Source organism: Zootermopsis nevadensis, unplaced genomic scaffold (genome assembly GCF_977971745.1).
Source record: "Zootermopsis nevadensis isolate Lab colony 2312 unplaced genomic scaffold, Znev_1.0 Znev_ptg000028l, whole genome shotgun sequence".
NCBI classification, from domain to species: Eukaryota; Metazoa; Arthropoda; class Insecta; order Blattodea; family Termopsidae; genus Zootermopsis; species Zootermopsis nevadensis.
In genome coordinates, this window is record NW_028259160.1 from 798,413 (window position 1) to 942,591 (window position 144,179).

Consider the following 144,179-nt stretch of genomic DNA (forward strand, 5'->3'; position numbering starts at 1 on the left):
CGAAACGTGTATGACAATAGTGTCTTTTTATATTGTTAATAGTTGTTGGTTTGCTTACTCTATAGTTCAATGAAAGTTTTCCGAAGTTTCAGAGGTCCATGCTGCCTCTATCATCAGGGTGATGAGAAGACTGCCATCTTCGGTATAAGAGACAGTCTGAAAATTAACAATGTAAAACCGCGATATAATTTAAGTGGGAAATGAGTTAAGTCATATCCTATTAAGAACCACTCTAGGAACTCGAGTCGCATTTGGATACTGACTTGTGGGTGGTGGAGTCAGAATTTCGAAACTCCTGTGATAAACCGTCGGTTTATTCTGAACTTTGCATTTATGGCAGCAATCTTGTCATATTTCTTATCTGATTTTATTATTTATTTTACAGACGAAATATAGTGAAGGAATGTAAGGATATTCCGAGCGGAGGAACTGTGTATCAGATCACTTGAAAATGTTTCAAAATTTAAGTATCTTTCAGCAACAGTGCAATCACAATTAGATTCTGGAAAGGATTAATATTTGTTGGGTTGACAGTACGTCTACACAATAATTTTTTATTTTAGTCTCAATGTTTATTAAATAATCCACTACATGTTTCGACCTTAATTGGCCATCTTCGGGTGGTTATCTTTAAGTGCTGGAAACTATAAGACGTGGCTTCTAATTTGTGTACATAATTTCTGTTGGTGACTTCAGCACGTAATGGACTGTGTCTTGAGCAGTTTATCTTTTTTAGTCCAGTGGACTACGTAGTTGTAGTTAACGGTGGTGAAATTTCTACCAGCCTCCCTCCCAATGTTAATATTAAAATTAAAAATGTGTGAGTGCGATAAGACCCTGCTCAACGTATCTTTTCTCCATTTTTCATCCATCAACCTATTCCAATTTCGAAAATCTTACCGTTTCTTTAACCCCCTTTTACCACAAGGACAAGCGGGTATTGCATGGGAAACTTCATAACCGTTATCCCCGTTAAATGTTGTGCCTTTCGCTACACTCACTTTATTCTTTTTCTCATTCTTTTCATTCAACCTTCAACGGGTTAAAACAGTATTGTCATGGCGGCTTAATCACGTGGCAATCTATCCGCTACGTGTTTGTTCTGTAATGGCGTTTCCGGAACTTGGATCCGGTATTCAAAGCAGGTCACATTATGAGTCACCGTCTTCTTATCCAGGCGGGTCAATACAGAGCAGAAGTCCGGACGTAAAAACGTAGCAGTCAGGTGTATTTCCAGTCCAAAAAAAAGGTAACAAGATAATATTAAAATGGTTGTTGAAGTTTAAGTAGTGATGGAGTTAATTGGTGATGTAATAAAATGTGTTATTACACCTTTGAATTTCGGGTTTCGACTCATTTTGGTTCAGTCCCTGACATTATATGTGAGTGGAGAGCTTTCCGTTCCGGCCGCTTTACCGCGGGAAAATATACCAATAATAAACTGGGGGATTCTGGGAACGACCCGTTCTTCAAGCGCCTGAGCACTGCGGGTCCCAACTTTTCGTTGGCTTTGATCTATAGACATTCGGTAGGACTCCTTGGACGAGGGATCGGCCCGTCGCAAGGCCTCTACCTGTACACAGGACAAACATCCATGGCTTGAGTGGGATTCGAACCCACGGTCCCAGCGACCAAGCGGCACACGGCCCACGCCTCAGACCGCGCAACAATTTTAGCCCTTTCACTCCGTTAAGTTTACATTTTCAATTCGTGAAAGTAAAATATTAAGTAGCTTAGTAGGTATGGTATTCAATTAATTCCGTCATGACATTTGACCTTTTCAAATGGCGCCCGGTTGATGTCAGAGCGGGGTATTCTTCGCATGGCTACGTGGGCAGGAATATTTCTGAGGATTTAAGCACGGATTCCCCAGAATCACTTCCGCGAACAGAAACGCTCATAGGTCTTTGTTTAAAGTACCTGTTAATTTTATCTTATTTAACCAAAATTTTAATTACCCGAATTCTCCAATGCCAAATTTAATGGAAATCCTTTCAGTGGTTCTCGAGTTACTACATTCCACAGGAAACAGTAAAATTAACCGCGCGGATTTTTGCATCTTCATTTGGGAAGACGCCAAATAACTCGAAAATGGAACTACGGTGCAGTCTCCATTTACCAAATTTTAACCACACATAAATGTCAGTTTTACCTTTGCTGCGATACTGGAGCCTTTATTGTAGGATGCCACATATCCTCAGCGTTTGTATTCTACATGAATTTGATTTTCAATATCTCTCTGAATGGAACGCAATAATATCTGTCGACGGACGTCCCCGAGTCGCCTTCTACCTGCCCCGTACTCTGGAGGCACAGGGTCGGATCCCATAGTCAGTAATCCACCACCAACATTACTCGCCCGTATATCAGGTAGTGGATGAACCTTCAAGTTATTCATTCTTTAACAGGGTCCTCCTCCGTATTAATTATGCGTTCATGACGACCAACGTAGTAATTAGCAGGGGTCTGTTAATAAAATCCAGACAATAATTAACACAAATTTGGTGAATGTCGTATGCGAAATAATCATATATTTAATAGAAGTCTTCAATTTGTTTTGCCTGGTTTTGATGGTGACAAAACGTTTCATTGTGGATTACTGACGTTCAATCGAGTGTTAGAAAAATCGATCAATATCGATATCTGTAGCTGAATCAGGAAACACACACAGCAGGTCGACAGTATACACGCGTGCCTTCCAACTTATTCTCCTTGATTTATCCTTGTTAATAAAATTTTCTAATAACTTTGCTTTAAGTAGTTTTATCCAGACTTGTTACATTCTCTCTCTCTTAGGTACAAATATTCATCTAAGATCATTGTTCTCAAACATTCTCGGTCTGCGTGTGTAATATAATTTTAAACTTGATTTTGAAGGAACAGAGTTTTAATGTGTAAATCGGTCAGGTTAGGGGATCTGTGGCGGTCTCTTGTGACATTAGAGATAAACTTTATGTTCTTACAAGACGGGGAACTTCTTCACGAGCTGATCCATCGCCAACTTCTCAAGGATTTTGCTGAGTAGAATTAGTTTGTTAATAGTAAATCGATTATTTTTGTGCGTTGTCTTTTATAAACGTGAGTCATGCTGTACTGCTTGCGAGCAAAGCAGTGTGGAAATTAGAAGGAACACGGGAGTGGTTTTGTTTCTTAATAAACGAAATGAATGTATTAACGTTTCAAGTTGCTATTTTGAAACTACTTAAAAATTTATTTCTTTGAGGTAGTTAGTAATCTGAAAGACTTCATATTCTTCTTTTCGTGAATGCAGTGAAGTGAGAAATATAAAGTTAAAGCGGTAAGTTCCTGCAGTAAATGTTGGCAGTCATGGTAGCGAGCTGGCTGTTCTAATTAAAATGACGCCCGAGGCTAAGTAACGATTCCCGCTCTTCAGATGTTTGTTTGCTTAACAAATAAAAACCAACAACATGAAAACCAATACAGAAGCAGCAGCAGCGCCCTCTGACGGAACTAACCGCCAGGAAAGCTACAGAAATGCCAGGAATGTCGATAATTACATAACAAGGAGCGTCCTGTCTTTTGATGTTCCGGAGAATATGCTGCTTAAATATTGATATTGAACCCTTTTTCTCGTTTTAAGTAAATGTGAATTAATTATTCAGAGTCCAGAGAATGTTTAATTACAATGAACTTCCTAGTGGATATTTTGTAGGAATGCTAGCTAGTTCACACGACGATCACGAAGAAAGATGACGGCGCTAGACAGCATACACGAGGCATTTAACATCGGCCAGGCTCAATACTCCGTTTTACATCACGATAATAATTACTAGCCTGACTTCTGACATTATTTACAACTTCAAAATGACATAATTTAATTTTTGTATTTGTAACGTGGAATGATATTAATTAAAATCTATCTGCGAATATAAATATAGCGAAAAAACAGTTTCCATAATCATAAAATTCATATTTCATAAACAAAACTACGTTATGCTTATAAAGACAAGCTTTCATTTCGAGATAGATTGAACGACATTCCATTCCATGAGACAGGAAATTGTGAATGTACGGATTGTTCAAAGCTGTGGACATTTCCAGCGCTTAATACAATGGTGTTTATTTGTGGTTTGAATGTAATTTTTTCTGGACTAACAGAAACTGAGTACAACTGACATTATTATTTGAAGCTTCCATATTTCAGAGGTATTTGCTGCCCCCCGCCCCCCCCCCCCAATCAACAAGGCGACTCGTTGTCCTGATGACGGAGGGAACAAAGACCTCTGAACCTTTGGTAAACTTTTACGAGACTACACGGTGGTACAACTCAGAAGACAGAGAGTTACGCGTCACTGTGTTATGTCCAACCTACTATACTGAGGAAGGCAGGAACACGTGACCCCTAATTAACGGTAAAGTCAAGATCCTTATGGAAAATGTTATCGATTAGCAGTATCTCTGAATCCTAAATTAATTTATTTTGTATTTATTTATTCGGTTTTCTGTTAAAATTGTTTTATTAAAAGTCGTCATTTTTTTCCCCAGTCGTTAATGCAGAATTTTAATGTTATAAAATGTTTGTTAAGAACGTTATATGTCATCTCAGACTTCATATTCAAACAGAACGCTATGAATGCCTCAGATATATTCTAAAGTTAGTTTTGCAATAAATCTCTAAGTCATTCGAATATGCAAGATCCGTTGAATTATTATTATTTTTTTTTTGCAAAAAAAAAATGTGCGAAGTGTCTGGGAAAAGCCACCTGCTATTATTCGTCCGCGTTCTTATCGCGCGTCTTATTATTCTCTCCAGCGTGAGGTCTTCATTGCCAGCAAGTTGTTAAAGATTTGTTGGCTAATTAGCTGCCAACACCCAAGAGGGAGACACTGTCGCTGCAAAATCGACACAAGACGCGTCGCCCTGAAACAACCGATTAGGAAAATATCAGGCTGCATTAATGAACAAGACACACAGTCAATAAATCTAGATTCCTGTTTAAAAATTCGTTTCTTTTGCCGTGTTGCTACGCACACCGAGTAAAATATCTCTCGCTTTTCAAAATAAATATGTTTAAAAATGACTACGTTCCATGCGCGTTTGCTTACAACAGCAAAAATCGTAATAAATCAGATATTCCCGTGTTCCTTTTCACAGCTCCAACTGTTACGTAGGTGCGTTTCTTCATATTACTGTAGATTAATCGTTTACTTGTTCCAATACCAGATGTTAAGTTGTCTTCAGTTAATTTAATAATAATATGACGTATTAATTTCCGGTACGTTCCCAACAAGAAGTTCCAAAAAAAACGTGCCTGTCTCTCCATAAGCAACAAGTCGAGGACCACTGGATTTCCAATAAAATTCTATATTTAGGAGTTTTTAAAAGAATTTTGGACACAGTCGTACTAGCTAAAAATAATCAATAATAATGCACACTTTTACATAAGACCTACGTACGGTTATCTATGAATCTTAAACATATCTCGTTAATACTGAAAGCAACGAAAAATATTGCGGATGAAAGGTAGGTACAGAGGGTGGTTTTTTTTTTTTTGGGGGGGGGGGTTAGAGAGAGAGAGAGAGAGAAAACTCCAATTGAGTTTATGTGGGTAACAAGAAAAAACTCTCAGATTGAAGACGTTGGCTATGAAGGATTGTTGTGCCAATTGATACCTGATATTTTTCCCCGAGTGTAAAGTCGACGGAAGCGTGAGGTGTTAACTACGCACCTCCATTTAATTCCAAAATGCCTGGGTGTAAAATACGTGGAGTTTTAACATCCATGGTTCCATGAAGATGGTGCTTAAACCCTGAGACAACTTTCCGTTTTGTCTAATACGAAATCAATGTACAAATTAATGCATTATCGACGTATGTTTGTGAACCTGCAAATGAGATTTCTTTGTCAACTCATCAGTTACACTGGAGCACAGTTTTGTGTTTTGCGTGTAACTAATTTATCCTCCCACCATCTTATAATTCAAGATTCATATTTGTGGGAATTATAAACTACTATGGAAAAGAGTCAATGTTGTGAATACGAAACACTGGCGAAATAGAACTTTCTGTGATTCAGCCAGTCACCGTCAGGTGGTAGCACGTGCTTGATGGTTATGTAGCTGCGACATAGTGCACTCTTGCGGCGTGAGACGGAACAATATACGGGCTGTAGCGAGCTCCTGTTGAGCCCCTTACTAAAGCAATTAAAGGAAATGTTTAATTTATGCAAATGAGTTTAGAATCACGAGACTTTGTTAACTGGGTTGAAAGGGTTTTCTAGGAGGGTATTAGAAGTATTCCCCAAGTTCCACTCCTGCTGGTACAGTCGCTGCGAGAGAAAGTGCCACCTGCGCTTCCAGGGGTGGCCAAAGTAGTTGTGGTTTTTTTGAAACCTCCAATTTAATTTTTTGTAAACTTCTCACGCTAGTTTTTATTTAAAGAAACATTTTTATGCTCGCATATTACCACTTTAAAGTAGACAATCATTTCTATATTAAAAACCACGAATATGAACTGTTGACAAATAGCAGGATAATTTTCGGTCTCCTCGAATAGAAAATTAATTCAGAGCACTAAATGAGATATCTCGTGTGTAATGTGTACATCGTTTAACTAGAATACATTTGAATTGACATGCGTTCATGTGTCTTTCTCCAGACAAAAATTAAATATCTTTTCCATCTAGGCAATTGTACACGTATTCGGGACTTACCTGGCTCGAACACAGGCCTACATATTCACTATTTTCAGTGATAATTTTCATCAAGGTAATAAATTTTAATAAGCCACGACCTCTTCGTCATAAATCGTCACATTATAATCACCTTCTTACGTAGGCTATAATTTAAAAAGCGTCCTTAAATAACACGAAAATATTAATATTCCTTTCGCTTCATAATACAATAATTTACAGATGTGGCTGGCGTCAAGGATTCGTAAACATTATCGCATGATTTTCTCTTTATGTAATTAAAACGTTTCTCACAGACAAATGAGGAATCTTTTAACTGAAGCGTAGATAATATAGAATTGAAATCACACCCTGTGTTGCATAGCAACTGCACGATTCATCAGGGCCTACTACAAAACAATGCATTTATTTTTCATGATGCTGAAATAGCTGAAATGATCGTGAAATTTATTATGTTGCTACGTATTCAAGAATTTGCGTGAAGGAACTATGAAAATTACAAATAATCCTACTCAGGCGGATTTCAAATCTAGCACCTCAGTATGGTAGCTGATACTAACACTGGGACACTGATAAAGCCACAGTTGGGAGGGCTGCAGGCAGAGGGCAGATGTGCATTAAAACAATTGAAGATATACTAGCACACAGAAACAGTTGAACCGTGAGAACATTGAAAATGATACTAGAGGGCAAATTTTTCTTAATGTTTTAAATGTTCTGTAAAACTAAGGTTTAACAGCTTATATACAAAGTGAACATCCACGAGAGGATGAAATATATTCCAAACTTGCATTACCTAATTCCACGAAGTTGATTCCAACTTTCGGAATTAGTAGTCACTCATCCGGTCAAGAAACTGCTCGCCTTTCATGAAATAGGAAAGTTCATTGCACTAGAGTCCGCCAGAGGCAGACGAATCAAATCAACTGATTCATATACCATTTCTTTCACATACAAATTAACAACAATATCCCATCTGTATATTTTTCCTCCAAACCGGTCTCTTTCCGAATAAAACTGCGCACCGAAGACTCGCCGCCACGAGAACTTCATATCCTACTTAAAACTGTACACATTTCTCATCACTAACATGCTACATGCTTTACCCATCTCATCCTCCTTAATTTGGCTACCGGAATAATATTTGGTAAAAAGAAACATTTTAAAGCAAAACCCTCAGGCAGACCACCACGAAACCAATTATCGTTTCTCTTCAACAACAGACAGAGCGTCAGAACTCTGGCAGCAATTCTTGTTTTTGTTCATTTGTTTGATAAGTCTTCTGCAGAAAACATTAATAAAAACTTAACCTAACGTAACCTAAAGAAACATGCACCGATATTGCAAGAGATTATTACTAAAATGTGACACTGGCCATTTGCATGCCTCAGAAGATTTCGTAATTCGTCAGGCAAGCCAACTGCCACGGTTTGTCTCGCAAAAGCATCACGCTAATAAAAGAAGATTAGTGGCGTAACCTTTAACATCACATTTCAAGCGTCCCTAGAGGCCATTACAGCTGATTACTCACTGACATTTCGTTGATTCCAGCCACGCTAGAGTGCACTAGACGCAAGGAAGCAGTATGACTACAGAGTCAGTCTCCATTATTTTCGTGGCGAGCCACGTGGATCCGCGGATCTAAACTCTTCAGTGCAAATGTACTCAGATATCTTCTGTATTTGTGATGGATGATAAATGCTGACGTCTCTGTTTTCCTCTCTGTCTGTCCTCTTGTTTCATCTCCGAAACTATTCATCGGATATCGATCATCTTGCCGGGAGAATTTTTCGTAACATAATCAGAACATTACATGAAAGGCAAATCGAGGGTTTATTAATTTATAACATATGGCGCAACGTGCAAAAGATACGAACATTGCATAACGAATACACAAAATGAAAAACTTCCATTTCAAACATGTTTCGACTAGGTACGTATATGTAATGAAATACAGGTAAAAATAATTCTTATTTCAACGTAGTATCAAAAGCTTGTTTATCAAAGGTTTGAGTAAAATGTGCCGGTGGAAGGGCGAAGGTCTTAAAAGTTCAGGAAACGAAAAATAATTTTCGCAACATTTCCACAAAAATAGCTTCACTGATTAATAAATCATACAAATATGATCATACAATTCAGGCATGAATTTAAGTCTAAAGTGCCAGTATTTACAGTTCATATCTGACATGCTTTGTCCTCTATAGACAATCACCTAACCGGAGCCTTTGCATCACGCTCCAAAAGCCATTACCCATAAGGAAGGCAAGGAAGTGAGCGCTCTTACCTACAGCAAAGAAGTATACAGCTGAAACATACTATAGAGAACATTTGTCTGAAACAAATACTTTGTAAACTCCAATTTCTCCGAGCACCGACATTTTTCCCAATTAGCAGTCCAGTGTTTCTTGGTCTCTCTAGATTTCCTATTTTATGCTGATATTCCAGCGACATAGACTTTAAAAGATGGCTAAAATTTTAAAAATTTCATTTAACGCAGAAAAGTAAATTTCGCTCTACGATGTGATATTTCAGGTTCTCGTTGCAGCTAGTATGAAGATGGCTGTCTTCTGGCATGCTGTGCCCTGTAGTCTGGTGGAAGTTTACCACCGTTTCGCAGGTGGTTGATGCTTCCATCATGAGGGCGATTAGTAAACTGAGCGCGAGGAATTTGGACACTGAAACCGGTAAGTCTGACGGATCACTTCCAGTAATATAAATATTACCATATATGGTATTTTACCCCTTCGTTTTGCTAAACTATCGCCCATTATACTATGCACACATATACCAATGCTGGAGCAAGAACTGATACCAGAAATACATGTAAGCTAAATAAGTCACAACATAGGAAGGGTCCAAAAATATAAAGTACACTTAATATTTTAGTTGCATTATATAAAACCCATTATTCTTCGCGCGATTATGAATAAGCAACATACCGATATTTACTGCTAGTTGAGTCACCATTTTTTTATTGTATCCTCTTCACTTTCAAATATTAGTGCTGTATTTGTATACTGACCATATTTTAAATTCTTACGGGATCACGTGCGTTACGGGTACGTCTACAGAGCCCCTAAAGGCTCATCTTTTATGTGTCTCATTAAGATGTATGATCCTACATAACTTTAAAAAGTTTCAAAATAATGTAAAAGAAGTATTAGTGGTTGCTTCGCGTCGTCACTTACCTAAGACGATAGTCACAAAATATATATAAGCTCTGTTGCAAGAATGTGGTGGAATTCTCTCTAGTGACTCAGATTGATGCGTTACAAGTGCCTGAAAACACAGATTCTGTAAAGCATCTGGAACAAAAAGCAATCTCAGAAGCAGCACAAGCCTGCCCTCTGAGATTTCGGCGAGGATTCCCCGCCCGGAATGCGACGATACGACAAAATCCAAAACTTCCGTACATTTAAATGCCAAATTACATCGTTTCAGTTACAAATTTCTTTATACACTTTTCGCTAATGTATTCAGCATAGGTACATTTGGTAACACATTTCGAAAAGTGATCAGCCCATCGCCAGGCCACTCCCTGTTAACAACACACCCAACAAAGGAAAACGCTTAAAATCCTGTATGCCTTGAGTGGGATTTGTACTCAGCGTCACATTATCTAAACTGAAAACTGAAGCCTATAACCGTGCGGCCACAGAGACCGAAAAACATTAGCGCCAATCAAACGTCATGAAAATAATTTCCGCCATCTGTTGGTACGCAGAATAACTACAGTAAGTCTTGAGATTACATGCACCATCTGTCGGAATATAGAGTAACTACAAGTATTGACATAACGTGTGCCATCTAATGGTATGTGGAGAAACTACAATTTTTTATGTCTAACAACAGATTGTGTTACAGTTAACGGCATTTTAAAACAAATTGCACCCATTCACTATAAATGCTCTTCATATATTATTCAAATGTAGAAGAAAAAAATTTCAAATTCTTCGAAAAATCAAAAAACGCTGCAAACCCTCTGTAATGCGCACAAACCCAAATATTTTCGGAAAATTCGAAAGAAAATTAAAAGTTGAAAATTTTCAAAAATTCTCAGTTTAGTGCACTTTTTGGACGATTTAACACGTTTTTCGGTTTTTCGAAAAAATTGAAATTGAGAATTTTCAAAAATTTTCGAAATTTTAAAAAAATTAAAAATGGCTGCAAATGGCGTGAAACGCGAAGAAAACTAAGAATTTTCGAAATTTTCGACAAAAATTTTTAATTCAGCAGAGACGGGTGAGGCACAGCCCTAAACAAGCAGAGAAGTGTGAGACAGAGAGAGTGAGGCGAAGACGTGGTGAGTCACAGAAAATGGGAAGCAGAGATCGGGTGAGGCAGACACCGAGTCAAGCATGTACAGGCTGATGCACACACCGCATCAAGCAGAGACCGGTGAGGCGCATGACGAGTGACGCAGAGACCTTGTTAACCAGAGACGGAGTCAAGCACAGACATGGTGAATCACACACCGTGTACAGCAGATACCGGCTGTCTCACATTCTGAGTACGGCTGAGACTGTGTGAAGTAGACAGTGCGGCGGAGTCTAGCCCTGATAGGGATGGGACAGGTCAAATTTAGAAGAAAAAAATTACAAATTTTTCGAAAAATCAAAAAACGCTGCAAACCTTCTGAAATGCGCACAAAACCAAACATTTTCGGAAAATTCGGAAAAAAATTAAAAGTTGAAAATTTTCAAAAATTCTTAGTTTTGTGCGCTTTTTGGACGATTTCCCACGTTTTTCGGTTTTTCGAAATTTTTCAAAAAATTTCGAAATTTTAAAAAAATTAAAAATGGCTGCAAATGGCGTGAAACGCGAAGAAAACTAAGAATTTTCGAAATTTTCGACAAAAATTTTTAATTCAGCAGAGACGGGTGAGGCACAGCCCTAAACAAGCAGAGAAGTGTGAGACAGAGAGAGTGAGGCGAAGACGTGATGAGTCACAGAAAATGGGAAGCAGAGATCGGGTGAAGCAGACACCGAGTCAAGCATGTACAGGCTGATGCACACACCGCATCAAGCAGAGACCGGTGAGGCGCATGACGAGTGACGCAGAGACCTTGTTAACCAGAGACGGAGTCAAGCACAGACCTGGTGAATCACACACCGTGTACAGCAGATACCGGCTGTCTCACATTCTGAGTACGGCTGAGACTGTGTGAAGTAGACTGTGCGGCGGAGTCTAGCCCTGATAGGGATGGGACAGGTCAAATTTAGAAGAAAAAAATTACAAATTTTTCGAAAAATCAAAAAACGCTGCAAACCTTCTGAAATGCGCACAAAACCAAAAATTTTCGGAAAATTCGGAAAAAAATTAAAAGTTGAAAATTTTCAAAAATTCTTAGTTTTGTGCGCTTTTTGCGCGATTTCCCACGTTTTTCGGTTTTTCGAAATTTTTCGAAAAAATTGAAATTTCTCAAACGGGTACCCCTTTGAGAATTTTCAAAAATTTTCGAAATTTTAAAAAAATTAAAAATGGCTGCAAATGGCGTGAAACGCGAAGAAAACTAAGAATTTTCGAAATTTTCGACAAAAAATGTGATTTCAGCAGAGACGGGTGAGGCACAGCCCTAAACAAGCAGAGAAGTGTGAGACAGAGAGAGTGAGGCGAAGACGTGGTGAGTCACAGAAAATGGGAAGCAGAGATCGGGTGAGGCAGACACCGAGTCAAGCATGTACAGGCTGATGCACACACCGCATCAAGCAGAGACCGGTGAGGCGCATGACGAGTGACGCAGAGACCTTGTTAACCAGAGACGGAGTCAAGCACAGACATGGTGAATCACACACCGTGTACAGCAGATACCGGCTGTCTCACATTCTGAGTACGGCTGAGACTGTGTGAAGTAGACAGTGCGGCGGAGTCTAGCCCTGATAGGGATGGGACAGGTCAAATTTAGAAGAAAAAAATTACAAATTTTTCTAAAAATCAAAAAACGCTCAAACCTTCTGAAATGCGCACAAAACCAAAAATTTTCGGAAAATTCGGAAAAAAATTAAAAGTTGAAAATTTTCAAAAATTCTTAGTTTTGTGCGCTTTTTGGACGATTTCCCACGTTTTTCGGTTCTTCGCAATTTTTCGAAAAAATTGAAATTTCTCAAAGGGGTACCCCTTTGAGAATTTTCAAAAATTTTCGAAATTTTAAAAAAATTAAAAATGGCTGCAAATGGCGTGAAACGCGAAGAAAACTTAGAATTTTCGAAATTTTCGACAAAAATTTTTAATTCAGCAGAGACGGGTGAGGCACAGCCCTAAACAAGCAGAGAAGTGTGAGACAGAGAGAGTGAGGCGAAGACGTGATGAGTCACAGAAAATGGGAAGCAGAGATCGGGTGAAGCAGACACCGAGTCAAGCATGTACAGGCTGATGCACACACCGCATCAAGCAGAGACCGGTGAGGCGCATGACGAGTGACGCAGAGACCTTGTTAACCAGAGACGGAGTCAAGCACAGACCTGGTGAATCACACACCGTGTACAGCAGATACCGGCTGTCTCACATTCTGAGTACGGCTGAGACTGTGTGAAGTAGACTGTGCGGCGGAGTCTAGCCCTGATAGGGATGGGACAGGTCAAATTTAGAAGAAAAAAATTACAAATTTTTCGAAAAATCAAAAAACGCTGCAAACCTTCTGAAATGCGCACAAAACCAAAAATTTTCGGAAAATTCGGAAAAAAATTAAAAGTTGAAAATTTTCAAAAATTCTTAGTTTTGTGCGCTTTTTGCGCGATTTCCCACGTTTTTCGGTTTTTCGAAATTTTTCGAAAAAATTGAAATTTCTCAAAGGGGTACCCCTTTGAGAATTTTCAAAAATTTTCGAAATTTTAAAAAAATTAAAAATGGCTGCAAATGGCGTGAAACGCGAAGAAAACTAAGAATTTTCGAAATTTTCGACAAAAAATGTGATTTCAGCAGAGACGGGTGAGGCACAGCCCTAAACAAGCAGAGAAGTGTGAGACAGAGAGAGTGAGGCGAAGACGTGGTGAGTCACAGAAAATGGGAAGCAGAGATCGGGTGAGGCAGACACCGAGTCAAGCATGTACAGGCTGATGCACACACCGCATCAAGCAGAGACCGGTGAGGCGCATGACGAGTGACGCAGAGACCTTGTTAACCAGAGACGGAGTCAAGCACAGACATGGTGAATCACACACCGTGTACAGCAGATACCGGCTGTCTCACATTCTGAGTACGGCTGAGACTGTGTGAAGTAGACAGTGCGGCGGAGTCTAGCCCTGATAGGGATGGGACAGGTCAAATTTAGAAGAAAAAAATTACAAATTTTTCTAAAAATCAAAAAACGCTCAAACCTTCTGAAATGCGCACAAAACCAAAAATTTTCGGAAAATTCGGAAAAAAATTAAAAGTTGAAAATTTTCAAAAATTCTTAGTTTTGTGCGCTTTTTGCGCGATTTCCCACGTTTTTCGGTTTTTCGAAATTTTTCGAAAAAATTGAAATTTCTCAAAGGGGTACCCCTTTGAGAATTTTCAAAAATTTTCGAAATTTTAAAAAAATTAAAAATGGCTGCAAATGGCGTGAAACGCGAAGAAAACTTAGAATTTTCGAAATTTTCGACAAAAATTTTTAATTCAGCAGAGACGGGTGAGGCACAGCCCTAAACAAGCAGAGAAGTGTGAGACAGAGAGAGTGAGGCGAAGACGTGGTGAGTCACAGAAAATGGGAAGCAGAGATCGGGTGAGGCAGACACCGAGTCAAGCATGTACAGGCTGATGCACACACCGCAACAAGCAGAGACCGGTGAGGCGCATGACGAGTGACGCAGAGACCTTGTTAACCAGAGACGGAGTCAAGCACAGACCTGGTGAATCACACACCGTGTACAGCAGATACCGGCTGTCTCACATTCTGAGTACGGCTGAGACTGTGTGAAGTAGACAGTGCGGCGGAGTCTAGCCCTGATAGGGATGGGACAGGTCAAATTTAGAAGAAAAAAATTACAAATTTTTCGAAAAATCAAAAAACGCTGCAAACCTTCTGAAATGCGCACAAAACCAAAAATTTTCGGAAAATTCGGAAAAAAATTAAAAGTTGAAAATTTTCAAAAATTCTTAGTTTTGTGCGCTTTTTGCGCGATTTCCCACGTGTTTCGGTTTTTCGAAATTTTTCGAAAAAATTGAAATTTCTCAAAGGGGTACCCCTTTGAGAATTTTCAAAAATTTTCGAAATTTTAAAAAAATTAAAAATGGCTGCAAATGGCGTGAAACGCGAAGAAAACTAAGAATTTTCGAAATTTTCGACAAAAATTTTTAATTCAGCAGAGACGGGTGAGGCACAGCCCTAAACAAGCAGAGAAGTGTGAGACAGAGAGTGAGGCGAAGACGTGGTGAGTCACAGAAAATGGGAAGCAGAGATCGGGTGAGGCAGACACCGAGTCAAGCATGTACAGGCTGATGCACACACCGCATCAAGCAGAGACCGGTGAGGCGCATGACGAGTGACGCAGAGACCTTGTTAACCAGAGACGGAGTCAAGCACAGACCTGGTGAATCACACACCGTGTACAGCAGATACCGGCTGTCTCACATTCTGAGTACGGCTGAGACTGTGTGAAGTAGACTGTGCGGCGGAGTCTAGCCCTGATAGGGATGGGACAGGTCAAATTTAGAAGAAAAAAATTACAAATTTTTCTAAAAATCAAAAAACGCTGCAAACCTTCTGAAATGCGCACAAAACCAAAAATTTTCGGAAAATTCGGAAAAAAATTAAAAGTTGAAAATTTTCAAAAATTCTTAGTTTTGTGCGCTTTTTGCGCGATTTCCCACGTTTTTCGGTTTTTCGAAATTTTTCGAAAAAATTAAAATTTCTCAAAGGGGTACCCCTTTGAGAATTTTCAAAAATTTTCGAAATTTTAAAAAAATTAAAAATGGCTGCAAATGGCGTGAAACGCGAAGAAAACTAAGAATTTTCGAAATTTTCGACAAAAAATGTGATTTCAGCAGAGGCGGGTGAGGCACAGCCCTAAACAAGCAGAGAAGTGTGAGACAGAGAGAGTGAGGCGAAGACGTGGTGAGTCACAGAAAATGGGAAGCAGAGATCGGGTGAGGCAGACACCGAGTCAAGCATGTACAGGCTGATGCACACACCGCATCAAGCAGAGACCGGTGAGGCGCATGACGAGTGACGCAGAGACCTTGTTAACCAGAGACGGAGTCAAGCACAGACATGGTGAATCACACACCGTGTACAGCAGATACCGGCTGTCTCACATTCTGAGTACGGCTGAGACTGTGTGAAGTAGACAGTGCGGCGGAGTCTAGCCCTGATAGGGATGGGACAGGTCAAATTTAGAAGAAAAAAATTACAAATTTTTCTAAAAATCAAAAAACGCTCAAACCTTCTGAAATGCGCACAAAACCAAAAATTTTCGGAAAATTCGGAAAAAAATTAAAAGTTGAAAATTTTCAAAAATTCTTAGTTTTGTGCGCTTTTTGGACGATTTCCCACGTTTTTCGGTTCTTCGCAATTGTTCGAAAAAATTGAAATTTCTCAAAGGGGTACCCCTTTGAGAATTTTCAAAAATTTTCGAAATTTTAAAAAAATTAAAAATGGCTGCAAATGGCGTGAAACGCGAAGAAAACTTAGAATTTTCGAAATTTTCGACAAAAATTTTTAATTCAGCAGAGACGGGTGAGGCACAGCCCTAAACAAGCAGAGAAGTGTGAGACAGAGAGAGTGAGGCGAAGACGTGGTGAGTCACAGAAAATGGGAAGCAGAGATCGGGTGAGGCAGACACCGAGTCAAGCATGTACAGGCTGATGCACACACCGCAACAAGCAGAGACCGGTGAGGCGCATGACGAGTGACGCAGAGACCTTGTTAACCAGAGACGGAGTCAAGCACAGACCTGGTGAATCACACACCGTGTACAGCAGATACCGGCTGTCTCACATTCTGAGTACGGCTGAGACTGTGTGAAGTAGACAGTGCGGCGGAGTCTAGCCCTGATAGGGATGGGACAGGTCAAATTTAGAAGAAAAAAATTACAAATTTTTCGAAAAATCAAAAAACGCTGCAAACCTTCTGAAATGCGCACAAAACCAAAAATTTTCGGAAAATTCGGAAAAAAATTAAAAGTTGAAAATTTTCAAAAATTCTTAGTTTTGTGCGCTTTTTGCGCGATTTCCCACGTGTTTCGGTTTTTCGAAATTTTTCGAAAAAATTGAAATTTCTCAAAGGGGTACCCCTTTGAGAATTTTCAAAAATTTTCGAAATTTTAAAAAAATTAAAAATGGCTGCAAATGGCGTGAAACGCGAAGAAAACTAAGAATTTTCGAAATTTTCGACAAAAATTTTTAATTCAGCAGAGACGGGTGAGGCACAGCCCTAAACAAGCAGAGAAGTGTGAGACAGAGAGTGAGGCGAAGACGTGGTGAGTCACAGAAAATGGGAAGCAGAGATCGGGTGAGGCAGACACCGAGTCAAGCATGTACAGGCTGATGCACACACCGCATCAAGCAGAGACCGGTGAGGCGCATGACGAGTGACGCAGAGACCTTGTTAACCAGAGACGGAGTCAAGCACAGACCTGGTGAATCACACACCGTGTACAGCAGATACCGGCTGTCTCACATTCTGAGTACGGCTGAGACTGTGTGAAGTAGACTGTGCGGCGGAGTCTAGCCCTGATAGGGATGGGACAGGTCAAATTTAGAAGAAAAAAATTACAAATTTTTCTAAAAATCAAAAAACGCTGCAAACCTTCTGAAATGCGCACAAAACCAAAAATTTTCGGAAAATTCGGAAAAAAATTAAAAGTTGAAAATTTTCAAAAATTCTTAGTTTTGTGCGCTTTTTGCGCGATTTCCCACGTTTTTCGGTTTTTCGAAATTTTTCGAAAAAATTAAAATTTCTCAAAGGGGTACCCCTTTGAGAATTTTCAAAAATTTTCGAAATTTTAAAAAAATTAAAAATGGCTGCAAATGGCGTGAAACGCGAAGAAAACTAAGAATTTTCGAAATTTTCGACAAAAAATGTGATTTCAGCAGAGGCGGGTGAGGCACAGCCCTAAACAAGCAGAGAAGTGTGAGACAGAGAGAGTGAGGCGAAGACGTGGTGAGTCACAGAAAATGGGAAGCAGAGATCGGGTGAGGCAGACACCGAGTCAAGCATGTACAGGCTGATGCACACACCGCATCAAGCAGAGACCGGTGAGGCGCATGACGAGTGACGCAGAGACCTTGTTAACCAGAGACGGAGTCAAGCACAGACATGGTGAATCACACACCGTGTACAGCAGATACCGGCTGTCTCACATTCTGAGTACGGCTGAGACTGTGTGAAGTAGACAGTGCGGCGGAGTCTAGCCCTGATAGGGATGGGACAGGTCAAATTTAGAAGAAAAAAATTACAAATTTTTCTAAAAATCAAAAAACGCTCAAACCTTCTGAAATGCGCACAAAACCAAAAATTTTCGGAAAATTCGGAAAAAAATTAAAAGTTGAAAATTTTCAAAAATTCTTAGTTTTGTGCGCTTTTTGGACGATTTCCCACGTTTTTCGGTTCTTCGCAATTGTTCGAAAAAATTGAAATTTCTCAAAGGGGTACCCCTTTGAGAATTTTCAAAAATTTTCGAAATTTTAAAAAAATTAAAAATGGCTGCAAATGGCGTGAAACGCGAAGAAAACTTAGAATTTTCGAAATTTTCGACAAAAATTTTTAATTCAGCAGAGACGGGTGAGGCACAGCCCTAAACAAGCAGAGAAGTGTGAGACAGAGAGAGTGAGGCGAAGACGTGGTGAGTCACAGAAAATGGGAAGCAGAGATCGGGTGAGGCAGACACCGAGTCAAGCATGTACAGGCTGATGCACACACCGCAACAAGCAGAGACCGGTGAGGCGCATGACGAGTGACGCAGAGACCTTGTTAACCAGAGACGGAGTCAAGCACAGACCTGGTGAATCACACACCGTGTACAGCAGATACCGGCTGTCTCACATTCTGAGTACGGCTGAGACTGTGTGAAGTAGACAGTGCGGCGGAGTCTAGCCCTGATAGGGATGGGACAGGTCAAATTTAGAAGAAAAAAATTACAAATTTTTCGAAAAATCAAAAAACGCTGCAAACCTTCTGAAATGCGCACAAAACCAAAAATTTTCGGAAAATTCGGAAAAAAATTAAAAGTTGAAAATTTTCAAAAATTCTTAGTTTTGTGCGCTTTTTGCGCGATTTCCCACGTGTTTCGGTTTTTCGAAATTTTTCGAAAAAATTGAAATTTCTCAAAGGGGTACCCCTTTGAGAATTTTCAAAAATTTTCGAAATTTTAAAAAAATTAAAAATGGCTGCAAATGGCGTGAAACGCGAAGAAAACTAAGAATTTTCGAAATTTTCGACAAAAATTTTTAATTCAGCAGAGACGGGTGAGGCACAGCCCTAAACAAGCAGAGAAGTGTGAGACAGAGAGTGAGGCGAAGACGTGGTGAGTCACAGAAAATGGGAAGCAGAGATCGGGTGAGGCAGACACCGAGTCAAGCATGTACAGGCTGATGCACACACCGCATCAAGCAGAGACCGGTGAGGCGCATGACGAGTGACGCAGAGACCTTGTTAACCAGAGACGGAGTCAAGCACAGACCTGGTGAATCACACACCGTGTACAGCAGATACCGGCTGTCTCACATTCTGAGTACGGCTGAGACTGTGTGAAGTAGACTGTGCGGCGGAGTCTAGCCCTGATAGGGATGGGACAGGTCAAATTTAGAAGAAAAAAATTACAAATTTTTCTAAAAATCAAAAAACGCTGCAAACCTTCTGAAATGCGCACAAAACCAAAAATTTTCGGAAAATTCGGAAAAAAATTAAAAGTTGAAAATTTTCAAAAATTCTTAGTTTTGTGCGCTTTTTGCGCGATTTCCCACGTTTTTCGGTTTTTCGAAATTTTTCGAAAAAATTAAAATTTCTCAAAGGGGTACCCCTTTGAGAATTTTCAAAAATTTTCGAAATTTTAAAAAAATTAAAAATGGCTGCAAATGGCGTGAAACGCGAAGAAAACTAAGAATTTTCGAAATTTTCGACAAAAAATGTGATTTCAGCAGAGGCGGGTGAGGCACAGCCCTAAACAAGCAGAGAAGTGTGAGACAGAGAGAGTGAGGCGAAGACGTGGTGAGTCACAGAAAATGGGAAGCAGAGATCGGGTGAGGCAGACACCGAGTCAAGCATGTACAGGCTGATGCACACACCGCATCAAGCAGAGACCGGTGAGGCGCATGACGAGTGACGCAGAGACCTTGTTAACCAGAGACGGAGTCAAGCACAGACATGGTGAATCACACACCGTGTACAGCAGATACCGGCTGTCTCACATTCTGAGTACGGCTGAGACTGTGTGAAGTAGACAGTGCGGCGGAGTCTAGCCCTGATAGGGATGGGACAGGTCAAATTTAGAAGAAAAAAATTACAAATTTTTCTAAAAATCAAAAAACGCTCAAACCTTCTGAAATGCGCACAAAACCAAAAATTTTCGGAAAATTCGGAAAAAAATTAAAAGTTGAAAATTTTCAAAAATTCTTAGTTTTGTGCGCTTTTTGGACGATTTCCCACGTTTTTCGGTTCTTCGCAATTGTTCGAAAAAATTGAAATTTCTCAAAGGGGTACCCCTTTGAGAATTTTCAAAAATTTTCGAAATTTTAAAAAAATTAAAAATGGCTGCAAATGGCGTGAAACGCGAAGAAAACTTAGAATTTTCGAAATTTTCGACAAAAATTTTTAATTCAGCAGAGACGGGTGAGGCACAGCCCTAAACAAGCAGAGAAGTGTGAGACAGAGAGAGTGAGGCGAAGACGTGGTGAGTCACAGAAAATGGGAAGCAGAGATCGGGTGAGGCAGACACCGAGTCAAGCATGTACAGGCTGATGCACACACCGCAACAAGCAGAGACCGGTGAGGCGCATGACGAGTGACGCAGAGACCTTGTTAACCAGAGACGGAGTCAAGCACAGACCTGGTGAATCACACACCGTGTACAGCAGATACCGGCTGTCTCACATTCTGAGTACGGCTGAGACTGTGTGAAGTAGACAGTGCGGCGGAGTCTAGCCCTGATAGGGATGGGACAGGTCAAATTTAGAAGAAAAAAATTACAAATTTTTCGAAAAATCAAAAAACGCTGCAAACCTGAAATGCGCACAAAACCAAAAATTTTCGGAAAATTCGGAAAAAAATTAAAAGTTGAAAATTTTCAAAAATTCTTAGTTTTGTGCGCTTTTTGCGCGATTTCCCACGTGTTTCGGTTTTTCGAAATTTTTCGAAAAAATTGAAATTTCTCAAAGGGGTACCCCTTTGAGAATTTTCAAAAATTTTCGAAATTTTAAAAAAATTAAAAATGGCTGCAAATGGCGTGAAACGCGAAGAAAACTAAGAATTTTCGAAATTTTCGACAAAAATTTTTAATTCAGCAGAGACGGGTGAGGCACAGCCCTAAACAAGCAGAGAAGTGTGAGACAGAGAGTGAGGCGAAGACGTGGTGAGTCACAGAAAATGGGAAGCAGAGATCGGGTGAGGCAGACACCGAGTCAAGCATGTACAGGCTGATGCACACACCGCATCAAGCAGAGACCGGTGAGGCGCATGACGAGTGACGCAGAGACCTTGTTAACCAGAGACGGAATCAAGCACAGACCTGGTGAATCACACACCGTGTACAGCAGATACCGGCTGTCTCACATTCTGAGTACGGCTGAGACTGTGTGAAGTAGACTGTGCGGCGGAGTCTAGCCCTGATAGGGATGGGACAGGTCAAATTTAGAAGAAAAAAATTACAAATTTTTCTAAAAATCAAAAAACGCTGCAAACCTTCTGAAATGCGCACAAAACCAAAAATTTTCGGAAAATTCGGAAAAAAATTAAAAGTTGAAAATTTTCAAAAATTCTTAGTTTTGTGCGCTTTTTGCGCGATTTCCCACGTTTTTCGGTTTTTCGAAATTTTTCGAAAAAATTGAAATTTCTCAAAGGGGTACCCCTTTGAGAATTTTCAAAAATTTTCGAAATTTTAAAAAAATTAAAAATGGCTGCAAATGGCGTGAAACGCGAAGAAAACTAAGAATTTTCGAAATTTTCGACAAAAATTTTTAATTCAGCAGAGACGGGTGAGGCACAGCCCTAAACAAGCAGAGAAGTGTGAGACAGAGAGTGAGGCGAAGACGTGGTGAGTCACAGAAAATGGGAAGCAGAGATTGGGTGAGGCAGACACCGAGTCAAGCATGTACAGGCTGATGCACACACCGCATCAAGCAGAGACCGGTGAGGCGCATGACGAGTGACGCAGAGACCTTGTTAACCAGAGACGGAGTCAAGCACAGACCTGGTGTGTCACACACCGTGTACAGCAGATACCGGCTGTCTCACATTCTGAGTACGGCTGAGACTGTGTGAAGTAGACTGTGCGGCGGAGTCTAGCCCTGATAGGGATGGGACAGGTCAAATTTAGAAGAAAAAATTACAAATTTTTCTAAAAATCAAAAAACGCTGCAAACCTTCTGAAATGCGCACAAAACCAAAAATTTTCGGAAAATTCGGAAAAAAATTAAAAGTTGAAAATTTTCAAAAATTCTTAGTTTTGTGCGCTTTTTGCGCGATTTCCCACGTTTTTCGGTTTTTCGAAATTTTTCGAAAAAATTGAAATTTCTCAAAGGGGTACCCCTTTGAGAATTTTCAAAAATTTTCGAAATTTTAAAAAAATTAAAAATGGCTGCAAATGGCGTGAAACGCGAAGAAAACTAAGAATTTTCGAAATTTTCGACAAAAAATGTGATTTCAGCAGAGACGGGTGAGGCACAGCCCTAAACAAGCAGAGAAGTGTGAGACAGAGAGAGTGAGGCGAAGACGTGGTGAGTCACAGAAAATGGGAAGCAGAGATCGGGTGAGGCAGACACCGAGTCAAGCATGTAGAGGCTGATGCACACACCGCATCAAGCAGAGACCGGTGAGGCGCATGACGAGTGACGCAGAGACCTTGTTAACCAGAGACGGAGTCAAGCACAGACATGGTGAATCACACACCGTGTACAGCAGATACCGGCTGTCTCACATTCTGAGTACGGCTGAGACTGTGTGAAGTAGACAGTGCGGCGGAGTCTAGCCCTGATAGGGATGGGACAGGTCAAATTTAGAAGAAAAAAATTACAAATTTTTCGAAAAATCAAAAAACGCTGCAAACCTTCTGAAATGCGCACAAAACCAAACATTTTCGGAAAAAAATTAAAAGTTGAAAATTTTCAAAAATTCTTAGTTTTGTGCGCTTTTTGCGCGATTTCCCACGTGTTTCGGTTTTTCGAAATTTTTCGAAAAAATTGAAATTTCTCAAAGGGGTACCCCTTTGAGAATTTTCAAAAATTTTCGAAATTTTAAAAAAATTAAAAATGGCTGCAAATGGCGTGAAACGCGAAGAAAACTAAGAATTTTCGAAATTTTCGACAAAAATTTTTAATTCAGCAGAGACGGGTGAGGCACAGCCCTAAACAAGCAGAGAAGTGTGAGACAGAGAGTGAGGCGAAGACGTGGTGAGTCACAGAAAATGGGAAGCAGAGATCGGGTGAGGCAGACACCGAGTCAAGCATGTACAGGCTGATGCACACACCGCATCAAGCAGAGACCGGTGAGGCGCATGACGAGTGACGCAGAGACCTTGTTAACCAGAGACGGAGTCAAGCACAGACCTGGTGTGTCACACACCGTGTACAGCAGATACCGGCTGTCTCACATTCTGAGTACGGCTGAGACTGTGTGAAGTAGACTGTGCGGCGGAGTCTAGCCCTGATAGGGATGGGACAGGTCAAATTTAGAAGAAAAAAATTACAAATTTTTCTAAAAATCAAAAAACGCTGCAAACCTTCTGAAATGCGCACAAAACCAAAAATTTTCGGAAAATTCGGAAAAAAATTAAAAGTTGAAAATTTTCAAAAATTCTTAGTTTTGTGCGCTTTTTGCGCGATTTCCCACGTTTTTCGGTTTTTCGAAATTTTTCGAAAAAATTGAAATTTCTCAAAGGGGTACCCCTTTGAGAATTTTCAAAAATTTTCGAAATTTTAAAAAAATTAAAAATGGCTGCAAATGGCGTGAAACGCGAAGAAAACTAAGAATTTTCGAAATTTTCGACAAAAATTTTTAATTCAGCAGAGACGGGTGAGGCACAGCCCTAAACAAGCAGAGAAGTGTGAGACAGAGAGTGAGGCGAAGACGTGGTGAGTCACAGAAAATGGGAAGCAGAGATTGGGTGAGGCAGACACCGAGTCAAGCATGTACAGGCTGATGCACACACCGCATCAAGCAGAGACCGGTGAGGCGCATGACGAGTGACGCAGAGACCTTGTTAACCAGAGACGGAGTCAAGCACAGACCTGGTGTGTCACACACCGTGTACAGCAGATACCGGCTGTCTCACATTCTGAGTACGGCTGAGACTGTGTGAAGTAGACTGTGCGGCGGAGTCTAGCCCTGATAGGGATGGGACAGGTCAAATTTAGAAGAAAAAAATTACAAATTTTTCTAAAAATCAAAAAACGCTGCAAACCTTCTGAAATGCGCACAAAACCAAAAATTTTCGGAAAATTCGGAAAAAAATTAAAAGTTGAAAATTTTCAAAAATTCTTAGTTTTGTGCGCTTTTTGCGCGATTTCCCACGTTTTTCGGTTTTTCGAAATTTTTCGAAAAAATTGAAATTTCTCAAAGGGGTACCCCTTTGAGAATTTTCAAAAATTTTCGAAATTTTAAAAAAATTAAAAATGGCTGCAAATGGCGTGAAACGCGAAGAAAACTAAGAATTTTCGAAATTTTCGACAAAAAATGTGATTTCAGCAGAGACGGGTGAGGCACAGCCCTAAACAAGCAGAGAAGTGTGAGACAGAGAGAGTGAGGCGAAGACGTGGTGAGTCACAGAAAATGGGAAGCAGAGATCGGGTGAGGCAGACACCGAGTCAAGCATGTAGAGGCTGATGCACACACCGCATCAAGCAGAGACCGGTGAGGCGCATGACGAGTGACGCAGAGACCTTGTTAACCAGAGACGGAGTCAAGCACAGACATGGTGAATCACACACCGTGTACAGCAGATACCGGCTGTCTCACATTCTGAGTACGGCTGAGACTGTGTGAAGTAGACAGTGCGGCGGAGTCTAGCCCTGATAGGGATGGGACAGGTCAAATTTAGAAGAAAAAAATTACAAATTTTTCGAAAAATCAAAAAACGCTGCAAACCTTCTGAAATGCGCACAAAACCAAACATTTTCGGAAAAAAATTAAAAGTTGAAAATTTTCAAAAATTCTTAGTTTTGTGCGCTTTTTGCGCGATTTCCCACGTGTTTCGGTTTTTCGAAATTTTTCGAAAAAATTGAAATTTCTCAAAGGGGTAACCCTTTGAGAATTTTCAAAAATTTTCGAAATTTTAAAAAAATTAAAAATGGCTGCAAATGGCGTGAAACGCGAAGAAAACTAAGAATTTTCGAAATTTTCGACAAAAATTTTTAATTCAGCAGAGACGGGTGAGGCACAGCCCTAAACAAGCAGAGAAGTGTGAGACAGAGAGTGAGGCGAAGACGTGGTGAGTCACAGAAAATGGGAAGCAGAGATCGGGTGAGGCAGACACCGAGTCAAGCATGTACAGGCTGATGCACACACCGCATCAAGCAGAGACCGGTGAGGCGCATGACGAGTGACGCAGAGACCTTGTTAACCAGAGACGGAGTCAAGCACAGACCTGGTGTGTCACACACCGTGTACAGCAGATACCGGCTGTCTCACATTCTGAGTACGGCTGAGACTGTGTGAAGTAGACTGTGCGGCGGAGTCTAGCCCTGATAGGGATGGGACAGGTCAAATTTAGAAGAAAAAAATTACAAATTTTTCTAAAAATCAAAAAACGCTGCAAACCTTCTGAAATGCGCACAAAACCAAAAATTTTCGGAAAATTCGGAAAAAAATTAAAAGTTGAAAATTTTCAAAAATTCTTAGTTTTGTGCGCTTTTTGCGCGATTTCCCACGTTTTTCGGTTTTTCGAAATTTTTCGAAAAAATTGAAATTTCTCAAAGGGGTACCCCTTTGAGAATTTTCAAAAATTTTCGAAATTTTAAAAAAATTAAAAATGGCTGCAAATGGCGTGAAACGCGAAGAAAACTAAGAATTTTCGAAATTTTCGACAAAAAATGTGATTTCAGCAGAGACGGGTGAGGCACAGCCCTAAACAAGCAGAGAAGTGTGAGACAGAGAGAGTGAGGCGAAGACGTGGTGAGTCACAGAAAATGGGAAGCAGAGATCGGGTGAGGCAGACACCGAGTCAAGCATGTAGAGGCTGATGCACACACCGCATCAAGCAGAGACCGGTGAGGCGCATGACGAGTGACGCAGAGACCTTGTTAACCAGAGACGGAGTCAAGCACAGACATGGTGAATCACACACCGTGTACAGCAGATACCGGCTGTCTCACATTCTGAGTACGGCTGAGACTGTGTGAAGTAGACAGTGCGGCGGAGTCTAGCCCTGATAGGGATGGGACAGGTCGAATTTAGAAGAAAAAAATTACAAATTTTTCGAAAAATCAAAAAACGCTGCAAACCTTCTGAAATGCGCACAAAACCAAACATTTTCGGAAAAAAATTAAAAGTTGAAAATTTTCAAAAATTCTTAGTTTTGTGCGCTTTTTGCGCGATTTCCCACGTTTTTCGGTTTTTCGAAATTTTTCGAAAAAATTGAAATTTCTCAAACGGGTACCCCTTTGAGAATTTTCAAAAATTTTCGAAATTTTAAAAAAATTAAAAATGGCTGCAAATGGCGTGAAACGCGAAAACTAAGAATTTTCGAAATTTTCGACAAAAATTTTTAATTCAGCAGAGACGGGTGAGGCACAGCCCTAAACAAGCAGAGAAGTGTGAGACAGAGAGAGTGAGGCGAAGACGTGGTGAGTCACAGAAAATGGGAAGCAGAGATCGGGTGAGGCAGACACCGAGTCAAGCATGTACAGGCTGATGCACACACCGCATCAAGCAGAGACCGGTGAGGCGCATGACGAGTGACGCAGAGACCTTGTTAACCAGAGACGGAGTCAAGCACAGACATGGTGAATCACACACCGTGTACAGCAGATACCGGCTGTCTCACATTCTGAGTACGGCTGAGACTGTGTGAAGTAGACAGTGCGGCGGAGTCTAGCCCTGATAGGGATGGGACAGGTCAAATTTAGAAGAAAAAAATTACAAATTTTTCGAAAAATCAAAAAACGCTGCAAACCTTCTGAAATGCGCACAAAACCAAACATTTTCGGAAAATTCGGAAAAAAATTAAAAGTTGAAAATTTTCAAAAATTCTTAGTTTTGTGCGCTTTTTGGACGATTTCCCACGTTTTTCGGTTTTTCGAAATTTTTCGAAATAATTGAAATTTCTCAAAGGGGTACCCCTTTGAGAATTTTCAAAAATTTTCGAAATTTTAAAAAAATTAAAAATGGCTGCAAATGGCGTGAAACGCGAAGAAAACTAAGAATTTTCGAAATTTTCGACAAAAATTTTTAATTCAGCAGAGACGGGTGAGGCACAGCCCTAAACAAGCAGAGAAGTGTGAGACAGAGAGTGAGGCGAAGACGTGGTGAGTCACAGAAAATGGGAAGCAGAGATCGGGTGAGGCAGACACCGAGTCAAGCATGTACAGGCTGATGCACACACCGCATCAAGCAGAGACCGGTGAGGCGCATGACGAGTGACGCAGAGACCTTGTTAACCAGAGACGGAGTCAAGCACAGACCTGGTGAATCACACACCGTGTACAGCAGATACCGGCTGTCTCACATTCTGAGTACGGCTGAGACTGTGTGAAGTAGACTGAGCGGCGGAGTCTAGCCCTGATAGGGATGGGACAGGTCAAATTTAGAAGAAAAAAATTACAAATTTTTCTAAAAATCAAAAAACGCTGCAAACATTCTGAAATGCGCACAAAACCAAAAATTTTCGGAAAATTCGGAAAAAAATTAAAAGTTGAAAATTTTCAAAAATTCTTAGTTTTGTGCGCTTTTTGCGCGATTTCCCACGTTTTTCGGTTTTTCGAAATTTTTCGAAAAAATTGAAATTTCTCAAACGGGTACCCCTTTGAGAATTTTCAAAAATTTTCGAAATTTTAAAAAAATTAAAAATGGCTGCAAATGGCGTGAAACGCGAAGAAAACTAAGAATTTTCGAAATTTTCGACAAAAATTTTTAATTCAGCAGAGACGGGTGAGGCACAGCCCTAAACAAGCAGAGAAGTGTGAGACAGAGAGTGAGGCGAAGACGTGGTGAGTCACAGAAAATGGGAAGCAGAGATCGGGTGAGGCAGACACCGAGTCAAGCATGTACAGGCTGATGCACACACCGCATCAAGCAGAGACCGGTGAGGCGCATGACGAGTGACGCAGAGACCTTGTTAACCAGAGACGGAGTCAAGCACAGACCTGGTGAATCACACACCGTGTACAGCAGATACCGGCTGTCTCACATTCTGAGTACGGCTGAGACTGTGTGAAGTAGACAGTGCGGCGGAGTCTAGCCCTGATAGGGATGGGACAGGTCAAATTTAGAAGAAAAAAATTACAAATTTTTCGAAAAATCAAAAAACGCTGCAAACCTTCTGAAATGCGCACAAAACCAAAAATTTTCGGAAAATTCGGAAAAAAATTAAAAGTTGAAAATTTTCAAAAATTCTTAGTTTTGTGCGCTTTTTGCGCGATTTCCCACGTTTTTCGGTTTTTCGAAATTTTTCGAAAAAATTGAAATTTCTCAAAGGGGTACCCCTTTGAGAATTTTCAAAAATTTTCGAAATTTTAAAAAAATTAAAAATGGCTGCAAATGGCGTGAAACGCGAAGAAAACTAAGAATTTTCGAAATTTTCGACAAAAATTTTTAATTCAGCAGAGACGGGTGAGGCACAGCCCTAAACAAGCAGAGAAGTGTGAGACAGAGAGTGAGGCGAAGACGTGGTGAGTCACAGAAAATGGGAAGCAGAGATCGGGTGAGGCAGACACCGAGTCAAGCATGTACAGGCTGATGCACACACCGCATCAAGCAGAGACCGGTGAGGCGCATGACGAGTGACGCAGAGACCTTGTTAACCAGAGACGGAGTCAAGCACAGACCTGGTGAATCACACACCGTGTACAGCAGATACCGGCTGTCTCACATTCTGAGTACGGCTGAGACTGTGTGAAGTAGACAGTGCGGCGGAGTCTAGCCCTGATAGGGATGGGACAGGTCAAATTTAGAAGAAAAAAATTACAAATTTTTCGAAAAATCAAAAAACGCTGCAAACCTTCTGAAATGCGCACAAAACCAAACATTTTCGGAAAATTCGGAAAAAAATTAAAAGTTGAAAATTTTCAAAAATTCTTAGTTTTGTGCGCTTTTTGCGCGATTTCCCACGTTTTTCGGTTTTTCGAAATTTTTCGAAAAAATTGAAATTTCTCAAAGGGGTACCCCTTTGAGAATTTTCAAAAATTTTCGAAATTTTAAAAAAATTAAAAATGGCTGCAAATGGCGTGAAACGCGAAGAAAACTAAGAATTTTCGAAATTTTCGACAAAAAATTTTAATTCAGCAGAGACGGGTGAGGCACAGCCCTAAACAAGCAGAGAAGTGTGAGACAGAGAGTGAGGCGAAGACGTGGTGAGTCACAGAAAATGGGAAGCAGAGATCGGGTGAGGCAGACACCGAGTCAAGCATGTACAGGCTGATGCACACACCGCATCAAGCAGAGACCGGTGAGGCGCATGACGAGTGACGCAGAGACCTTGTTAACCAGAGACGGAGTCAAGCACAGACCTGGTGAATCACACACCGTGTACAGCAGATACCGGCTGTCTCACATTCTGAGTACGGCTGAGACTGTGTGAAGTAGACAGTGCGGCGGAGTCTAGCCCTGATAGGGATGGGACAGGTCAAATTTAGAAGAAAAAAATTACAAATTTTTCTAAAAATCAAAAAACGCTGCAAACCTTCTGAAATGCGCACAAAACCAAACATTTTCGGAAAATTCGGAAAAAAATTAAAAGTTGAAAATTTTCAAAAATTCTTAGTTTTGTGCGCTTTTTGGACGATTTCCCACGTTTTTCGGTTTTTCGAAATTTTTCGAAAAAATTGAAATTTCTCAAAGGGGTACCCCTTTGAGAATTTTCAAAAATTTTCGAAATTTTAAAAAAATTAAAAATGGCTGCAAATGGCGTGAAACGCGAAGAAAACTAAGAATTTTCGAAATTTTCGACAAAAATTTTTAATTAGCAGAGACGGGTGAGGCACAGCCCTAAACAAGCAGAGAAGTGTGAGACAGAGAGTGAGGCGAAGACGTGGTGAGTCACAGAAAATGGGAAGCAGAGATCGGGTGATGCAGACACCGAGTCAAGCATGTACAGGCTGATGCACACACCGCATCAAGCAGAGACCGGTGAGGCGCATGACGAGTGACGCAGAGACCTTGTTAACCAGAGACGGAGTCAAGCACAGACCTGGTGAATCACACACCGTGTACAGCAGATACCGGCTGTCTCACATTCTGAGTACGGCTGAGACTGTGTGAAGTAGACATTGCGGCGGAGTCTAGCCCTGATAGGGATGGGACAGGTCAAATTTAGAAGAAAAAAATTACAAATTTTTCGAAAAATCAAAAAACGCTGCAAACCTTCTGAAATGCGCACAAAACCAAAAATTTTCGGAAAATTCGGAAAAAAATTAAAAGTTGAAAATTTTCAAAAATTCTTAGTTTTGTGCGCTTTTTGCGCGATTTCCCACGTTTTTCGGTTTTTCGAAATTTTTCGAAAAAATTGAAATTTCTCAAAGGGGTACCCCTTTGAGAATTTTCAAAAATTTTCGAAATTTTAAAAAAATTAAAAATGGCTGCAAATGGCGTGAAACGCGAAGAAAACTAAGAATTTTCGAAATTTTCGACAAAAATTTTTAATTCAGCAGAGACGGGTGAGGCACAGCCCTAAACAAGCAGAGAAGTGTGAGACAGAGAGTGAGGCGAAGACGTGGTGAGTCACAGAAAATGGGAAGCAGAGATCGGGTGAGGCAGACACCGAGTCAAGCATGTACAGGCTGATGCACACACCGCATCAAGCAGAGACCGGTGAGGCGCATGACGAGTGACGCAGAGACCTTGTTAACCAGAGACGGAGTCAAGCACAGACCTGGTGAATCACACACCGTGTACAGCAGATACCGGCTGTCTCACATTCTGAGTACGGCTGAGACTGTGTGAAGTAGACAGTGCGGCGGAGTCTAGTCCTGATAGGGATGGGACAGGTCAAATTTAGAAGAAAAAAATTACAAATTTTTCGAAAAATCAAAAAACGCTGCAAACCTTCTGAAATGCGCACAAAACCAAAAATTTTCGGAAAATTCGGAAAAAAATTAAAAGTTGAAAATTTTCAAAAATTCTTAGTTTTGTGCGCTTTTTGCGCGATTTCCCACGTGTTTCGGTTTTTCGAAATTTTTCGAAAAAATTGAAATTTCTCAAAGGGGTACCCCTTTGAGAATTTTCAAAAATTTTCGAAATTTTAAAAAAATTAAAAATGGCTGCAAATGGCGTGAAACGCGAAGAAAACTAAGAATTTTCGAAATTTTCGACAAAAATTTTTAATTCAGCAGAGACGGGTGAGGCACAGCCCTAAACAAGCAGAGAAGTGTGAGACAGAGAGTGAGGCGAAGACGTGGTGAGTCACAGAAAATGGGAAGCAGAGATCGGGTGAGGCAGACACCGAGTCAAGCATGTACAGGCTGATGCACACACCGCATCAAGCAGAGACCGGTGAGGCGCATGACGAGTGACGCAGAGACCTTGTTAACCAGAGACGGAGTCAAGCACAGACCTGGTGAATCACACACCGTGTACAGCAGATACCGGCTGTCTCACATTCTGAGTACGGCTGAGACTGTGTGAAGTAGACAGTGCGGCGGAGTCTAGCCCTGATAGGGATGGGACAGGTCAAATTTAGAAGAAAAAAATTACAAATTTTTCTAAAAATCAAAAAACGCTGCAAACCTTCTGAAATGCGCACAAAACCAAACATTTTCGGAAAATTCGGAAAAAAATTAAAAGTTGAAAATTTTCAAAAATTCTTAGTTTTGTGCGCTTTTTGCGCGATTTCCCACGTTTTTCGGTTTTTCGAAATTTTTCGAAAAAATTGAAATTTCTCAAAGGGGTACCCCTTTGAGAATTTTCAAAAATTTTCGAAATTTTAAAAAAATTAAAAATGGCTGCAAATGGCGTGAAACGCGAAGAAAACTAAGAATTTTCGACAAAAAATTTGATTTCAGCAGAGACGGGTGAGGCACAGCCCTAAACAAGCAGAGAAGTGTGAGACAGAGAGAGTGAGGCGAAGACGTGGTGAGTCACAGAAAATGGGAAGCAGAGATCGGGTGAGGCAGACACCGAGTCAAGCATGTATAGGCTGATGCACACACCGCATCAAGCAGAGACCGGTGAGGCGCATGACGAGTGACGCAGAGACCTTGTTAACCAGAGACGGAGTCAAGCACAGACATGGTGAATCACACACCGTGTACAGCAGATACCGGCTGTCTCACATTCTGAGTACGGCTGAGACTGTGTGAAGTAGACAGTGCGGCGGAGTCTAGCCCTGATAGGGATGGGACAGGTCAAATTTAGAAGAAAAAAATTACAAATTTTTCGAAAAATCAAAAAACGCTGCAAACCTTCTGAAATGCGCACAAAACCAAACATTTTCGGAAAATTCGGAAAAAAATTAAAAGTTGAAAATTTTCAAAAATTCTTAGTTTTGTGCGCTTTTTGGACGATTTCCCACGTTTTTCGGTTTTTCGAAATTTTTCGAAAAAATTGAAATTTCTCAAAGGGGTACCCCTTTGAGAATTTTCAAAAATTTTCGAAATTTTAAAAAAATTAAAAATGGCTGCAAATGGCGTGAAACGCGAAGAAAACTAAGAATTTTCGAAATTTTCGACAAAAATTTTTAATTCAGCAGAGACGGGTGAGGCACAGCCCTAAACAAGCAGAGAAGTGTGAGACAGAGAGTGAGGCGAAGACGTGGTGAGTCACAGAAAATGGGAAGCAGAGATCGGGTGAGGCAGACACCGAGTCAAGCATGTACAGGCTGATGCACACACCGCATCAAGCAGAGACCGGTGAGGCGCATGACGAGTGACGCAGAGACCTTGTTAACCAGAGACGGAGTCAAGCACAGACCTGGTGAATCACACACCGTGTACAGCAGATACCGGCTGTCTCACATTCTGAGTACGGCTGAGACTGTGTGAAGTAGACAGTGCGGCGGAGTCTAGCCCTGATAGGGATGGGACAGGTCAAATTTAGAAGAAAAAAATTACAAATTTTTCGAAAAATCAAAAAACGCTGCAAACCTTCTGAAATGCGCACAAAACCAAAAATTTTCGGAAAATTCGGAAAAAAATTAAAAGTTGAAAATTTTCAAAAATTCTTAGTTTTGTGCGCTTTTTGCGCGATTTCCCACGTTTTTCGGTTTTTCGAAATTTTTCGAAAAAATTGAAATTTCTCAAAGGGGTACCCCTTTGAGAATTTTCAAAAATTTTCGAAATTTTAAAAAAATTAAAAATGGCTGCAAATGGCGTGAAACGCGAAGAAAACTAAGAATTTTCGAAATTTTCGACAAAAATTTTTAATTCAGCAGAGACGGGTGAGGCACAGCCCTAAACAAGCAGAGAAGTGTGAGACAGAGAGTGAGGCGAAGACGTGGTGAGTCACAGAAAATGGGAAGCAGAGATCGGGTGAGGCAGACACCGAGTCAAGCATGTACAGGCTGATGCACACACCGCATCAAGCAGAGACCGGTGAGGCGCATGACGAGTGAAGCAGAGACCTTGTTAACCAGAGACGGAGTCAAGCACAGACCTGGTGAATCACACACCGTGTACAGCAGATACCGGCTGTCTCACATTCTGAGTACGGCTGAGACTGTGTGAAGTAGACAGTGCGGCGGAGTCTAGCCCTGATAGGGATGGGACAGGTCAAATTTAGAAGAAAAAAATTACAAATTTTTCTAAAAATCAAAAAACGCTGCAAACCTTCTGAAATGCGCACAAAACCAAACATTTTCGGAAAATTCGGAAAAAAATTAAAAGTTGAAAATTTTCAAAAATTCTTAGTTTTGTGCGCTTTTTGCGCGATTTCCCACGTTTTTCGGTTTTTCGAAATTTTTCGAAAAAATTGAAATTTCTCAAAGGGGTACCCCTTTGAGAATTTTCAAAAATTTTCGAAATTTTAAAAAAATTAAAAATGGCTGCAAATGGCGTGAAACGCGAAGAAAACTAAGAATTTTCGAAATTTTCGACAAAAATTTTTAATTCAGCAGAGACGGGTGAGGCACAGCCCTAAACAAGCAGAGAAGTGTGAGACAGAGAGTGAGGCGAAGACGTGGTGAGTCACAGAAAATGGGAAGCAGAGATCGGGTGAGGCAGACACCGAGTCAAGCATGTACAGGCTGATGCACACACCGCATCAAGCAGAGACCGGTGAGGCGCATGACGAGTGACGCAGAGACCTTGTTAACCAGAGACGGAGTCAAGCACAGACCTGGTGAATCACACACCGTGTACAGCAGATACCGGCTGTCTCACATTCTGAGTACGGCTGAGACTGTGTGAAGTAGACAGTGCGGCGGAGTCTAGTCCTGATAGGGATGGGACAGGTCAAATTTAGAAGAAAAAAATTACAAATTTTTCGAAAAATCAAAAAACGCTGCAAACCTTTTGAAATGCGCACAAAACCAAAAATTTTCGGAAAATTCGGAAAAAAATTAAAAGTTGAAAATTTTCAAAAATTCTTAGTTTTGTGCGCTTTTTGCGCGATTTCCCACGTTTTTCGGTTTTTCGAAATTTTTCGAAAAAATTGAAATTTCTCAAAGGGGTACCCCTTTGAGAATTTTCAAAAATTTTCGAAATTTTAAAAAAATTAAAAATGGCTGCAAATGGCGTGAAACGCGAAGAAAACTAAGAATTTTCGAAATTTTCGACAAAAAATTTGATTTCAGCAGAGACGGGTGAGGCACAGCCCTAAACAAGCAGAGAAGTGTGAGACAGAGAGAGTGAGGCGAAGACGTGGTGAGTCACAGAAAATGGGAAGCAGAGATCGGGTGAGGCAGACACCGAGTCAAGCATGTACAGGCTGATGCACACACCGCATCAAGCAGAGACCGGTGAGGCGCATGACGAGTGACGCAGAGACCTTGTTAACCAGAGACGGAGTCAAGCACAGACATGGTGAATCACACACCGTGTACAGCAGATACCGGCTGTCTCACATTCTGAGTACGGCTGAGACTGTGTGAAGTAGACAGTGCGGCGGAGTCTAGCCCTGATAGGGATGGGACAGGTCAAATTTAGAAGAAAAAAATTACAAATTTTTCTAAAAATCAAAAAACGCTGCAAACCTTCTGAAATGCGCACAAAACCAAACATTTTCGGAAAATTCGGAAAAAAATTAAAAGTTGAAAATTTTCAAAAATTCTTAGTTTTGTGCGCTTTTTGGACGATTTCCCAGGTTTTTCGGTTTTTCGAAATTTTTCGAAAAAATTGAAATTTCTCAAAGGGGTACCCCTTTGAGAATTTTCAAAAATTTTCGAAATTTTAAAAAAATTAAAAATGGCTGCAAATGGCGTGAAACGCGAAGAAAACTAAGAATTTTCGAAATTTTCGACAAAAATTTTTAATTAGCAGAGACGGGTGAGGCACAGCCCTAAACAAGCAGAGAAGTGTGAGACAGAGAGTGAGGCGAAGACGTGGTGAGTCACAGAAAATGGGAAGCAGAGATCGGGTGATGCAGACACCGAGTCAAGCATGTACAGGCTGATGCACACACCGCATCAAGCAGAGACCGGTGAGGCGCATGACGAGTGACGCAGAGACCTTGTTAACCAGAGACGGAGTCAAGCACAGACCTGGTGAATCACACACCGTGTACAGCAGATACCGGCTGTCTCACATTCTGAGTACGGCTGAGACTGTGTGAAGTAGACATTGCGGCGGAGTCTAGCCCTGATAGGGATGGGACAGGTCAAATTTAGAAGAAAAAAATTACAAATTTTTCGAAAAATCAAAAAACGCTGCAAACCTTCTGAAATGCGCACAAAACCAAAAATTTTCGGAAAATTCGGAAAAAAATTAAAAGTTGAAAATTTTCAAAAATTCTTAGTTTTGTGCGCTTTTTGCGCGATTTCCCACGTTTTTCGGTTTTTCGAAATTTTTCGAAAAAATTGAAATTTCTCAAAGGGGTACCCCTTTGAGAATTTTCAAAAATTTTCGAAATTTTAAAAAAATTAAAAATGGCTGCAAATGGCGTGAAACGCGAAGAAAACTAAGAATTTTCGAAATTTTCGACAAAAATTTTTAATTCAGCAGAGACGGGTGAGGCACAGCCCTAAACAAGCAGAGAAGTGTGAGACAGAGAGTGAGGCGAAGACGTGGTGAGTCACAGAAAATGGGAAGCAGAGATCGGGTGAGGCAGACACCGAGTCAAGCATGTACAGGCTGATGCACACACCGCATCAAGCAGAGACCGGTGAGGCGCATGACGAGTGACGCAGAGACCTTGTTAACCAGAGACGGAGTCAAGCACAGACCTGGTGAATCACACACCGTGTACAGCAGATACCGGCTGTCTCACATTCTGAGTACGGCTGAGACTGTGTGAAGTAGACAGTGCGGCGGAGTCTAGTCCTGATAGGGATGGGACAGGTCAAATTTAGAAGAAAAAAATTACAAATTTTTCGAAAAATCAAAAAACGCTGCAAACCTTTTGAAATGCGCACAAAACCAAAAATTTTCGGAAAATTCGGAAAAAAATTAAAAGTTGAAAATTTTCAAAAATTCTTAGTTTTGTGCGCTTTTTGCGCGATTTCCCACGTTTTTCGGTTTTTCGAAATTTTTCGAAAAAATTGAAATTTCTCAAAGGGGTACCCCTTTGAGAATTTTCAAAAATTTTCGAAATTTTAAAAAAATTAAAAATGGCTGCAAATGGCGTGAAACGCGAAGAAAACTAAGAATTTTCGAAATTTTCGACAAAAAATTTGATTTCAGCAGAGACGGGTGAGGCACAGCCCTAAACAAGCAGAGAAGTGTGAGACAGAGAGAGTGAGGCGAAGACGTGGTGAGTCACAGAAAATGGGAAGCAGAGATCGGGTGAGGCAGACACCGAGTCAAGCATGTACAGGCTGATGCACACACCGCATCAAGCAGAGACCGGTGAGGCGCATGACGAGTGACGCAGAGACCTTGTTAACCAGAGACGGAGTCAAGCACAGACATGGTGAATCACACACCGTGTACAGCAGATACCGGCTGTCTCACATTCTGAGTACGGCTGAGACTGTGTGAAGTAGACAGTGCGGCGGAGTCTAGCCCTGATAGGGATGGGACAGGTCAAATTTAGAAGAAAAAAATTACAAATTTTTCTAAAAATCAAAAAACGCTGCAAACCTTCTGAAATGCGCACAAAACCAAACATTTTCGGAAAATTCGGAAAAAAATTAAAAGTTGAAAATTTTCAAAAATTCTTAGTTTTGTGCGCTTTTTGGACGATTTCCCAGGTTTTTCGGTTTTTCGAAATTTTTCGAAAAAATTGAAATTTCTCAAAGGGGTACCCCTTTGAGAATTTTCAAAAATTTTCGAAATTTTAAAAAAATTAAAAATGGCTGCAAATGGCGTGAAACGCGAAGAAAACTAAGAATTTTCGAAATTTTCGACAAAAATTTTTAATTAGCAGAGACGGGTGAGGCACAGCCCTAAACAAGCAGAGAAGTGTGAGACAGAGAGTGAGGCGAAGACGTGGTGAGTCACAGAAAATGGGAAGCAGAGATCGGGTGATGCAGACACCGAGTCAAGCATGTACAGGCTGATGCACACACCGCATCAAGCAGAGACCGGTGAGGCGCATGACGAGTGACGCAGAGACCTTGTTAACCAGAGACGGAGTCAAGCACAGACCTGGTGAATCACACACCGTGTACAGCAGATACCGGCTGTCTCACATTCTGAGTACGGCTGAGACTGTGTGAAGTAGACATTGCGGCGGAGTCTAGCCCTGATAGGGATGGGACAGGTCAAATTTAGAAGAAAAAAATTACAAATTTTTCGAAAAATCAAAAAACGCTGCAAACCTTCTGAAATGCGCACAAAACCAAAAATTTTCGGAAAATTCGGAAAAAAATTAAAAGTTGAAAATTTTCAAAAATTCTTAGTTTTGTGCGCTTTTTGCGCGATTTCCCACGTTTTTCGGTTTTTCGAAATTTTTCGAAAAAATTGAAATTTCTCAAAGGGGTACCCCTTTGAGAATTTTCAAAAATTTTCGAAATTTTAAAAAAATTAAAAATGGCTGCAAATGGCGTGAAACGCGAAGAAAACTAAGAATTTTCGAAATTTTCGACAAAAATTTTTAATTCAGCAGAGACGGGTGAGGCACAGCCCTAAACAAGCAGAGAAGTGTGAGACAGAGAGTGAGGCGAAGACGTGGTGAGTCACAGAAAATGGGAAGCAGAGATCGGGTGAGGCAGACACCGAGTCAAGCATGTACAGGCTGATGCACACACCGCATCAAGCAGAGACCGGTGAGGCGCATGACGAGTGACGCAGAGACCTTGTTAACCAGAGACGGAGTCAAGCACAGACCTGGTGAATCACACACCGTGTACAGCAGATACCGGCTGTCTCACATTCTGAGTACGGCTGAGACTGTGTGAAGTAGACAGTGCGGCGGAGTCTAGTCCTGATAGGGATGGGACAGGTCAAATTTAGAAGAAAAAAATTACAAATTTTTCGAAAAATCAAAAAACGCTGCAAACCTTCTGAAATGCGCACAAAACCAAAAATTTTCGGAAAATTCGGAAAAAAATTAAAAGTTGAAAATTTTCAAAAATTCTTAGTTTTGTGCGCTTTTTGCGCGATTTCCCACGTGTTTCGGTTTTTCGAAATTTTTCGAAAAAATTGAAATTTCTCAAAGGGGTACCCCTTTGAGAATTTTCAAAAATTTTCGAAATTTTAAAAAAATTAAAAATGGCTGCAAATGGCGTGAAACGCGAAGAAAACTAAGAATTTTCGAAATTTTCGACAAAAATTTTTAATTCAGCAGAGACGGGTGAGGCACAGCCCTAAACAAGCAGAGAAGTGTGAGACAGAGAGTGAGGCGAAGACGTGGTGAGTCACAGAAAATGGGAAGCAGAGATCGGGTGAGGCAGACACCGAGTCAAGCATGTACAGGCTGATGCACACACCGCATCAAGCAGAGACCGGTGAGGCGCATGACGAGTGACGCAGAGACCTTGTTAACCAGAGACGGAGTCAAGCACAGACCTGGTGAATCACACACCGTGTACAGCAGATACCGGCTGTCTCACATTCTGAGTACGGCTGAGACTGTGTGAAGTAGACAGTGCGGCGGAGTCTAGCCCTGATAGGGATGGGACAGGTCAAATTTAGAAGAAAAAAATTACAAATTTTTCTAAAAATCAAAAAACGCTGCAAACCTTCTGAAATGCGCACAAAACCAAACATTTTCGGAAAATTCGGAAAAAAATTAAAAGTTGAAAATTTTCAAAAATTCTTAGTTTTGTGCGCTTTTTGCGCGATTTCCCACGTTTTTCGGTTTTTCGAAATTTTTCGAAAAAATTGAAATTTCTCAAAGGGGTACCCCTTTGAGAATTTTCAAAAATTTTCGAAATTTTAAAAAAATTAAAAATGGCTGCAAATGGCGTGAAACGCGAAGAAAACTAAGAATTTTCGAAATTTTCGACAAAAAATTTGATTTCAGCAGAGACGGGTGAGGCACAGCCCTAAACAAGCAGAGAAGTGTGAGACAGAGAGAGTGAGGCGAAGACGTGGTGAGTCACAGAAAATGGGAAGCAGAGATCGGGTGAGGCAGACACCGAGTCAAGCATGTATAGGCTGATGCACACACCGCATCAAGCAGAGACCGGTGAGGCGCATGACGAGTGACGCAGAGACCTTGTTAACCAGAGACGGAGTCAAGCACAGACCTGGTGAATCACACACCGTGTACAGCAGATACCGGCTGTCTCACATTCTGAGTACGGCTGAGACTGTGTGAAGTAGACAGTGCGGCGGAGTCTAGCCCTGATAGGGATGGGACAGGTCAAATTTAGAAGAAAAAAATTACAAATTTTTCTAAAAATCAAAAAACGCTGCAAACCTTCTGAAATGCGCACAAAACCAAACATTTTCGGAAAATTCGGAAAAAAATTAAAAGTTGAAAATTTTCAAAAATTCTTAGTTTTGTGCGCTTTTTGGACGATTTCCCACGTTTTTCGGTTTTTCGAAATTTTTCGAAAAAATTGAAATTTCTCAAAGGGGTACCCCTTTGAGAATTTTCAAAAATTTTCGAAATTTTAAAAAAATTAAAAATGGCTGCAAATGGCGTGAAACGCGAAGAAAACTAAGAATTTTCGAAATTTTCGACAAAAATTTTTAATTAGCAGAGACGGGTGAGGCACAGCCCTAAACAAGCAGAGAAGTGTGAGACAGAGAGTGAGGCGAAGACGTGGTGAGTCACAGAAAATGGGAAGCAGAGATCGGGTGATGCAGACACCGAGTCAAGCATGTACAGGCTGATGCACACACCGCACAAGCAGAGACCGGTGAGGCGCATGACGAGTGACGCAGAGACCTTGTTAACCAGAGACGGAGTCAAGCACAGACCTGGTGAATCACACACCGTGTACAGCAGATACCGGCTGTCTCACATTCTGAGTACGGCTGAGACTGTGTGAAGTAGACAGTGCGGCGGAGTCTAGTCCTGATAGGGATGGGACAGGTCAAATTTAGAAGAAAAAAATTACAAATTTTTCGAAAAATCAAAAAACGCTGCAAACCTTCTGAAATGCGCACAAAACCAAAAATTTTCGGAAAATTCGGAAAAAAATTAAAAGTTGAAAATTTTCAAAAATTCTTAGTTTTGTGCGCTTTTTGCGCGATTTCCCACGTGTTTCGGTTTTTCGAAATTTTTCGAAAAAATTGAAATTTCTCAAAGGGGTACCCCTTTGAGAATTTTCAAAAATTTTCGAAATTTTAAAAAAATTAAAAATGGCTGCAAATGGCGTGAAACGCGAAGAAAACTAAGAATTTTCGAAATTTTCGACAAAAATTTTTAATTCAGCAGAGACGGGTGAGGCACAGCCCTAAACAAGCAGAGAAGTGTGAGACAGAGAGTGAGGCGAAGACGTGGTGAGTCACAGAAAATGGGAAGCAGAGATCGGGTGAGGCAGACACCGAGTCAAGCATGTACAGGCTGATGCACACACCGCATCAAGCAGAGACCGGTGAGGCGCATGACGAGTGACGCAGAGACCTTGTTAACCAGAGACGGAGTCAAGCACAGACCTGGTGAATCACACACCGTGTACAGCAGATACCGGCTGTCTCACATTCTGAGTACGGCTGAGACTGTGTGAAGTAGACAGTGCGGCGGAGTCTAGCCCTGATAGGGATGGGACAGGTCAAATTTAGAAGAAAAAAATTACAAATTTTTCTAAAAATCAAAAAACGCTGCAAACCTTCTGAAATGCGCACAAAACCAAACATTTTCGGAAAATTCGGAAAAAAATTAAAAGTTGAAAATTTTCAAAAATTCTTAGTTTTGTGCGCTTTTTGCGCGATTTCCCACGTTTTTCGGTTTTTCGAAATTTTTCGAAAAAATTGAAATTTCTCAAAGGGGTACCCCTTTGAGAATTTTCAAAAATTTTCGAAATTTTAAAAAAATTAAAAATGGCTGCAAATGGCGTGAAACGCGAAGAAAACTAAGAATTTTCGAAATTTTCGACAAAAAATTTGATTTCAGCAGAGACGGGTGAGGCACAGCCCTAAACAAGCAGAGAAGTGTGAGACAGAGAGAGTGAGGCGAAGACGTGGTGAGTCACAGAAAATGGGAAGCAGAGATCGGGTGAGGCAGACACCGAGTCAAGCATGTATAGGCTGATGCACACACCGCATCAAGCAGAGACCGGTGAGGCGCATGACGAGTGACGCAGAGACCTTGTTAACCAGAGACGGAGTCAAGCACAGACATGGTGAATCACACACCGTGTACAGCAGATACCGGCTGTCTCACATTCTGAGTACGGCTGAGACTGTGTGAAGTAGACAGTGCGGCGGAGTCTAGCCCTGATAGGGATGGGACAGGTCAAATTTAGAAGAAAAAAATTACAAATTTTTCTAAAAATCAAAAAACGCTGCAAACCTTCTGAAATGCGCACAAAACCAAACATTTTCGGAAAATTCGGAAAAAAATTAAAAGTTGAAAATTTTCAAAAATTCTTAGTTTTGTGCGCTTTTTGGACGATTTCCCACGTTTTTCGGTTTTTCGAAATTTTTCGAAAAAATTGAAATTTCTCAAAGGGGTACCCCTTTGAGAATTTTCAAAAATTTTCGAAATTTTAAAAAAATTAAAAATGGCTGCAAATGGCGTGAAACGCGAAGAAAACTAAGAATTTTCGAAATTTTCGACAAAAATTTTTAATTAGCAGAGACGGGTGAGGCACAGCCCTAAACAAGCAGAGAAGTGTGAGACAGAGAGTGAGGCGAAGACGTGGTGAGTCACAGAAAATGGGAAGCAGAGATCGGGTGATGCAGACACCGAGTCAAGCATGTACAGGCTGATGCACACACCGCACAAGCAGAGACCGGTGAGGCGCATGACGAGTGACGCAGAGACCTTGTTAACCAGAGACGGAGTCAAGCACAGACATGGTGAATCACACACCGTGTACAGCAGATACCGGCTGTCTCACATTCTGAGTACGGCTGAGACTGTGTGAAGTAGACAGTGCGGCGGAGTCTAGCCCTGATAGGGATGGGACAGGTCAAATTTAGAAGAAAAAAATTACAAATTTTTCGAAAAATCAAAAAACGCTGCAAACCTTCTGAAATGCGCACAAAACCAAAAATTTTCGGAAAATTCGGAAAAAAATTAAAAGTTGAAAATTTTCAAAAATTCTTAGTTTTGTGCGCTTTTTGCGCGATTTCCCACGTTTTTCGGTTTTTCGAAATTTTTCGAAAAAATTGAAATTTCTCAAAGGGGTACCCCTTTGAGAATTTTCAAAAATTTTCGAAATTTTAAAAAAATTAAAAATGGCTGCAAATGGCGTGAAACGCGAAGAAAACTAAGAATTTTCGAAATTTTCGACAAAAATTTTTAATTCAGCAGAGACGGGTGAGGCACAGCCCTAAACAAGCAGAGAAGTGTGAGACAGAGAGTGAGGCGAAGACGTGGTGAGTCACAGAAAATGGGAAGCAGAGATCGGGTGAGGCAGACACCGAGTCAAGCATGTACAGGCTGATGCACACACCGCATCAAGCAGAGACCGGTGAGGCGCATGACGAGTGACGCAGAGACCTTGTTAACCAGAGACGGAGTCAAGCACAGACCTGGTGAATCACACACCGTGTACAGCAGATACCGGCTGTCTCACATTCTGAGTACGGCTGAGACTGTGTGAAGTAGACAGTGCGGCGGAGTCTAGCCCTGATAGGGATGGGACAGGTCAAATTTAGAAGAAAAAAATTACAAATTTTTCGAAAAATCAAAAAACGCTGCAAACCTTCTGAAATGCGCACAAAACCAAAAATTTTCGGAAAATTCGGAAAAAAATTAAAAGTTGAAAATTTTCAAAAATTCTTAGTTTTGTGCGCTTTTTGCGCGATTTCCCACGTTTTTCGGTTTTTCGAAATTTTTCGAAAAAATTGAAATTTCTCAAAGGGGTACCCCTTTGAGAATTTTCAAAAATTTTCGAAATTTTAAAAAAATTAAAAATGGCTGCAAATGGCGTGAAACGCGAAGAAAACTAAGAATTTTCGAAATTTTCGACAAAAATTTTTAATTCAGCAGAGACGGGTGAGGCACAGCCCTAAACAAGCAGAGAAGTGTGAGACAGAGAGTGAGGCGAAGACGTGGTGAGTCAACGAAAATGGGAAGCAGAGATCGGGTGAGGCAGACACCGAGTCAAGCATGTACAGGCTGATGCACACACCGCATCAAGCAGAGACCGGTGAGGCGCATGACGAGTGACGCAGAGACCTTGTTAACCAGAGACGGAGTCAAGCACAGACCTGGTGAATCACACACCGTGTACAGCAGATACCGGCTGTCTCACATTCTGAGTACGGCTGAGACTGTGTGAAGTAGACAGTGCGGCGGAGTCTAGCCCTGATAGGGATGGGACAGGTCAAATTTAGAAGAAAAAAATTACAAATTTTTCTAAAAATCAAAAAACGCTGCAAACCTTCTGAAATGCGCACAAAACCAAAAATTTTCGGAAAATTCGGAAAAAAATTAAAAGTTGAAAATTTTCAAAAATTCTTAGTTTTGTGCGCTTTTTGCGCGATTTCCCACGTTTTTCGGTTTTTCGAAATTTTTCGAAAAAATTGAAATTTCTCAAAGGGGTACCCCTTTGAGAATTTTCAAAAATTTTCGAAATTTTAAAAAAATTAAAAATGGCTGCAAATGGCGTGAAACGCGAAGAAAACTAAGAATTTTCGAAATTTTCGACAAAAATTTTTAATTCAGCAGAGACGGGTGAGGCACAGCCCTAAACAAGCAGAGAAGTGTGAGACAGAGAGTGAGGCGAAGACGTGGTGAGTCACAGAAAATGGGAAGCAGAGATCGGGTGAGGCAGACACCGAGTCAAGCATGTACAGGCTGATGCACACACCGCATCAAGCAGAGACCGGTGAGGCGCATGACGAGTGACGCAGAGACCTTGTTAACCAGAGACGGAGTCAAGCACAGACCTGGTGAATCACACACCGTGTACAGCAGATACCGGCTGTCTCACATTCTGAGTACGGCTGAGACTGTGTGAAGTAGACAGTGCGGCGGAGTCTAGCTCTGATAGGGATGGGACAGGTCAAATTTAGAAGAAAAAAATTACAAATTTTTCGAAAAATCAAAAAACGCTGCAAACCTTCTGAAATGCGCACAAAACCAAAAATTTTCGGAAAATTCGGAAAAAAATTAAAAGTTGAAAATTTTAAAAAATTCTTAGTTTTGTGCGCTTTTTGCGCGATTTCCCACGTTTTTCGGTTTTTCGAAATTTTTCGAAAAAATTGAAATTTCTCAAAGGGGTACCCCTTTGAGAATTTTCAAAAATTTTCGAAATTTTAAAAAAATTAAAAATGGCTGCAAACGGCGTGAAACGCGAAGAAAACTAAGAATTTTCGAAATTTTCGACAAAAAATTTGATTTCAGCAGAGACGGGTGAGGCACAGCCCTAAACAAGCAGAGAAGTGTGAGACAGAGAGAGTGAGGCGAAGACGTGGTGAGTCACAGAAAATGGGAAGCAGAGATCGGGTGAGGCAGACACCGAGTCAAGCATGTACAGGCTGATGCACACACCGCATCAAGCAGAGACCGTTGAGGCGCATGACGAGTGACGCAGAGACCTTGTTAACCAGAGACGGAGTCAAGCACAGACATGGTGAATCACACACCGTGTACAGCAGATACCGGCTGTCTCACATTCTGAGTACGGCTGAGACTGTGTGAAGTAGACAGTGCGGCGGAGTCTAGCCCTGATAGAGATGGGACAGGTCAAATTTAGAAGAAAAAAATTACAAATTTTTCTAAAAATCAAAAAACGCTGCAAACCTTCTGAAATGCGCACAAAACCAAAAATTTTCGGAAAATTCGGAAAAAAATTAAAAGTTGAAAATTTTCAAAAATTCTTAGTTTTGTGCGCTTTTTGCGCGATTTCCCACGTTTTTCGGTTTTTCGAAATTTTTCGAAAAAATTGAAATTTCTCAAAGGGGTACCCCTTTGAGAATTTTCAAAAATTTTCGAAATTTTAAAAAAATTAAAAATGGCTGCAAATGGCGTGAAACGCGAAGAAAACTAAGAATTTTCGAAATTTTCGACAAAAATTTTTAATTCAGCAGAGACGGGTGAGGCACAGCCCTAAACAAGCAGAGAAGTGTGAGACAGAGAGTGAGGCGAAGACGTGGTGAGTCACAGAAAATGGGAAGCAGAGATCGGGTGAGGCAGACACCGAGTCAAGCATGTACAGGCTGATGCACACACCGCATCAAGCAGAGACCGGTGAGGCGCATGACGAGTGACGCAGAGACCTTGTTAACCAGAGACGGAGTCAAGCACAGACCTGGTGAATCACACACCGTGTACAGCAGATACCGGCTGTCTCACATTCTGAGTACGGCTGAGACTGTGTGAAGTAGACAGTGCGGCGGAGTCTAGCTCTGATAGGGATGGGACAGGTCAAATTTAGAAGAAAAAAATTACAAATTTTTCGAAAAATCAAAAAACGCTGCAAACCTTCTGAAATGCGCACAAAACCAAAAATTTTCGGAAAATTCGGAAAAAAATTAAAAGTTGAAAATTTTAAAAAATTCTTAGTTTTGTGCGCTTTTTGCGCGATTTCCCACGTTTTTCGGTTTTTCGAAATTTTTCGAAAAAATTGAAATTTCTCAAAGGGGTACCCCTTTGAGAATTTTCAAAAATTTTCGAAATTTTAAAAAAATTAAAAATGGCTGCAAACGGCGTGAAACGCGAAGAAAACTAAGAATTTTCGAAATTTTCGACAAAAAATTTGATTTCAGCAGAGACGGGTGAGGCACAGCCCTAAACAAGCAGAGAAGTGTGAGACAGAGAGAGTGAGGCGAAGACGTGGTGAGTCACAGAAAATGGGAAGCAGAGATCGGGTGAGGCAGACACCGAGTCAAGCATGTACAGGCTGATGCACACACCGCATCAAGCAGAGACCGTTGAGGCGCATGACGAGTGACGCAGAGACCTTGTTAACCAGAGACGGAGTCAAGCACAGACATGGTGAATCACACACCGTGTACAGCAGATACCGGCTGTCTCACATTCTGAGTACGGCTGAGACTGTGTGAAGTAGACAGTGCGGCGGAGTCTAGCCCTGATAGAGATGGGACAGGTCAAATTTAGAAGAAAAAAATTACAAATTTTTCTAAAAATCAAAAAACGCTGCAAACCTTCTGAAATGCGCACAAAACCAAAAAGTTTCGGAAAATTCGGAAAAAAATTAAAAGTTGAAAATTTTCAAAAATTCTTAGTTTTGTGCGCTTTTTGCGCGATTTCCCACGTTTTTCGGTTTTTCGAAATTTTTCGAAAAAATTGAAATTTCTCAAAGGGGTACCCCTTTGAGAATTTTCAAAAATTTTCGAAATTTTAAAAAAATTAAAAATGGCTGCAAATGGCGTGAAACGCGAAGAAAACTAAGAATTTTCGAAATTTTCGACAAAAATTTTTAATTTCGCAGAGACGGGTGAGGCACAGCCCTAAACAAGCAGAGAAGTGTGAGACAGAGAGAGTGAGGCGAAGACGTGGTGAGTCACAGAAAATGGGAAGCAGAGATCGGGTGAGGCAGACACCGAGTCAAGCATGTACAGGCTGATGCACACACCGCATCAAGCAGAGACCGGTGAGGCGCATGACGAGTGACGCAGAGACCTTGTTAACCAGAGACGGAGTCAAGCACAGACCTGGTGAATCACACACCGTGTACAGCAGATACCGGCTGTCTCACATTCTGAGTACGGCTGAGACTGTGTGAAGTAGACAGTGCGGCGGAGTCTAGTCCTGATAGGGATGGGACAGGTCAAATTTAGAAGAAAAAAATTACAAATTTTTCGAAAAATCAAAAAACGCTGCAAACCTTCTGAAATGCGCACAAAACCAAAAATTTTCGGAAAATTCGAAAAAAAATTAAAAGTTGAAAATTTTCAAAAATTCTTAGTTTTGTGCGCTTTTTGCGCGATTTCCCACGTTTTTCGGTTTTTCGAAATTTTTCGAAAAAATTGAAATTTCTCAAAGGGGTACCCCTTTGAGAATTTTCAAAAATTTTCGAAATTTTAAAAAAATTAAAAATGGCTGCAAATGGCGTGAAACGCGAAGAAAACTAAGAATTTTCGAAATTTTCGACAAAAATTTTTAATTCAGCAGAGACGGGTGAGGCACAGCCCTAAACAAGCAGAGAAGTGTGAGACAGAGAGTGAGGCGAAGACGTGGTGAGTCACAGAAAATGGGAAGCAGAGATCGGGTGAGGCAGACACCGAGTCAAGCATGTACAGGCTGATGCACACACCGCATCAAGCAGAGACCGGTGAGGCGCATGACGAGTGACGCAGAGACCTTGTTAACCAGAGACGGAGTCAAGCACAGACCTGGTGAATCACACACCGTGTACAGCAGATACCGGCTGTCTCACATTCTGAGTACGGCTGAGACTGTGTGAAGTAGACAGTGCGGCGGAGTCTAGCTCTGATAGGGATGGGACAGGTCAAATTTAGAAGAAAAAAATTACAAATTTTTCGAAAAATCAAAAAACGCTGCAAACCTTCTGAAATGCGCACAAAACCAAAAATTTTCGGAAAATTCGGAAAAAAATTAAAAGTTGAAAATTTTAAAAAATTCTTAGTTTTGTGCGCTTTTTGCGCGATTTCCCACGTTTTTCGGTTTTTCGAAATTTTTCGAAAAAATTGAAATTTCTCAAAGGGGTACCCCTTTGAGAATTTTCAAAAATTTTCGAAATTTTAAAAAAATTAAAAATGGCTGCAAACGGCGTGAAACGCGAAGAAAACTAAGAATTTTCGAAATTTTCGACAAAAAATTTGATTTCAGCAGAGACGGGTGAGGCACAGCCCTAAACAAGCAGAGAAGTGTGAGACAGAGAGAGTGAGGCGAAGACGTGGTGAGTCACAGAAAATGGGAAGCAGAGATCGGGTGAGGCAGACACCGAGTCAAGCATGTACAGGCTGATGCACACACCGCATCAAGCAGAGACCGTTGAGGCGCATGACGAGTGACGCAGAGACCTTGTTAACCAGAGACGGAGTCAAGCACAGACATGGTGAATCACACACCGTGTACAGCAGATACCGGCTGTCTCACATTCTGAGTACGGCTGAGACTGTGTGAAGTAGACAGTGCGGCGGAGTCTAGCCCTGATAGAGATGGGACAGGTCAAATTTAGAAGAAAAAAATTACAAATTTTTCTAAAAATCAAAAAACGCTGCAAACCTTCTGAAATGCGCACAAAACCAAAAATTTTCGGAAAATTCGTAAAAAAATTAAAAGTTGAAAATTTTCAAAAATTCTTAGTTTTGTGCGCTTTTTGCGCGATTTCCCACGTTTTTCGGTTTTTCGAAATTTTTCGAAAAAATTGAAATTTCTCAAAGGGGTACCCCTTTGAGAATTTTCAAAAATTTTCGAAATTTTAAAAAAATTAAAAATGGCTGCAAATGGCGTGAAACGCGAAGAAAACTAAGAATTTTCGAAATTTTCGACAAAAATTTTTAATTTCGCAGAGACGGGTGAGGCACAGCCCTAAACAAGCAGAGAAGTGTGAGACAGAGAGAGTGAGGCGAAGACGTGGTGAGTCACAGAAAATGGGAAGCAGAGATCGGGTGAGGCAGACACCGAGTCAAGCATGTACAGGCTGATGCACACACCGCATCAAGCAGAGACCGGTGAGGCGCATGACGAGTGACGCAGAGACCTTGTTAACCAGAGACGGAGTCAAGCACAGACCTGGTGAATCACACACCGTGTACAGCAGATACCGGCTGTCTCACATTCTGAGTACGGCTGAGACTGTGTGAAGTAGACAGTGCGGCGGAGTCTAGTCCTGATAGGGATGGGACAGGTCAAATTTAGAAGAAAAAAATTACAAATTTTTCGAAAAATCAAAAAACGCTGCAAACCTTCTGAAATGCGCACAAAACCAAAAATTTTCGGAAAATTCGAAAAAAAATTAAAAGTTGAAAATTTTCAAAAATTCTTAGTTTTGTGCGCTTTTTGCGCGATTTCCCACGTTTTTCGGTTTTTCGAAATTTTTCGAAAAAATTGAAATTTCTCAAAGGGGTACCCCTTTGAGAATTTTCAAAAATTTTCGAAATTTTAAAAAAATTAAAAATGGCTGCAAATGGCGTGAAACGCGAAGAAAACTAAGAATTTTCGAAATTTTCGACAAAAATTTTGAATTCAGCAGAGACGGGTGAGGCACAGCCCTAAACAAGCAGAGAAGTGTGAGACAGAGAGTGAGGCGAAGACGTGGTGAGTCACAGAAAATGGGAAGCAGAGATCGGGTGAGGCAGACACCGAGTCAAGCATGTACAGGCTGATGCACACACCGCATCAAGCAGAGACCGGTGAGGCGCATGACGAGTGACGCAGAGACCTTGTTAACCAGAGACGGAGTCAAGCACAGACATGGTGAATCACACACCGTGTACAGCAGATACCGGCTGTCTCACATTCTGAGTACGGCTGAGACTGTGTGAAGTAGACAGTGCGGCGGAGTCTAGCCCTGATAGGGATGGGACAGGTCAAATTTAGAAGAAAAAAATTACAAATTTTTCTAAAAATCAAAAAACGCTGCAAACCTTCTGAAATGCGCACAAAACCAAACATTTTCGGAAAATTCGGAAAAAAATTAAAAGTTGAAAATTTTCAAAAATTCTTAGTTTTGTGCGCTTTTTGGACGATTTCCCACGTTTTTCGGTTTTTCGAAATTTTTCGAAAAAATTGAAATTTCTCAAAGGGGTACCCCTTTGAGAATTTTCAAAAATTTTCGAAATTTTAAAAAAATTAAAAATGGCTGCAAATGGCGTGAAACGCGAAGAAAACTAAGAATTTTCGAAATTTTCGACAAAATTTTTTAATTTCGCAGAGACGGGTGAGGCACAGCCCTAAACAAGCAGAGAAGTGTGAGACAGAGAGAGTGAGGCGAAGACGTGGTGAGTCACAGAAAATGGGAAGCAGAGATCGGGTGAGGCAGACACCGAGTCAAGCATGTACAGGCTGATGCACACACCGCATCAAGCAGAGACCGGTGAGGCGCATGACGAGTGACGCAGAGACCTTGTTAACCAGAGACGGAGTCAAGCACAGACCTGGTGAATCACACACCGTGTACAGCAGATACCGGCTGTCTCACATTCTGAGTACGGCTGAGACTGTGTGAAGTAGACAGTGCGGCGGAGTCTAGTCCTGATAGGGATGGGACAGGTCAAATTTAGAAGAAAAAAATTACAAATTTTTCGAAAAATCAAAAAACGCTGCAAACCTTCTGAAATGCGCACAAAACCAAAAATTTTCGGAAAATTCGTAAAAAAATTAAAAGTTGAAAATTTTCAAAAATTCTTAGTTTTGTGCGCTTTTTGCGCGATTTCCCACGTTTTTCGGTTTTTCGAAATTTTTCGAAAAAATTGAAATTTCTCAAAGGGGTACCCCTTTGAGAATTTTCAAAAATTTTCGAAATTTTAAAAAAATTAAAAATGGCTGCAAATGGCGTGAAACGCGAAGAAAACTAAGAATTTTCGAAATTTTCGACAAAAATTTTGAATTCAGCAGAGACGGGTGAGGCACAGCCCTAAACAAGCAGAGAAGTGTGAGACAGAGAGTGAGGCGAAGACGTGGTGAGTCACAGAAAATGGGAAGCAGAGATCGGGTGAGGCAGACACCGAGTCAAGCATGTACAGGCTGATGCACACACCGCATCAAGCAGAGACCGGTGAGGCGCATGACGAGTGACGCAGAGACCTTGTTAACCAGAGACGGAGTCAAGCACAGACATGGTGAATCACACACCGTGTACAGCAGATACCGGCTGTCTCACATTCTGAGTACGGCTGAGACTGTGTGAAGTAGACAGTGCGGCGGAGTCTAGCCCTGATAGGGATGGGACAGGTCAAATTTAGAAGAAAAAAATTACAAATTTTTCGAAAAATCAAAAAACGCTGCAAACCTTCTGAAATGCGCACAAAACCAAACATTTTCGGAAAATTCGGAAAAAAATTAAAAGTTGAAAATTTTCAAAAATTCTTAGTTTTGTGCGCTTTTTGGACGATTTCCCACGTTTTTCGGTTTTTCGAAATTTTTCGAAAAAATTGAAATTTCTCAAAGGGGTACCCCTTTGAGAATTTTCAAAAATTTTCGAAATTTTAAAAAAATTAAAAATGGCTGCAAATGGCGTGAAACGCGAAGAAAACTAAGAATTTTCGAAATTTTCGACAAAATTTTTTAATTTCGCAGAGACGGGTGAGGCACAGCCCTAAACAAGCAGAGAAGTGTGAGACAGAGAGAGTGAGGCGAAGACGTGGTGAGTCACAGAAAATGGGAAGCAGAGATCGGGTGAGGCAGACACCGAGTCAAGCATGTACAGGCTGATGCACACACCGCATCAAGCAGAGACCGGTGAGGCGCATGACGAGTGACGCAGAGACCTTGTTAACCAGAGACGGAGTCAAGCACAGACCTGGTGAATCACACACCGTGTACAGCAGATACCGGCTGTCTCACATTCTGAGTACGGCTGAGACTGTGTGAAGTAGACAGTGCGGCGGAGTCTAGTCCTGATAGGGATGGGACAGGTCAAATTTAGAAGAAAAAAATTACAAATTTTTCGAAAAATCAAAAAACGCTGCAAACCTTCTGAAATGCGCACAAAACCAAAAATTTTCGGAAAATTCGTAAAAAAATTAAAAGTTGAAAATTTTCAAAAATTCTTAGTTTTGTGCGCTTTTTGCGCGATTTCCCACGTTTTTCGGTTTTTCGAAATTTTTCGAAAAAATTGAAATTTCTCAAAGGGGTACCCCTTTGAGAATTTTCAAAAATTTTCGAAATTTTAAAAAAATTAAAAATGGCTGCAAATGGCGTGAAACGCGAAGAAAACTAAGAATTTTCGAAATTTTCGACAAAAATTTTGAATTCAGCAGAGACGGGTGAGGCACAGCCCTAAACAAGCAGAGAAGTGTGAGACAGAGAGTGAGGCGAAGACGTGGTGAGTCACAGAAAATGGGAAGCAGAGATCGGGTGAGGCAGACACCGAGTCAAGCATGTACAGGCTGATGCACACACCGCATCAAGCAGAGACCGGTGAGGCGCATGACGAGTGACGCAGAGACCTTGTTAACCAGAGACGGAGTCAAGCACAGACCTGGTGAATCACACACCGTGTACATTAGATACCGGCTGTCTCACATTCTGAGTACGGCTGAGACTGTGTGAAGTAGACAGTGCGGCGGAGTCTAGTCCTGATAGGGATGGGACAGGTCAAATTTAGAAGAAAAAAATTACAAATTTTTCGAAAAATCAAAAAACGCTGCAAACCTTCTGAAATGCGCACAAAACCAAACATTTTCGGAAAATTCGGAAAAAATTAAAAGTTGAAAATTTTCAAAAATTCTTAGTTTTGTGCGCTTTTTGGACGATTTCCCACGTTTTTCGGTTTTTCGAAATTTTTCGAAAAAATTGAAATTTCTCAAAGGGGTACCCCTTTGAGAATTTTCAAAAATTTTCGAAATTTTAAAAAAATTAAAAATGGCTGCAAATGGCTGCAAATGGCGTGAAACGCGAAGAAAACTAAGAATTTTCGAAATTTTCGACAAAAATTTTTAATTCAGCAGAGACGGGTGAGGCACAGCCCTAAACAAGCAGAGAAGTGTGAGACAGAGAGAGTGAGGCGAAGACGTGGTGAGTCACAGAAAATGGGAAGCAGAGATCGGGTGAGGCAGACACCGAGTCAAGCATGTACAGGCTGATGCACACACCGCATCAAGCAGAGACCGGTGAGGCGCATGACGAGTGACGCAGAGACCTTGTTAACCAGAGACGGAGTCAAGCACAGACCTGGTGAATCACACACCGTGTACAGCAGATACCGGCTGTCTCACATTCTGAGTACGGCTGAGACTGTGTGAAGTAGACAGTGCGGCGGAGTCTAGCCCTGATAGGGATGGACAGGTCAAATTTAGAAGAAAAAAATTACAAATTTTTCGAAAAATCAAAAAACGCTGCAAACCTTCTGAAATGCGCACAAAACCAAACATTTTCGGAAAATTCGGAAAAAAATTAAAAGTTGAAAATTTTCAAAAATTCTTAGTTTTGTGCGCTTTTTGGACGATTTCCCACGTTTTTCGGTTTTTCGAAATTTTTCGAAAAAATTGAAATTTCTCAAAGGGGTACCCCTTTGAGAATTTTCAAAAATTTTCGAAATTTTAAAAAAATTAAAAATGGCTGCAAATGGCGTGAAACGCGAAGAAAACTAAGAATTTTCGAAATTTTCGACAAAAATTTTTAATTTCGCAGAGACGGGTGAGGCACAGCCCTAAACAAGCAGAGAAGTGTGAGACAGAGAGAGTGAGGCGAAGACGTGGTGAGTCACAGAAAATGGGAAGCAGAGATCGGGTGAGGCAGACACCGAGTCAAGCATGTACAGGCTGATGCACACACCGCATCAAGCAGAGACCGGTGAGGCGCATGACGAGTGACGCAGAGACCTTGTTAACCAGAGACGGAGTCAAGCACAGACCTGGTGAATCACACACCGTGTACAGCAGATACCGGCTGTCTCACATTCTGAGTACGGCTGAGACTGTGTGAAGTAGACAGTGCGGCGGAGTCTAGTCCTGATAGGGATGGGACAGGTCAAATTTAGAAGAAAAAAATTACAAATTTTTCGAAAAATCAAAAAACGCTGCAAACCTTCTGAAATGCGCACAAAACCAAAAATTTTCGGAAAATTCGAAAAAAAATTAAAAGTTGAAAATTTTCAAAAATTCTTAGTTTTGTGCGCTTTTTGCGCGATTTCCCACGTTTTTCGGTTTTTCGAAATTTTTCGAAAAAATTGAAATTTCTCAAAGGGGTACCCCTTTGAGAATTTTCAAAAATTTTCGAAATTTTAAAAAAATTAAAAATGGCTGCAAATGGCGTGAAACGCGAAGAAAACTAAGAATTTTCGAAATTTTCGACAAAAATTTTGAATTCAGCAGAGACGGGTGAGGCACAGCCCTAAACAAGCAGAGAAGTGTGAGACAGAGAGTGAGGCGAAGACGTGGTGAGTCACAGAAAATGGGAAGCAGAGATCGGGTGAGGCAGACACCGAGTCAAGCATGTACAGGCTGATGCACACACCGCATCAAGCAGAGACCGGTGAGGCGCATGACGAGTGACGCAGAGACCTTGTTAACCAGAGACGGAGTCAAGCACAGACCTGGTGAATCACACACCGTGTACATTAGATACCGGCTGTCTCACATTCTGAGTACGGCTGAGACTGTGTGAAGTAGACAGTGCGGCGGAGTCTAGTCCTGATAGGGATGGGACAGGTCAAATTTAGAAGAAAAAAATTACAAATTTTTCGAAAAATCAAAAAACGCTGCAAACCTTCTGAAATGCGCACAAAACCAAACATTTTCGGAAAATTCGGAAAAAAATTAAAAGTTGAAAATTTTCAAAAATTCTTAGTTTTGTGCGCTTTTTGGACGATTTCCCACGTTTTTCGGTTTTTCGAAATTTTTCGAAAAAATTGAAATTTCTCAAAGGGGTACCCCTTTGAGAATTTTCAAAAATTTTCGAAATTTTAAAAAAATTAAAAATGGCTGCAAATGGCTGCAAATGGCGTGAAACGCGAAGAAAACTAAGAATTTTCGAAATTTTCGACAAAAATTTTTAATTCAGCAGAGACGGGTGAGGCACAGCCCTAAACAAGCAGAGAAGTGTGAGACAGAGAGAGTGAGGCGAAGACGTGGTGAGTCACAGAAAATGGGAAGCAGAGATCGGGTGAGGCAGACACCGAGTCAAGCATGTACAGGCTGATGCACACACCGCATCAAGCAGAGATCGGTGAGGCGCATGACGAGTGACGCAGAGACCTTGTTAACCAGAGACGGAGTCAAGCACAGACCTGGTGAATCACACACCGTGTACAGCAGATACCGGCTGTCTCACATTCTGAGTACGGCTGAGACTGTGTGAAGTAGACAGTGCGGCGGAGTCTAGCCCTGATAGGGATGGACAGGTCAAATTTAGAAGAAAAAAATTACAAATTTTTCGAAAAATCAAAAAACGCTGCAAACCTTCTGAAATGCGCACAAAACCAAAAATTTTCGGAAAATTCGAAAAAAAATTAAAAGTTGAAAATTTTCAAAAATTCTTAGTTTTGTGCGCTTTTTGCGCGATTTCCCACGTTTTTCGGTTTTTCGAAATTTTTCGAAAAAATTGAAATTTCTCAAAGGGGTACCCCTTTGAGAATTTTCAAAAATTTTCGAAATTTTAAAAAAATTAAAAATGGCTGCAAATGGCGTGAAACGCGAAGAAAACTAAGAATTTTCGAAATTTTCGACAAAAATTTTGAATTCAGCAGAGACGGGTGAGGCACAGCCCTAAACAAGCAGAGAAGTGTGAGACAGAGAGTGAGGCGAAGACGTGGTGAGTCACAGAAAATGGGAAGCAGAGATCGGGTGAGGCAGACACCGAGTCAAGCATGTACAGGCTGATGCACACACCGCATCAAGCAGAGACCGGTGAGGCGCATGACGAGTGACGCAGAGACCTTGTTAACCAGAGACGGAGTCAAGCACAGACATGGTGAATCACACACCGTGTACAGCAGATACCGGCTGTCTCACATTCTGAGTACGGCTGAGACTGTGTGAAGTAGACAGTGCGGCGGAGTCTAGCCCTGATAGGGATGGGACAGGTCAAATTTAGAAGAAAAAAATTACAAATTTTTCGAAAAATCAAAAAACGCTGCAAACCTTCTGAAATGCGCACAAAACCAAACATTTTCGGAAAATTCGGAAAAAAATTAAAAGTTGAAAATTTTCAAAAATTCTTAGTTTTGTGCGCTTTTTGGACGATTTCCCACGTTTTTCGGTTTTTCGAAATTTTTCGAAAAAATTGAAATTTCTCAAAGGGGTACCCCTTTGAGAATTTTCAAAAATTTTCGAAATTTTAAAAAAATTAAAAATGGCTGCAAATGGCGTGAAACGCGAAGAAAACTAAGAATTTTCGAAATTTTCGACAAAAATTTTTAATTTCGCAGAGACGGGTGAGGCACAGCCCTAAACAAGCAGAGAAGTGTGAGACAGAGAGAGTGAGGCGAAGACGTGGTGAGTCACAGAAAATGGGAAGCAGAGATCGGGTGAGGCAGACACCGAGTCAAGCATGTACAGGCTGATGCACACACCGCATCAAGCAGAGACCGGTGAGGCGCATGACGAGTGACGCAGAGACCTTGTTAACCAGAGACGGAGTCAAGCACAGACCTGGTGAATCACACACCGTGTACAGCAGATACCGGCTGTCTCACATTCTGAGTACGGCTGAGACTGTGTGAAGTAGACAGTGCGGCGGAGTCTAGTCCTGATAGGGATGGGACAGGTCAAATTTAGAAGAAAAAAATTACAAATTTTTCGAAAAATCGAAAAACGCTGCAAACCTTCTGAAATGCGTACAAAACCAAACATTTTCGGAAAATTCGGAAAAAAATTAAAAGTTGAAAATTTTCAAAAATTCTTAGTTTTGTGCGCTTTTTGGACGATTTCCCGTTTTTCGGTTTTTCGAAATTTTTCGAAAAAATTGAAATTTCTCAAAGGGGTACCCCTTTGAGAATTTTCAAAATTTTTCGAAATTTTAAAAAAATTAAAAATGGTTGCAAATGACATGAATCGCGCAGAAATTAACAATTTTCGAAATTTTCGACAAAAATTTTGAATTCAGAATTTTTCAAAAATTCTTGGTTTTGTGCGCTTTTTGGACGATTTCCCACGTTTTTTGATTTTTCTAAGATTTTCGAAAAAATTGAAATTTTAAAAAATAAACATGGTTGCAAATGGCATGAAACGCGAAGAAAACTAACAATTTTCGAAATTTTCGACAAATTTTGAATTCAGAATTTTTCAAAAATTCTTGGTTTTGTGCGCTTTTTGGACGATTTCCCTCGTTTTTTGATTTTTCGAAAATTTTCGAAAAAATTGAAATTTTGAATTCAGAATTTTTCAAAAAATTGTGCGCTTTTTGGACGATGTCCTACGTTTTTCGATTTTTCGAAAATTTTTATATTTTCGTCAAGATGTCTTACAGAGACCGGTCCGTGCAGAACCACAGACATGCACAGACAGTATTCGTCAGACACATTACATCATAAACAGTTCGAGAGAGACCAGTTCTGCAAGGCATCAGGTGGTGGAATTTTGAAAAATTTCAAAATTTTCAAAGAATCAAAAATTGCTTGAAATTCTGCAAAAAGCGCACAAAACCAAAAAAATTGAAAAATTTCATTCAATTTTTTTTTAAAATTTTCAAAAAAAATTGGATTTCTGCGCTTTTCAGACAATTTCCAGCATTTTCTGGTTTTCCGAAGATTTCGAAAAAACTTTTAAATTCTCCCAAAGAGATGCCTGGCAAACTCGGTGAATGCCTCAACCTGTCTCTGCCGGACTCTGCCTGTATCTCACTCGGATGCTGCCTGCCTCGGTGTCTACAACAACCGGCCTCTGCAGGTCCGTGTGAGCCTCACGTGTTGCCTGTCGCACCTCATCTTTTTGAGCCATGTCATACAAAGTCCGGTCCTTGCAGAGCCAAACAGACCGCATTCGTCAGACACAGTACATCAGAAACAGTCCGAGATAGACCAGTTCTGCAGGGCATATCAGGTGCTGGAATTTTGAAAAATTTCAAAATTTTCAAAAAATGCTTGAAATTATCCAAAAAGCGCACTAAACCAAAAAGATTTGAAAATTCCTCTTGGCATAGTGCCAATGCCACTGTTAAATTCTGTATGACAGGCACGACACAGCACAAGCCATGCCACACACCACCATGTCATGTCACAACATACTCCACCAAAGCTCATACCCCTCCCACACATCATCATGCCACATCACAAGCCATGCCAGTCTACACCATGCCACATTACACTAAACACAAAAATCTTCTCCACTGTATTACACCCTTCCCTACTCTATTTTACACTACACCACACCACCAGACCACTGACAGAATTTTTATCTGAAGTAGCTAAAAGTTTTCAACTGTACTTCAGCAGCAGTTTCCAGCCGTTTTATCATTTGACCTTGTTCATTACTGGCAGCAATAGTATTTTTTATTATTTATTTAGTGTTCTGTCTGACGACAGGTCCATATGAACAGGATCCTTCCATCCTTTTCTCGGACTGGGACCTGTTCATATACGTTCTTGGCAGATGATCCAGAAGTGGTTTGCCATTGCCTTCTTCTGTGTGTGAATGGAGTAATTGTTGGGATGCCACGGAGAAACTCTAGAAAAGTAATGTAAAGTAAAGCTGTCCCACTATACGCCATGTAGGCGCTTGGGGGGAGATAAAGTATAGCTCCTACTCATTCTTAACCTTGGCCATAGGTGGGGGTGAGTGGTTATCATCACGCCCCAACCCCATTTTCCCCTGGGAAAGGACCGTGTTGCCCCAGAACCAGTTTGGATGCAGAGGCTAGAGGAAAACTCCTTTGCCCTCGTCAGGGATAGAACCCTGGACATCCAGTCTATAGCCAGTTACTGGACTGACAGAGCTACCCTGCCTCACAAACCTAATTAAGCTATATGTAGTAAATTACGCTGGGGTAATAAATAATGCGCCAGTAATTATTTACATCATTCAAGATTAGGAACAGTTTTATTTCAGCATTGTTAATATCAAACACAGAAGCAGAGATGTAGAGCTGATTCACATTATACTCCAAACAATTATGCAAAAAAAAAAAAAAAATTAAAACTTTTCTCAGGTCTGAAATTTTTCAGGTGAAGACATATTTAACAGGCATAATCTAAACATAGCTAATAATGTGACATGCGCAATGTTCAGATTCAAATCTTATGAGTAAAAGTTGTAACAATTTACTTCAAGTTAGATGTTTCCCAAGTATAATCACCAAATAACAAATTTTAGCAAGTAGTTCAGAACAATGAACCGAAGGCCTCGGAGTAATTGCATTGTAAATCACAATGCTCGAAAGTCTGGATTCACGAATGAAATGCAGCCTCACTATTGTCCTATCTTTGTATAATAGGTGGGTCACGTTTTTAGCTTTTGATTTGTGGCATACGGAATATTTTAAATAAAATCAACATTCTCCACCGTGCAACCATTTGCAAACCAATTCATGCTATAAAATGGCTGCTGCCAAAGAATCATAATATCACGATAATGAACACGTGAATATACTAGAAATATGTAAGATGATTTGGAAAAGCGCGTTTATATCTATTCTTGGGATTCCAATGGCAATCTCAGACATACTCTGAACTAAAATAAGAAAACATCCAATTCAGATATGAATAAGCCCACCATCAAACTTTACAAATTAAATTAAATATCACAACAAACATATTAAGAAGGTGTCGAAGCAAGACATTACTCTTGAATAAAGTCATTTTAACTTCACAGCTCAATATAATTGTGACTACGTGAAATTTAAACAATCAAAGAGTTGGAAAAATAAAGAAAACTTACACCACAGAATTTCTACAGGTATGTATCCTTCAACCCATCTTTTGGAGAGCCCAAAAGAGACACTTATGTTCCGATTTACAACAAGCTCTACCCGTACCACTCGTAAGGATTAGCATAGTTTGCTTTAAGCATCAGCTTTGGGTGTTTAAACCTTGGGATCCACATAACGAATGATGCCTCGGGAACACGTGTGACTTCAAAAAAAGGCATGCAGAAATTTACGGATGATTTACCACACAAAATATGTATTTTGTGCAATATTCAGAATGTTGCTTTACCCCCGGGAAAGGACCCCGGTACCCATTGTAGAGGAGGCTGGGTGGGCCCCAGAGCCGGTCTGGACGCAGAGGCTAGAGGGAAAAATCCTCTGCCCCCGTCGGGGATCGAACCCCTGTCGTCCAGCCCGTAGCTAGTCACTATACTGACTGAGCTATCCCGGCTCATAACTGAAGCAGACATAATACAACAACATAAAGTCTACACACAAAGCAAGTGGAGTAATTTACTACAAATCAGTCTGAAAGAATATTTAAAGAGTGTACAGAAACTCTGATGAAACAAAACTCGAGAAATACAAGAGTATTTCTGAAGGTGAGTATATTAATTTTTCAGGTGTGAAAATCTAACAAAGCAACGACAGAAGTCCAGGTATTGTGACCTGACGTCAATCAAGAACATTATCAGTCTTCCACACACACTATGTTGACTAAGGTGTGTTTTCTTTCCAATTAAACTAATAAATGTTTAAATTACATTTTTCTTTGTTAATAAACTGAGGTAAATACAAAAACGTGAACAACATTTTTACTTAACCTAACCAGCTGAAAATACCTCGACTTCATCACATCATGAACATGAAAACCCGAACAAATCGTAATTTTGTATACACTGAATACCCCCGTATTCACCGTCCTGTAAAACTCTAGCTTTAATGTTCCTTTGGTTTAATAACAACGTCTGTATTATTAATATTATAATTTACCTCAATGTTTTTCAGTTTCAAAGAAGTATGGGTTAACTGACTGTTGTTTCCAGGTCTTCAGCTGTTCAGCAAAATACCAAATTTTCACCAATAAAGCCAGACACTACTTAAAAATACTTTAAACCAACAACACAGTCAACAGTAGTAAAAGAGAGCACTTTCTATATACAATATTCTCCAAATACAAAATATTTACACAATAAAATATTATCCTTGAGCAATGTAACAAACCAGAAAAAGAGATAATTGCAGAATATAACTACGTACCACGAAGAAACCAAATAGAATAAACGTGACAAGCAGATGGGTGCCAGCAACATGCAGTACAAGAAGAACCTGTGTCCTCACTTGATGCTGGTCGTAGTAAATTCCTGCATCATGAAGCTGTACGCCTTGCAACGTGGACACTGCTGTATATCCATCAGATACAGAGTCTGCAATAAACATAGACAATCACTTGTGTCTGTCCGTCTGTCCTGTGTTCCTCATTGAAAGGTCACGAACGTCAAAAGTTTTTCGTTAACTTTCATTACCAAAACCTGACACCTGAACCACTAATAAATAACCAATAATTATAAACTACGTTAGAGATACTGAATGTCGTGGTCGAATAATTAGTACTTTTATTTTTTATTCTGGAAGTCACAGGTTGAAATGTTGACCCAGAGACAAGTACCTCGACTGAAAATTTACATGGTTTTCCTCAGTCCCTCCAGGTAAATGCCGGGATGGTACCTCAAATTAGGCAATCACCGATTCCTTCCACATCCTTTCCGATTAATTATTGATTATAATCCTCTCATTCGACACTATATTATCTGAGATACTGAAAGTGTTATTAAATAAATATAAATAAATAGATGACAGATTTAAATAATGCAAGTGCCTTCAGAGATATGTATGAGGAAGATTCTAGCTGATGGTTCAATGTAGACCTCAGACCAACTAAATTAAAGCTGTTCAAGCTTCATATTTACGTTAAAAATAAAAATTCTGAACCAAGAATGTTAACATGATAATTTAGTTCGGATACCGAAGTCAACTGTACAAGATACTGTTGAGTGGTTAGCATTCATATATAGGAGGTCCCTGGTTCAAATTTCTAATAGCTTTTACGGTTTTCCTCAGTACCTCCAAACAAATACTAGAATGTGTGTTCAAGAGGCCAAAGCTACTTCCTCCCAAGTGTTTTCCAATTTATGGCCAGTGTTAACAAATGAGAAATCTATTCATTTAACTCGTTATCATGGAAGACAATAACGAAATGCTTACCAACTTGTGTTTAGGGCATGTTTTCCGAATCCTCCCCTTCGTAATGTAACCACAAACATTGCATAGCACATTGGTGTCGGGGCGTGTACACACGCACTTGTGTTCCTCCTGGTCCAGAGACACGCCCCTCCCTCGCCCAAGATTGCCCCTGTTCATCCTCTGCAATGCATCAAACACTGTGTGTAGGGCTGAGAAATGTCAACAAAACATGTCTGAGAGGATGCTTTCCAATGGGTTTCCCCACCAACATTCTGTATGCATGTCTTGTCTCCCTACCCATGAGACATATCTGGCTCGTCATATCTCTTTGATTCTGCTGTCATAATAATACCAAAGCACTCATTAATTTGAAGGAACCTGTCACCTGACCCACTACCAAGGGCTACTTGTTTTTCCAACAGTAGTAAAGTATAGCCCCACGAAAACAATAACTTCCCAGAAATAAGCAGTAAGACTTCACAACCATACAAAATATACGAAAAATTTATTGTTGCGTTAACCTTGTTTTGATAAACAAGGGAAAGAGAGAAAAACAAAGATTGAACTCAATTTTCTTCATAGTCGTCACCATGAGAATGTGAAATCTCACAATGAGCAAGTACTCAATCTTTGAGTGCATAATGACATGTCTCTGATTCAGGGACATCCCGACAACAGAGTGCATGCAATTGGGCCAGAAAACAGATATTTAGATATGGCCTACGTGGATCGGTTCATTAAAAAAAAGGGCCACATAGAACACAAAACTAAAGTGGGTATATATTATCGTATAAAGTCGTGTATCGATTGCGCGCGGCTGCCGCGCGAGGCAATGTTCGTTGCTTTCCCTCGCAAAGTCGATACCATGTTGCCGCGCGCGGCAGAACGAACAATGCCGCGCTCGATGCTGGTAACCACGGACACGGTTTTAAACATAAACAAACGAACAAGTTTACCGCGCAGTCGATACACGGCTTAAGAATACAAATGCAATGAACGAAATACACAAAATATACACTGGTGGGACGTCCGCTGGATGACCACGCAATATTCAAAACACCAAACTTACCGGCGGACCATCAACCACAATCAAAAACAAAGTTTAGAAAAAGAATCCGAGACGGGATTTGTAAGTGTCCCTGGTGAAATCCTGTACAGAAGTGGTCTTCCAGTTACCAGGTAACAGTCCCAAGGAATGGACGGAAAAGGTAAAGGGATGGGGGGGAAAGGACAACTGCACATGGCCAACCAGGCAAGTTCATAGAGATCGTAGTACATCAGCCATAACCTCTTTGTTACGGCTGTCCATGGCACAAAATAAACCCCAGACACACTGCCAGCAGTCGGATGGCCAGATGGTATACACACAGGAGACGCAAATCTCCCAACATTTACGGTAAAACTATAAAATTTTCACAAAGATTAGCAACAACACCGAATTTGGCGGCCGGCTGGTTGGCACTCCTGCGTCCTATTCGGCATGAACAAGATTCAAATACCGGCACAGATTTCTAGTAGTTTTCCTCAGTCCTTCCTTTATCTTCTTTCTAGTTCATTATTCATCAATCATGCAATCATTTAACACTCTTGGGACAGCGAGGTTAAACAAATAAAATAGACAACAGATCTTAATTTGGGCTGCTCTGTGGAAAACTCAGTTCACAATGCGCCGACGGTGGTCACTCTCACAACTAAAAATTAATGATGGAAGTGAAATTCAAAATTAATTGTTTCCTGACCGTTTATTGTTCTGCGCTAAAGGAAACTTCGCCTGCCGAATTTTGTCGCGAATTCTTCGGTACGTGTTTGTACGATGTCAACAGAAACATAATTCACGCCATACATAATATGCAAAGTCATGAATTCCATTTTGGGGCTGTACATGCGTTGCATACGCCTTGTTTGTGTCAGTGACGGGCTAAAAAATACGGAACGCTCAATGCCAAATCGTCGTATTCCTACAGAAAAAAAAATCAATCAGCTTCAGTGAGAAACACGGATGACAAGAAGTGTGCGCCCTGTAATGAGCATAACATAACAGAGCTTAAGTGAGTCGCGTTACATTACGAGGAAATTTTTATGTCTCATTGTGTGTGAAGTGCGTAGCATCGTGTTTATTATTAGAGGCACACGCTAATGAAAGACTCTCGGGTTACAAGCACGTGAGGTGGCTGAAAGATAAACAAACCATATCTTCTGCCAACGTTTCGAGAACAATCTCTGTTCTCATCCTCAGGGCTGCTAATTAACCACTTCGTTTCTATAGCTGGTGGTAACTGCAGAAGATATGGTATGTTCAGCCACCTGACTCTGGGTTGAAGTCCGAGAATCTTTCATCAACCTAAGTCTCCGCAAAAAGCTTCACCTCATGCAACAGTAATAAAGCTGTTTTGAAATGCCAACCGCAAACACCAAAAAGACGTGTGAGGAAAATGGATGTATAACTCCACGCGTTCATAATTTAAGGCCTGAATTATGGTGAGTGGTTAACGAACCGTCCACGCGTAGTCTCGACACTGCATTGGTGCTGGAAATGTTGCAAAGCAGACAATGAGGAAAGGCTATTCTCAAAACTGATGGTAAATATCTCCAAATACGGATTACAGTCTTCTGGACTGTGATGCTACGTAGCTAGTCACCAATGTTTCGGAGGAACGTTAAGTCCACTTACCTTCATGGTAGTCTGTCTTGCTCGGGCGTAACTTATCTATCAAAACCCAGTAAGTCACAAAGCAAATTCTTTACCGTCGCGAATACCTCAGTTCTCATACAATTTTCATACAAACTTCCAAGATTGACCTAGTATTAGAGGTGCCAAATAGCCAAACGTTGGTTTTGATTGCTGTAGAGTAAAGATCAGTCCATCTGTACCTATCCTCTGCTTCATGTGCGGATACGACCTCACGGCGAAACTTTCAGCACGCCATAAACACCAAGGCAGACAACGATCAGAACTTTACCATGCGAGAGTCATGAATTGTTTCAAGGTAATTCACGACTGAACGTTACAATCCTAAGCCACTGTCTATCAGTACAATCGTCATCCCCGCTCACAGTTCGGAGTAAACTTGTTACCGAGGGGAATCACAGTGTGTCACGTGACCGCTACGTTCCGATCACATGATTCTTGATTACAGGGCGTGTCGATAATGCGATAGGTTTAACACGTGACTTTTATCGAAGACTAGAGCAGAGCGCTCCTTTCGGAGCTCCTCGGGGGGGGGGGGGGGGGGTCAAGTTTTTAAAATGCAACGTGCGTTTTAAAATCTTGAGTAAGGGGGGTTAGTTTAGTGTCTCATTCAAGTGTTTTAACCCTTGAGTAAGAAACTAAACTAACCCCCCGAATGGGGTATTAAAACACTTGAGCAATCCCCCCGTTGCGTAAGATCAATATCAACAAATCGATAACAATGGTTACCTAGGAAACGTCGTCTGTTTACTCGGCATACAATGATAGGAAGAGGTTAAAACACTTGTTAGTTTAGTGTTTTACTCAAGTGTTTTAACGTGACATTGTTTGATGACGTCATTTTTTGACGACGACAAATCACAAATTTTTATAGTAGAAGAAAGCTCTGTTACTTAACAACTCGAACAGACGAACGGAGACACTAACATATTCAGAATGAATTTTATGACTTCGAATTTTTTGCTGTGGTGTGATGTGCGATCCTTTTCACCACTCAAGGACAAAATAAAAAATTAATACAAATTATATGTTCATAACATTAACATCAGAACGCTGGCCTTGTAATCCTGGGGTCTCGGGTTCGATTCCCGGCGGTGCCCGAATTTATAACTTGTGTTGGGCAAGGCCGTGGTCTAGGCAACACGGAGTTTTCCTCCGTGGCATCCCAACAATTACTCCATTCACACACAGAAGAAGGCAATGGCAAACCACTTCTGGATCATCTGCCAAGAAAGTATATGAACAGTTCCCAGTCCGAGAAAAGGATGGAAGGATCCTGTTCATATGGAACTGTCGTCAGACAGAACACTAAATAATATAACACCTCAAGGAAAGAGACCACTAGGAAGACCAAGACATAGATGGGTAGACAAGTTATTAGTGTCCGTTAAAAACCGATCGACATTTTATCATTTGCCGAGAAACAAAATGCAAAACTCGATTTTCACTTCCATTTTCCATACTGAAATTCAATGACCTGTCCACTATCTTATCGGTGCCTACACAGATCAGAAAGTACAATAACAGCTGTGGACTGAACAGCTGGGGTTCAATTCCCGGCAGTGACCTTGTGACTCCATTTTCTTAATCTAGCACGTGACTGTGAACTTTACCTTATCGTATCAGTAAAGTTAAATGATGTTCTCAGAAAATGAAAAATGGCTTTGAAACACAACCATCATCCTATACTAATGCACATTGTTGACATTAGTTCATACCCATTTAGGTCGTAGCTTAAAAAATGTACGCAAATAGTGGCCCGTTATTTATGCACACATTGCGTCATTATAACTCTGTTATACCTGACACCTCATGAAATTGTGTATTAAATAGTAGGTTCTTTGACGTTATCTACAGAGGATTATACACAGAACACAATGAAACTCAAATGTCTGTCGACATTATCAAAAGTAGTTCAACAATCAAACAATGTAACTGATTAAATATGAAACACATTCTCGCTGTACATCATTTTGGATACGTACTTTTAAAAGTAAACAACAAATCTTATTATAAGAACAAAACTATCACAAAAACTACACATAAACAAGGCACCAACAGATAGAAATTTTCGTTACCTCAAAAAACTGCAGTTAAGACGCGTAATGCCACAGACGTTTTACGCTGAATTACTCAACAGTTATGAAAGACGCCTGTGTTTTGTTAAACAGTGGTCGCTCCGTAATTGGCTAAAACGCAGTGATCCACCCAATGGAGAATGGAATTTTGAAACAGCAGACTGACACGTCTTGAAACAATGTTGGAGAACGACAGTGTTCTGGTATCACTATAAATGCAGCCAGGGTTTAAACTACACTCGTGATAAATATTTCCGATTGTTTTCGATATTTATAGCTCGTTCTATATAAATCCATCATCGTGAACACATTCGTGTCGTAGTGTTGGCAAGAATTATGCCAATTTTAAAACGCGAGAAAATTAATAAAGTGGCATTGCTGTACATTTTAAAAGTTTCGATATTTTGATATGTACATTAAGTTAAACGATAGTGTTTGCAATTATAGTGGAACCTAGATATAACGCGGGTTTCGGTGGACAGCTTCAGTACCAGCGTTATATGTAAAATTTACATTTATCTAATTTCGGAATCCCACTTCTCCTATTAAGGAGCGGGCCTAGCACGCCTTCCTTCCCACCTGGTTGACGTGCGCCGACCAGGTAAGCCCGGCGTCAAGGTTGACCCCCAGATACCGCGCTGTTAAGTCCCATTGAATCGGCTCTCCGAGAAACTGCACAACTCCGGCCCGCATGGCACGACGTGTGGACGTGGCCGACTGGAAGGACGTCTGGAATGTCCGGTCAGCGAGGTAGGAAGAGATGGTTTTCTCCAGGTACGACGGGAAGTTGAGGACGGTCAGCTTGTATAGGAGGCCTTCGACCCAGACTGTGTCAAAGGCTTTGGCCACGTCCAGGAAAACCGCGCCGGTTAGCCGCCTCTCATCAAAGTTCCTTTTCATCAGCATCATCGTGCTGTGTCTGGGTGGAAACACAAACTGCTCGTCGTGCAGCAGCCCGCGTTCGCTGGCCTCGTGTAGGACCCTTGTTAATAGGATCTTCTCGCAGAGCTTGCCGACTGTGTCAAGAAGACTGATGCGTCTGTAGGAAGAAGGCAGCGTGGGGTTCTTCCCCGGGGAGGACCGCGTCGAACACTTTCGTGAGAAAGGTTATCTCGCGCCGTGTCTCAGAACCCTGTTCGGTATACCGTTGGGGCCCGGAGCCTTGCCAACCTTGAGTCCCTTAATGTCTCCGTCTGCGGCCAAAATAACCCCTTTCTATGACGTAAGCACCCTTACGTTTGGACCTCAAAATTTCCAACTTTGCACAAAAGGAAATGTAACAGCAACTCCCATTGGTGTGGGTCCAGGTTCGGTTCGAAGGACCTACCCTTCCCCACCAATCCTCAGGGGCTTCCTCCCACACTCTTAATTCTAAAGGGCATCGCTACCTAGCGGCAAAACCAACTTGGGTTAAGGGCAGGTAATTTATGTACAAGGGAATTTCCAAGTCTGGAAATTACTAAAACCTCTGCGTTCCCACGTACTTCAGGTACCGCTACATCGCTTAGAATCGACTGTCCATTTCCGATCCCAAGCTTACAATATTCCAGAATATAAATGAAATACAAAAGAATCATAAACTAACAAAAGAAAATCAGGACAAAACCTTATGACCTAGCACATAAAAGTTGGGTTTCTTACAAGTACATAATTAGCATACACCACGAAAGGGGTTGATGAGCGGTTATATTACTTAATTACGAAAATAGTCACGAAATGTAGTTTGTTGGAACTGAAGATTGATTTTTTTACGTACTGCTTAATATTAACCAGGTGCAGCAAATGAAGATGTCGATCTGTCATTCTAACCATGTCATCACTTCATTAATATTCTCTAGCACTTTGCTCGATTTTGGTGACAATACTTCACAGGAATCATCACCATTGTTTTCTGAGTCACTGGCTACGTCAAATGCTTACTTACAATTGTACAATGGCGCTGATGTTTCCCCGTTCGATTATTTAATCTATCATTATAAACTGTCACGAATGAATATCACAGTGAGTGATCTTTCTGAAGAGTTTTATAATGAAGACAGCCATCTTCAAACTCTCCGCCGTGAAAACCTCAAATCCCAACAGTTTTATAATCTTCACACGAGTTATGCTGATGGCTTTATTTTACGTTTTTAACAATAGGTTTATTTCTTCGTTGTATTCATGAGGCAATGTGTGTCCAGTCGAGGGTGTGACGTAATCCTTTCCCGATTATAGCCATCATGTTATGTTAAACTGTAATTAAAACTTTCGTATTTGATTACATTTGGCAACCACGCTCAACACTAAAATGTTTACATTTATAGCTCATGAATCATGTCGGTCCATAAGTGAACTCAAGAAATTACAAATACAATTTGGCATAATAGTCTGTAAATATAGTCATTAATATGCTGCACAAAGCCACAGTGCAGTTTCATCAAAGAACGGCTATGAATCACGTAAATGTATAAGATAATGCAAGCTCTTACATTTCTTTGTAACATAACTTATTTTTAATAATTAATAAAGTTACTTACAAATTAATGTTTGTAGGTGTAACCTCTGAAGACAGCAGTTACGAAGATAAACAATGGAGCTGAACCAAGTCCCAACAGCCTCTGGCGTGCAGCTGACGACTACGACAGGACTGTTCCCATTGTCAACTTCGGTACACACACATTAGCCACCTGCACACGATACCAAGAATTGTTGGTGGCTATCACACGGCCAAGAAACTGAAAACACATCTACTGGTTCCTTCTGTTTGTCACTATTTTTAAAAGCTTATTTTTTTCGCTTTTGTCTTTCTCCTTTTTATTCAATTTCTCCTTGCCTCTCCCCAATTCTTCAGTCGTATGCGACCACCTAGATTGTGTAGTACAGCGTTTATCAACCTATGGTACGCGTGCCACTGGTGGTACGCGAACTAAGTAACAAAATCAAAAGATAATATTAACAAAAATACGTTTTCCCTGAATGCATTTGGTCACGTGTTAAATTATAATTAGTGGTACGCCAGCGAAAAAGGTTGAGAAACCCTGGTGTAGTAGTTAAACCGATAGAAGAACGAGAATTAGTGCATAGCCGAAAAGTAATTTTATATGGTAACGAAACTGGACGCCAAGGAGGAGAGATTGGAACAGAATTCAAGCAGCAGAAACAAACACTTAAGAAATTTCAAGAAAATGATGCTTACCTTAATGTTATGACCCGTTCTGTTGGTAGCATAGGTTTTCTGTAGGTTGTAGTTTCCTTGGTTAGACGTTGTTCAAGTTTTGACAACAAAAAATCTGAACTATTTGTTGAAATCCTTGTTACACAAAAAAATCTTTGAGCATATCCTTGCTATAAAGATGATGAAATTCACATGTATGTCTTTTTGTGTTGTTTGTTTCGTGAACCCACTGGCGACTTCTACTGTTTACTAAGCTAAATTTTAAATACGATTCTCAGTCAAAAGCATTCACTTTAACACAGACATTTTGAGAGCCAAATTGAACGGGTAAACACTTCCTGCATTCAGCAGAATACAAGCCAGTATACGCTCCGCTACATGTTTGGCCTCTGTACTCCAACACCTCCATTGTCAGCTAGCGACGCGCTTGGCCGTGCACTAAAGCACTCGGCTAAGCCATGGTGCATATAAGAGTTTCCACGAATTTGGACTAGTTTTAACACTATATAGTAGGCGTCACCAAATTGCATGCTTCAAGGTCACAGCAAAATCATATAATTTTGTAACGCGAACACAACAGCCCAAGCCAGTGTACGCTCTGTTTGAGCTACGTATTAGAGGGGACGTATCATAGTTCTTATGTGACCTTGAAGCATGCAATTCGATGACTAAGCATATATGTTCACAAATTGTGACTCACAATACAACTATCACAACTCAAATTTCCGTGATTTGTCAGTTTTCGTTTAGCAGCTTGTTATTAATTTGCATTTGGCTCTCCTCCCACAAGCTTAAGAGCCTTTTTGCAGTGGAGTCATAATTTGAGTGTCAAGACATAAAGATAAATAAATAAAGGGAAAATAAGCGTGATCTATTCTTTTTAGAAAACAAGGGCTGCTTGAAGATGAATTTTAATTAAAAGAATGAATACCCTGTTTGTATGTAGACAATGAAGAACACACAGCATCACTGAAAATTAATGCAGGAAAGACCACTGCCGAAGCCTTGAGCATGTACTCATACATTAGCATTATGGAAAGGTCATGTCTGCTTGTTTCATTTCTAAATCAGACAACAGATTTCAATACAATTTTGTGTGAAGCAGTCCTTATGAGAGGAATTCAGCTGGGGTTGCAGCACCAGGCCTCAATAATAATCTTACACTAGTCTAATCAAATCTAGCGAAACTTACAATGATGTAGCAGAGGAATTCCCTCCATGATGCAATACCACTGACTGTAAGAATTCTACCAAAATCTAAGCTGTAGAGATTTGCATTCCTCACATATGAACGTTGGTTCAAAATGGCAAAATTTTCCTAACAAGTACAAGAACTGTACCATCATACTTTGCTCATTGAGTAAGGGCATTAGGTCATTTGGAGTTTTACTGTGCAGAACAACCTGCTTTAATTATTAGTTTTAATTTATTTACTGTCCCCACTACTGGTAGGGCCTCCCAAGCCAGATTGGTCGAGGGGGAGAGGTTAGACTAAGACAGGTACCCTGGTCCTCCAGGCTGGGGGTTGGTCGCAAGGCTAACAACCTTGCACCGTAAAAAGGAAGATGTTTCGAAACCTCGATCAAAGCCTCGGACAGACGGACCTAACAGAGGACCAAATGGAGGAGAATTGAGGAGGCCATGGACCGAATACAGACCAGAGAGCCATCGAAGAAGAATAATTTATTTACTGTACTTTTAACTAGGATTTCTATGTCTGTTTAAACACACACAATATTATTTTCTCCTTGCAAGCCTTGATTTCCTTCATAATAATATAATCACGATATTTCCATAGGTTAACACATGACTTCCTTGACCAAATCAGCAAGGAAGTAGTTCCATTACTTCACCGCACGTGGCATGGTAAATTGATGAGACGCATTGCTGCGATTCATCACCGCAATCATCAATATAGAACAATGTACATTCTTACCCAACAATACTCTGTGACTTTTACGGAAGTCAAACGGCCTTGATCTTCGTATTTCATGATATTGTTATTAAGTTCAACCTTTGTTCCTATTGGAACTTAAAAACATTAACAGCAACAATATGATCATCTTTAACTCATTTAATTTCATTACCTTGTTCACAAAAGCCCACCACCAGTCCCTGTCGAGAACCAGACAAAACTGCACACACATTGTTTATTCTGCTATTCTTTAATTATATTTGATTCATACATCATTTTTCTATAAGAACTAACAAGTTTACATGTTATTATATTTTCTTACAAATTTTGCTTAAAATTTTGGCTATAAATGAAACATAATTTCGTTCTAAACACTCACAATTATCTGGGGGAAGATTGCCGGAGGACAATCGGTTTGAAACAAATTTTAAAAAATTAATTTAGAAAATCTGTTGTAAATTCAGAACATTTAAAAAGAAAGAACTATATAAAACAAAGACATATTATTTAACTTAAAACAATTGTTGCTCAAACCTGAAGTTTACGACAACAGAACGTTACTATAAATTGGAATTCTTTTTAAAAATAGTTTGTATATAAAATACTTTCTGTTAAGTACTAGAAAAGATTTAAAAATTTAATTAGTGTATGTCTGTACATAAAATTATGTGTATGTCACATCTGAAAATTTCCTTTCATTTTTGTAGAACAACCAGTGTTTCAATTATCCAGAAAAATACACTTCTCAAAAAAACCACGTCAATCGAGAGTCTACCAACTACAAGGGCAAGAATTCAGTGGCCACTAAACTGAGCATGCAGAGTAGGAACATAGTCGTCATACTGGGCCTGGAAAAAGTTGCCAGCGACTGGATTTCCAAGATTGTACTTCAGTGCAAACGCCTTGATGGAGAAATTAGGGCGTGTGTCCCTGGACCTAAAATAAAAGACAGAAGGAATACAAAGCACCAATCACATCAGCAGTTAAGCTGTAATTTAACGAACTCGTTGTCACAGTGTCTTCTTGAGAAAACAAGTCATTAAGCTAGTCGAGAAAACCACACCTTTTATATAATCCATGATAAAATAAACAACTGGCAAGCGTCGAAACATTAACAATCACAGATTGCTCTTGCATTATAAAAATGGTTACAGTCACATACCATTTATCTCGGAGAAAAACAATAATTCTGACCAAATGGATTATATACATACATACATATTATTTCCAACTAAAATGTTGAACTCTGGGTAAGTAATTATTTTATTCGACTGGTGAGCTAAGTTAACATATGTTCAGCGCTTATTATAGACATAAAATGATCCATATAAATATATAACGCACCCATCCTAAATGTCACAAATAACACTTCATTGAAAACGTGGTAAATACAATAAGCATTCATCTTGGAGACATAACCTCATTCACCAAAGAAATTTATAGATATTTCTATTTTGAAATTTAAGGAACAGGTGCGTCCCAGAACTTATATGATGGTGTGTAATAGAAACAAATGATAAACAAAGAAAGTGCCTGTCATAAAGAGAAAATCCCAAGAAAATTATGGATTTTCTCTTTTAAAAATTAGGCCCTGGAGTGTTCAAGAAACTTACATATTTGCGTACAGAAAAAAAATGGTAAATACAAAAAAATAAGTTCCTCTTACAGAGACAATCCCAAGAATATTGTTGACTTTTTCTTTTAAGTTTCAAAAATCAGGCAGAAGGGTGTCTAAAAGATTATGCATGGCGCATACTAACAAAGTAAAGAGTGTGTCATGGAAAAAATTTAAATTAGCCAAACAGACATCACCAATAACGATGAAAAACAATTATTGTGCATACGTGTTATTTATACGAGGCTCCTCGTAACTTATTTTGCCAGGCTGCTTGTACACCAGGAAGACATACCGATGGAGCCCTGAAAGCATGAATCATACAAAATCAAAATATGCACACTTATGGGGAAAATCTGTTCTCTACAAATTTCTCATACATCAGATCATACAGGAACAAGATATATAAAGCAATCTGTAACTAGTCAAATCATTCCATGTTTAAATACTACTTAAAAATTCCGCTGTAGTCATCACCAAATTGCATGTTTATAGGCCACAGCAAAAGACAACAACTCAGAACTTGCATTGTACAAAGCTGAGCGACACTCTCCTGGTGTTTTAGAACGATGCGGTTAGAGTGGTGAAGTCTTTCCTTGGCCTTGAAGCTTAAAATTTGGTGACAATTACTACGGTCATAGTATCACCTCCACAGTGTCACTGCTTCCTGTTTTATTATTACAGAGGTGTGAGGACTCCAGTGACCACCAAAGCAACAAAACTTTAAACTCTACTGTGGTTCCTAAAATAATGAAACTTTCATCCCTCAGGCAAATGAAAAAATTAATTAACATGTTGACCAATGAAAACTACATCCGTCATTTATGTTATCAGTACTGGATCACCATTATAATTAGTGTGATTATAATAATACTTGTATTGCTGTTGTTGTTAGGAACTGAAATGAATTACCATCATCGACCAACACGGTAACATGACTGACATGTGCTACCTTCTGAACATGGCAAACTTGTATTTTACCTGAATCCTTAGGAGGCCCAGATCCCACATACTCAGTAAGTGTTTCTCCTTGGTCTACTTTGTCACCAGGGATGTTACCAACCAGCCAGTGACGAAATTCTCTCCTCACAGGATTAGCACGGCTAGGAGCATCAGGATCTGTTCATAACAGATACGACTTGGTGGCATTTTACTGAACCAAGTGAAATATTCTGTGCAGTTCTTGGGTTTAGTAACGCACATCAGTTTCATCAGAAACTGCAAATACAGGATGGCCACGTCTGTTTATGTACATGTCTGTCCTTATCCTGTAGTCTTTTTAAATGTTTCCACAATGGTTTGTGGTACTATGTTATAAATTAAAGAACAAACATATCGAGTACTGTTCTGAAAAGTTCATTGATCCTTGCAAAAACTGAAATATTGTTATCTTTTCTATTTTAAATTAAATTAAACTTCAATATGACAGGACACAGAGACAAACCTGTCATGCAGAGTAAGTAGTATGACCCATCATCAGCTTTCCAGTGCACAGATGGAATGTCTTTCACTTGTGTCGGAGTCAGCTCATTACCGAGGCTCGCACTGAGAAGCCCATAGGTTACCTGTTATATAGCCAAAAGTTTTGAGTTCATAATTTCAGGAATGAACTAAAATCCACTGATACTAAAATAATAATTAGCAGACAAGTACGAAATGAGAAATGGTACATCTGCAAGTCTATAGAAATATAGATTTTTTACGTGAACTGTGTGAGACCCACGATGTTTGACTGATGAATCAGTTCTACTCGCTTCCCTGGAACAACTTTCCTATCTTCAGTGTTCATCATCAAACAACATGCAGCAAGGTCCATCTTGACTAGCCGATATTCAAAAATGGGTCATTGCACTGTGTAGTCTGGTATAGGTTTACCGAAGTTTCAGAAGTGCTTGCTGTCTGCATCATCAGGGCAACAAGTAAGTTGCATGTGAGGTATTAGTTTGAGATAAAGGAGCCAGCTGAACAAGTTAGAACCATGGCCCAACCAATGGGACAGAGGGGGAGGATCAGGTGACAGCGAGGGAGCCGATGGGAGAAGGGCAGAACACAGCCTAACCAGAAGGTGGGGGAACACAGGTGTAGCTCCAAAAACAATTTTTTCCCACACAGCTTATTCACCACTGATGATGGAGGTAGCAAGCCCCTCTCAAACAATGGTAAACCTCTACCAGAATACACAGCACATTAACCCAGAAGACAACTAAGTTCATACCTGCTGTCATGAGAACCTGAAATCTCACCAAACTGACAGTAGCTCAGCAGTCAAGAAATCTACCACCTGTTATGGATCCAAAAGGTTTATTATCATCTTCGTAAGAGTCTGCCACTAGACCTCATCTTGAGACAGTTTAATTCAGCCTACACTCTTATTTTTTTACGATTTATAACAATATTATTCTCCCATCTACACCAAAGATCATAAATGATGTCATTATTCCATATTTCTTTGCTATGACGTACATTTCTAATCTACTTGTGTGCTAATTATTATTACGTAAAGAGAAAACACGTGCGTGATCTACGCCAGCGGTTGCAGGACTCTTCAGTCAGCGGCCCTCTTGATGTGAATAAACACTTCAGCACTACCAACCTAAAGAAATTCTTAGCAATGTCAGCAACTAATTATTAATTCAAAAACATTATCCATTAGCATTAAAATTCGTACAGAATGGCGCTGTGAACAGATAACCTCGAGCGGCGATGTTCATTAATAGAAATCAGCATAGACACTTTGAAATTTTAACGGTCAAACGTCATAACATGAAGCGTTAGATACTGGACACTCTTAAATACATATGTAAGTAATAAATCAGCAAACATGCAAGAAAATACGAATGTGTGTGGCTGCATTATGCGGCCTATGTGCGTATGTAAGTGTATAGACACACAGGCAGGATGACCCAAAGCTGTTACCACGTAGGTTATGTACCGTGTACCGCACTTACCTCCACTTTATCTGTTGGTGCAGTGTCAATTACATCAGGAACAACTCCATGTTCTTCCATTGCGGCCAAGACTGGAAACAATCGAGCGAAATGATTGCAGAGTGACTACGGCTTATGATAACGGCACAATCGACTGTTTAAGTTGGTTATATAACACTTACAAGCAGACTCGGTGACAAGTAAATATACAGTAGACTCCGGTTAATTGGGCCATCGGTTAATCGGGGCAACCGTTTATTTGGGACAAATCTTGAAGAACAAACCTTTTCACTCTTTACGTGGAACTTCGCATGATTGGGGCAGCCGCTTAATTCGACAAAGTGTTTTAGTCCCGATGTGTCCCAATTACCCGGAATCTACTGTACTTATACTGTGCCAAGCCGATAAATCAGTACAGCAAACACTCGTTCAACGCGAATATTCGAATGCGAACAATTCTTTGACGAACGCAGGAAATAATAATGTGGAGTCTGTAACACGAAGAGCACGGTCCAGTCGAGTGAAGATGGCTTGTAACTTTCATGGCCTTTAAAAATGTTCCAAACACTAAACTCAGTAAACATCAAAAAGGAGTTTACTATACCGGAATTAAGCTATCGGTAATCTTCCCTCCACGATATAAAGAAATTTAAGCCAGTGCTAATAGCGTATCTCCTATCTCACTCCTAATCTACTGAAAAATTTTCTTCAACAAGACATCTCAGCTTTACGTAAGCAATAATTGTCACGTTTTCTTGCGTCTTTGTGGTAATACTGAAACTGAGTGCAAAATACTGCCGTAACTATGCAATTTATATTTGTATTAGAAACAAAGCACTGTATTTGTGATGTGATATGTTCTACATCCTTGGCTTATTTAGGACTTATGTAAAGTAAATTCTATTCTACTCATACAATTTTATGACGTCTATTAAATTACTGCAAGCGCGAAAAGGCGCTTTATGTAACATTTTTCCCCTCGTTCCTCAACCCTTACTACAACGCGAGGATGTGTTTTGGGTTTATCGTCAAAACCATTTACCAAGTGTAAAGGTAATGTTTGAGGTTCTATTACATCTTCGTGTGATCTCTACTTTTTATCGTGCGCTATGAACAAACCACTGTTCCTCCCCAAGGGCAGAAGGGTACCCAGACGCTTCTACTCTCAGGTTCTTAGGCCACCTGGGGGCTTTCACCCAGTTTCAACAAGGTTCTTATTCCTTAGGTTGTTTCCCTTTGGGTGCTTTAACCACAAGGCTCGATCACCCCGACATTGGTAAAACAGGGAGTGCCTGCCAGTGGTTTGTCCACCCAGGATGTTCAAAATTTTCGGTAATGGAGTCTGAGTGTATGGGCTGGGACGGACTGGCACTACTGTTGGGCTAGTTATAATTCAGGTGCTGTATTTCACTTTCATGACAATCTACCTAGAGAGCAAATATATTTGTACAGTCTGTTTAGTGGTGACTGACCTTGGTTTCGCGTTGAAATACAGCCACTTACAGGTGCTGATTCTAACTGTAATGCCGTCATCATGGGAACGTGTTCAGATACGTATAACATTCACAATTATCGTATTCTGCCTTCCGGTGTTATTTTAATTGACTCCACACAATTTTCCATTTGCATATATTCATTTCCGTTTTATGTGCAATATGTTCCGTCACTCTCATCTTCCTTAATTGCTCGTCCTAAAAGTATTTGATAAAATTATGTAGCTCTCCATTTTGTAATTTTCCCCTCAGCCTGTTTCTTCCTCTGTCGTGGGTCCAAATACTCTACCCCCTATCCTGACCTCGGACTCTTTTTATCGCGACAGACAAAGATTCACGCCCAATGAGAACAAGAGTTTTTTCAGGTGAAATTGTCACGGTGCTAAACAAAAATATAACGCCATGAAGGCGTATGGGGGAGTGGAGGTATTAGATTCACACATTCCTAACCTCGACACTAGATGAGCTACACGCCCCGACGGGCCGCTTCACGTCCAAGGAAAGAGATCCCAATATGTTTGTAATGAAAAGTCTGGGTAGACAGCAGAGCCTGTTTGCGACAGTAAGATGAAAATTTCTTGCCTCTGCCGGGAATCAACCCCCGGTAGTCCAACCTTAACCTTGTCATTTCGGTTTTTGTACAGATCACTTACTGTGATGTAGTCTTAGGTCCAGGGGTTTAAGACTCACAACTACTAATTTCTTGACAGTCTTCTGAAGTTTCATTACCACTTGTTTTAAATGTGTTTATAAGCATCTGGAAGTTACTCACCACTCTGATCATCACTTCCCCTGACTGAAACTGCCAAAGCTAAAACTGCCAGTACCACGAAAAGGCGTGCGAACCCCGACATATTGTAGGAATCTGAGCACTGATGTCGCAGATCTGTGAGTGGCACGTTCTGTCGTCAGCCTTCAGGACTTGAAATCTGTTTCCTGCTTTCCGCGTTGACAAGGCACTTCCAGGTCACCGGCGAAAGTCAGCATCGGCGTTCTATATGTACCATACGTAGTCTACCTCCCCGTTCCAAGTCGGCCAGCGTGCAAAAACGGAAATAGCTGGGAGAGGGAGGTGATCTTACTGCGCATGTGCACTACGCCTAACCAGAATAAATTGTACATGGAGCCTGTGTATACACGAACAATGTTACAGGAGTGGATTGATCCGTGTTTTCTTGTAGTAGTTGAAGCCCACCCCACCGATAACTATCACTCCCAGCAAACTTCTCCTGGCGAGCAGACAGCAGCTGTCGTCTCCCATCTGTAGTGTGGCTAGCATTTCCTTTTGTTTGGGTCAGTGGTTTTCAACATTTTAGTCTGAATCCCTCGTGGTGATCAAAAAGAGCCACACCACGATTTGAGTGACCTCTTGAGAACTGTATACGTGTATAGAACCGGAAGATTTGTTACCGTGATAACAAGAGCCCTGTCTCGAACCGAATAATCCAGCCCAAACCCTCACACCGAATTTCTTTAATAACCATTTGAACTTTTTCTTCCTGTCAATGCCTAGGTATTAGAAGTGGTCTAGTCCCATCAAGTTTTACGACCAAAACTTTACATTCTGTCCTGATATTTCCCATGACTAACAATGATGATAATTTTTAATAATAACTAACTAACTAACTAGATGGCTTACCGAACCCGAAGGTTCATCACCGAATTAACCAAAGCCCTCCACCGGACCCTGTCCTGGGCCAACAAAATCCAGTTTCCTTCAACTCCTATCTCGGATAGATCCCGCCTGAGATTATCCTCCCATCTACGTCTAGGTCTCCCCAGCGGTCTCTTCCCTTCAGGTTTCCCAACCAGTACCCGGTGCACACCTCTTGTCCCATCCATGCGCGCTACATGTCCCGCCCATCTCACTCTTCTCGACTTAATCACCCTCACAATACTGGGGGAGCAGTACAGATTTTTAAGCTCGTCATTGTGCAGTTTTCTCCACGCCCCATCGTCTTCCCTCTTAGGCCCAAATATCCTCCTCAACACCCGATTCTCAAACACCTGCAATCTGTGTTCCTCCCTCTGAGTGAGAGACCATGTTTCGCACCCATACAAAACAACAGGCAAGATTATTGTTTTGTATACTTTAATTTTCAGGTTCTTAGAAATCAGACGGGAAGACAAAATATTTTGGACTGAGAAGTAGCAAGCATTTCCGGAATTTAGTCTCCTCCTAACTTCCTCACAAGTATCATTTTGATTTGTTATTGTTGTTCCCAAATATTTGAACTTTGTAACCCTTTCAAAGGATTTATTAGCTACCCTAAGATAATTTTGCCCGCCTGTCTTCTGATGACGAGATACTAACATGTACTTAGTTTTTTCTGAATTTACTTCCAGCCCCACTTGTCTACCAGCCTCTAGTAAAACTTCTGCGTTCCTCTTTATTGTATTTATATCGTCCCCCAATAAATTAACATCATCAGCATATGCCAATAGCTGATGTGTCCCGTTCAATTGCAAACCCTCCTGCCTACCTTGGACCTTCCTGATGGCGTATTCTAGCGCAAAGTTAAAGAGCAAGGGAGACAAAGCATCTCCTTGTTTTAGACCGTTCTTGATGAGGAATGTCTCAGATACATATTTACCTACTCGAATTTTGCTGCAGGTTTCATTTAAGCACATTTTTATTAGACCCACTAGCTTCTTTGGTATACCAAATTCAATAAGAATATTATATAGCACTTCTCTCTTCACAGAGTCATAGGCTTTTTTGAAATCTATAAATAACTGATGTACAGTCCCACCGAACTCCCATTTTTTCTCTAGTATCTGACGAATGCAAAAGATCTGATCAATCGTTGATCTGTTTCGTCTGAACCCACACTGATGATCCCCAATAGTTTCATTCGCATATGGGGTTAATCTTGCCAAAAGAATGTTGGATAGAATTTTGTATGAGGTTGATAGCAGCGATATTCCTCGGTAATTACCACACTCAGTCTTGTCCCCCTTCTTATAAATAGGAATAATTATGGATTCCTTCCATTGATGTGGCATCTCTTCCTTATCCCAAATTAACTGAATAAGCTTATGGATCCTCATATGCAACCCTTTGCCACCTGCTTTAATTAATTCGGCCGGAATCTGATCAATTCCTGGAGATTTATAACTTTTCAACTTCCCAATGGCTAGTTCCACTTCATCTAAGCTAGGTTCTGGCACCAACAGTTCAGCTGTATGCATTTTAATCTGTCTAATATCACCAGTATTATGAACATTTAAGAGCTCGCTAAAGAAATTTTTCCACCTATTCACAATTTTTATTGGATCTGCAAGCAAATTGCCACTATCATCCTTTACCAAATTAGTCTGGGGTTGATATCCTTTCTTAAAGTTATTAATGCCTCTGTACAGGTCTCTGATGTTTTTTTCCTTATTATTTGTCTCAAGTTCAGCAATTTTGCCCTTCAGGTATTCCCTTTTCTTAGTCCTAAAGGTTCTACTAGCCTCACGTCTCACGTTACATAGATTATCCGCATTTGTTTTGTTTGGGTTCTGCAACCATTGAAATTTTGTTTGCTTCCTTCGATCTATTAATTTTGAACATTCTTCATCAAACCACGGTTTATTTTGCTTTCTCCTGTAGTATCCTAGTTTCTCTTTTGCTGAAATTTTGATGCAGTTTCTGACATTTTCCCACTCCCTGTTGATGTCCACACTTTCATTATCCTCATTTGTCTCTAAAATTTGAAACCTATTCGAAATTTCAACTTGATATTGTTCCTTTGCCTCTCCCTCACTTAATTTTTTCAAATCAAATCTTTCTGTGTCAAAATTTTGTTTAGTTCGTCTACTTACTGAAAGCCGCTCCCTCACTTTTGCTACCACCAGATAATGATCAGTGTCGCAATCTGCTCCTCTGAATGATCTCACATCAATTACATTTGTCTGCCTTCTCTTATCTACTAAAACATGATCTATTTGATTGTGTGTTCTGCCATCTGGGGAAGTCCAAGTGTATTTATGAACATCACGGTGTGGAAATTTTGTACTTTTTACAATTAAATCTTTTGACGTAGCGAAGGTCACTGCTCTGACGCCATTATCATTACTAAGTGCATGGAGACTCTCGCTGCCTATTGTGGGTTTGAAGACATCCTCCCTCCCAATTTTTGCATTGAAATCTCCTAGCAGAATTTTCATGTGATACTTGCCAAATGTATCAAATACTGATTCCAATTCTTCATAAAAGCTATCCTTGATATCATCGCTTTTGTCTTCAGTTGGGGCATGAACATTAAGGACAATGATGTCGCACCAACGTCCTTCCAAAATTACGTAAGACAACCTGTCACTAACAAATTCTACTCTCTTAACTGCTGCCCTAATTCTGCTATGAACAAAAAAACCCGTCCCTAGCTGATGATTGTCATTCCCCTTTCCATAGAAAAATGTAAAATTGTCCACTGGGATCGTGCCCTCCCCCTCCCATCGCACTTCCTGCACTGCCACTAAGTCTAACTTATAATTCCCTAATTCCCTACACACTGATTTCAGTGCCCCAGCCCTATAGAGGCTCCTAATGTTCCAGGTACCAAATCTCATGTCCTTTTTCAATTGCCGTGGTCGTGCCAAAGAGTCCGTCCTGATCCGAGGCTTGGTTGATTTTTTCGTAACACATATTTTTTTTAAAGGTGAAAGGTTGTTAGCCCTACACCCAACCCCCAACCTGGAGGACCAGGGTATCACTCTTAGTCTAGCGCATCTCCTTAGACCTGTCCGGCTTGGGTGACCCTACCATGAGCCGAAGCTCAGGCCGGCATAGCCCTAAGGGTCATTTGAGCACGCAAGCCTCCTCACCCGGCAGATTGCCTTCGACAAGGTGGTGATACCTTCGAGAATGCTAAAAATCCATGGACAGCATCACCCACGAGGAACAGAGAGTAAAACAGTAAAGAATATTCATTGATACAAATTGTAAGTGCACACCAACATAAAACAAATTCAGCACTGCTACAAACATTTAACAAATTCAATAAACTGTTTCAAAGTGAAACAAAGCAAATAAAAAACATAATAGCTCACAATATAAAATGAAAATTGGAAGAAAAAAGGGTGCAAGGACAATTTGCTTAGATATAAAATTGGTGTGTATATGACTCGTGTTTGCAGACATTCCGGGAGAAAGAGAAAGGAAAGCTGTGGCAGTTCAGGATCAGGAAATTAGCACGATCTACTTTAAGAGAAAATGTTGAAAGGAGATACTTAAAGTACGGAATATGAAGAAATTACTGACCACCTGACATCAGGATGTCCCATTCTGGCATTGAATAAATACATAATAAAGTCTGTACACACTGACATTATTATATTACTAAATACGCAAAACATTAGGCACTGTAACAAAAGAAAACTGGTACTCTCACACGTAAGCCAGTATGTGAACATGAAGATATAACAGTACTGTGGAATCAAGGGGTACTAACAGATAAAATGGTTCTGGCAAATAGGCCAGACATAATAATTTAAAACAAGCAAGATAAAATTTGCTTACTGATAGATGTAACAATACCATTGGACAGTAATGTAATAGAGAACGACAATTAAAATTCAAAAATTTAAGTATAGAAATTCAGCAAATGTGAAATATGAAATGTTTTGTCATACTGGTAATCAATGCAGCAGCAGGAATTGTATCTAAAAGACTAACAAAATCCAGAAATAATGCAAGGAGAGCATTCAATAGATTCCCTACAAAAATATTTTGTGTTCTTTGTGTTTTAGCATCAGCTAAAAACACATTGGCCTGTACATCTTTCTGTCATGTATTCCATTGCACCATTACAACAATCTTTGATCACAATATTAAAATAACCTAGGATTATAATGTTGTCATAATGACATTTGAAGCCATTTTTGCATTTGTAATTCCCTTGTTTGCCCTGCTGACATCATTACCTTTTCAGTCTTATTTATATGTTATTCACGCTTCAGCAGAAACAAAGAACACATTATGTTTGGCAAAACATAACCGTGTTTTCATCTAATAGTACACTAGTATTTTTCATAACTTATTCAATCCAGGGTCTGCTCTACCTCAAAATTTACTCACTCTGATGTACATTAGCATCTTCTAAAATGGATGCTCATGGCCGAATTCATTTGTGTTTTGCTCCCGTCTTCATGTTAGTCTACTTTACCTTCTTAAGGAAAAATAAACAGCTTTACAGCACATCATAACGCTGATTGTGGATGCATCTCCTTTCATATTATTCATGGCGTTTCACAACTTGTCTGTCACACACAGATGGGGTGATTGGGAGGTAATTTCAAGCAAAACATGATACATCAATTTTATTTTCAACCATTCTGGAGCTACAGACATTTAAGATGTGCAAACAACAAAAACCTACTTGCATGTACTTCAACACGTGACAACACTCGTGAAAGAGCATTTATCAACATCAATTCTCAGTAGATGTTTGGTGTGTGGTGTGGTATGACTGCAGATCAATTGATTTGACCATTTGTGTTGAACCAATGTTTAACTTCTGATAATTATCTGAACTTCCTGACCTATGAAGTCACTTCTAATGGAGCATATGCCTCGGGAGACAATGCACAGGACCTTCTATCAGCAAAATGGTGTGCCTCCATACACAGGTCAAATTATGGCTTACATGAATCAGTGTTACAAAAATAACTGGATTGGTTACTATCATCCACAACACCTTGGCTGCCAAGATCTGCTTAGTTTCATTTTATGGGATCTAATGTAGGAGAGGGCCAAAGTACGACAGCAAAACCGCAGCATCGGAATATGGATGCTACCGTTTAACATGAGAACACCCCAAAATGATTCATGAAATGGGACTTTGCAATCTGCACTGAAATCTGTGGCAGACATTTTGAATATATATAAGATGTTATTTCATAAGATGTATCAATAAATTTGTCAGATTAATACTCCCATTTATTTCTCACTGCATGCACTTTTAAACCACCACAGCTTTGCAATGGCTAAAAAGAAGATCAATGTTGTATTATCATTTTTACTCAGATCAACCCCTACCATGATGTATTGCAGACCAATTGTGAAACACCCTGTACACTGAACACACAACAAATCATATCAATATCGGCACATAACAGTCTGTAGATCTTGCAATGGAAAAGGTAAAATCACTTATTTTTAAATGAAATTCCTAGACTTTCTTCTTGGTCAAGTGTACAATTTCACAATTTCCAAGATCTGTGCCACTTATTTTTATTTCATTCTGAGGCACTGAAGTTGAGCAAATACGATTCATACCATTTGCATTACCTTGCTAATTTATAAAGCACAAAAAGCATTAACACTCACATTACTAATTAGTTTCTGCCTCACAAAAAACTCTTATCTTCCCACAACTGTGTTAAATATATGAAGTTTTTTTTGGAACTACATTCCTCATTTAAATAAACATAGTAATGATAAAAATGATGTTCTGACACATCAGTTTTATTTATTCATGCTGAGAAGATACGGAAATTCAGAACAGCAATTAGTCAGAAGTTTTTTTCAGCTAAAATTTTTGCTTATAAAATGCAACTTTTGTGCTTGCATGAGTTAACAAAATACCAAGTTATATACATTCCAAAATGCATTTATTTTTAAAATAACATTTCATCACAGAAAGTCAGAAAATAAATATAGTTCTACTATACATGTCAAAATATATTAAATAACTTTCTCTCAACTACATGTTACAAAATCAGGTAACGGTGTAAAGGCCACTGCATGACTACAACCATAATTTCATGCCATGTGACATTTAATGCACAGACCATCTAAATGTAAGTCACAAGCACTGTACTCTGACTTGTTCAAAGACTTGGTAACTCAATGCAGACATTTAAAGAATGTAAATTGCTGGAATTGATTAAATAACGATATAACAGTGATGAAAAAGTTTCTAATATCAAATTCTGCCATGTTAACAAGTTAAGAAATGTACACACCTCATAAGAATTCAGGTGCATTCACTACAACCTAACCTCCAAAATGACCCCAGTGGTATCAGAGGTGTATGATAGCTAGAGATTCCACACTTAACAGTGATAACCAATGCAATCAAGGTCACGAAGGTAGCCTAGTGATTCACACTGAGTCACTTCTGTGCACAAAAATACAAAGTAAAGTGCCTGTTAATATTGCCTGATTTATAAAACAACTGGAATGTGTTGAAAAACTACAGTGAAAAAAAACTCCCTAGAATCAAATTTTGAGAAAACCAGTTTAGGTACTTGTGGGTTATCGGGACACATCGCTTTAAAAAACAGGTTAGGTTAGGTTAATGTGTGTGGATAAATGACATATACTTGGAAGTTATTATATTTTATTTCAATAAATGACAACTAACCTAACCTATTTTTAAAGCGATGTGTCCCGATAACCCACAAGTACCCCAGTTCATATGTTATTAAATATGCATTTACGAACATATGAATAGATGGATACACAGGTCAAAGCTAATAGCTGCATTTTTTAAACTTCTAGTTGTATATATGCCTAAAAACTGGTGTGCAGACAATAATTTTCACACAGTGACATAAGAGCATTAAGGGTAATTGCTAGTAACAAAAAATATACAATTTGAAATGGTGATGACAATTTACACATTGATGGTAATATAATTACACACCCAAAAATACAAGTCATTAACAAATGCTAAAATACTGTACTTGCATTCTTTTTAGTGTAGTAACAATTCTGCAGCTTCACATATCTGTATTTTCCATAATTACAGTACAGGCATACCTCAGAGATATTGCAGGTTCGGTTCCAGACCACCGCAATAAAGCAAGTCAAACAAATGTTTTGGTTTCCCAGTGCATATAAAAGTTATGTTTACACTATACTGTAGTCTATTGAGTGTGCGATAGCATCATGTCTAAAAAACAATGCGAGAACATTGCAAGAATTACCAAAATGTGTCACAGAGACACGAAGTGAGCACATGCTGTTGGAAAAATGGTGCCGATATACTTGCTCGACACAGGGTTGCCACAAACCTTGAATTTGTAAAAAATGCAATATCTGCGAAGCGAAATAAAACGAGGTATGCCTATTTTTATGCTATCATCAGAATTCACATCTATCTTTGTAAATCTTGACAGAGCTAAAGATGCCTCTGAATTGATATCTGCTTTGTACTTCAAATCTGTTTAAGGTGGACAAAATACTCCACAGTATTCTATCCTATTTTTAAAATCTGCTTCTGTTTTACATTTTAATTCTAAACGTGCCTCCATTCCATCACTTGAAGGTACAATTTTTTCAAGCAGTTTATTACTGTTTTATAATCTGCTTCAATTTCAATACATTCTGAACCTATTTTCTTTGGAATTAGTTTCTGCCACATAAAAATCGGCTGAAGGATCCTTTCTTCTCACACTTCTGTGTCACTGCATAAGGAATCTGCAGCAAGACCCACAAGCAAATTTCTATTATCTCTGAAATCTTCAGCTACATCACTGCACTTGGACAATAAAGTTTCTGCTGATAAAGCCTCCAATCTTCTCATTATTTCATCAGACCTATTAGAGTCCCTTGTAATTTCCACAGTTTTAACAATGTTCTAAAAACTCCTCATACATTCCTCCAACACTAACATCTCTGGAGAAGGGTGACTCATCACAAAAACTACTTTCATTACAGTAATGAGGACATCGTGATACCCAGGGCACAACTTTAGATGACTCAAATGTATGATGATGTGATTTACTACACGCTGTATGTGCCTCAAATTCCGCAATGCTAATCATTGGTTGTGATGGAAATGACGGAAAATTTAAATTATGTTGTAATTTGCCAATAGCTTCCAATTGTGCAATACTAATCATTGGCCATGACGGAAATGACGGAAAGCTTTCTAGTGGTAAACTTCTTATTTGCATCGTTCTGTCTTCATCGTCTGTCAAAGTTTTCAGCAGTTTTTTTCGCTTTTTAAGCGGTAATGACTTATCCAAATCTGGCTTGTGTTCTGACTCAAATTCTATGGCATCTGTAGATTGTAAATCTATACTATTATATGTTGTATCCTTCAATGATGTCTTCAGCCTAATAAACAGATCTTCATTATCAGGTTTCACAGTTTCTCTCTGTGCTAAAGATACTTCAATTCTCCTTAGAAGTTCTTCCTCTCGGAATTTCATTGACTTAGCTTCTGTTAAAGATCTTTCAATTTTCTTCAGAAGTTCTTCTTCGCGATACTTCAATGATTCTGTTTCTGTTAAAGACTTTTCAATTTTCTTAAAAAGTTCTTCTTTTTGATACTTCAATGTTTCTCTTTCTGTTAAAGACTCTTCAATTCTCCTCAACAGTTCTTCTTCACAAGACTTTAAGGTTTTAGTTCCTGGTACAATTCCTTCCTGAGGCAACACTGCTGGGGGGCTGATGGACATGGCCGGGTATGTGACTGGTACAGTACGTTGAAGCACATGAACATCTTCACAGAGTCGCTCAGTATAAAACCCAGACGAACTATCACTTGCCTCAAAGCTGTAATGATGTGGGATATCTGTGTTTGGCTCCAAATAACTATCAATTCTTCCACCACTGTTGATCGAGAGTGACGTAGAAGACCACGAATGTGCAGAAGTATCATCTCTACAAGAGTCATCATTTGATAATCCCATGGATATTGATGACAGGGCATATCTTGAATCTGCTGAAAACCTGATTGACCCTGAATCAGATACTTCTTTATGAGACAATCTGTCTGCATCACCTACCATTCCACAATTTCTTGTATTATACAAAATCTCATCTTTTAAATGATAATTTTTCAAATCTGGTGAACATTCTCTTTCACCCATTTCATTAGACAACAAACTATCTAAAGATTCTTCAGTCGATGCAGATGTTAAACTATGAGAAATGAATCTTCTCTCTCTGATTCTGGAATGAAGGCCCAAATGTTTCTGAATCTCCATCAGACAATTTCCTCTACTTTCATCCAACGAATAAGCAGTGCCACTGAAACTGGTATTCTCATTAGCAGCTACAATGGGAGAATTTTCAAAGCGATTTGCTACATTCATGGGACCTGTAAAATTACAGCCATTCTCCTTGCAGTATTGATTCTCAGACCTTGAGTAATCATGCAAAACAATTTTGTTGACATTGTTTGAGAAGGTTTTATTATCAAAAGGCTGATTAGATAAGCTTTCTTGCTCCTTTAAAAGAATATCATCACCTGCAACACTAGAACTAGGACCCTCGCTATTTTCTACAAGGTCAACACTCTTCCTATCTTGTTGTTCTATTTTGTGACTAACATTTGCTAAGCTATCAACTGGTTCAGTTTTCAGGCTGAAGGTTTCATTAATTACATTACTGGCACAGATGTTACTGTCATTAACATCACATTCACATTCTTCTTTGATAACATCATGCAAATGTGTGTTTTTAGGATAGCTTACACAATTCAAATTGTTCTGCTGTGATTTCCAACTTTCAGTTTCACAAATTTCAAGTTTGACTAAGCTATCAGCTCCATCTGCATGAACACTGTCCAAAACATCCAGAGATGCAGGTGACACACATATTTTTGAGCAAAATATGTCACTGTTGGCCACATTTACTTGATCTGAAGCATATGAAATTTCTGAACATGTCATGTCTGTTTTTTCCTTACTAACCACTGAAGATTCAACTAATGGCGACGTGCATTCTTTCAAAACTTGTTCTACTTTTGACTGAACAGCTTCACTCATAATCATATTTACATTTGTCGCTATAACAGCTCTACAAATTTCCTGAAGTTTCATTACCACCTGATGCACTAATGGCTCAGAATTCCAGTTATTTATTTGTGAGTGAACACCATCTGGTGGTTTTTTTCTCTGCTGACGCAATGCTTCAGCATGAGTAAACCTCCTTCTCTTTACTTTGCGCTTACGCTGTGGTCCCGCCATTAAAGCACCTGTGTTTCATATGCAAATACCTCAACTTATTACAGTTTACTGTATCCTCTGCATACTGTACTTACACTAGCTCTGCTATGCTGCTTGTTACTTTCCAACATTACAATCGGGTTTCCTTGACTTTCTGTACAAACTATTTATCCTTACTGATCCTGTTGATCAATACACTTGTATAATGATTATTACCGCCAGACACCTGAAATCACAGAACTGTATTGTAAATCTGTGGCTGTAATCATAAAATGAGCTTATGATGTGAAATTGAACCAAGTACACACAATTACTTTCAGTAAAACAATACCAAACCCATGCTTATTTGCCTTTCTGAAAGCAAAGCAAATATCAGTTATGAATGTGTTCCTCCCAAACAAACAATTCCATAAATGTTTATGTTTCTAAAATTAGAAATGTCCTTGAAAGGATTTAATTTACAATAATTTTTAAAAATTTCGCAACAATGCAATGACAGTACTAAAAGGCCTTTCAGAAAATGTTTTCCAACAATGTTTCCTGGCATAGCAGAGATTACAGAATTCATATACACAGCCAGAAGGTGAACACACTCATTAAAGGTCAGACAGAATGTCTTTCACACAAATCTGTCTAGTTATTTCTCAGACCTCCCATTTATATATATAAATACCACGCGTTTCCTCAAAGTTGGTCTTCCGGCCAACATCTTCACTACCATGACAATCTCAGATCATATTGTGTAGTGTCTTCCTAAGGGTGTTAAATTGATCTTTGCTTACCACTGCAGCCTCTATTTATTCCAAAGTCCTAGCAGTTTTTAATTTTGTAGTCTTCCATTGGACAAAGATTTTACAATGGTTTCAGATAAAAGAAGGCCATATAATTAAATAAAGGACCCTTCAACACCCCCCCCCCACCCCCAATGCACATCCATGACAAACAGACTTTTGTCAAGGATTTCTTACAGTGCGAACACAAAGCAACTAATTCACTAGACAGCTATTCCAAACAATCATTCATATTTTTAGAAACGACAGCTGGCAGAAGACAACTTTTAAATCGTGGAAATGGTCACACGTGATTAAGCAGGGCAGTAATGTCATTGCCACGACGATTCACTCAACTACTCCTTTGTGTCATTTTGAGCGTAATATGGTGAAAACAGAATCAACACTAATTACCTCTACAGAGTAGCTCTTTCTGCTATACTGTTAAGCCTGTGTACAAGTCACGATTAATTCCCGAGTACATAAAAAACTGCAGACCAATAATTTCATACTTTCATTCTTTCCTAGTCTCCTATGTTGAGTGAAATATGTTAAATGAAGGTTTATTCTGCAAAGTCCTGAAGTCAACAGAGAATTATACACAGTATGAGTGTCCAACGCCTTCAAATATTTTATGCTAAGCAGTCACACAAACCCCACCAAAGTCTCTCATGTTGATCTTTTTTCAAGTGCTTCATATTGAAATACAGGGCTACCACAATGCATCACAATGTATACTGTAAACTAACCAACTAAGAGCAAGTAGCTAGTGTCATTGCATGCAGCCCTTGTACAAACACTACAACAGAGTAGTCACATTCAGAAATGCAGTAAAGCACAACACATTTTGAAAAAATAAAAGAAAGATGGCATTTCTTGGCATGTATAACCTATGAACACAACCAGTTCAATCAAATGTTTGCTGAAGGACAACAAAAAGGCTGATGTTTTTAAATAAGAGGACATAAATATTGTTGGCTGAAACTGCATAACAAGAAATTCTAAGGGACTGAACATTCACCATAAGCAGGGGCTGTGCATGCATGCATGTGCGTGTGTGTTTATCAACCAACCTCATATCATCTTCATTAGGACTGACATCAGTGCAGTTGTTTTATGTCATGGAAACTGGTCACTTCTTTTCCGATTTCAGAATAAAATTTTGTATGCATTTCTAAGATCTCGACATATATTACATGTTCTGCGCATATCATTCTCTTGACTTTTCCTCATAATAATATTCAGTGAACAGTACAAATTATCAAATTCCATATTATATAAAACTGATCAGTAACCTACCTAACAAAACAATTAAAAATGTTTACAAAAGTAGCCACTTTTAATTACATACATTTTTATTTTCTTGTCTGAAATGGTTCAACATATACTGTGTCTACAAACTATGGCTGCAGATTCTAAGCTACTAACTACCAACACTACACAGAACTGATAAAACCAAAACAAGAATGAACAGCGGATCAACATAACCTGAACTTTTACTGAAATGACCAGGCTTGTTAAACAGTGTTCCTGAAACACATGGTACTTCAGAATGTGTTCTGTACACAAAATAAAAAAGTAAATGCAAACATGGATCCTTACAAACATTGTTTTCAAGCTATGGTCAGCAAGATTACCTGATTTAAACCTGCTAGATTCTTATTTATGAGGCCATCAAACAAGTACTGTGTATGCTATGGCAGTTAAAGATGAAGCAGAATTACAACACGAATGATTGATGTGAATTAATACGTAGCATGCCTAGAATTTTTTGGCGATAATTCGTAATGAAACAGACACAATGTGTGGAAGCACAAGAATAACAGAACTCGTCCCTAAAATATTTTCTTTCTTGTTCTTTATTAAGAATATTATCAGAATTTTAATTAACGTGGTTCAATCAGGCCCTTTAGTATTATCCTATTATCACGATATTTGGTTCAATTACTGAAACTGAGATAATATAGAAGCCTAAAACTACTTACTTCTGTGTAGGAACATGCAATCTGTGCATGCGATATTTAGTAAGTTACATGGCAATCGTGCATGACACGTACATCAAAATTCTTAATTGTTAAAACCTTTAGTTACGATGACACATTCCACACATGACAAATTCAGTCCAGACAATATCTACCAGATGTTTCGTTCGACATATATAACCTTCTCATCACGCAGAAAGCCATTACACACATTCAATTTCTCACGTCTTCTAAAACACCACATTACAATCATCGTAATTCCCTCAACACCAACATCATCTAACAAAATTTCTCACTGCATATAAATTAGCGTGTTAGTCATGATGTATCGAATATTTCGGGATTATTGATGATGCTACATTTTAGTAGCTTAAAGGCGATTTTATATTACTACCCTTCGTGTATGCTTTCACGAGGTTTTATAAAAGCAATGTTTACATTTCTTAAAAAGTATATTAACATGGTGCCCAATGCCCTAGGGCTCCCATTTAATTTGAAAGTTACACACACTTTCTCTAACCTATAAAAATTGGTTTGCAAGTAAAACCTCCTCGTTAAATAACAATTACGATTACTACCATTTTAATGCTACTGAGGTAAGAAAACCAAGCTCGCAAATAACATTATTTGGTGTTGAGTGATAATATTGTCACACCAAGCCCCAACAGATCTGTGGTCTGACGTTTCACTGACTGTAGTATGAGTAGAACTGGTTATTTTTCCTTGGGAACAAGACAACAATCCTCAGCAAATGGTGCCAGGGTCCTCTCCAAAGATGGGCGGACAGAAATCTCAAACATACTGTCTCCATCTTCAGGGCTGAACATGCGGACAGTATGTTTCTTTAAAATGGCATCTACCTATAAACCAGAAGGCCAACATTCACATTCTCACTGCCATGAGAACTACAATCTCACACAGAAATACGAGAATTTCCAGGACATTAACATCAAAGGTCTCTGAAGATTATAAATTTTCATAAATGTTAAAATATAACATCTGATTTTGAACTTTTTAATTGAATTTTAATACACTAAACTTTCTAACATGATAGGCACACTAACAAGCAAAAGTTCCAGAAAATGTTCCTTTTATTGTGTATGATTAATACAAGACTACAGTACATAACAGTAACAACTGATTTTCTCTTCCCTATTTCAATCAAAATGGAATTTTTCTCCAGTGCTCTTTCAGATCTACAGCCACCTAGCAGTCAGTGTGAAAATGACAACTTGCTTCGATCAAGTGCAAGGCTAAGAATGCATGCCCTCATAATCTTCCTTTATGTCAAAGTGCCAGTACATGAAATATAAACATTTAATCATGATACTGATTCATGAATAAGATAATAGCAGCTGAATTATCAAACATAATTCTAATTCTTTGCAAATGGGGTGTAGCAATGAATTACAGATGAATAATGAAATTAATATACATCTCTGTTTATTTGAGCTACATGTCTTTAAAACCTTACGACTCCAACACACAGAGAACTTCTAATAATAATGTGGTAGAACAAAATGTTAATGCAAATCAAATGTAATATACAAAAGAAAATGCATGGACAATTCCAACACACCATAGAGAATACACAGCTTAAGAAGCATTATCATGTATTTTTTTAAACACATTACTAGTTCTCAGAAGCTGTTATCAAATTAATTGAATAGATAGGCCCTTGCATGTTCCATTATAACATAGCAACATGCATAATGCAGAATATAATTAAAATATATGTTCAACAGGTCATTGGAATAAGTTTCTCTTATGTACTTCTACATCAGCTTGAAAATAAGTTACATGTACATCTGGGTCACTAATTTTTAAGCATTACTTATTCAGATGCATTTCCAAGAACCCTGGAAACAGCATACAGTATATACGTAAACATGTTTTGTAACAATTATTAGCTTCCTTACAGAAAATTATATATCTCCACTTAACCTTTAAATAGCCAGTCAGTCAACACATTAACAGAATTTAAAAAGTGATCCTTCACCAACAGTGGTTTTACCAACTAAGAATTCCCAGTGTTCCATTCATATTCACTTTTGCCAACTACAGTATTTAATTTTATTTCCTCATGGTTTGCAGCTTTTTTATACATCTAATATGTATTTTTGTTTTTAGTAAGTAGGCAACTTGGTTAATCTTTGACAAGGATTAACAGCAGCCACAGTTTCCCACTTTCACACAAAGCTTTCATCTTGCCAACCACAATGTTTTTTCAGGAAAATAAACCTCATGGTTGGTGATGGATTGCTGTATTTAAAATGTGGTCATGTCAGAATATGACCACTTACCAACAGCAAATTATTTACAGTTTTACCAACATTTTCAGAAAAGCAAAATTCAATTATTAACCCTAATAGAGAATTTAAAGGTACAATATACATATGTTTAAAAATGTAGAATAATGCTGGATTGCAAGGGTTGGCTAACAAACTCCAAATTCCATTCTGTGTTTTGATTTTTGTTTCATATTTCTGAAACAGATAATGTCAAACTGGCCATTTTACTGAACGTTTTCATAACAATAGCAGGACATGCCCAACAGTTAAGGATAAATTGAATTTACTTTATAAAGCAGTATTTTGGATATTAGAACAAATAAAATATTATCAGTATCATGCCGAGATTTAAACTTTAACATCATGGGATGCACTGTGAAATATTCAGAAACCCAGTTTCATTTCTTGACTCTTAGACAAATTAATTCACATAAGCAGCAGTCAAGGAACAAAAACTGTGTATGCTGTTGAATATTTTAGAAGCCCGAAGACTATATATTTCAAATTAAGTGAAACATAAACTTTAAAATCTGAGAGTTCTTTTTTGACAACCCTGCATTAGTATATGTTCTTTATATATATATAACATGCAGAATTATTTCAACTTATTTCACATGTACATCAAAAAAAAATTATACTGTTGAGGATATTTTGGACATTATGAAATGTGATAATGATGAACTTATGGCACAAATCTGCTAAGAAATAAAGAATACTGCACATATTAACACATTTATCCATTATACAAGAGATTTAAACTGTCTTAATATTCAATATTTCTAACAAAGCAATTAATAAGCCAAGTAGAATAATGTTTAATGGCTATCATTCTAAGTAGTTTTAAAACACAGTATTCACTGCAGATTGTATGGAATGAAATTCATACGCTTCGCACAATGGAGCCCATCTATAGATTGCAGCAGTCTGGATTTTAAGAAGTAACAAACTAAGATGAACTATGAGTGGTACAGGAGTTATAGTGACACAGAGAAGTAAATTATTAATAATTTGACCAAATACAGGTTGGAAGGTATAGATATTAGATTTTCATACCACCATTCTGATAACAATTTTCATTTTATGTTACAATTAATATCCAAAATATGTTGGTATTTATTTTCCAAAGACTACTTAAAATTATAAATTCTATCCATATTTACTGTTTAACATACAAGTACTTACTTCTTGGTACGTAATATCAGCACTCAGATAGGGCAGATTTCAAGTCACTAACAAACTGTCAGATTTAGTGTTAGTATTTACATTCAGTCTCAACAGTGCATGTCTCAGTGTTTTACGCTTACTACAATGCACTGTCAGCCTAATCAAATCCACAAATGTTACTGTGTGGTTTGTTCCTAAAATTACTCTGGAACCTTTAATTCATTTGTTAGAAACTTTTGTATAAATTAAATCACCTGGTTTACGTTGGATAAAAAAGGGGGAACTCTAGTATGCGTTAACTTCCATGTCCAACAAATTAAATTACACAGCATAAACCAAACATCAAGTGTTTAGGCTTATCACAGCTTGTTCACCCAACAAAACAAAACAGCACTTTTCTAAAAAAAAGTTTGGAACCAGGTAAAATGGTCTCATATGATATCCTAAATTCATCAACTTAAAAATTGTATTTTTTTTCTAATTTCTCAATTATAATAAAGTACTCATAACTTAATTTCCCACATCCATTTCAGACACAAGATTATGACTATGGAAACTGATATGAGTGTTAAATGTGGTTCTATTTTTCCCACAAGCTTGTGATCCATTTCTGTGGCAGAATGTTCACTGAGAGAACTGGTATTTCAGAGACCTCCACATTCATTCAGAAGTGTTCAAATATTCCAACAGTTAAATGTTATCATAAATGATTACAAAGAACATGCCCTGGTCTTTACAACTGTAATATGAGCCTAAAAGGGATGTTACATACATAAGCATGATACAAATTATATTTGTTCTGAACAAGACAGCAATGTTCAGTCTTATATTTGTATCTTGACAGAAAAAGTGTAAATTCAATATTGTATCTGCATTTCCAAAGACCTGTGAAATGAGATATGAAATTGTTATTTCTTAATTGTTACTCAAAGTTTATGCTGTCTACCCAGTGAAATAATCTACTTTTCAAAAAGACACTAATTTAGCGCAAATCACAGTACACATCACCATATTACTGTATCATCAAATAACTTGGCATGTGGGTGACATCAAAATTCAATGAAATTAATTTAGTTATTTCAAACAGAATCAATATAAAATCCACTGGAGAACTTAAATAAAACAGATTTGATTCACTTATCTTGCCAACAAGCAAAGGCATTTTATTTTATTGATTATTTTGACTGCAATAAGAAGAGTTCAGAACTGCAGGTCATGCAAACATACTGAAGAACTTAAATATTTATATTATTGCACAATCCACACAAGAATACTATACTAATAAAAATTAAATGAAGTATAAATGAAACATTACAGAGTAGCAAAATGAATCCAAGTCTTGAGGTAAATTAAATTTGTGAACATTGAGATATAACATGGCACCACAACATGCCAATGGTCTTAATATCTGCAACACTATAATGATGATGATGATATAAAATGTAAGCAGAATATGACCTCTATCTGCACTGTGCAGAAGTAGCAGGAAGATCTGTAAACTGTCCGGAGTTTTCTCCACAAGAAGCAGCTACTTTTCAGTGGCATTTAATAAGCTCTTCTGTAAATTTACAAAATTGTCTTCAGCTCATAACAATGGGATATAGGATTACATCTTAATTTTAATTATTACTTCACAAACACTACTCAGTCTTCAAAATGTTTTAAATTTGTTGATATTTTCGTTATTAGTCTATTACTTTATTGATTACTGGCTCCTTATTCCTTTAAACCCAGTATGGGCAATCCCTGGCCTATAGGACCGATGTGGCTTGCAACACTTTCTCATTCAGCGCATTTAAGGTTTTACACTTTTAACACTACACTAGCCTCAATTTCGACTTTTTTTTAACTACAAGTAATAAATAATTTATGTGATATGTAATATCATGGCCCACAGAGATGAAGATGAAACTAGACCTGGCTGAAGGCTGCTAAAATGCTAAAGATAATAAATCTCATTTAGAAATACTAATTTTCACATCTGAATGCACATGAAATAAGAAAGCTCATTTTTCAGTCCATACTTATAAGCTCCTTTTCAGACACCTGTAACAGCACCTTCCCATGAACAAAGACATCTTGCTCATCTACACATTCCTTCTCAGTTCTACAATACAGTAATGGGGGAAGCTCACATACACTACATAACCTCACTCACTGTCAAATGCCACTACTGCACATGAAATGAAATTGTTATTTTCAAATAAATATGTGCTTCTTCAGATGCCTTCCCAGTCATGAAAGTGAACTAGATGGCTATTCTGTAACCCTCCCCCTCATGCATCATGTGGCAGACACAAAAATTCATTCTGCAGAACTCCCAAAACTTTCCAAGCGCCTGTGAAGGAACATGTAAAGAGGGGCTCAAAAATTGAAACTAAACATCTATAATGTTTCAACAATGGAAGTCATGGGTTACCATTGAAATAAAAAAACAAATGCCATAATTTATTTTTAGCCACGAAACTTTTGAGAAGGGAAATGTGAATGCAAACAAAAGTTGCTGAAGTTATTAGGATCCATGTTGAAGTGGCACACAGTCATATTTCATACCAGTGTTGCAGTATCATATGAGACCACACAATCCATTGGCAGGTCCAAACCTGCTTCTTTTGAGGTTAGAACTGAAGCAGTTAGTGCTTTCTTGTAATTTCCTGGTTTTCACTTACGTATTTCTCTTAGGGTTAACAACTGGGTCTGGTCTATTAGAATAACTATTATTTAATATACTTTCTTACAACTTCCAGTTCCTGTTTATAAATAACAATTCATATCTAATAATTCCACACCTAAATAATTAACGTTTACTTTTGTATATAAACAATTAAGGAAACATATATACAGTACAAGTAATATATTACAGTCACATACACCATAATTATAACTTACAGAGTTTCTTTTTTATACATCAATCAAATTAACTTCAATTAGAACAGTAACCTATTATCTCATGTCCTGAGTATCATTCACTTTCATCAAACTGGTAGCATAAAACACTAAATTTCAACAGTCAATAAATGAATGCATATTTTTATTCAGTTTTCCTTATTAGATACAATCCTAAATTAAAAATTAATGTCATTGAACTCTCTTCCCAAACTTGAACAAAGTATTACACATATGATTTCAAATTTGAAGCACAGTATAAATTATCACCGGAACAGGCTATATCTATTACTACTAATACAATCACAAGCTATTATTTGTAAGAGGAATGCATTTGAGTTCATGAAGCAAGTAGTTCGACTGACATTGTGATAATAAAAGACCATTCATCCCTCTTTTATTTGCTCAATTCACCCTCATAACTTAACTAGTGGGGTGCTTCTTGTAATAGCAGATCAAAGGCAGCAAATTAAGACCATGGACAAGATGTGGCCCTCAACAGAATTGTGACGATCCCACAACGTGGTGGAATTTAGAAATGACATTGGAAAAATATCTGGTCTAATAAGCAGATTCATTTCATAAGCGAACCCTGACTTGCCTAAAATTTGGCTTTCTTTTATTATCTGCCTAAAATATAGTCTGTCCATATTGTTATGCATGATAATATATATATATATATATATATATATATATATATATATATATATTAATAATAGTGTACTCATGTGTTACATACACCATACATCGCCATACATGGAACACTCAAGAATCAAAATACAAACTCAGGCATGAAGTGAAAGAACATGAAAAAGAAGTAGAACAAAATATTCCTTATTTATCTTAATATAATTTTTGTGTTATGTTCTCATGTATTGTTTTCACATCGAACATTACACTCGCATCAGACTTGGCCTATACCACTAGTATATGTTTCATCTCCAACTTATATATCCTCTTTGGTATTTCAAATACATGTGAGGTTATGGTAAGGATTATTATAATAATCAGTGTTTTATCTACTCACACTGTAAAAACTGCTCACTGACCTGCGATGCATCTCTCTTGTATCAGCAACAACAGATCTTATGTTCAGTTCTCACAGATACATCATATGATGGCTGAAGCAACTGTACTTATTAGAAAAATTAATCTATGCAAGCCTGATATTTAACTTGATCCGAAATGTTTATTGTACAAAATCCAACATAACGAATGACAGACCTACACTTCATAACTATGATCAAAATGTGCTTTGAATTAAGCATTCAAAACTGTATTAGATACTACTCACATTACAACTTTCTTCTCAAAGTTCCTACCAAGAGCAAATTCTCCAGATATGAATACATGGCTGAATGCAAGGAAAGTCATAACACCAAACAATAGGGGAGAAGAGTACAAACATACTGTTTAAAGTTAATCTAGTAATTCTCTAGCCATGCCATCTAGTTTGTTCCTGGACAAAAGAACGGCAAAAGCATTAAGCATGTAAACCAATTAAACAAATTTTAGAGTACTCAGAGCAAAAAATCAGAGCCAATGCTAAGTCAATGCAGCGTCTAAATTTTCCCATGTCAGAGTTATGTTGACAGAAATCTTTCCCACTCACACCCACTTATACAGAAATAGGTGGTTAAAAAGAGCTAAAGCATATAGTAGTACAACAAATTCTCAGTAAGAGGAAAGTGAAATATCAGCTCTGCCAAGCCAAGTAGAGAATTTCAAATTTTGTTTATACCCACTTTTCTCTATAATGGGGAGCATTGTGAATAAGTAACAGAAAATGTTATTTTCCATACAACGACTAAGTCTGGTTGTGAGAAATATACCATCAACAAAACTAACCGCCAATGTCAGGATCTGGAGGGGTCACAGCAGTGAAAATGTGGTGTGTGGTTTCCTGGGTTATGACGATGTAGTCTTTTATGCAGTTACCAACTTTTGGAGGACCCTAATACCTCCTTGAACCCTGATGACAGTGTCAAAATCAAGAAGACCACAATGTACAAACCATAAAATTTAAACATCATTTCTGGCATACATTACTGAAGTTGGTTCACCAAGTTCACTTTTAAACTAAGGGTTCTTATAGTTGAACAAAGCCAAAACATACAAAAGTCAATAGCAACCTATGCAATTAAAAATTTTATATCAACATATAACAAAGTTCTTTTGATAAACATTAAGATTTTTGTGTTAGCTAACATAAACATGAGTCAACCAATTTTAAAAATAGTCCATTTAGTTCAGTGCATACCAATGCTTTCAAACTGTAAGTAAAAAAGTAAAGCTGTCCCACTATACGCCATGTAGGCGCTTGGGGGGAGTGGGGGTAAAGCTCCTACACATTCTCAACCTCGGCTGTAGATAGGGGTGAGTGTAGTATCATGCCCCAGCTGTGCTTTACCCCTGGGAAAGGACACCAGTACCCATTTGACAGGAGGCTGGGTGGGCCCCAGAGATGGTCTGGAAGCAGAGGCAAGAGGAAAAATCCTCTGCCCCCATTGGGGATCTAACCCGTCATCCAGCCCATAGTCAGTCACTATACTGACTGAGCTACAGCTTTGCTCTACAGAATTGCTTGGTTTTGAATAGTTTCCGAGACATTTTTCTAATGATGAATTCTAACATGAACACCATCCTAAAAAGTAATATTCTAGAAAAATCACAGGCCCGCAAGTAGTTCTTTACAATGGATTTCTGGTCAAAGGAGTTGAAAACAAGAATTCAGAATATTTTCCAACTGATAACATATTTTCAGCAGGAACAGAAAATATCTTCATTTTCAACACCAGGATACCACAAAGCCAGTACTCTATGTCAGGCGATGTTCAAAATTAAGAACATGTTTCCTTTGTCATGAAAGTCACCATGTTTGACATCCTTCATATACCTCCAGCTTTCTGTTTTGCTTTTGTCTCTTTTGTTTGGGCCAAAAAGGGTTCAGTGGAGAGATCTTTGGAAAACACAGGTCCTATACTTTATACAAATTATGCAATAAAGACAAAATATTTGTTACCATTCAGCATCAACAGAGCACTGGCATAACACTCCTGATTAACCCCTCTGCTGGGGCTAATAAAAACTCAATTCAAAATTTGTAGTTTAACAGCATGAACTGTATTAACTTCACAATTTTCTAAGCACATCAATAAACATCTGCCATTTTTCAGAAATAGTTTAAACTGAATTATATTTTGTCTAGAATATATTACATAAAGCATTTGTATCTATCATTCGATTTCATCAACCTGTTTCTTCCATCATGGCATTCATGAAACATAAGTGATCTCTTCTAAGCGAATATATTTTAGACACTAAAAATACAAACAATTCCTCATTATATGAAACTCACTGACCCATATAAGGTGAAAACAAAGAAAGAAGAAGAAATTATGACAAAAATGAACATGCAAACATTGTTTAGAATAATTCAGCACACCTACAGTCCACTATTTCTAGATGTAACAGTGGAAGTATTAAGCATTCAGCCATGTGAAACAGTATTATCACATTCTTCAGTTCAATATAAATGTGAATACATAATCTACTTCCCTTCTTACCTGAACATAACATCAAATGTGTTATGCATAATACCCAACGTCACCTAATAACTTACGTCCACTAATGAAAACATCCAAAAACAAACAAAATGTTACTAGTGCAGACCAAATGTACCTCACCTACCAACAACTGTATATTCTGACTGTGATTGTTTAAACATCTAGCTTTACATTACATATTTATAGGTCTAGTTAAAATACCTTTAGTGTCATTTCGTTAATCATAGATTCATAAGTACGTTGACTGTAGCAATGGAAACAGCCAAAAATGGAAGCTGCACACTCGAAATACAAGCGATGATTATACTGAAACAAAATTGAGATGACATATTTAATGGAGTGAATAACAGCATGAAACCTGGAATCAGATAAAATCAAGAACCCAGATTGGGTGTGCTTGAGAAAAGGATGCTGAGAAAATTTGGACCTAAGTGCTATGAATAGGCAGTTAGAAAAAGATGTATAATGATGAACATAATGATTCGTGCTCCTCGCCAAGTACTGTTTGGGTGATCAAATCAAGCAGGATGTAATGGGTGGGACATGGGAGAGTCGACAGATGAGAGATACACATAATATTCTGATTAGAAAACCTGTACGGGAAAGATCAATTGGAGGACCCAGGATCAGACAGAAGGATATTAAAGTGAATCTTTGTAGTGTGTGGACATGAACTGTTGTTTCTGGCTTGTTCAGATTTGCCAGGGCTCTTCAAACAAGCCATGCTCCTCACTGATGGCAATTTTTAAAATATCTGTCACCAGGGAAGATCCCCTCCCTACATTGCCTAATATTAATAAACAGTGGTTTTGGGTAAACCCCCATATTTCCTTGGCCTACTTTATATATATACATACCCAGAGTTCTACATATGTTGCTCCGCAAGACTTAAGGAAGCTGAATCAAGACAGACGTGTGGTGGAATCTTATGAAAACAGTAATGAAAATTTTTGCTTCTACAAAAAGTAGATAATTTTTTGACTAGCTGGGTAACTATCAGCTTCTGAAAGACTCTACTCCATGGTCTTAACTAGAGTGAGACTCATTTCAAGGTTTCTGTTCTGAAAGGTTACAACAGCTGATGTGAGACGTTTTGACGTGAAATTTTTTCTCGCACAAACTCCTTCTGACATGCTTGAGGAAGTGTTTCTAAGAATTTCAGTTAAGATACTCGGCCTCTACATTCAATTTGTTTGAAACATAACAATTCTAAATGACTAGAATAGGTCTGTGTCCACAGATCAGGAATAATTATCTCTACCAAATCCAACAGAATAGGTGTCTCCCCACATTTAACTAGAAAGAGAGAAATCTATCATATAAAATGTAGTGATTTTTAAAATGTTTAAAACTTGAAAACATATTATTAGATAAAGTCCAAAAAAACATGGTAACATTATGGGCAATGTTTATATATAATCGGCTTTGATGTTCATTTATTTCAAAACTACTATTACAAGGCTGCAGATATCACGTTGCAGTAAATTTCTTTTTCCTTAAAATTCACAATACATAAAAAAATTTCAAATACCAGCTGCTGATCACTACATTTTTAAGTTATTTACAGATTTTCTGTATGAGTAATTTCTAACAAATATCAAGAAAGTTATATTTGAACTGCAGGCAAAATCAGATTTATATTTGACTGATACAAACCAAAATAAAATTCACTTGGCAATGCTTATTGTGGCCCATCCCTCACAAATATAAAATTTAATTAAAACCCATTCCTTAGTTTTGGAGATAAAACATGCAGGAGGATGGACAGAAAAGCTTCCTCCCCATTATGCGTTCATTTTATGTACACACCAAAGTCCATTCATGATCCACTATGTAACTTTAAACATTTCTCAATTAGTATTATTTAACTGTAGCATGATGCAGAAAAGGCATATTGCACAAAAACGAAATAAGAAATGCACACAAATTTTTATGGTAATCTTCAGAGTATGAGACACCTAGGGAGACAAAGGCATAGACAAATGTGAGAACAAAATCAACCTGTCAGGTCTCTCATTAAATAACAAACTGTCCCACATCAGGTATTTCTATCAAATTAATAAAAATCAGTATGTTAACTATACATTCAAGCTTAAACTATTTGCATCTGGACACTGTTGTTTTCAATGGTTACAAAAAGAAACCGTGATTTTAAATTTACATTTTCCACACCCACCTATAAGTTATGGAGTATAGTTAAATAACAGAAAAAATAACAAATGCAGTTTTTCATCTCTAAGTAATTAGGACAAAATAAGTGTTTATAACTTCAGCTTTCAGGGACAATCCACACTGAATGATGAAGGTTTTCCAACGATTCAGAAAATATCAGTTCCAGTTTTCATTGTTTGCCAAAATAGAAAACTTTCAACACTCAATGTGGCCTATTCCCAAAACATGAAGTTATATATTAAACTGCAGTTGCAAAAACTTAAGAACACAAAATTAACACCATCTGATGACAAAAATTAAAACAGTATTTTAAAATGTACCTGAAATATGTTTGAATCTAATTGTGTCATTACATTCCCTATATGCACAACAGAAGAGGCACAGAAATCTGACAGCCAACTGTTTTGTAGTGAGACGCACACCATACGTACAGCAGCTTTATTCCATAACTGAGAAGTTAGAACAGGAATTATATAAATAGGCCTTGAAGGTGGTGTGACCTACTGGAAGGAACTGGTTCAGGACATGATCAACTGACAAAATTTTATAAACACTGAAATGAATCCTAATTGGACAAGTAACTACCAAATTCTCAAAAGAAGAGGAAAGACTAACCATAAGGTGCAAAACCCCTCACAAGGCAAACAACGAACTTTCAGAATCAGCCTCCTTATTGAGATGACGATGATGAGACCGAGAACCACTTGAGGAGGAGGTGGTTACTGTTGTGGCAGCTGTACCCATCCCTGTTGTCACAGATGGCAGTGCCTCTGCGGCAGCTGCTCTTTCTGCCAGAAATCGTTCAAATTCACTGCTTGTCAGCGATTCTTCAGGAACTGCCCCAGCGCCACCAGATGTTGGCTAAAAGATAAACAATTTTTACTAGTACAAATATTTTATTTACAGTATTTAATTGCCAGAACAGATGTATGACAACATAAAATTATAGAAGTCTGCTAGAAGACTGTTAATTTATGAACACAATATATAAAAGGGAAAAAAAACATAAGAAGACCAGGGCTTCATATGTACATACAATAAAATGTTCACATCTTTAATACAACCAGAATTATGCTAAGTATTATACAATTACAATTCCATTATCAATGAAACACAAAATCAATACTGAACATATTTATTGTATGTACTACAGGCTTTGCTCCTGCCCAACTGGAATCCCAAGCCCATCAAGGGACTTCCATTCTTCTCTCCCTCTCCTACCCCTCATTTTAGGGATTTTAGAGCAAAAATAATTATAAACAGCTCATCTCTTTTCAGCTTTAAATTATAATACACCACAATGTTCACACACTTCACATGGTATACCTATTAATAAAATATAAGTTTAACTTCACACATTGAAGAAAATTATACCCCAAACAGAAAACCACAGTAAAAGCATTGACCAACATCTGCATATGAATTGGCACTTAATAACCAGGGGATTCTTTCTCAAGTTCTATTTTACCAATTTGCCATGTCTCATGTCATTATGAATTTCAAAATGCATATAATTATTCTCAATGCTTCATAATATGAAAAACTTTTCAACACTTTACTGCTGTTGTAAATAAAATTAGGTGGTATGTTGTAATCACAGGTCAGGGTCACATGCAAGTCAATTACCAAACCAAACAAAATAAGAACAGTTTGATAAAACAGATCACCTGTAATGTATATCACCAACCAAACCAAAATAAATATACCTTAACAAAGAACCAATACCTGAGAATAAGTAATTACCAAAACCATACCATACAAAACCAAGAAAAGAAAAGAAAAGAAAAGAAAAGTTCCTTCCGACCAGAGGCTTAACAATATCACTCCACGAATGTCGCTTGAAAAGTCAAGATTCCCCCCCCCCCCCCCAAATGTCATTCATAAATTTATTTTGATTCTTAATCTAATTAACACTGTTATTCCACTGTACATATAGATTATGAATAAACTGACTGTTAGTGACAGATTATGAACGATGAATCTGACAGAATGTGGAAGCAGCTGAGCTTTATTTTAATGCATTATCTCAACATATGCCTAAGAGGACTGAGAAAAACTACAAAAGATTTGTCAGGACAAGTGATTGTTAGGCTGATACCTCCAGAACAGTAAGCAGGGTTATATTTTTTATTTAAAATTTCTCTTGGACATGTCTCTTTTCCGTTGACCTGATCTATCTACTAGCAGCTAAACTACGTGTTTCACAAATAATTTCCTTTCAAAAAGGACGTAAAGTAGTGTTAACTACACATCTCAGCCATGTAACTAAAACTACAAGAAAATAAACTGTGGTACACAAACACAACATCAATGAAACCATGGCATACAAATATTCATTATTTCATACTTTTTTCTGGGAAAACTAAAAAAAAATTCTGAATGCCCAAACTGAAGATGGAGGAGGCATTATGATTCTCCAAAATGTTGGTTTTTACCTACAAGTCCACAGGCTGGAAAACAAACATCAATGCAAAGTAACACCATAAAAACAAGTTAGAAATAAAATAACCAGAAGATTTCAAATTACAACATAACAAGACTAAGGCACACAGTTTGGAAGCTGCTAGCTTCAGAACAGATCTTTGTGTCCAAAATTAATTTTCATGTTCCAGTTGCTTACCGGGAAGGAAGCATATAATGAAGAGAATTCGTCAATTTTTAACTACTAAACATTCTGTCCCATTTAATTTAAAAAGAGGATACTTCTTCCATATTTCACTGACAGTACAACAGACGTGTAACCTTTATTGTCCAGGTGACAACTTGTGGCACTAGCATACCAATAAACCATTAACCTCAAATCTAAAGTCCAGATGGAAGTCCCCGTAATTTGGGGACTTAAATCCCTTATTAGCATATGATAAAGCGTAGAAACTATAAACTGACCACTTTAAAATGTATATATGTAACTACAACAGCCAATGCTATAAAATGTGGATGTACCCTATACATTTTGATGTGGAAGTGTCATCTTCAGCTGGAGGTCTTGCTTATCCAATCAGATGTCATCCATAATATGCAGTATCACGGTCAACATCATTTTTTCATCGCCAAGCTACCTTGGTACTGTTGATAATGGAGAATGATCATTTAATAAATGACTCATTGTTACAGATGTAGAATAAAGATGATCAAAGTATGCATCATTACAACAGATACTGAATGATGTGTGTCTGAGTGGGTAGCATGCTTGATTTGTATTCAGGAGGTTCTGGGTTCAAGTCTCAACCCAGACTATCCCAATTGAGGTTTTTCACTTTCCTTCGTGCCTTCATGCAAATGCCAGGATAATGCCTCAAATTATGCCATTACTGCTCCCTTCTATACGCTAATTCACTACTTATCCTATCATTTGACACTAATATAATCTGAGAAACTAAAAGTGTCACTAATAAGTCTGAAATATATTACAATAGACAAAAAAACAGACTATCAAATACCTAAAGACACTAAAATATGTATATAAAAATAAATATGTTGTACATGAAAGGCACTAAAACTTTGTAAGTGTCTGCTTATGTACAAATATAGCCCTCATTAGGACAACTGTTGAGATCAGTTAAGCAAAGTCTTCATTTTAAGATGACACATTACTGAGCTACTGACAGCAATATTTAATAAACAGCAATTAAATAAAGTGAAGCTTTTACGGTAACTGAAGTTGATGAAAGACTCAGGCTACAAGCCGCATCAGGTGGCTGAATGGTAAATAAATCACATCCTCTGCCAATGTTTCGAGAGCCATCTCTGCTCTCATCCTCAAGATAACTTCAATAGCACTGATGGTTTCGCTGTGAGCCGGGCCTGGTATCCTGCGACAAAATTGCTGTCTGCCCGGAAGGCCGAGCCAGTGAGAGCGAGCACTTAACCTCGACTGCCGGTTCCTATTGGTCAGCACGAAACAAAGCAACGGACGGGTCACCAGCAACACCATGCTACTACCTGCCGTCCACCGCCAGTTCCCATCGGCAAGCGCACTACAGACGACCAGTTTTGTTACGCAGCTGCCCTGAGGATGAGAGCAGAGATGGCTCTCAAAACATTGGCAGAAGATATGGTTTATTCACCATTCAGACACCTGACGTGGCTTGTAGCCTGAGAGTCTTTCATCAATAATTAAATAAGCTAACACATTCATGTTGAAACATTTTGTATGCATAAATGCTCAATGATTGAAGTTATGTATACATTTAAAACTGAGAAGTTATTTAAAAGAAATGCTCCTGCAACAACAGCACTACAAATAATACGTCTCTCATTACTGAAATAATGACAGCAAAAATTAACTTAAATTTGCTAATAAAATGTGCATTTCAACAGAAAGTAATAATTTATTCTGCTTTATCTAAAATGCACTACCACAACACATAACAAGTGTGAAATATTAATCAATCAGTTCACTGTTTTCAAATACTAAATTTCAACCATAATATACTACTTACCCTCTCATCTAACCATGCAGCCATTTCATCAAAGTCACTCTCCTTATGCATCTTGAAACAAAAAGAAACAACACAACACGTAACACACAGAAAACATTGCAAAAACAAAACTCAGAAAAGCAAACCTCACATACAATCCAAATCCACTACCTACAAATTAAACTAAACTCAAAACAAACAATGCAGCAACTTTCTACCAGTCAAAACACTTCTAACAATAATAAAATATGTTTGGTGAGAAGGAAATTGAATGCTGACAGCAACGTATACAATTCAATCAGTCACATATGAATTTCTCAACCAGTGATCCTTAAACTGGCCCATGACATAATTTATACCAATCTGCAAATTACAGTCAGCACATTTTACATACTTAGCTCTAAAAATTGCAATTTTACGATCAGTGACTTTTAGTCACTTTCTGTTTCCTGTTACTGAATAAACAGTTTGTGCTGAACTACGACTACCGCCTCCCTCTCACCCTTTCTTGATGTTTAATGTGAGTAGCAGAGAAGTGAATAAGATGGCATAAAATTTTTTTGGAGGCAGTCACTGTACTGCTTAAAAATGGAGAGGCAGAGCTGTTACCAACATCAGATCACTGGAAGATGGATCTGTCAAAGTAATTTTGTATGACTTCTTGCATAACTGTGACTCTTCAATGAGCATGATTATGATATTTCTACAATTATTACAAGAAAGTGTGAATCTGCTACTTTCTCCACGTAGCAGGAAAACACACCAAAATTTTAAACATAATTTACTTTGTAACCTTTAATGTCCATACACTGCAGCTTATATGCAGTCCAGCTGATTGTGAATCACACTACATACCATTGAAACATTAACCTTGCAGTTAAAAATTGGCAAGAAATCCCATAGAAAGGAGCTTTAAATTCTCTATTCCTATATGATACAAGTTAACTGCTTGACATATGGTAATGAAACAAGTCACATTTTCATCACATTATTCATGAAAGCCTAAATAAAACTTTTCCAAGAAGACAAGAACCAGCTCATCGACCACCTAGGTCTTCAAACCGAACCGCATTGGACTATTGCTTCTGGTGTTATGACACGGACTATACCTATTAACAAATGTTACCAGTCTGAAGAGACGAAAGCCACAATCATGGATGGTAGTCAAACCTATCACTTCAGAATAACTAGCACAAGTCTGATAAGAACAGTATTACCATCAAATGTGTAGAGCTACATGAAGAGCACACACTGAACTAACATAACTTTAACAAGACTTTTGGCAGTCAACCTCTTTGACCTACCGGTTTTTCTTTTACTTCGTTAATTTTAATACAAATAGCTTTTGAAATTCTGTAATTTTTTCCAATACACTCTGTATAAACTTACCACATATACACAAAACCATCTTTAAAATGAAAACTTGCACTGCTTAATGCAACTCTTTTTGATTATGTCGTGAAATACAACCTTAAGAACCTATTTTCTACTTACTCTAAACTGTCAAATCAAGCACAAAGTTTACAAATATTAAATTTTGCTTGAAATTCATAAGACTGTTGCTGCAGCCTAGCAAATTTTACATGGCAAACTTGTGCAACCTTATTTGTAACACCTGAAACAGTAATATTTCTACAAAATAATGTTTTAACATTTACTGTAACACCTAATCATAGGCTATAATGTAAAGTACAAGAACAAGTACCAAATCTAGCACACAAACAGATATTTCTGACAATAAACTTTTAACAAAGGAAAATTATTTTAGTTCAGATAGCATTAAAAATTAAATTTTAACTTACTAAATTTTGGTAATCGTACTTCAAACACATCAAATATAATGATCACCAGAGCCTTTTATGAAAAAAATGGGATACACCACATGAAGATACAACATAAAATAAGCAAACAAACAAACTATTAACACTATAAAAAAGACACTAGTGCCAAATGTGTTTCAACCTCAAGAGGGAGATTAATTCATTTAATCAAAATGGTTTAAAATTAAACCTCTTGAGGTTGAAACGCGTTTGGCACTAGCATCTTTTTTAAAGTGTTAATAATTTGTTTGTTTGCTTATTTTATGTTCTAATACACTACACGGTATGCAAAAGTTTTAACATGAAGATACAGTTGAAATTAAAATATGAGATGCTTTGGCAGATACATCCCATTCTGTACTCATTTTGCTCAGCTGCACAGAGGGGTTTATCACATAATAATCATCTTACACAAACTCATACACTTCAACTAAAATACAAATAACTGCATAACAAAACTGAAGTATTGTAATAATGCCATAATTAACGAACTGAAACAAAGACTTCCAAGACATAAGGCACAGCAAAAGGCCCATACATGCAGCACAAAATAAGCACTTGGAAGCACACACAATAAAATAAGCTTACCCTAATCAATTCATCCTGCTGTAAGGGTACACCAGAGGTCTACTCACAGGCCAGAATGGGGCAGAGCAAACCACCGGTACCAAGGACACACAACACGACCCAAACAGGGCATGCACACCAAACCAGGAACCCAGCAACACACAAAGTGCAGAGGAGGGTAGTACCATCACACCAACAAACAACGAGGGAACAACAAGGACAAAGGAAAGAAAAACATACAAGATACAAAACACAAAACTAAAATCAGAGGCTGATACGAAAACTATACTATTATACGCGACCTCTCATCAAACAATGAATCAGACATATCTGCAACATACGAGGACTGTTTTAGCATTAACTTCTCAAGTAGCAAACAAACATTATAAAATGATACAAAATACCTTTACAAGTTTCCTTTCTTTCTAAGTCTAAGACTTCAAAATACCTGCATTTATATACTAAACCAATGTTTCTCAATGGAACCACAGCCCACAAGGCAACTGTGAAGATTTTGTATATATCAACTGTACGAAAATGCCACTTTAATTATGAACATACAATTGAATACAAAACTACTGCATGCATATCAATAAGGTCCATAAGCAATTATTTTTAGATTTCTAAATCATACTTTGAGTAATTTTTACGTGTTGGGTTGGGGTGGAGGCATTTGCATATTTGTATTCACATCAGAGCCGCCCTTCAACTAGAAGACTGGCAACTACTGTTCTAAACAATACGTTTTGTAAAATCCTATATCCCAACATTCCTGCTTAATTTAGGATCCTCAGTGAATAATAACATGAATTAGCATAGTCCAATTAGTAAAGTGACTACTACAGAGAGAAAGGCTTTTCCTATGTCACCATCTCCATGCCACTATGAAGAGGAGGAGTGGGTACTGGTGTCTCATTCTTCAGGGGAGCAAAATGGCCACAGCATGAAGCTAGCCATCCACATCCATGAAGTACAGAATTCTAGAATGCATGGAAATTTGCCACTGTGCCCTTCACATGCCCTCACAGCATGGTGCTTATGGACAAGGGAAATTAATTTCATGTAACAGTAATGGAAAATAGTGAAGTTATCACAGCAATATGAGTACAGATGGTGGTCTTCTTGACTTGCTGCACCATGTAGTACTTTGGCTGTATACCAACATTTCAAAGGAAATTTCTCCCCAAAAGTAAGAATTCCTCCAGATTCTGCCATCCTTTCTACCCCCTAAAAAGTGTCACTTTTTACTTTTTCCCCCTCCTTACTCCGTATAGTGAGCGCAGTAGTTTTTGGCCGGTGGAATTTTCAAATGGAAGGCTAGGAACGAGTCACTTGTACGATAACAATATAATGTTTCGCCTGCCTCCAGAAAGGACAAGGAGCTTATCGAACTGAAAGCCAAATCAAGTCTGCAAGCTTCTCCACCAGCCAAAAACTACTGCACTGACTATACTTCTATCTTCTATCATACCCCCTCCCCATACTATAGCTTGACTGGTCACTTCCCTTGTCCTGATCCTTCCTAACCCTGTAAAAACCATTCACTTCCTAAAACTACTCACTTCAGTCCTGAAGATGCAGGCAATAATTTCCTGTAAATTGATACACATCCAAAATACTACACAGAACAAAATTCCAAGGGGACCACTACACTCTTTAAAGTAAGATTGCAGAAGAAAAGTAGAAAATCAAAACTAAACAATGTGCTACACTGGCATTGATTCCTGTATATTTTCAGTGAAATATAACAAAAAAACCCAGTCTGAGATTATTTATGGTTTTCTTCAGTGTTTTCTCATACATGCTGCATATAACACAGGGTTTTAGTACTAACTTTATTATTCACAATAATCATATTGCAATGTAACTGTTACAAATATACATCACAGCATCTCCAGGCAATGACCAACTTTTAAATGAATACTCTTTTAAACAAAGAATGTATCGCTATTCAGAATATCTTAACACATGCAACATGAGAACTGCAACATTCTGCATAACATCATGTCTGATGGTTGAGATTCATGTTGTTGTATTAAGTTCTGAAGCATGCCGTCTTTCATCCATTTTTATTTTGAATGTAACGAGGGTCTGATGACAAACCAACCTCAACATGAGACACCATGGAACTTTGTTTTAATATTTTACCAATAGAAGTCACACAATATAGGAAAATAAATACTGCATCAGGTGTTTTCAATGAACACTGTATCACTGATAAACGGCTGAAATAGCAACTCAAAATTTCTAGCCTATCATACAAAATATTACTGATGAATACATGGGTCATTCCCTTGCACAAGACTTAAAATTAGTTACTGAATTATCATGTATAGAGACTGGCTACGGGCTGGACAACTGGGGTTCGATCCCCGACAGGGGCAGAGGATTTTTCCTCTAGCCTCTGGGGCCCATCCAGCCTCCTATCCAGTGAGCAATGGGGTTCTTTCCCCAGGGGTAAAGCGAGGCCAGGGCATGATGCTGACCACTCACCCCCATCTAGTGCAGAGGTCAAGAATGAGTAGGAGCTATACCTCCACTCCCCCCAAACGACCTACATGGCGTGTAGCGGAACAGCTTTACTTTACTGAATTAACATACTCACCCAAATGGAAGGCAAGACTTTTCCCCTAATTTCATTGTTAAAAATAAAGATCCATCTTGAATATGAACATAAAACATACATCAGTGTTCTTAAATGTTTTGAACTTTAAGCAGGCTGATGTTCTCAAGATGCAGTACATGTTAACAACCACACTTTATCACGTTGTAAGCATACAAAGCAATAGACAGAAATATGTTTAAAGGTCAGGAGCCAAGAGCTATAACAGGTCTGCCCTAAGCAACACTAAAACTATAAACAAAAAGCAGTAATTTCCCATGAAGATATACCGCAGTGAGGGTGATGAAGACGGATACAGTGAAGACAGTAAATACGTAAAAGAAAATGGGAATTGCAGAGGCAGTAAAGCTGGGAAAAAAGACATATGGTGAGGAGAAAGAGAGACTGATTGGTGAAAACACGAAGAGGATCACAAATAAGGAAACTGACTTGATAGATATAACACATTTTCAAATATTTGTTATCATTGGTAGATCTGTTTGTAGTAAATATTAAATTAATATAAGGAATCAATTTTTGAGCACAGGCATGTTTTACAGTGGGAGGTTGTCTTCCATTTGAGTAAATACATTACGCTTTCTTATATAAATGTTTGTTTTGCTCTCAAAACGATTCGTACACCAGGTATTATGGTATAAATGTGTTAACTACAAAGCAATAAATTTCAGAATTGCACGATGTATTAATGCAATTTCTAAAAACCATGTAAAAGTAGAGGCCCAATAAACATTACTTCCCAACTTCAATTTAGTGCATTAATTACATTATACTATAGATTATCCATAATTATTCAGTTACACATTGCATGTGAACATTATTTTATTTAATCTGTATTACATTCATACAGACAACTGCTTGTAAACTGAGCTTGTACAGAATTTGATACAGCTCAGTTACAACCATGATAATAATCTGTAACTGATAAACTAACCACACTTTTAATTTATAATGCTTTGACTCTGGAAAGAAAAAATGAAGGCAGCTGAAAGAAAAAATTAGAAAAAGAAGACAAATAGATAAATTCTTTATAAATGATGCACATTCAACTCCTGCGTTTCTGTAACAGTTTATATCATGAACGCATCTGAACGAATCAGCAGACACAGTATAAAGCAACACAAAATATACATAAACAGCTCTGTTGCATTATAATACCTACATACAGACATTAAAAAGAGAAACATGTGGAAAGGAAGGCAAATGAAAAAATGCTGATCATGTAAATGTCTTAATACAACATAGTAGCTGGATTTTAATCTCTGTGATCCAACATTGATCAGAATTTAAACAAAAACTGTAGTGAGCAACATTGGTGATTAAAAAAAGGAATTTTAAAATACATTTAAGGAAAATAATCAAAAATAGAGCTACTGTTTAGAACAGTTAATCTGATCCAGTTACACACCTTCCATACTCTGAAACAAACACAGCCACCAATATGACAGAATCACATGATTTCGAAGAGACAGTAAACAACAATGAAGAAAATTTTAGGTTTTCACAGCAGTGAGTATGAAGATTTCTGTCTTCTGGGTTATTGCGCTGTGAAGTCTGGTCGATGTTAACCAATGTTTCAGAGGTCAAACTGCCTCCATCATCAGGGCAATGACGGAGGCAGTATGACCTCTGAAACGTTGGTAAACATCGACCAGACTACATGGCGCAACAACCCAGAAGACAGAAATCTTCATACTTATCGCCCTGATGACGGAGGCAGTATGACCTCTGAAACGTTGGTTAACATCGACCAGACTACACAGCGCAACCCAGAAGACAGAAATCTTCAAGAATGAAGAAAATGTGCAACACATACTATTTTTATCTCATTAGTGACTAAGATTCAGGTATGAAACATGTTTTCATCTAATTGACATTTCTTTATATATAAAATTGTACTGGTATTGCAAAATTCATGTAAAATGATAACTGAAGTTCAATGTTGGGTGTTTTATATACAGAACTGTACATTCATTTATGGCTTTAAAGCTCCTGTTCAAATAGCAAGACACCAGCAAGTGGACAGATAACACACCATCACACAATCTAAATGAAGTTTCCATCCATGCTCAAAACGTTTCTAGTAAAGCCACATTACTAATTTGACAATGCAATAGATATTGAAAAACATGTCCTCAAACACCCAAGAAAAATTTGCAATTACATAACAAAATCTCTGACACAGTGAAGTTCACCTTCTGTGATTTATAGAAGAACATTTCAGATTTTAATCTCTAAGCATCCAAAGTATGTGAATTATTTATGCAGGACTTTGTCAATGCTTCCTCACTAATAAAAGTCATTCAATTCTTGAACATTAGAGTATGAGTCATGCATTAACATAAACTGACATAAGAACTGTGCATTCACTTCTGTGAATCACTCAACATTTGTTTACGGCCATTACTCTGAGCATTTACTGCATTTGTGGTGTCCAACCATAATGGATAAACATGTCTAGTTGAGAATTAATTATAAATATTTTGAGTAAGATGCAACATACATCACACAAAATTCAGCGCTGATGCCAAATACTGTTCTGAATGAAAAAATAACGAGTAAAGGATTTGGCAGCCACATTCTCTGCAGCTGGATGTGCGCAATTTTTATCTGGGGGGAGACCTGAAGCAGAAAGTCTACAGAAATAATTCACACAACCTAGATACAGTATTTACAGATCAAAATTCTAATTTATTCTAGATACACAGAATGTGAACTTCCCAACTTGCATCACAGAGCTCGTTATGCCTGTCTGAAATAATATCCTTGAAGGTTGGAGGATATAACATTTCTGAGCAGACAAATCCCTCCATCAGACATTGTGGTACTGGGCTATCACCACTTCTGGTGTCACCCTCTATGAAGCAGCAGTAATAAGGCTGTAAACTAAGTAATAAACCACTCTATATATAAGAACAGCAAAAAGTATTTGACAAATACCAGCGACACAACCAACAATTCCCAAAATACTGATCATTTTCTATTGAAAACTCATGTTGTTTGTCCAATGAACACTATCTGAGCATCAGATCTATTTATAACCATTAAACAAGCTATAGCATCATGCAGTCTTCTGATATTATTCCTACTTCAAAGAATTGCTGTTAGTAGCCAAACTTGAAGTTGCCCATGTGCCTATTAAACTATGCCATGAGTGCACATAGGGGACATGCTGGCAAACGTCCATGTATTCCAGACATCAGTAGTGGGTGGATGACAGATGTGAATTGTTAGCTTCACGCTCCAGACACTTCACCTATGTTTCAGAGAAATTGTGGGCTTACGAGACTATATAGCCTCAAAACCCTATTACATTTCAAATCTTCAAAGCTGTGAAAACCCCAAATCTCATAAATTCATTTTTGTCTAACAAAATTTTAATTTAAAAAATATGATGATACAAAATACTAAAGTGTTGTGCTTTAGGTCAAATTTATATATCCAATTTTTCTTATCAAAACATGACCATTTGAAATTGTGTCAGGGCAGATGCACAACTTCCTATGACTCTGTTTCCGGAATTGATAATTTTAAGTCAGAAATTCAACTACTGCAATAATCTGTTAAATTATCCCTTATCACAAACTTCATGATCTCATATAATTATACAGATAAGTGTTCAAAAGATGCAATATAAGAAAAGATTACTTCTATTGTCCCAATACACTAAATACGCTTGGCGGTTTTCTTGTACTTACAACTGCTTGTGTCCGATTCTGGGCGATGGCTCCTAATGGTGCATTCAACTGATCTGGTTCCAAGTTATCTTGATATGTGCTGCCACTGTAAAAAAACACACAGATTAATACAGGGAACACTAATTCTGACTTTTAATGACAGGATACAGACAAGTGTTATAGAAGCCTGCAGATTAACATGGCAGTTAGTATCAAGTCTTCACAGATGAAACTTTGTTGTAATGGGTTGGTCTGCAGACATTCTGGAAATTCCAGGTGTCTTCATATTCACTACAGCATCTACCAGTTCTGGGAATGAGGCAGTGGAAAATTCTGTGTTGCAGTTTGTGGCCAATAAGGAAGCGGATTTAAACCTATGAAGACAGCCATCTTCACACTCGTTGCGGTTAAGAACCTGAAATCTCACAAGATTTAAACCTAAATCCTTCAACACCAATTTTGTGATATTTCTTCTGTAAGAAAGTGGTGGTACAGACAATTGATAAAAAAAAAATACAAAAATTATGAAGACCATTTCATCCAGGCAAAAGAGAACCTGTTGGCCTACTATTTCTGTAACATTCTTTCTCTAGCTCAAGTACCTGCAGTACTGTCTTTCAAATCAGACTAAAGAGTAATCTCCTTCCCTGTTAAAACTGTAGTGTATATCAATATTGATAGATTTACAAAAAATCTACTGGTAAAGTACAGATGATAAGATGATGATGAAGATTGTTAGCATAGATCTACAGTTTAACATGAAATCCACACATTTTTGGTTTGATATTCTGAACATGTACAAAGAGTTTGCCAGAGATGGCATATAAAGAATGCATGAAGAAAAATTCACACTGAATTTGGTCTTGTTCATGGGGCCTTCTTCCTGGTTATCCATTTCCTTAACCTTGGACTACTAAGAACCCATCATGGCAGCACAAACATTCCATCACTGTACATATAATCTACAGGACAATACATTATTAAGAAAAAACAAACACATTAGTTTGATTTAACTGTTCAATGTGAGGAACAGCTTACCCTGTTTTGGAAGACTCATACGTGACATTTCTGGACTGAGCGAACATATCAAAGTCTGTATCTTCTTTTTCCTTCTGCTGTGACCCTTGTTGGGCTGGAACGCTGCTAATCATAGTCAGCTGTGCCGCTGCATTACCACTCCCTAAACCTGATAACAAATAAAGGTATTGTCTTTAATTCTAATACTGTTTTTAACTGCTAACACTGCAGAGCATTAAATGACATGTGATCTGATTGTGAAATTACATATCTTAAGGCAAATGATATGAAACAGTTGTGACCTATTTAACAAGTCTGTCCAAGACTTATATGTGAAAGTAAAAGAAAATAAGTTTAAAATTATATAATGGTGTACCATACATAAAAATAAAAGGAAATATAAAGGCAACTTCTGTCAAAGTAAGTTAAACATTTAGCAAATAATGTTCCAATCCAATATCTGAATGCACCTGAAAATTTTAAAACTGGAACACAACCAAGTAGGCCTCACAGCACTGAAGTGTTATTTTCTTCCACTAATACTAAAATTCTGGATAAAAAGATTAAATTTCTGCTATCCACTGCCTTCAAAGAATTGTGATAACATACTAAGTCCAGCAAGTTTGGTGTTAAGGCCAGGAACAGCAGCAGTTCCTGTGGCACCAATAACAGGGGCTCCATCATCACTTAGATCTATCAAAGAGTCACCTCCAGCTTCTACAGCAGCCTTCTGATTTGCTATCACAACTTGAGATGCTGGGGCCTTGACAGTCTGGAGACTAGCCTCACGGTTATTTTCAAACCTATTATATCTGAAATAATAAAAAAAGGTTGCATGCACTAAAACCGTACCATTAAAAAAATCAGTACGAAACATTTTCAGTCTAGGTACACAGGAAGCACATGCTATTAATTCTCTTATATTTGTGAAAATGTACCTGACAGATGAGATTTCTGGTTCTTATGCCTACAAGTATGAAGATGGCCATCTTCTCGGTTGCTGCTTACTACCTCCATCACGACAATGACCCTCATGATGGAGGCAACAAGCACATCTTAAACATAAACCAGATTACAGACTACATGATGCAACAACTCAGGAGACAACCATCTTTACCTACTACACAACCTCGGAACATGGTCACCATCATCTTCTCAGTTGAGAACCTTGTTTCTCTGGATGATTCACGTGATTCCACTACCTGCTTTATTTGTGATGAGTTTATAATGGGGGACACATATTCATAAAAACTACAGAGTCTTGTTTTCATAGCAACATTACAACTAACAAACATCCTCTCTCAAGGAACTACAAAATTAATTATTCTAATAGTCACCAGCCCTTATATGTTGAAATCCTGAAATGGCCACTAGCAGGACCTCCTGACTCTCATGTTGAAGCTCACAGAACTTTTCTGCACTAACAAAGAAAAATGACTCTGATGTACATTCATAATGCTACAGAGGGTACCTACAATCTTAATAAATCTACAATCTGAGCTATGGAATCACTGGACTATTTATTTACAAACAAAAGTGACTTTTAACAATATCCATTCGTTAATATTGCAAGAACTGTACTAAATGTGTCCATATTTCAACTTAGTTCAGATGCAAACCAATAATTCTCAACCTTTTCCAAACCTAGAACCACATTCACCCTTTCTTATCTTTATGTCAATTTATTAAAATATGACTAAATTATGCCTTGGTCTGGTTTACGTATTACTCATTAACTTTCTCTAACAGTCAGCCACAGGTGAGATATCTGAAAAATGTTTTTGCTTGAATAATACTTCAGTTATCAGGTTTAATTTCTATTTTTTTAGTTTTGCATGTATCCCTCCAAGTGTTTTTCATAGTTCCTTACAGTGATTGGTTGTGTCAAATGCTGACATTAATAAAATTTTATTCTGGAACTCGGATAATGATTTATCAGCACACAGTGACACAATAATACCAAAAAAAAAGCATACAGGGCACACAAAACCCATCACTGGGTCACACTTTGAGAACCCCCCATGCCTCACAGATCTTGGTGACAAACAGTTTTAAACATTTGGGGCTTGATGTTTAGAACAATATTACTGACAGTGCCTGTGACTTGCAATAAAGTATCACAAATAAAAAATGATTCTTAGCGATAACACCTTTTTCTAAAAGACAATATTAACAAATACTATGTTACTTACCTTAAAAACAAATTATTTAATTCATCGTTAACTCGAAGGAGTTCTGCAGTTATCTCATCATTTGCTAACTTCCCTATGAGCTCCACAAGACGGTGCTGCATGCTCTGACATGTGCTGTGAAGCTCCTGCACATCAGATTAAGACAAATAATTAAACTACAAATTATTTATGGCAGAACTCATATCACACAGGTCACAGGAGATATGAAATATTTATACAGGCATACCTCGTTTTACTGCGCTTCACTTTATTGCGTTTTGCAGATATTTCGTTTTTTTTTTACAAATTAAAGGTTTGTGGCAACCCTGTATCGAGCAAGTCTATTGGCGCCATTTTTCCAACAGCATGTGCTCACTTTGTGTCTCTGTGTCACATTTTGGTAATTCTCGCATTGTTTTTTAGACATAATGCTATTGCGCACTTAATAGTGTGAACATAACTTTTATATGCACTCGGAAACCAAAAAAATTGTGTGACTAGCTTTACTGCGGTGGTCTGGAACCGAACCCACAATATTTCCAAAGTATGCCTGTAGTGGTAAAAATATGGACTGTAACCCTGTAAAATCTTGTCAGTGGTTACAAACATTCTGGAGAAACCTATTGCCTCCATCTCTTATCCTGAACATACTCAAATCACTTTAACCAATCTTTAATGTACATAAGAAGAAATATTAAACTCCCTGTCTCTTTGAATTCATACCAATGATGAAAGACTCTCGGGTTACGAGCTGTGTCAGGCTGCTGGATGGTGAACAAAACCATACCTTCTACCAAAATTTCAGAAACAATCTCTGCTCTCATCCTCAGGGCTGCTGCGTAGCAAATCTGATCCTTTGTAGCGCGCAACAAAGGATCAGATTTGCTATGCAGCAGCCCTGAGGATGACAGCAGACATTGTTCTCGCAATGTTGGCAGAAGATATGATTTACTCACCACTCAGCCACCTGACGCGGCTTGTAACCCTAGAGTCTTTCATCAACTTCAGTCACCGTGAAAGCTTCACTTTATACATCATACCAATGAATTAATTTACGTGAGAAACAACAAATATAAGCTGAACCTCACACACACAGCCTAATCATTGAACTGACTGTGCTAATCCGTCTCCAAGGCTCAAGGTATTCAGACTTAAAAACTACATGCCCTTGATCAAAAAGGTACACTTTGCCTGCAACAATTCCAGATCACTTGGATGTTCTTTGCCAGGAGTGAGTTCAGTCAGCATCTCACTCAGAACCACCATGTTTCCCTGCACCACATCCAGTTCACTCTGCAGTTTGCCAAGTTGGTCTGAAGTAAGGACAGTAGGTCCCACCTGAGTAGCAGGGGTGGCGGGGGACCCTGGGGGTGCCACATGCGGTGACACAACAGGTATCGGTGATGTTGACACATGAGTTGGGACAGCTGGCACACCCACTGCAACTTCTGCATCTGGAACGCTCTGTCACAGAAGCAGAAACATTCCAATTCCTTGGAGCAGAGTCATCTGTGAAACGCTGATACCCACTCAGCTGCGCAAGAAACATCTTGCCATTTACAGTACCCAAAGGTTAATTTGTGGGGTCATAAAAGCCTACCACTGCACCCTATCCTGAGTCACATGAATCAATTCCATACCCTCAAATCATCTTTAAAATGAATTTTAACATTGTCCTCCCATCTACACCTAACGTATTATCCCTTTAACTTTTCCAGCCACAATGTTATATGCATTTCCCAATGCATTAATCACAAATCCAAGGAGCATAGTCATCTGTGAATAGGTGGCAGCCATCCATACCCTGCCTTTTATGGAACCCAAGGATGTTACATTGTTCATAGGAGCCTTTGACAACACCCTGTATGTTTCCATATTAAGCACAGCATTCGCAGATGAATTCTTTACTCAAAAATTCTTACCCTCTGTGGTGTAAGAATGGGAGCCATTGTATCTAGATCAGTCATTGGGAACTCGATTCCTTTCTGTTTCAAATCTTGGTAAACTTGCACCACACCTGATAATTCTGTTTGATTACGGAATGCATCAGCCCAGCTTTGAATCAGACTAAGCACTTTTTCTTGAACAACTGTTGGAGGATCATTCTTTGGACCTGAAAAATAAAGATAAATTTTGGTTACCAGATATTCTGACATACTGGACAAAATTAATATTTCCAACTTAAAGATTCCCTACAAAATATAATAAAAAATATTGTGATAAACTACCTTAATAAACTAGAAAAGAAATAATCACATATTTTGTAATATTTGAGGTTTCCACAGCGGTAAGTCTGAAGATTGCTGTCTTCTGAGTTGTTGTGCTGTGTAGTCCAGTAGATGTCCACCGACGTTTCAGAGGTCATGCTGCCTCCGTCACCAGGGCGATGAATGAGCCAATTGCACCCTCATGACAGTGGCAGCATGACCTCTGAAATGTTGGTGGAATCTACTAGGCTACACAGCACTCTTTATCACATTCACTCTGCAAAAATTTACTCTATAACAAAGATGCAGATTTGTCTATCCCTTCTAATCAGTACATAAGTCAACTTCGTACCACCTAATGACATTGCAAATATATAAAGTCTACCAATCATTCAATGTAATACGTATGATTGCAAATGATCACTCGACCAAGATTTTGGTATCCAGATTATTTGCTGCCCAAGATGAAGACCTCTTTGTATAATAACTTTTGAGCTGGTATTTCCAAAAGGCAAAACATACATAAAGTAAATAAAATAACTCTAAAAAATACTGGGTGCTACAATGTTTCTAGGCACTACAATGCCCTGAGGTCCATCTTAGAGGAACTGATAGAATGTAGTTACCATATTGAATGTATTCCAAGAAAGGACTTACATTTAACACTTGAATCTCACTCCCTTATAATGATGTATAACATTGATTAAAATGTTTATGAGTGGAAGGGTTTTACTGGAATCTGTTCAGGGGATATGTATACTTGTTTGAACAGCAAGACGATGGCACTAGACCTGTGCATGTACACGTTACATCCAAACCAAAATGGCAGCATGACTGGAAGGTTGGACAAACATAGAGGCGAGAAGTGATTCATTTACTGCACGCAGAAGGCAACACACCAACACAAATTCATCAGCAGTTTACTGCTAATGCTCCAAGAAAACGTAAGACCACACACAGCCTGATGAACCCAACAATGGTTCCAGTGATATTGTTAGGAAGTGTAGTAGCACTCGATCTTTCATGTCTTTGGGACCCTCAAACAGCATTTACCAGGGTAGCAGTTTGTGAATGATGATATTGTGGTGATAATTACCTCATTGCAGGATTATTAATAGGATTCCTTTACTAATGACTTCAGTGCAATGCGTTTTTACTGGAATAAGAGTGATTACACTGAAAAATAATGTTTCAATGTCCTTATGTGCAAGCACTTGTATTTATGTACGAGGGTGAGTCAAATGAAAACCGTAATTTTTTTTTTTAAATTTAATTTATTGAATGAAAGCGGTACACAACTATATCATTTTTCTACATAGTCTACATTTCGTTCGATACAGGCCCTCCAGCGTTTACGAAGTGTATGGATTCCTCTAGAAAAAAATTCTTGTGGTTGTCTGCGCAACCACTCATGCACCGCCTGCTGTATCTCTTCGTCAGAACGGAACTTCTTTCCTCCCATCGCCTCTTTGAGTGGCCCAAACATGTGGTAATCACTTGGGGCTAGGTCTAGTGAGTATGGCAGATGTGGAAGACACTCAAAGTGCAAGTCTTGGATTGTTGCAACTGTTGCACGGGCAGTATGGGGCCGAGCATTGTCACGTCAAGGACACCTCTAGTCAAAAGTCCACGTCGCTTTGATCTGACTGCAGGTCGAAGATGATTCTTCAAGATTCTTCACTAATCAAAAAACGAATTACAGAACGTTGTTCTTCTTTCATGCATGTAACTAGTGGAGCAGCCATTTAGAAAATTGGCACTGTGATGGCGATATGTTTGTCTGCATTATACTACCACCTATAGGATACTCTTTATAGCATTGGTAACATGTCTGTCAACTTATAGGACAATGGCGCGATATTTCGAATTTTTATCTCAGTTTTACGGTTTTCATTTGACTCACCCTCGTATGTCCTTGTGTACAGTGGTTAGGACCATACCATATGTTCCACGTGTCCACCTGCATCATTAGCTTGCAAGTAGAAGTAAAACCAGAAACATTACTGATGTAAGAAATGAGGCAGCAAGCTATGAAGTACTGCCACTGGAAAATGTTTACAGTTTGGATAGTATATGCTTCCATCCCTGCTACCCCTTCAATCACACTGCCTTTCATGACTAAAAGAAACAGAATACACTCCTACATCTCAACAACTGAACCTCACTTTCAGAACTCCCTTGTACTTCTACACCTATCAGTATCCCCAGAAAGAGAAGTAAGAGAGTTGAAAATTATCACAAGTATCGACAAGTACAACCGTCACAAGGTCTGCACGAACATTGTACAGATTCCCATAAAAACTCGTGAAGCAGGTCATATTTTCAAGACAGACTGATAAAAATTTTCAGAGGAATAACTGTCAGCAAACGGATGCTTTGTGAAATCATTAGGAGCCAAAGTCAAACTGGGCACTAGTATCTCATTGGTTGAAAAGCATATTATTAATTCCAATAGGATGATTGCTAGATTTCTGACACCTAACAGTGAAATATTGTTACATTTTGGGATGAGTCAAGAAGCAACACCAACACCATTGAAAGAGTGTGATGCCACACGAAAAGCAAAGTGTTGACTTGCAATCAGAAGTGATGCAATTACACTTTCATGAGGGACATTACTGTATATTCTCCTTCTAAAAGCATGCGATTCAACTTACTTTTTTTGCTATCAACACAAACAGAGGGACAGTATTACCATACATGACAAATGAGTATAGAATATTTTAATTTCCTTTCATTTTTTGTGTTCCATTCAGGTTGCATTATTTTCATTTACTTCCGTGAATAATATATATGATTTTCATTAGATTAAATTATAATATTCCCCATGAGTGAAAAACATCAATCAGTAGAATATTTCAGAATAAGTGGATCAAGTCTTTTCTGCCTCCCTTCTCCCTGTGCCTCTTATCACCTCATACCTCAGCACACTCTATCCATAACCTAATCATTACTTCAGCTGTCATGCAATATTCGAGGTTTGGGTTACTTTGTGTCAGATTTGAAACAATCAGTATTTTTCAGTACGTTACTTATCAACATGTAACACTGCAGTTGGATATAAGGAAGGTGATATTAGAGACCAGAGGGAAGGGAGGTGGAGAAGAGGGGAACAGCATCAAATCCTCGTGTTTCTTCCTGACCTGACCTATTATTCTTAATTTAGCAATATATAATTAAGCAAAGTCAGAGACAGCATTATATTATCAAAGACTGCCCTGGAATGTAACATGATCAGTAACCAATTCACATTCTGCACTTTAACCATTGGAATAATGTCTGTGACACCTAAAGTATGCAGAGATGTAAGCCAACAACAAAAAATGTAAGATACCACACATATTCGCCTCTTTAGCATGTACCCCTATAATGCCATATACCATCAAGCTCCACATAACATTCAAATTTTATTAATAAATACTAGACCCAGTATAAACAAAATATACAGTAAATTAACGTAAAATACACTAACCTGACCTGTCCGGCACAAAATTGTGACAGCCAAATTTTACAGTTGGATAAAATGAAACAGTAATTTAACTGACATAAAAACAAGAACGTGTCACTTACAACATACCTATAAGTTTGACTAGCTCCTGAACAAACTCCTTATTGCATGCCAAAATATGAAATCGTTTCCCACAATTCTTGACACACGTTTCCAATACAGTAAGGGTATACATAACCACAGTGTAGTTTTTCCCAGCATTTTGTGTTAGGCGTTTTCTGATAGCTTTTATTGCATCTTTGGGCCCATCTTCTGTGTCATTAATAATGTCACATATTTCCATGTTCAATGCCCAGTTTTCTGATGCTAGGGAAGCATCTGTGGCTTGTTCTGCAAAACAAAAACAAAAATTGTCAGTGGGACCACGGCTCCGGAGAATTTGACGTAAATACGTCTATACGGAAAGGAAGTTTATACATTGGCTTTATTCTAAATATTTCCTTCAAACATGCTTTATATTTGAGATAAGTTTGATTAAGACATTGCTTATTTAACTTGAATTAGTTACGCTTGAAATGGGACTGTGGTAGATGAATGTAATGTAAAGTAATGTAATTTAATATAAGGTAAGGTAAAGTAAGGTAAGGTAATGTAAGGTAAGGTAATCTAATGTACTGTGGTTTCCAAGGTAACCATTGTTGTTTATTTGTTGATAAACAGATGACGTTTCCCAGGTAACATAACAATGAAGTTTGACGTTTCCTAGGTAACATAACAATGAAGTTACACTTTTCGTTTCCCTTTTTTGTAACACTTTTTTGCGAATGACACTGACCCTAAAATATAGACGTATTTACGTCAAAAAACAATAAAGATAAGCATATTTGGCATACTGTATTAACTACGTCTACCGTAGTGTCAATATTAAAAAAAAAAAGGTTAGCATTCATAACAGTCAGACCTCCTCACTGAAACAACACCTGTGTTCCTTATTCACCTACAAACTGCATTTATCACTTCGCTGCCTTCCAATACCACACTGCCAGCTGTCACGGGAAATAAAGTACTGACTTTGCATACACACAATATGACGACCAACAACTGAAAAGTTTCCGTCTCATCTGATACACAGTAAATAAGAGCAACCCTTCGTGTAGTTCAAACAACAATTTGTGGTATTTTTGTATAAAAGACAATCCGCTACGCAGAAAAAAATTAGATCGATAGTCAATTGTTACACTTTCATGTACCATAATTACACCCATAGTCTCCTTCGTATAGTAACATTTACAAAAAAAACGGCATTACACATAAAATTATTGCTTAACACTTACTACAATACAAAAACAGAATAAAACTGTACACTATTACCTATTCTTTGCCCAACGGGCGAAGCGAATGGATTTCCTCCAAAGAAAGACATGTTTTACTGACAAATGACAATCATGTGATGCAACACACCCTCCAACCCAAAGACATCACTTCCGTACTGTCTCCTTCCTTTCGTTGTCATGGCAACAAGCGACGCCAAACATTGGCACATGAGTATGCTATATAGCATGGGTTGTAATGAAGTGAAACAAGAATGGCTTTGAGTTCAGATTTAAAATGATTGCATAAAACCAAACAGAATTTAAACATTTGACTAATTTAAATTATTAATTATAAATAACTCTCACAGTTTTTATTCTGTAAAGTGTTATTACTTGCCATTCTTAGAAATCATACCAAACATGAGCATAATTTATGAAGACCTTGAACCAGGTGTAATTGATACAGTAATGATAATGAAAGCATTGGAAAATGAAAGACCAACAGGAGAAGCAGGCAGATTGGCAGCAGAGGAAGGAATTATACTTCAAGAGGTTACAAGCCTCAGACTTCAGTTCTTAAGTTAGTTCAGTTTAGAAATTTATTATCAACTAAGCAGACATGTAGTTTGTAAAGAGTAAAATTAATAAAAAATAAATTTTCTATGGTTGGGTTTATTGGTTCGTTAATGATAAATTCATGCATTCTTACAGTTAATTTACATGAAGATACATTACAGTTGTCTATATATGTTGTATACAGTCTGTGAGTTGAAAAGCATGAATGTGTCAACACTGCAATTAAATAAATAAAGAAGAACTAATGAGGATATCACTAGTACCAGTGGATAAATGATTTGTAAGGTAACATCACTGTTTCAACTGCAAATGTTACATGGCATCAATTTATAAAGGACATTTCTTGTAAATATGGAGAAGAATGTACAGAGATTATGTTGGCCATTTTCAAGATGCTGTATCAGTATGTGCCTAGCCTAAAAAAACTGAGGAAAATTATGAAAAAGTCAATCAGAATAGGCAGTAACACAATCAAGATTTGATATTAGTACCTCTCAAACAGCAGTGTTACTTCTACAGTAACGTTCTGCCATTTCTTATTTTCATTGTCTGTCTATGACCCATCTTTTCTTGTCAACCTTCGTGCCCTATATATCACTTGACTGGTATGTGTGTGTGTATTTCTTTAGATATCTTGAAGATAGATCATTTGTGGATGATGACATCATTGGTGGAACTCCAACTTGGGAATAACATTATTGAGAAAATTGAAGGTTTGAACTCACTGGTGAATTTAAAGGAACTTGACCTGTCCTTCAACAGCATTAAAGTTATTGAAAATTTGGAAAAACTTGTAAAACTTGAAGTATTAACATTATTTGAAAACAGAATCAGTAAACTTGAGAACATGGAAAATCTTGTTAACCTGATGATCTTCAGTATTGGAAATAACCAAATCAAAAGCCGTAATGATGTAAGTAACTGTCACAAAAGCTTCCCAAATAATTTTTATTAAATTGTTTACATTTACTCAGGACAGAATGGTTCAATAATGGTACGGAATATGCCAATTATATGTGCAGGTGATTTATTTACGTCAATTTCCTTGTCTCCGCTCATTGAATATGGCAGGGAACCCTTGTGTAGAAAATGGAGATAAGGATTTTCAAGAATATATTTGTGCCTTCTTGCCAAAGCTGACATACTATGAGTACCATATCATTTCAGCAGAAGAACGAGCAACTGCAGAGATAAGCTATAGGTAAGTATGATGTTATAAAAAAATAAGACAGTAACTGCAAGAAAACAAAACTGTGAAGTTTAAAGATGTAAATATCAGAATTGTTTGCTTCCACAATACATAGAAATTGACATCATCTTAGTCAATGCAAACCTAAGGTAGAGTTTAATAACTAAAACCTTTCCAACCTTAAGAAAAGGCTATTGCTCTGATTGAAAAAGTGTTGCAGCAGTATATGGTGAGACAATAGGGCCACCTAGATACAGTATAGAACATAAGTTAGAGATTATGGTTAAATACACAATCATGTTTTGTAACAGGCCTCTCTAATCTTATCAGTATGATATGGCTGATTTGCATAAAGAAAATAAAAGACATAACTTACCTATACAGTTTATTGCAGAATCATTATCTCTCCTATCTGTACAAAGTTGTATTAAGCTCCAGGTTCACCACTGACAATACAAAACCAGCATCAAACATTCTTTTGGAACATACTTCTTATCATCATGATAACATTAGCACAACTGTTCATAATCTTTTGTAGTATACTGAACTCATCATGTGAGAAAATTAGACAAAAATTGGTGACAGCAGTTACATTTAGCAAGCAGGACAACAACCTGAAAATATATAGTTTATTTTGTATTATTGTTATTATTCCATCTATTCACCATTTTACAGGGTATTTACTTCTATGTACCTGAGACAAACCTTGCCCCTGAGGTACATAGTGCAGCAGCTATTTCCTAAATACATTTTGTTTTTAATATGCATTACATGTATTGTATAGTGTTATTGTGAGGCATGACTATATATACTAAATATTTTACATCAGCATCTTTCAAATTATGTATGATGTTCCTAGAATGGCAGTTTTCTGAAATTCCCTAATGTCGTGTTTGCCCGGGATTCTGGCCAAATGTTATGAGTGGCTTGGAAACAGTTCCAGTTGCTCCCATATTTATTGGGATTACTTTTGCTTTTACTTTCCACATTTGCTGTATTTCAATGAGAAGGTCCTTGTATTTCAAGATCTTCTCCACTTCCTTCTTAATTTTTATTATCATCTTCATCATCACTGTTGTTGTCATTATTATTAAGAAAATACAAAAACATTTTATCTGAATGCATTGTTATAGTACAACTACATTACATCTGAGTGTGAGAAAACAAAAACTAAGAATCTTATTTCATACATGTAGCCCATAAAACTATATAAACTGGACTGATGGGAAGTTCTAAATATTTAGATTGTTCAAGCGTCACATAAATTGAGGGGCTTCACATATAAATAATGGTGACATTCTTTAAGAGAATAAATATCTATTCATTAGTTTTTTATCCTCCTTCTTTTGTGGGTTGGTATATGGTAAGAGTTTTTAAAAATGTCTTAGTGTCAGAACACAAGGTGTAAAGCTACTAATATTCTAATTATTCTATTGGTGCCTCTTTTTACAGTAGATACATACAATGTGTCCTGTAAATTATATGCTTCTCTTAGTTGTCCACCACTCAAAAATGGATGCTGACTCCTGGTCTGGACAGAGTAATTAAATTGTCTTTGGCAAAGACATTCATGTGCAGGAATACTGGAATCTGACAGAATGACATTCTTTTCAGGACCATTCTAAAACGATTAGAAGAGACTGAGGAAAAAGAAAGACAAAGCAGAATGGAGGCTGAAGCTCGAGCTAAGGAAATGGCATTCCATGCTGAAGCCTTTGTTGAGAACTTAGACAGAGACCAGCTATTCAATGCCATGTTTGAAAATGATGCTAATGGCAAGACACTCTTGACAATGGGAGAGGCAGCAATGGATGTTTACAATAAGTATCCTTGTTTGGGTCCATTGGTAGTACTTAGTCTAACCAACAGATCAAGAGTCCTTAATTCTATTGCAGAAACTGATCAGCAGTAGAAGCATTACACTTCACAGTTATAACTTGTTCTCCTTTCATTTGTTAAATTAATGTCACATTGGAAAATAATTCAAATTTGGATAACAGGTCTTAATGAGGTCTATATTTTATGTCATACCACCTACAAGGCTACACAACCTCATAACTGACAAGACCACAATCAACATCTAACCTACCACAAGGACCTCAGATCTCAGAATTATTGAACAAGTTGTTCACTTGTGATTTCTGAATCATGTAAACTATATAGAGTAAGTAAACCAACAACTATTAACACTATAAAAAGACACTACTGCCATACGCGTTTCGACCTCAAGAAGTCATCATCAGTGGCATCAGGGAAATTAATACATTTAGTCAAATGGTTCAAACTGGATTCAAAATGAAAATGAAAAGGGTATTTGACAAAATATTTGAAGTGACACTGCACTAGATGCTGTTATTCACAGGAGTAGAACTTGTCACTTAGCTAAGTACAAGTTCTACTATAAACTATATGTTACATTTGACTGATATGGACCAAAATTAAACTTGTCTAAAAATTAGTGGGCACTCCCAGTACCAAGTAAGCTACAATCAAAATCCATAAAGCAGTTCCAGAGTAGGAATATGCATACAGCTGTAATTATTAACAGTTTCTTCACATGATTCCTGCAGTCAATACCCATGAAGCACATGCACCTAATTTTAGATATTTTAATGTAAATGTAGATATGTTGTATGTGTAATAATAGCAAAGAAAAATCTTATTATTGGGATGATAATTTCAGTGGAACATGTATGCATGGAAGATGAAAAATGTATATATTTTACATATATTTATTTTTCCAGTCTATACACAAAACTTGTTTTAAAATCTATAAAAAAAATCTATAAACGCAATGCACAAATGTACAATAGTTTTTAAAAATATATGAATTGATAAGCCTGATGATGATGTGGTAAATATCGAAACATGTTGTCGAAATCAAAAGCGCTGTGATAAATGTAATATTAGACGACACAGAAAAGCGCCATAAAATATAACATAATGCAATTTATATTGTAAATGTTATAAATAATTTTAACAACATTATTTTAAAACAAGTTTTGTGTATAGACTGGAAAAATAAATATATGTATTGATATAACACAAACATGACGCAATTAAGATACAAAAAGTATATATTTTAGTTGAAAAATATGAAGAAGAAATTAATCAAGAAACCTAGGTATATATGGGATGATAATATTAAAATGGATCTTAGACATGTCAGGATGTGGACTGGATTACACTGGTTGAGGATACAGTCTAATGATGCACTCTTGTGAACTTGGGTTCCATGAAAAGCAGGGAATTTCTTGACTGACTGAGTTACTGTCAGCTTATCAAGAACTCTGTTCCATGGAAGTAGTTTAGTTGAATTCAATCATTTTTATAGGTAGAATTTAATGGTTAATGTTTCATTTTTAGCATCAAATTATGAGTGCTATTATTATATTCCCTCAAACATGATACAGTCAGACAGCAGTGAATGATGGTAAAAATGGTGACACAAGGGTTGTTCAGCGTGTCTGAATACACTCAGGCTGTAGGGACTCTGGTGCTTACCCTGTAATCAGAAACTACACAGTATTGATTCCAGTTTTCTGCAACAGAATTTTTCTCAATTGTCCACAAAAATCTAAATTAAAACACAAACTTCTGAGAACTTACAATACCTTCATTCAAATGCTTCAAACCACAGTGAGAATATCAATAACTATATATTATAAACCACACAATTTGATGATCCATTTCTGTGCTATTTTCTAACTATATTAAGTTTATCAGATGTAACCTTAGAAGTTCCATTCTATTGCCATGTGTATAATGTTTGACATAGTACTAAATTTGTATGTATATGTATGACCAAACACTGCGTAAAAATATATAACAGTGATAAGTGTAGATGGATGTTATTGTGACAGTATAAATTATATCAAACACCACACAAATTCAATGAAGTCATACTGATATTACTGGTGGTAAGAAATTAGGAAGTACAAACAGTGGAATGGCCTCTGGTGACATGATACTCTTTATCAAGATTCATGAAAATTCAAGAATTGTTTCAAATGTTAACATGGGCAGATGCACATGAAATAAAGCAGCAAGCAAGCAAAGCTAAGTATGTAAGATTTGAGGTTTTCACAGCGGTGAGTATGAAGATTTCTGTCTTCTGGGTTGTTGCGCCGTGTAGTCTGGTCGATGTTTACCAACGTTTCAGAGGTCATACGGAGGCAGTATGACCTCTGAAACGCTGGTTAGCATCGACGAGACTACACGGCGCAACAACCCAGAAGACAGAAATCTTCAAAGATAAGTAGTTGTGAAAAGGTCAAATTTCCTGAAGTATCTGTGGATTTCTGTGTTGTGTTCAGATGACCTTAACTTCTTCTAACATAGGTTTCATGATGAAACAATGAAAGTTATCCATCAGCTTTTCAAATTAGGACTGGAGCAACATGAAATTCGACAGGAAGAAATAAGACAATATTTTAAGTGTGTGGATGCTGCTAAAGAGGAAAATAAAATTTCAAGTCAGCAGTAAGTGAAGGACAAAAACAATAAATATATTTTACATATAAATTCAGTTATGTGGAATCAGAGAATGGTGGGTGAAAAGAATTTGTGTTAAATTTAAATTTTGAGAATGGTTTTTCATATTTTAACATTAAAATAATATTGACTATTTCATGAAGATTTTAATATGGTATCATTAATATTCTTCTTTTGAATGAACAGGTATATAGAAAGCTTTCTTAAGAGAAAAGATGAAGTTTTTCTGGATATTCACAACATCTTGCAAGCTGTAGATAAACTAGCAGACACAGAAGAAACTTCTGATAAGGGAGAATACATTTCCAGACTGCAGATCTTGTTTGACCAATTTAATGATGAACGCCAAGCAGCTTGGTATAAACTTATGGCTAAGGAACTCACACTATATGAGCAATTAGAGGTACTTTTCTGGTCTTTATGATTTCTAGGCACAGGTTAATTTATTAGCTTATTGATGATCTTCATAATTGTTTTAATAACAGGAGACAAATGGAAACTTTGGACAGAATATAAATGACTTGGTATCTACCTTCACCGAGGAAGCACAATCTTTTTTTGCCCAGATTCGAAATCTGGAAGCTAGCTACAATGAAGAAATGTCAGAGGTTGCCAATGCATACCTTACTAATTTAAACATTACAACAGTTCCAGTATCTCCAGAGCTGAAGCAGGTACAGTTATGACAATTGATTCATTGCTGTTCATCTTATGTTTATAAATTTGTATATGTACATTCCATACCAAATGTCAGCAACGTACAATGACCGAGGTAGTTGATGGTGGTGGTGATATGCCATTATCTCTAAATTATTGTGAAGATAAAATAATATAATGTAATTGAAAATTACTATTTAAAACTAATTCTATAGAGCAATCATTCTTGAGAAGCTAACTGTCACTCAGCTGGTCAAGAAAGTCCCTACATTTTGTGAAACCTGTAGGTCCATTAGTGTTAACAACTCCTGAGCCAACTAAATGCAGACCAGACTCCTTCATTTGTCTAAGATCAATTTTGATATCCTTCATCTATGTCTAGATCTCGTAAGCGATTCTTCTCTTTAGGTTCACTGAATATGCATTTATCCTCCCTGCCATATGTACTACATGCTCATCCTTTTGGATCCCTCTTCTTTTATCTCTGTAATAAAATTTGGTGAAGAGTACAAAGTTTAAAATAACACTGAATTGAATATTACTGTCAGATAATGGTCAACAAAGAATCACTGAATGGTGCTACAACACAATCACATGATTTCCGTCTTCATACCATTGATAACCGGGAGACTCAACTGCTGACAAGAATTCACGAGTGGGTCAAAGAGTACTGTGATGAAATCACTATGTAAGTACAGTTATGAAAAAAGCTTTACAATATCACAATTCACGAAATGTTTGTATAATCTATAAATTACATATTCAAAACTTCAAGTTTGTATTGTTTTCTTGCACTGAGATCTAAATTAATATGGCTATTAACAGCTTTTGGCCTCTGCAAGTGGCAAGCTTCACTGAAACCCTCATTCTGATGTACCATTTTGCCTTTTTTCTGAAAGGGTAAATAAAGACCAAACTGTAATCATGCCTACATATTTTTTACCTTAGTAATTTAATTTCAAACAATGAGAACTTTGTGCATAAAGCTACAAATATTTAGGAAACTCTAGTATTTTATTTTTTAAAATACAGACTCATATGGATTATCCTTCCAAAAATAGAAACCTCTGCTCCAGCCACTTTACCCAAGTACAGCAACTCCTGAGTCATTACAAATGTAGTCACAAAGAGAAAAATTACAACACCCCCTGACAGGAATCAACTTGCAGCCAAATTCTACTCGTACATACACATAAATACTCATTATCAGCATTATCTCATGCCCATTACTTAAGTTAGGATGTGGATGATTACATTTATCCTGTACCTGTGAGATTTGAGGTTCTTATGGCAGCACATATGAAGATGACTGTCTTCTGGAATTTTTCCGCATTTCAGAGGAGCTTACTGCCACCATTAATAGGGTGATGACTCATCACTCTTGATGATGGAGACAATAAGCCTCTCTGAAACATCGATCAGTTTCCATAAGACTAAACAGCACAAGATCCCACCATCATCTCCCCCTGTACCTGAACACCACACAATGGAAGTATAGAGGGCATGCAGATGAAATCCCATCGATTCTAAACCTCAGAACTAGATGGACCAGATATTATCTCCAGGAAAAGATTCACCAGTACCCATCATATAGGATTCTGAGTGGCCCCAGATAGGGTGATGAAGAACCACCACCAGGACTGTGAGACTCGTCAATTTGACGCATAACTAAACACTTACCGACTCAACTACCAATCTATCTAGAAAATAAATACCTGAACTGTTATCTCACCAGGTTTCTTATTCATTTAAATGCATATGGAGAAGAAGAAATAAGTTATCATTTAAGGACATTACATGATGCGATCTTTATTCCAGAGGAGAAACTCGAAACTCTCGTAAGAAAGTGATAGAGATAAATCACTTCCTAGACATCCAGAGAGAAGAGTCTGAAGATCTTCAGGCTTCATCCTTGATTGCTATGACATCCCTGCTGCCTGCTGAAACAGTAGAAAGCTCAGGACCTCAGACTGCAGTTCCTCAAGACACAAAAGAAGAAGGTGAAGATGCTACAACTACTGATACTGAACCACCAGAGTCCTCAGCCACTGAAGAAGAGGGTGAAGATACTGCTGATACTGTACCATGTGAATCCTCAACTGAATCTACTGCAGCATCCTAAACTAAAGATGAAAGTGACAGAGAAAGTGAAAAGCCACCTCACTGAACACCTCAACCGTAAACAGGGTTTCATATATCCAGAAAAATTAAAATGCAAATATGAAATATTTCATATTTTCACAGTTCTAAAATAATATCCAGGCACTTAACAACTTTGGTTTTCTCTAAATAATTATAAATGTAATTCAGCATTCTATACATCACTAAGTAAAAACATTACATTTTATGACAGCAGTTGATTGGTTGATTTAGAATGTTACTTATCAAAGAACAATTAATGATCTAAATATACTTTTCCTTGCATTATTTTTAACTAAAAATTTAAATGCAGTGAATAGTTCAGGTTTATACAGGCATACTGATATTCATATGCCCAAATGAAACTATCTCTGTGTACAGCAACATCAGCATTATACCCTTCTGTAATGACAGACATCCAACTATTTTATGTTGTTAGACTAAATATGTCTAATCATGCAATTATGCTGATACACCTTTCTGGCATGATGCCCCATATATAAAAACAACACACACAGTGTCAGACCCAATATCTGGCATCCAAAAATCCAACACCTAAAATCCCATCTTTTTTCTCGTCTTCAAGCAAGATATAATCACTTAAAATCAGAAGATTTAAGTTTCAAGGTACTTTGGGGATTAAAATTATATTAAAATGGTAAGAATCTGGAAACAAGAAATTTATTTTGTATATTTAATGGATACAGCATTCCTCATCACCATTTTTATTATTTACTTTGTATTAAAATTTGTCTACAAAAATATCCCAAATCCCAAAACTTATAAAATATGAAAAGCCTTAGTTCCCATGCTTTCTGGATAGGGGGTCCAGTACTGCATATAACCTTGAGTTCTCCTCACAGCCACGTCTTTTTGAATTATATTCATAAAAATGTCATTGTAAGGCAGTATACAATCATATGAGCCATGCATTTTTCATGGATGCCGGTTTGATGGATGTTATTTCTTCTTGAGTGATTCAAGATAATGATCAAGTCCCATCTGCACTGCAGGCTGGTTAATAAATCCTATGAATTCTTGCAAGTCTTTCTTTTTGTTGGCAACAAGCCATTCCAGAGGCTCCTGTCTACAGCTCAATTTTGCCAACTTGCGCGCTGTTGCTGCAACATTCCAAGCAATATCATTAAGGTGGTTAATAAGTTTGGAACTAACTAACTAAATAACATCATGGATCAGGGACCTTCTTGAGCAGCTATTAATCACAAAGACAGTCAAGATATTCCTTGCCTGTTACAGAATCCAAAAGTTAGTAGGATTTGAGGTTTTCACATTGGTGTGTCCAAAGATGGCTGTCTTCTGGGTTCCTGTGCTATGTAGTCTGGTAGAAGTTTACCAACATTTCAGATGTCGTTGCTGCCTCCATCATCAGGGCAATGATGGAGGCAGCAAGGACCTCTAAAGCATTTGTAAACTTCTACCAGATTACATGGCACAGCACCCCAGAAGACAGCCATCTTCAATCCAAAGTTTCATTACCACGTTCACAAGGTCCGCCAGTAAATTCAAATCCGTAATTAATAAGCTTCCCTCTTTTCCAAACTATTTTCCTCAATTGATATGATTATAGTATCATCATGCAAGTATGTTTTTATGATAATTAGTCTGTGCCCCCTAATAACGTTTGAAGCTACCAACAGACTTTCATTGTATATAGTATAAACATAAAGCCATTAGAAGCTTTTTTTATAATTTCCAATCATCAATAATACCATCTCCTAAACCTTATTGCTTTTTAAAGTTATAGATTTACAAGTATAATATCTCTAGTGTCACAACAAACCTTAATTTGAATAAACATTCAAAATTTTGAAACTACAATAGCAACACAGCTTGCCTATTTTTAGAATAACACTGGCAAAATTCTATGTACCTGATATTTTTGACATGCCAACCAAAAACTTCTCAGCTTTTGCTATGGCATCAGCTTTATCTGTTGCCACTTCATCTATTAAGCCAATTTTTAAGGCTTCATCAGTAGTAAACAGGCGGCCTGTTGTAAGTGCTAGTTCAGCTTGCCGACTGGAGATCACATTTTTCATAGAGAACTGAAACCTACAAAGTGCAACCATACAAATCAGCAATTCCCGAACAGTGTTCTGCAGAACCAAGAGATTCAGCAGAGCTAATTTATTCTAAAATAATAAATCAAGGAGCCGTTTCTTTCCGAGGAAATCACTTATCACCAGTACAAATGAGGGAAAGAAGTACTTCAGACATACTGTCTACATGCATCTATTACCAAGAAGTGATTTTTCTTGTATGCTGAAAAATACTGGGCACAGATTATACCAACATACAAGAGTATGATGTTATTCACATAAATAAAATGTTTACAAGAGATCAACAGCTTGGGCTTCGATCAAGTACTAGGATCTCATGGTGGTAAGTATGAAGATGGCTATCTTCATTCTGATGCCTCATCACAGGCATCGTTGTTTGTTTGTCATCAGTCTTCCGACTGGTTTGATGTGGTCCTCCATTTTCGCCTATCTTGCGCCAATCTCTTCATTTCCACATATTTTTTGCAGCCCACATCCCCAAAAATCTGTGTCACATATTCCAATCTTTGTCTCCCCTTACAATTCTTCCCTTCAACTGTTCCTTCCACTACCAAATTAATCAATCCTGGGTGCCTCAGAATGTGTCCCACCATCCTATCTCCTCTTCTCGTAAGATTTTTCCATAGACTTCTTCCTTCGCCTATCCTGTGCAAGACCAGCTCATTTCGCACTTTATCAGTCCACTTAATTTTCAACATTTCAAATGCTTCTATCCTTCTTCTTTCTAGCTTTCCCACTGACCATGTTTCGCTTCCGTATAGCGCTGTGCTCCAAAAATCTTTCTTAATTCCAGGTCAGTGTTTGACACTAGTAGACTTCTCTTTTTAAGAAGGCTCCTTTTGCTTGTGCTAATCTGCTTTTAATGTCTTCCTTGCTTCGTCCATCTTTTGTGATTTTGCTTCTTAAATAACAGAATTCCTTTACTTCTTCTACTGTGTCTTTCCCAATTTTGATACTTAATGGATCATTATTCTCATTCCTGCTGCTCCTCATAACTTTTGTCTTGCTTTTGTTTATCCTTAAGCCGAATTGCTCACTGAGTAATCTATTCATACCATTCAATAATTTTTCTACATCTTCCTTCCTTTCAGCCAAAAGGGCAATATCATCAGCGAACCTTAACATTCCTATCCTCTCCCCTTCGACCTTTATTCCTGTCCCAAAAATTTTCTTTCAGTTCCTTCGTTCCTTCCTCAGCATACAAATTAAACAGCAGGGGCGATAGGCTGCAACCTTGTCTTACTCCCTTTTTAATAAATTCCTGTCTTTCTTGATTCTCCACTTTTATTATGGCCACCTGATGCTTATAAATACTGTAAATAACTCGTCTATCTTGATACTTCAGTCCTACCTTCCTCAAGATTTCAAACATCTTATTCCACTTTACTTTGTCAAAAGCCTTCTCCAAGTCTACAAATGCCATAATTGTATCTTTATTTTTCTTAATCCGTCCTTCTATTACTAAACGCAAGTTCAGAATTGCCTCTCAAGTACCCATACTTTTTTGTAAAACCAAACTGATCCTCATTTAGTGCCTCTTCAACTTTCCTTTCTATATCAATGCAAATAAATTGCATATTTTGACATGTTCATTACCAGCCAATTAGCATCACAAAAACCATGTTGTCTGAAAGTCTGAATACTTCCTATGTTAGGCAGAGAGGATATGGGACTCCAGCAATATACTTTTTAAATGAGAGATTTGTGTGGTCAAAAGAGTCTGAGAATATTAACATAACACAGCACTGATCCTTTTTCATGAACCCACTTACAATCTGAAACTAGGCCATTCGGTGACACATGACAGCTAAAAAGACGTAAGAGAATTTGATCATATTGACGATGCAGTGGACATAAAATAACTCCGAGTATCATTGACCATTACAAATACACGTGCGGGAGGGAACAAAAAACAACATATGGAGTCCGTGTATCTAAATACTGATTACGTAAAAATTAAAAAGGAAAAAAATGTTTTCAGTTGTATTGTAAATGCACAAACAAACTCTTTGCTGTCCTTCTCCCCCTTGCCTTTACCATATTCCCTCCTCTTTTACTATGATGAAACTCAAGCTCCGAGTTATTCTGCATACACTGTACAATGGTATGGACATGAGCCATATACAAGATACTTCTAAAAGCTTCAAAACTGAAGACGTCTAATAACCACTGAGGAGAGAGAAGACTAAGAATTGAGACCAAATGACGGAAGAAACAAAAACAGAAAAAAACATGAAAAAATAAGCATAGATATCAAAGTACTTAAGGTTGACAGAAAATAAATTAGACCCACCCTGAAACATCAATGGACGATGAAGGAGAGTTTCTTACCATTTAGGTGCTACAATTCCTAATTGGGTTTCATTGAGACCAATTGTATACTTCGGTCCTACCATTACTCGGTATTCACAGCTGAGTGCCACCAAGCAGCCGCCTGCAGGACTATGGCCCTGGGAAAACACGCGCATTTGAGAACAAAATAACCAAGGTTGGTTTCAAACCTAAAATTTTCAAAACGCAAACAGAATTTAATGTCATAATCTACTACAAAAGCAAGAAATAAAATAACTTATAACACAAATACTCCATTAAGCCTCTATTATAACCAATTTCCTTATTCAGGTAGAATAATGGGTTAATATCAACTCGGTGTACATACGTGTCTTCTTAATAAGTTTAGAACAAAATGACAAATTTCCACAGTTAATATAAAAAGTGAAGTTTGTCCCGCTATGTGCCGTAAAGGCGCTTGGGGTGAGCGGAGATATAGCTCCTCTCTTAACCTCGGCACTAAATGGGGGTGAGTGGTCGGCACCACGCCCTGGCCAACTTTACCCCCAGGAAAGGACCCCGGTACCCATTACAGTTAATATAAACAAAATGTAATACAGAAGGTAACATCAAGTTTATTACTTTTTAATTCAGTACCATCTGCATGGCAACTATAAGGGTTTTTCTAAACACAATTTTTGTATACAATATAAAATAATAATATAGCAATGAGGTAAAATCTCCACTCACTGGTCCATGTTCTACACCAGACCCTCGCCATTCATGGATGTCACATTCTTGAAAACCCTTGTGAATGGTAAAACCATGATGTGCAAAGTTAAAATCTTTGGGAAAATTGATTTAGGGGAACCAAAGATGTGAAACATGATACTTAATATGTATAATGCATTTATAAACATGAAAATGCCAGTGTTGGTGTTTATCAGGATGTTGGCGTTCCTGGTCATAAATTGTCTTGGTGATCAAAAAGAGCAACAATTAGTTCTAAAACAACAAAAAGTGCAACTGATGAACACATGACATCTATTTAGCTACTAAGACAAGCAGGAAGATTCAGGCTCTAATGTATTACTCTTTGCACCTGTGCAAGAGTAACTGAGAAAGAGCAGGGGACCTGTGCCGTGGTGCACAAATAGTACCAGCTGTAACTGAGAAACACATATTTCCAGAATAAAACTGTAATCTTTGCACATTAATTCACTGACAACTTAAAACAGCCAGTGAATTATGAGTTATCTCATTCTGGGCTGTCAAAATAACAAACACGACATTGAATAGACCCTGCAACTCAATATAACTCACATTGATGGCAGCCACAGTCGGATATGAAGATCCAAATAACTTAAGCCAAACATCTTGCAGGGTTGTCCAGAAGGCGACTGCACGGTCTTGTTTTGGTTTGTACATTTCCAAAATATCCAAACCTGCACTGAATACCGTAGGAGAAGCCTGGTGCGCAAAGCACACAACAAAAATAAATTAGAATAGCACGGCTATGTTAATTAATGCAGACAAGTTAATTTTAAAATAATAAATTAAGTACAAAACATTATTTAAGTTTATTATGTTGTATTAAATTAATAATATACAGACGCTTACTATATATATATATATATATATATGTACATGTACAAATACAAGACCTCAAACTTTAACCGCACAATCTCCGTCAAGTTTTTACGTTAAACAGCTGAAGCTTACCTGGTATGACAGGATTAGGTTTTTAGTGCTTCTTAGTTACTTGTTTAATGTCAGTAGCAATTAAAGAACTAAAGTTGTTAACCCTCTGAAGTTAAAGCTCATATAATATTTAAGAATTCAGTCCCTATCATGAAGAAAATCTAACTCTTTGTGATTCCAAAGATCAGTTGGTTAATGCTGTTTCAGGAAATAATCTGTGTTTATTCTGAGTCATATAAAGCCCATAATACAAAATGAAGAGTTACTGAATAATAAAGCCGGTGGTAGACATAGTTCCCACTTGGCTTTAAAGGGTTAATTAACAGAAACCATTTTGGTGGGTTCAGTAATCTCTGACTCAGAAGGAATCTAAGGTAGAATTAATTTATGTTGTACTATGACATGGAAAAGAATCACAGAAATAAAAAACCAAGAAACTGCAAACTGGAATAACCCATAAGCCATCTGCTGTTATTCTTAGTTATGAAATCCTTGTGCACTAATTTTACTGATGCTACAAGTCTTATTCAATATAAGTGTCTTAGAATCAATTCCATTATGTTGTACTGTGCACCAGTTAGGTTGAAGTGATAGTTAACATTGCTTTGAATTCACTTTTCATCGTCTCTGTAAACTTTCTTAAAACTCGTCAAGAATTTTTTACTTCCCCAGTCTCAAATATTTCTGATAACCTGAGCTTTTGTTTCATTGTCTGAACAATTTTCTTACAATTTACCTAGGATCCACATGTGTGAACTGAGCTTCCAACACGACAGAGACGCATATCAAAGCTGCCACAAAGAAAAAGGGAGAAGAAGAGGGTGGGGAGGATGAGAGTGAAGAAAAAGAAAGTTGTGGGTCACAGTATGTCGATATTTTATTAGACTATACAGGTCCCAGTTTGAGAAATCTTGTAATTTCATTACTTAAAAATTTGAACTAAAATATAGATGACACTTTTAATAACAATTTAAGAGCATTTACATTTAATACAAATCAATGAAGATAACAAGTGTTCCAAACACATCCAGCTGATTAAACAATATA

At 38.3% G+C, this 144,179-nt stretch overlaps 6 protein-coding genes across 31 annotated transcripts in view; 1 reads left to right on the forward strand and 5 right to left on the reverse strand.

The window, feature by feature from the left end:
- Positions 1-569: 569 nt before the first annotated feature.
- On the reverse strand, positions 570-70,695 carry LOC110839051 (uncharacterized protein CG13380). 7 transcript variants are annotated; one of them, XR_015537366.1, is made up of 4 exons: positions 64,844-65,037; positions 62,194-62,352; positions 61,189-61,355; positions 570-4,882 (listed from the first exon to the last, which is right to left on the reverse strand). XR_015537366.1 is itself a non-coding variant. In XM_087356938.1 (4 exons), exons 3-4 carry the CDS (start codon positions 62,347-62,349, stop codon positions 61,266-61,268), a joined length of 246 nt encoding a protein of 81 aa, XP_087213064.1. In that variant the 5' UTR covers positions 62,350-62,352; positions 69,456-69,605; positions 70,115-70,695; the 3' UTR covers positions 59,147-61,265. The 7 variants fall into 7 exon arrangements, 6 of the variants coding, with proteins under 6 accessions (XP_087213064.1, XP_087213067.1, XP_087213068.1 ...); XM_087356938.1 differs by lacking the exons at positions 570-4,882; positions 64,844-65,037 and adding exons at positions 69,456-69,605; positions 70,115-70,695 and having other exon boundaries at positions 59,147-61,355; XM_087356941.1 differs by lacking the exons at positions 570-4,882; positions 64,844-65,037 and adding an exon at positions 70,115-70,695 and having other exon boundaries at positions 59,147-61,355.
- Positions 70,696-72,237: 1,542 nt separating this feature from the next.
- LOC110839050 (protein D3) lies at positions 72,238-79,084 on the reverse strand. Its single transcript, XM_022082853.2, has 6 exons — positions 78,816-79,084; positions 76,572-76,642; positions 75,068-75,188; positions 74,605-74,742; positions 73,853-73,928; positions 72,238-72,944 (listed from the first exon to the last, which is right to left on the reverse strand). Exons 1-6 carry the CDS (start codon positions 78,895-78,897, stop codon positions 72,803-72,805), a joined length of 630 nt encoding a protein of 209 aa, XP_021938545.2. The 5' UTR covers positions 78,898-79,084; the 3' UTR covers positions 72,238-72,802.
- A 4,255-nt stretch (positions 79,085-83,339) lies between these two features.
- LOC110839056 (uncharacterized) lies at positions 83,340-93,093 on the reverse strand. 4 transcript variants are annotated; one of them, XM_087357284.1, is made up of 2 exons: positions 92,840-93,093; positions 83,340-90,158 (listed from the first exon to the last, which is right to left on the reverse strand). In XM_087357284.1, exon 2 carries the CDS (start codon positions 89,951-89,953, stop codon positions 87,602-87,604), a length of 2,352 nt encoding a protein of 783 aa, XP_087213410.1. In that variant the 5' UTR covers positions 89,954-90,158; positions 92,840-93,093; the 3' UTR covers positions 83,340-87,601. The 4 variants fall into 4 exon arrangements, with proteins under 4 accessions (XP_087213410.1, XP_087213409.1, XP_087213408.1 ...); XM_087357283.1 differs by having other exon boundaries at positions 92,784-93,093; XM_087357282.1 differs by having other exon boundaries at positions 92,760-93,093.
- Positions 93,094-94,105: 1,012 nt separating this feature from the next.
- On the reverse strand, positions 94,106-128,215 carry LOC110839046 (TOM1-like protein 2). Of its 10 annotated transcripts, none has more exons than XM_022082841.2 (12): positions 128,083-128,215; positions 126,841-127,101; positions 122,979-123,169; positions 122,248-122,520; positions 121,078-121,202; positions 119,495-119,697; positions 118,907-119,054; positions 117,890-117,974; positions 111,593-111,631; positions 109,206-109,256; positions 105,379-105,624; positions 94,106-102,897 (listed from the first exon to the last, which is right to left on the reverse strand). In XM_022082841.2, exons 1-11 carry the CDS (start codon positions 128,132-128,134, stop codon positions 105,397-105,399), a joined length of 1,656 nt encoding a protein of 551 aa, XP_021938533.1. In that variant the 5' UTR covers positions 128,135-128,215; the 3' UTR covers positions 94,106-102,897; positions 105,379-105,396. The 10 variants fall into 10 exon arrangements, 7 of the variants coding, with proteins under 7 accessions (XP_021938533.1, XP_021938535.1, XP_087213430.1 ...); XM_022082843.2 differs by lacking the exon at positions 128,083-128,215 and adding an exon at positions 127,709-127,933; XM_087357304.1 differs by lacking the exon at positions 128,083-128,215 and adding an exon at positions 127,673-127,693.
- A 15-nt stretch (positions 128,216-128,230) lies between these two features.
- Positions 128,231-137,308, forward strand: LOC110839045 (dynein regulatory complex subunit 3). Of its 3 annotated transcripts, none has more exons than XM_022082839.2 (9): positions 128,231-128,604; positions 129,230-129,513; positions 129,623-129,801; positions 131,404-131,613; positions 134,131-134,271; positions 134,470-134,686; positions 134,769-134,957; positions 135,489-135,628; positions 136,759-137,308. In XM_022082839.2, the coding sequence occupies exons 1-9, from the start codon at positions 128,445-128,447 to the stop codon at positions 137,060-137,062; spliced, it is 1,824 nt and encodes a 607-aa protein (XP_021938531.1). In that variant the 5' UTR covers positions 128,231-128,444; the 3' UTR covers positions 137,063-137,308. The 3 variants fall into 3 exon arrangements, with proteins under 3 accessions (XP_021938531.1, XP_087213417.1, XP_087213416.1); XM_087357290.1 differs by lacking the exon at positions 128,231-128,604 and adding an exon at positions 128,640-128,885; XM_087357291.1 differs by lacking the exon at positions 129,230-129,513 and having other exon boundaries at positions 129,768-129,801.
- A 436-nt stretch (positions 137,309-137,744) lies between these two features.
- Positions 137,745-144,179, reverse strand: part of LOC110839049 (enoyl-CoA delta isomerase 1, mitochondrial) — a 9,493-nt gene continuing 3,058 nt past the window's right edge. For all 6 annotated transcript variants that reach the window (XM_022082848.2, XM_022082849.2, XM_022082847.2 and 3 more), the window contains exons 4-7: positions 142,755-142,901; positions 141,492-141,610; positions 138,971-139,152; positions 137,745-138,200 (exon numbers count right to left, since the gene is read on the reverse strand). In XM_022082848.2, coding sequence (XP_021938540.2) covers positions 138,040-138,200; positions 138,971-139,152; positions 141,492-141,610; positions 142,755-142,901 — 609 coding nt within the window. In that variant the 3' untranslated portion in view covers positions 137,745-138,039. The remainder of the gene's footprint in view (positions 138,201-138,970; positions 139,153-141,491; positions 141,611-142,754; positions 142,902-144,179) is intronic.

Bases quoted from the DNA above. Each gene is read 5' to 3' on its own strand.
- LOC110839046 (XM_022082841.2), bottom strand. From the start codon at position 128,134: ATGTCTTTCTTTGGAGGAAATCCATTCGCTTCGCCCGTTGGGCAAAGA. The intron at 117,975-118,906 runs GTAAGCTGTTCC...GTTTTTTTACAG, and splicing joins TATGAGTCTTCCAAAACAGG to TGGCAGCACATATCAAGATA. The intron at 109,257-111,592 runs GTAAGCTTATTT...TTTTGTTTCAAG, and splicing joins AGCAGGATGAATTGATTAGG to ATGCATAAGGAGAGTGACTT.
- LOC110839056 (XM_087357284.1), bottom strand. From the start codon at position 89,953: ATGGCGGGACCACAGCGTAAGCGCAAAGTAAAGAGAAGGAGGTTTACT.
- LOC110839051 (XM_022082854.2), bottom strand. The intron at 61,356-62,193 runs GTAAGCATTTCG...TGTTTATTGCAG, and splicing joins CATGCCCTAAACACAAGTTG to ACTCTGTATCTGATGGATAT.
- LOC110839045 (XM_022082839.2), top strand. From the start codon at position 128,445: ATGAGCATAATTTATGAAGACCTTGAACCAGGTGTAATTGATACAGTA. The intron at 128,605-129,229 runs GTTAGTTCAGTT...GTATTTCTTTAG, and splicing joins CCTCAGACTTCAGTTCTTAA to ATATCTTGAAGATAGATCAT. The intron at 134,272-134,469 runs GTAAGTGAAGGA...TTGAATGAACAG, and splicing joins AATAAAATTTCAAGTCAGCA to GTATATAGAAAGCTTTCTTA.
- LOC110839050 (XM_022082853.2), bottom strand. From the start codon at position 78,897: ATGTCGGGGTTCGCACGCCTTTTCGTGGTACTGGCAGTTTTAGCTTTG. The intron at 75,189-76,571 runs GTAAGTGCGGTA...GCTATATAACAG, and splicing joins CACCAACAGATAAAGTGGAG to GTAACCTATGGGCTTCTCAG. The intron at 74,743-75,067 runs GTTTGTCTCTGT...TGTTATGAACAG, and splicing joins CTACTTACTCTGCATGACAG to ATCCTGATGCTCCTAGCCGT.